At 47.0% G+C, this 142,822-nt stretch overlaps 3 protein-coding genes and 1 long non-coding RNA gene across 8 annotated transcripts; 1 reads left to right on the forward strand and 3 right to left on the reverse strand.

The window, feature by feature from the left end:
- Window positions 1–38,619: 38,619 nt before the first annotated feature.
- RPAP3 (RNA polymerase II associated protein 3) lies at window positions 38,620–73,062 on the reverse strand. The gene is made up of 17 exons (XM_002922281.4): window positions 72,926–73,062; window positions 69,668–69,851; window positions 68,759–68,899; window positions 65,973–66,095; window positions 65,021–65,148; window positions 59,224–59,345; window positions 58,417–58,487; window positions 56,497–56,622; window positions 55,405–55,532; window positions 52,586–52,707; window positions 51,049–51,119; window positions 50,829–50,930; window positions 44,363–44,595; window positions 42,941–43,127; window positions 42,021–42,118; window positions 41,311–41,411; window positions 38,620–38,931 (listed from the first exon to the last, which is right to left on the reverse strand). The coding sequence occupies exons 2-17, from the start codon at window positions 69,818–69,820 to the stop codon at window positions 38,846–38,848; spliced, it is 1,992 nt and encodes a 663-aa protein (XP_002922327.2). The 5' UTR covers window positions 69,821–69,851; window positions 72,926–73,062; the 3' UTR covers window positions 38,620–38,845.
- A 41-nt stretch (window positions 73,063–73,103) lies between these two features.
- LOC117796664 lies at window positions 73,104–101,067 on the forward strand. Its single transcript, XR_004621245.1, has 3 exons — window positions 73,104–73,337; window positions 76,201–76,472; window positions 100,916–101,067. It is a non-coding gene; the product is annotated as an uncharacterized LOC117796664 (long non-coding RNA).
- Window positions 84,806–99,102, reverse strand: ENDOU (endonuclease, poly(U) specific). Of its 2 annotated transcripts, XM_034645211.1 has the most exons (10): window positions 98,888–99,102; window positions 94,181–94,303; window positions 91,935–92,006; window positions 91,349–91,483; window positions 90,732–90,903; window positions 90,138–90,337; window positions 87,279–87,392; window positions 86,534–86,640; window positions 85,629–85,771; window positions 84,806–84,940 (listed from the first exon to the last, which is right to left on the reverse strand). In XM_034645211.1, exons 1-10 carry the CDS (start codon window positions 98,940–98,942, stop codon window positions 84,820–84,822), a joined length of 1,242 nt encoding a protein of 413 aa, XP_034501102.1. In that variant the 5' UTR covers window positions 98,943–99,102; the 3' UTR covers window positions 84,806–84,819. The 2 variants fall into 2 exon arrangements, with proteins under 2 accessions (XP_034501102.1, XP_034501101.1); XM_034645210.1 differs by lacking the exon at window positions 94,181–94,303 and having other exon boundaries at window positions 98,888–99,095.
- A 9,032-nt stretch (window positions 101,068–110,099) lies between the features above and the next one.
- Window positions 110,100–132,031, reverse strand: RAPGEF3 (Rap guanine nucleotide exchange factor 3). Of its 4 annotated transcripts, XM_034644774.1 has the most exons (28): window positions 131,688–132,031; window positions 131,017–131,229; window positions 125,362–125,415; window positions 125,171–125,277; window positions 124,857–124,978; window positions 124,536–124,704; window positions 123,934–124,018; window positions 123,540–123,600; window positions 123,356–123,432; window positions 123,016–123,162; window positions 122,351–122,463; window positions 121,987–122,075; window positions 121,608–121,686; window positions 121,251–121,401; window positions 121,084–121,166; window positions 120,226–120,265; window positions 117,618–117,699; window positions 117,131–117,277; window positions 115,131–115,228; window positions 114,539–114,664; window positions 114,268–114,449; window positions 113,913–114,003; window positions 113,759–113,809; window positions 112,764–112,851; window positions 112,351–112,415; window positions 111,921–111,937; window positions 111,275–111,384; window positions 110,100–110,525 (listed from the first exon to the last, which is right to left on the reverse strand). In XM_034644774.1, exons 1-28 carry the CDS (start codon window positions 131,691–131,693, stop codon window positions 110,407–110,409), a joined length of 2,772 nt encoding a protein of 923 aa, XP_034500665.1. In that variant the 5' UTR covers window positions 131,694–132,031; the 3' UTR covers window positions 110,100–110,406. The 4 variants fall into 4 exon arrangements, with proteins under 4 accessions (XP_034500665.1, XP_034500663.1, XP_034500662.1 ...); XM_034644772.1 differs by lacking the exon at window positions 111,921–111,937 and having other exon boundaries at window positions 111,275–111,346; window positions 131,688–132,030; XM_034644771.1 differs by lacking the exons at window positions 110,100–110,525; window positions 111,275–111,384 and having other exon boundaries at window positions 111,924–112,214; window positions 131,688–132,030.
- Window positions 132,032–142,822: the final 10,791 nt, after the last annotated feature.

Genomic DNA, 142,822 nt, shown 5'->3' on the forward strand with positions numbered 1-142,822 from the left:
CTTTCTTTCCTTTTTTTAACTTCAGCAAAGCATCCAATACCCACCAAAGAACACACAGTCTCTGTAGGCGTCCGCATCGGGAGCACCTCGGGGTGGAAGCCGGTGTGATGGGCGTCGAAGCCTCGGGGCGAGTACAGAACCTGCCATAGAGCACGCGCTCAATAAATGTTGAATTATGAATGACGTAAGGGATCGTAGGTAGAATTTTTTAAGTTTTATTAATTTTAGACACTAACTTCCTCTACTCTCATATTAAAAGAAAAGGAAAGAAAGACTTTGTAACAGCATTTTTCAGATGTCCAGTTGCTGATGACTGATTGTGACATTTCTCCGTCCGAGCTTCTAATAACCAGCACGGGCTGGCTTCTACAGAATAATGGCTGTTCATATTCGTAATAACGAGCCGACAGCTCTGCAAAACGCGAAGTCCCTGCAGGAGCACAAATTAGGTTGCATTTTAGAGCTGCGTGTTGCCCTGTGCCCAGCTATACTGGTAGTGACTTTAATGCCTCACTGGAAAATCGAACCAAAGACTGGATGACGGTCAGAGGTGGGTGGAAGAGCTCGTACAACTACAAGGGGAGGGGAGAGGCCGGCCAGATGGTGTCGTGCTCTAACAGAATATGCCGTGGGCATGACTTGCAATTTTTAAAAACTGGCAATAGAATACAGCAAGGTTTATACCAGTAGGAAACTGGTTAAATAAATTCTGTTCTACCTACTGGAATACCACACAAGGAAGGGAGATAGGCGTGTTATATTGACATAGAAGCCCATGAACCATTTTCTTGAAATAGATGATAAAATAGATCATAATAACTTTTTTTTAAAAAATTTGCTATGAAAAAGCAAATACCAGAAGATTATGTATATATATAAATAATTTAATTTTAATTTCTAAAACTAAATTGTGTGTGTTTGGGGGAAGACGGAAGAGTTTTAAATGTGCGTAGAAAATCTGGATGTCTATAGACCAGGCTATTGTGGTGAGCCCTGGGAAATGAGACCAGAAGCGGCCAGGAAGAGGTGGGCTCTCACTTTTACATACTTTATACATATTCATATTATTTGAAATTTTTACAGGTGTGTAGCATTACAAATATATACATAGTCAGTCACCCGTGTGTGGCTTACCATTCATGTGCCCCGACTTTCCATTAGCCAATGTGTGAATTTCCTGTATCTTACACAGGCAAGCTCGCCCCATTTGCAGCAGGAACAACAGTCCAAAGTCAGGACATCGCATCCATTCTACCTCTGCCCTAACCAGCTCTGTGTCCTGAGACAAGTCACTTCACCGTTTGGACCTCTATGAAGAGGATGGAAACAGATTTCTTCTGCACATCTTCCTAAGCTCAGAATTCCTAACCAGGAAACAAACTTTACATAAAAGTCCATTTAAAAACCCGATTCAGCTACACATACCTAAATATATTGTCTTTGTGAATCAAACAGTTCAAAACTTTGAAGAAAAAGGGTTCAGTGGGAACTTTTTTTTAATCCATTGGACTTTTACCCCCAGTGCTGATTTTCCAAAAAACAAACATACTCATTTACACACAGGACAACTTTTCTCCGTTCTCTGATACTGTGTGTGGTTCGCCCAAAGTTACCAAGAGCTGCAAATTGCTTTTTCCCCCAGCCTCCTGCTCCGTGCATATTTATAACTTCTGTCTTCTTCTGGAAAAAAAAAATACGGAGTTATAAAAGAGTTCGCTATGGGGATATCTAACCAGCCATTAAGCCCAACAAACTTCATGACAAAGCAAGAGTTAGGAAGAGAGAAAAAATGATTTATGTTGAGCCTAACTAAACATTTAAATATCAGAGTGGATAGTATATCAACACCATGAGATTTCACGTAAACCCAGGAAACCAGGAAATTGGTTATATTTCGGTAATGTTTTAATAATAAATACATTTTTAGTTCAAGCCGGTCCAACAGATTGTGTTTATCAGTCAGATGGAGCATTACTAATAAATAGGCCTACTTAAATGCCTTTTTAAATGATTTGACTGCTACATGAAGAAATATGGCCTGAAGCATAAATACTTTATATTGTCAACAGTGACATTAACGCAGGATTTCCACGAATCTCCATATAGATGGCGCGCCCGGTTCATCACAGGTTTGTGGCTCTTGGGACAGTCAGCCCCAGTTGCATAGCCACACCCAGCCAAGACCACCCTTGCTTGAGGGAAGCTCTGTTATGATGGCCCGGCTAGGAAAGTCTAGCCAGGAGCCGTGTTCCACGATCCCTGGCCATTCTGGGCTTTGGAGTAAGAGAAGAAAGGTTCAAATCCATCTCCACCTCCCATAAGGGCCAGTCACATACACTTCCTGAACCTCAGTTCTCTCATCTGTAAAGTGGGTATAATTCATACACAGCAACACGGGAAGGAGGCCGCCCACCATGAAAGAATACAGGTAAATTGATTTATCATTGGTGCCCTGAACAGAGTAAGCACCCAATAAATATTAGTTTCCTTCCATCCAAGCAGAGATTCTGTCTCCAAAGCCACTGGATACCAGGGTGAATTTAGGAACAATTTTACACTCTTGGTCTGATGATTCCGCTGAGGCAGAACGGACTACCGTGGGCTCCGGAGTGAGCTAGCTCGCTCAAGCCCCAGGCCAGGTTCGCATTTGTGAGATTGGAGCCATGTCTCCTTGCCAGCCTGCTGCACAGGGATGTCGTGCAGACTGAGCTTTTCTATTTCTCTAAGTGATGAAGTGTTCCTGTAAGGGTGAGCGGGGACATGATGACCATCCCTTCCGGCGAAATTGCAGGACCTGCTTAAAATTCTAAGGTGAGAAAGAACCTTGTAGGACACGCAAGCTCTCTTCTGGATTTTGCCATCGGAAAGGGACACCTCCTAGGTGGCCCCTCACCAGCGGCCTTCTGGGGATGACGGCGAGTGACAAACTTGAAGCCAGTGGCCAAAGGAGATAGTCCGGGGAGATGAGGGTCCCCTGCGCAGCCTGATGGCCCCTCCTCCGGGGGCACACAGCCTGCATTCAAATGAGCACCATGAAGAGAAATAAAATGTAGACAGTACACGACTGGGGAAGAGAGCCCAATAGGCGCTTCCAGACGTTCAGAAAGAAAACAGCCCATGCTCCTTCCGTGAGGGCCGCCCTTCCCCGCGCCTCAGCGGCCAGGAAGCCCGCTCCCTGAAACCCCAGAGCCTATCGCTGACATTTTGTTTCAATTTGACTTTTTATCTAATGTCCAGCCCAAGACTGACAACATGATACACTTTTATTTTTCTTCCAGAAAGCAAACAAATAGAAGGCTTTGCGCAAGGGGAAGAAAAAAAAGCCAAATGTGGCTATTATTCCTCATTAAAACTTAAAGTGTCAGGCTCTAAACCCCAAGGAAGTGCCGACAGGCAATAGGTGTGAGACATTTATTGACTAGAGAAAGGCAGTGATAGATAGAAAGAGAAGGGAAATGCAATTGCGTTCTCCCCATCTCTCACTGATGTTTTCCAGGGCTTGCTGTGGGAAGCCTGGACCGTAGCAGGAGTTCCCGTCACACACTGAAAACAACATTTGTCATCCTATAGCCCCAGCTGCTCCTTCCAAGTCATCTTCCCCTCCTTCAGACCGGGAGGCGTGAGATGGGGGTCTCGCAGCGCAGCGAAGCCTGCCACACGGGCAGCTGGGCCTCAGGCTCCAGGCTTTGCAGAATATTCCTGACTCACCACTCAGACAAGCAAAAACTCATGATCTCATTTAATCCTCACTACAACCCAGTGGGGAGGTCCTCTTTTCATCTCCGTTTTTACATGAGGAAATTCAGGTTTAGAGAGATCAAGTAATTGGAGAGAGATTAAAACTATGAACTGAGGCCTAGCGATGCAATTGAGCGGCCTCATCTCTGAGCGTCTGGGGATAGAAGGGGCAAAGTGCACCCTTTTCAAAATGCTTATGTTTCCTCCGTTTTCTAGTTGCTCCTCAGTAACGGGGGGTGGGTGGGAACGTTGAGAATACTGGGGGCCAGCAGGTGTGAGGGGCATGGTGGCCCACAGTAAGCACGAAGGCAATGGCAGGGGTCACCATGAATCCTCACAGCGTCCCTGTGAGGAATCTGCCTCCACTTGCCCAGGAGTGCACTGAGGCTTCACCACATAGAGATGGGCCCACAGCCATCCAGGTAGGAGAGGGAGCTGCTGGAAGGGGAGCCCAGTTCCCACCCAGTCTGGAACCCTTCCTGCCACCCCAGGCTCCCCGCAAACTCTTCCTGCACTCCTGGGGGATGCCCCACGCGGCACTATGTGCTTATTATCTTATTCAGTGCACATGACAGCCTGGAGAAGATGGTGTGTCATTGCGCATTTTAAATGACCTAGGATGAGAGCTTTGAAACTTCCAGACAAAATGCCCTTATCTCTACTTTTCCATCCTTCTTGTTGTTACCAAGATTTGGGCATTCAGAGAACAGTCGGGCAGGGAACACATAGCCCATTTTTACAATACTTCAGGTCTGGAACTGAACGACTTAAGTTAGAAGAGAAAAAAATCAAATAAAACAGGGAGATTAAAGTTCTCTGAATGTTTTTTAGGGGTTTTTTTCTTTTCTTTTCTTTTTTTTTAAAGGAGAGAAGCTTATTTCTTGTTTGATTCGGGCAGCCCAGGTAACGAGCGATGCCTCAGGTCACCTTTTAACAGCACTACACCATAATGACTCTGCAGACAGTCTCTCAAGACCCTAAATTTACTCATTTGAAGCTGGCCCTGGGGTTATTTTAAATAACATTTTAATTTCTTCATCCCAACCCGAAAGAATTATGCGTTTGCATCTGAAGATCCCTGATGACATTATGTTCTCCAAATTAGCCATGAATCCGGAATGAGTCCACCCCAGAGCTGCTCCATTTACCTGAAACGATGAAGTGAAAATCGCATGTCTAATAATGCATGCCTGAATGGTACTGTTTTGTAAAACTTTGAGATGAAAATCTTTTGAACCAAAGGAAAAATATAAAACCTCACTTTGGAGAAATCGAGTCCTACTCAGAATATTAAGGGCAGCGTTCTGAACTTAGGATAGCCTTCTAAAACCTGCTCTCCCGGGGAGAAAGAGGGTTGTGACTCAGGGGCTGGGGGGCCTTGGAAGAGTCCTGGCAGACTGAGAGGGTTCCGGGTCCCATATGGGGCAGGGGTGGTTACCGTCCAACAAGTCATTAACCTGCCCGTTTTCTGTTATATTTAACAATTCTTAAAAGTTTGCTTGTTTGTTTGTTTTAAAGAGTAATGGAGGGGCGCCTGGGTGGCGCAGTCGTTAAGCGTCTGCCTTCGGCTCAGGGCGTGATCGAGCCCCACATCAGGCTCCTCCACTAGGAGCCTGCTTCTTCCTCTCCCACTCCCCCTGCTTGTGTTCCCTCTCTCGCTGGCTGTCTCTGTCTATAAAGAAATAAATAAATCTTTAAAAAATAAAAATAAAAATAAATAAAGAGTAATGGAGAAGGCACGATGCTAAGTCCATAGGTTTAAGATCCATTGCTGAATCTTTAGGACCTAGAAAAGTACTTGGTCCTCAGTAGGGACCTGATCAGTATTTGTTGAAGGTTACACAGATGAAAAGGACATTTCTTCATCCAGTCCCTCACTGAGATAGCACACTTGATAAAATAAGATGCCAACTGAGGGTTAAGCTCATTCAGTATTTCTGGGTTGGGGATGGGGAATCAGAATTATTTTTAACTTTTTATTATGAATATTTTCAAACATATAGAAAAATAGAGTATAATGACATCCACATACCTATTATCTAGATTAATAGTTGCTCCTATTTTTATCATATTTGCCTCATCAATTTTTTTACTAAAGTGTTTTAAATAAATTATATGGACATCACAAAAATAAGAATATTTTCCTAGTTAAAATCAATACCATTATTGCTTTGAAAAATCGCAATTCTTTATTATTATTTTCTAATACCTAATCCATATTCAAATTTTGCCAATTATTCCAAAAATGTATGTTTCTCCCAGTTTAGTCCTACCAAGATCCAATTGACTTTATGTTTGGTTGTTTTATCCCTTTCGTCATTTATAACCTAAAACAATGCTCTCCCTGCCCCACTCTTTGGCATGATATTAACTTGGAGAGACCAGGCCAGGGGTCCCTCAGAATGGCCCCACTTTCTGTATTTGTAGTGTCATGTAATTGATTCCACTCATGCATGCATTCCCTGTAAATTCAAGTTTGGGGCTAGAGGCTGGATTACATGCAGGTTAAACATTTTAAGCAAGATATCATTATGTATGCCGCATGACATTGCCACACATCGTGAGGTATATCATATCTAATGGAACCATTATTGGTAAACCAGACCTAGCTTCCTCCCTCCGCTGTAATTTCCATTTTCTTTTTAAGCCATCAGACCATCTGTGGAGCAATACTGCAGCCGCACTACAGTACCCAATTCTCCATCATTGTATCACCTAATGGCTTTATCAGCCACAGAGGGTTCTTGCTTTAATCAGTTCCTCCATTAGGGGTTGAAAAATGGTGATTTTTTTTCTATTTCTATCATTCATTCTATATTTATTAGCTGATGATCTTTATGAGAGAGAGAGAGGAAGAACAAGAGATTTGTCTCATCAACTGCTCATTCTGGAAAGGCAAAGTAAATAATTATTTACCTTGAATTATCACTTTTCAGATTAAGGATTAGGTGAAAAATGGTGTTTTGTTTGTTTTGTTTTGTCTTTGGTTTTCTCTTCTCTGAGTATTATTGTATAAACTTACAGATTTATATAGTCAGCATGTTTCATCCCATTGCAGTCACTCTTTTTGAAGCTCAAATTTCTCCATCTTTGTCCTATAAGACTCCTCTTTAAATTGCTCTTTTTCTAGCCCGACAAGCTATCCCAGGCTCATCCTTCACCCAGACCCAGAATCAGCCATTTTTTTAAAGAGTCCTGTTTCCTTTCAGTGAAAATGGTAGTTAGAAACCAAAATTTGCTTGCTAGGCGTACTCACTGCCCCTGGATTGTCGATGTTTCTAGGCCCTTCGGTGGATAAAGGTAGGAGGAAATATACGTGTGCATATTTTTAAATTATATGTTCAAATGGAAATTTCCAATTCAAATTTAACAATACAGAGCTTTGCCTTTAAGCAGATGCGAGATGGGAGATTGATTCCCAAAAGGTGGATTGGGCAAATAAGTGAATCTATTAAGGAAAATGGGAGCCAGATTACTCAGTATCAGAGAAAGAAGCAACAAATAATAGAAAGGGACAAAACTGGAATGAATCTTGTGATATTAAATAGGAACTAGAGCTATTAAGGTGACCTCAGTTTTCAAAATTTATTCATAGACATAGAAATAAATATGGCTGTAAATTTATACACACACAAACATATATATATATATATATATATATACATATACATATATATTCATCTGTCCACTGATAGAGCCTGAAATCAGGCAGCACAATAATAACCTTGTGCCAGAAAGCAAGGAAGTGCTCCAAGAATAATGAAACCATCTCAAAAGGAGACAGAAGCCATCTTGAAGAGTCTCCGACTAGTCAAATCTGGCACAGTTTGAGCCTCAAAATAATGATAGTCACAAAACATAATCCATCAGTAGAATAGGAAACCATGATATGAGTTAATTAATCCAATGTTTGTGTGGAACAGGATATTTACACACTTCCAAAGTCCCTTCCCACCACCTACTTATTAATCATAATCAATGGACCACCTTGATCAAGTGATCAAAGTCGACATCGTCAGTAATGGGACAACTTGAAATTATGAAAGGAGAACACACATCATTTCTGTGATGTTTCTTCCAAAGTGCACAGCCTTGAATCTAATCCTGAGGAAATATCAGACAACCCAAATCAAGGGATCTTCTTCAACATAATGGGTCATCAATATTCAACACCTTCAGAAGCTCATGGAGGAAAGACTGAGGAACTGGGACACCCGGGTGGCTCAGTCAGTTAAGCCTCTACCCTCAGCTCAGGTCATGGTCCCAGGGTCCTGGGATCAAGCCCCACATCGGGGTCCCTGCTCAGCCGGGAGCCTGCTTCTCCCTCTGCCTGTCGCTCCTCCTGTTTGTGTGCACTCTCTCTCTGACAAATAAATAAATAAAATCTTAAAAAAAAAAAAAAACCTGAGGAATTGTTCTAGACTTCAGGAGACTAAAAAACCTGACACTAAATGTATCACATGATTCTCAGCAGGGGTTCTTTTGTTCTAAAAGACACTCAGAGACTGAAACCTGGATGGGGTCTAGGGATTCCACACTTATATTTCCATGTTAATGTCCAGATTTGATGAGTGTAATGCACACTAAATTTGGGGGTGGTGGAGGAAGCACCATTTCGGCAATTTACTCTAAATGATTCCCAAAAAAAAGTTATTTGCACCAGCCTTGCAACTTTTCCTTAATTTTGAGTTTATTTTAAGTTTTAGAAAGGTTACCATTTTTATTAGTTTCTGATTTAAACTTCCAGTGGTTTGTGTGGAGCAAAATTAAGAAAAAAAAATACATAAATTCTTAGGTCCTCCCTTCTGGAGCAAAAGTAGTATAGCACACACCGTTCCTCATTCTGGTTGGTTTGCTTGTTTGTTTTCTACACTTAACAAAGTATTCTGGGTAGCATTTCACATCAGTACATGGAGACCCTCCTCATCCCTTTCATGGCTGCACAGTGCTCCACTGAGCAGCTGTATTAGGACTTAGCCTCCAGCCCTCTACTCATGCTCATTTGAGTTATTTCCAATATTTTCAAATTATAGAAAGAAAGAGATGGAAGGAAGGAAGGAAGGAAGGAAGGAAGGAAGGAAGGAAGGAAGGAAGGAAGGAAGGAAGGGGAAGACCGCACTACAATGAATTACTTTTACATGTGTTATTTTGTACTTACACAGGTATATGTCTAGGATACATTTTCAGGACTGAAATTGCTGAGCCAAAGAATAAATGCTTCTCTAATTTATTATTCTATAACGTATTGCCATATTCCCCTGCTTAGTATCAGTGTGCATTCCCACCAACAACACATGAAAGGATCTGTTTCCCCTACAAATCTCACAAACAGAATGGGTCTTGGGTCTTAGATTTTTACCATTCCAACAAATAATTTGCATTTATTTCATTGTGAGCGTGGTTGTGAGTCTGTTCACATGTTTAAAGGTCACAGAAATTTTGTTAAGCCCCATAGGTGAATCTGATGGGTGCCAGGTTTGGAAACTGCTTTCTTGTCCTTTGTGGTTTGGGTAGTTAAGAAGAAGCATTGAATTAGTAAATCTGTTCATGTTTATTTTCACTGGAGTTTAGATAGATAAGGGAAGATAAGTTTAATCTACTCAAATATCATATCCTCTATGAAAACTTCCCCAAATTCACTGGGCTGGTCTTAGCATGGTTTTCTCTGGCATTTTGTACATACCTCTATTAGCACTTATCTTACCAAATAAAACCTATTTGTTTAAATGACATCCTGCTGGGTTTTTGAGCCTTGGAAGGTAAAACACTATACTTTATTTATCTTCAGAGCCTTAGGGTCGAGTCTGCTTTCTGGCACATGGTAGATACTCAGTAAGTGTGAGTTTGAATAAATAAATAGCCCGGTGACAGGTATTAAGGAGGGCATGTATTGCATGGAACACTGGGTGTTAAACGCAAACAGTGAATCATGGAACACTGCATCAAAAACTAATGATGTACTGTATGGTGACTAATATAACATAACATAACATAACATAACATAACATAACATAACATAACATAATAAATAAATAAATAAATAAATAAATAAGCAATCGATAACACTGGTTTTCAATTCATACTCATATCTAGCACATTGTTTCTCAGTAAAAACACACAAGAGAAAGGAAATGAGTTTTCTTTCTTGGCCACCTTGAACTTGGAAGGACTGTTTATTTCAGGCTTCTGATCTCTGCCTAGATTTGGCTGGCTTCACTAAGGAAGCAAGTCAGTCTCCAAACTTCCTGCTTCCGTTCCTTTGCCAGGGGGTAGGTGTAGGAGCCCAGCCCCTTCCACAGCGACATCTCGTGGTGCTGCGCAGAGGGAATGCTCCACAACCTGAACCCCTGCCTTAGCAGCAGCATCTGTCACATTTCCAGAACATTTGGAGTGAGTGGAGTTATCATGGGATGCTCTCCCATGCTTTTCCTCCCTCCCTCCAGGCTCTAAGGAGTTGCACTTCTGGCAACTCATTTCATCTTTGAAATTTCATTACACTCAGGTTAAAGCCCAATCATTCGAATCTAGAAGACGACAAGCATGATGTTCTGCCTTGACTACTGTGGCTCCATTTTTCTACCTAAGGGGGGAAGTTCTTAAACATAAAACCACTGCCACTAATGATACACCTTAGAAAACCAAACTCCCTTTCTAACAGTCTCCTGCCCAGCTGATGGTCACATTTCTTCCGAGAAATACTTTAAATCTCTGTTAGAAGACAGCCATGTTCCTATTACAAAGCACTACTATAAAATTGCATGTTAAAAATGCCAGAAGCCACAGCTGCACACAAAGCTGTAATCAGAGAATAGGCACGTTTAGTCACATCATTTGTAAGTTCATTTAAAAACATGTGAAGATTGAAGCTCTGGTCTTCAAGAAAGCTGTTCTGTGTAATAATAACTGCACATTCTTTTTCTTTCCTAATCCCTCAAACGTATCTGTATACTTCTATTAGAATAGCAAATCAGTTCTAAACTATTCATTGTTATTTGATTTTTTTTCCATTTTAGTTCAAAATCAAAGATGTTATCTAGAATTCCAGCTTCGTCATGAAGAAGGTCGAGCCATCTCATTTGAGGGATGAAAGAAAGTGCAATGTAAAGAGGTAAAAAGAAAGCAGCACCCCAGTGGCGTGCTGGCTCCAGCCCGGCTCGGGGATGGTGGTGGAGGCCGACAGAAGGCTCGCAGGAGTTTCCCTGTGCTATCCTGTCCTAGTTCCCTGGTCAGGCAACATCAAGGGCCACCCCCAACCAAGACAGATGGAGGATGTAAGAAATGGAAATAGTGAAGCCAACTAATTGAAATGCATAAATCAAATAATATTAAGTTAATAAATTGTACCCACTACTGTCTAATAAAAGAATACGGAGTAGAAATCCTAATTTTTTTGGCTTTTCTCTGTGATGTTACAGAAATATATTAAAAAACAACAACAGGGGCGCCTGGGTGGCACAGCGGTTAAGCGTCTGCCTTCGGCTCAGGGCGTGATCCCGGCGTTCTGGGATCGAGCCCCACATCAGGCTCTTCAGCTATGAGCCTGCTTCTTCCTCTCCCACTACCCCTGCTTGTGTTCCCTCTCTCTCTGGCTGTCTCTATCTCTGTCGAATAAATAAATAAAATCTTAAAAAAAAAAAAAAAAAAAAAAACAACAACAACAACAACAAAAAACCAACCTTTCCACAATTCAAAGCTGAGCCCATCTCCTCTTCCTGATGCCCTTTCATGCATGAAAGGCCCTTTTCTGGCTGGCTTTTTCTATCTCCCCCAGTCTCATCATTTCTCACTCCCTGCACCACCACATTCAACATATACCGTTAGCTCCAATCCTATTTAAAGACATGCAGTTCTCCCCCCCGTAGCAAATTGTGTACTTCTTTGTTTGTTTATGGTTTATCTCCCTTCACTAGAATAGAGGGTAATGAGGGTGAAAAACTTGTCTATTTTATGTATAGCAGCATTCCCAACATTTGGAATGATTCCTGGCACCTTAAATGCACTTTTATGAAGATTTGTTGGCTAGACAAATGAATGAATACCTCAGTGCCTTTGCACATGCTGCTTCTCCTATTTAAATTGTCCTTTCCCACTGCGTTCCTGACTTGTCTTATTTTTCTCTAAAAGTCAGCTTAAATATCAATTCTTCTGGGAAGCCATCCATTGCTATAATATCCCTTCCCCCCTCCACCACACACACAGTTAGCTTTCTCTCTCTTCCGAGTTCTCTTCTTACACTCCTCCTCTGCGTGTAAGTCCCAGAAACAGTTGACTGTTCACCAGAGGTCTAATACTCCCCTTCCATTGTGTAGAATTGTTGCCAGAAAGTGGCTGCCCAGCCATGGCATTCTGTGGAGACAATGTGACTAAACTCTGACAAATGGCTTGTGGGGACCACTTCCAAACCTAGCCCCCAAAACCTTCCTGTGCAACACTCATTTTCTCTTTCTTCCATCTGTTGACTAGATGCCGAGGATCCAGAAGAGAACTCCAAGGCCATGGAGATTGTCGGAGCCATGTGACGCCCGCCTTTCAAACACCTGCATGAGTCTGTAATACAAGAGGGAAATAACTGTCTACTGAGCTGAGTCATGGGCTGGGGGCTGTTTGTTACAGCAACTAGCCCATCCTAACCTGCACAGCACTCCACTACCACAGTCCACAGTCCTGCTTCACCCGTGTGTCTGTTTCCTTCTCTGTAGTCTGCATGCCCCGGGCCATGTCCCCACAATACTAGGGTCTAGTCCAGGGTCTGGCACCTGGGTGATTCCACTCAGTTCAGGGGGAGGCATGATGATTTCAGCAGTGAAAACTGCCCAATGTTAAAAATGACTCAAAAGGCAGCAAACGTGGAGATCGGATTGTGTGAGCTTCAGCAAGGAAACGCTTGGTAAAGAAGACCCTAGAAAAATGTGGAGAAAGGAGAGTGGCTGAAGAAACCTGCTGGGGCGTCAGGGTAGGTAGGGTGGGCTCGGGGGCTTGGGGGAAGGGGTCTGGGGAGGAAGCGGTTTTCTGCTTGCCAGCTGCGAGTTCCGCCGGTTGGGCACCATCCCCATTAAGTCTCTGGGGTCCCTGAAAAGCCTACACTGATGGGAGCATGAGAGGCAGCTCCCCAAATACTCACGTTTTTACACGAGCTCAAGAACTGTTCAAAGCTGATCCCGCTGCCCTGCTCCCTAGCTCCTATTTCTACCTTTCCGTGTGGTTACATCATACTGTTTTCCTCTATTACAAGGTATCCGAGCCGCCCTTGAAACTCCCCTGACGAGCTGTTTGATTAATTGCTTTTTCTCCCTCTGTGCTCAGGGATCCAGAGCACCGGGCGCGGCCAGCTCGCCGTTGGCTAATGCCGTGACCCAGATTGTGTCTGCTTGGTTTAATAAGCAGGGAGCCTCTTTGCCTCGGGCTAGTGATACATCTGAGGCTGCAGGGCACCCCGTTTGTTTAGGGGGATGTTTTTGCCTGCGGTAAAATGTAGGCGTCCGCTGTTGATTTCTTCTGAGTTTGCTGAGTGGACCGAGAGTCAGGAAAGTTTTTTAGACTCTTCAAAAATGCTCACAAAGGGGTTCTCTCTGTCCCTTAACATAATCGGGGAAAGGTGTAAATTTCTTCCTCTGCTAAACTTGCCAATTCCTGTCCCCTTCTGATGACCGACTGGAAAAGGAGAAGATATTGCCCACCAACACTCAGCACAGGCAAGCACTCCATAAAGGGTCCTCAGCTCAGTGACTCCTTCCCAAGTCTTCTTCATTTACCTTGAGAACCTTACATCATATTTGCACAAGTGCGGTACTAAGTATTCTTTATCGAGCACCTGTAAGGCACCATGCTCGGAGCTGAGCACTCGACATTCATTAACTCATTGATGCTTCGTAAGTACCCTATGATCTCGTAGTACGGATATCCAAGAACACACGTCTACTACATAGAAGAATTAAAACCTACGTTTGTCCTACTTCACACAGACTTAACTATTTAGAACTGTTCTAGGAGCGCAGAGGACTACAGATGGTAAATCATTACAACCGTTGTAATGATGGGGTCCAGGACATGCTCCCCTAACATATGGCACCCCGGCATAGCAAATATTTTAAGCTGAGGGAGTGTGAGAAAATAGAAGCAGGAAAGTCACTTCGATCTTCCCTCCATCCTTCTCCCCGAAACAGGTCATAGAACCCTCATGTGAGAGGCACCCTCCCTATACCTGGAGGACAGAAACGTCCTTATCTCTGACGACAAAGGGACATGGAGAAGAGTCGTAGCAAACAGGCCTTGCTGGTTTCCCCAGCTTCCTCCACTTACCTCATAAGCTTTAATCCAGCACAGTCCTCCATGACGACTCACTCCCCATCAAAACTGGTGTAAAAATACTCAGTTCTAGCTGATACATTGGGTCTTTGTCTCCTTATGAAGGCTCCCGTGTCACATGAAACGTACTGTAAATAAATTTGTATGATTTCCTCCTGCTAATCTATCTTTGTCAGTTCAAGTTTTGGACCCAGCCAGGAACCCTCAGCAGGGGAGAAAAACTTTCCCCTTGCTGCAGGGACCCCATTTGATCCTAAGCACAGCACTCCAAAGTGGGTAGCCTTCTGTCTGTCTTTCAGATGAGGAAACTGAAGCTCCAAGAGTTTAAATGACTTGCCCAAAGTAAGGTTGCTAGACGTAGGGGGGGAAACACAGGATACCCAGTGAAACTTATTTCATGTACGTTATTATCTTATTTCTGAGATAGGGGCAGTCTCGTGCGACCGAGCCCTTACCGTGGGAGATGGGACGCTGTCTCCAGGGAGCAGGTGTCAGGACTGCATTAAACGGTAGGACACCCAGCTGGCATCAGAGAATTGCTGGCTGTGGAAACCCGCCCACACCTGGCGTCAGCAGTGCTGTAGGTGCAGTCATGGTGTGAGAGTGAAGGAGACACGAGGGCAAGTGGAGTCTTCCTGCTCAGCCCCGGTTCTGGAGTCTCACCAGTGCCAGGTTGCTGTGGGGCAGGGTTCCCTCTGGTGACTGTGTCATCTGCTCACACAGGGTGCTGCCTATGAAACCCTTCAAGTCCCACGACCCTGATGCTGCGACGACACGGAGGTGCAGGTCTTTGGGGAGTTGCTGTGGCCACGTCTTCCTGCTGCAGCATCTCCGGGAGACCGGCCACTCTCTAGGGTCCTGCGGGGTTCTGTGGGGGTTCTGTGAGGCTCTGTGGGGCTCTGCCTGGGCAGCAGGCCATAGGCTCTCTGCTCTCATCACCTATTACCCTCTCATGAAGAGTTTTCTTTTTCTGGTCCTTGAGAAATCACACCTCCCTGCAGTTTCTGGCCATTCTTCAGAAACTTCTCCCTGTTCCTTGAGGTTTAGACTTTTGAAAACCACGCTCGAGAAGATTCCCACACCTTTATATCTCTACCACATCCCCTTCCCTGTGGTATGGAGCTCAGGACCAACTAATGGCCTAAATGGGGAAGAGACAGAAGTGAATTCCAGGACAAAAAAACATATCCATTAGTATCTTACCATATTCTCCCGCCTTACATTACAACATAATGGAAGAGTTGGGCTTTTGCAAATAAAATATTTATACGTTATGGTTTCTTCGTTCAATACACTGCTGGCTACAACTCTGTAATTAAAATGAATACAGTCGTCTTACACACTGCAGCCAGACCGATTTCATCAGATTACCTCAGAGCTCAAATCCCTCGACGGCTCCCCTTTGTCTCCAGAACGTAGTCCAGACTCCTGGGTTTGGTGCTGGAGCACACTCACAACCTGCCCCCTTCTGTTTTCAACTCCGGCTTCCACAACTTGACACAGCCACTCACAATCCCACTCCCACGTTCCTCCTGCAGGGCCTACCCCTGCCCCCCTGCTGCCTCTCCAAACTGGTCAAACATAACGCTGGGGTTCCTGTCCCACCACCCTCAACAACGCCAGCCCGGCGAACCCGTTGCGGCCCACATCACAGCTCTTCCTCCGACCACCTCACTTGGTGTCCCTTTAAAACCCCTGAGAAGGGGGCGCCTGGGTGGCTTAGTCATTAAGCATCTGCCTTCAGCTTGGATCATGATCCCGGGGTCCTAGGATCGAGCCCCACATCGGGCTCCCTGCTCAGCAGGACGCCTGCTTCTCCCTCTCCCTCTTGTTGTGTTCCCTCTCTCGCTGTGTCTTTCTCTGTCAAATAAAATCTTAAAAAAAAAAAAAAAAAAAAAAAAAACCCTGAGAAGGATACCCTGCGATTTTGAAACATGAGGGGCAGGGATCACACATGCTGGCACACACAGTTGTCAACTAACACGTCCAAGTTCCTCTGCTTTGCACTGGAATTATACCACCTCAATGCAAGTCACACAGGTTACGTCATAGAAACCAGTGCCTACCAGAGTCCTAGATCCAGAAAAACTGAGAAAGCAAGTCTTCGCGGAAAAGACTGGAAAAAGAAGTTTCACTGAGGCCCCTTGAAGACCATCCCACCCATTCAGCACACCCTTCTTCTCACAGTTGAGGAAATACCTTCCACCGCCCCCACCAGCACCGCCAGATGAGGTTCCTCCCGCCCAGTGCAGGACGGTACTCCATACACCATACACAGCTGCTGAGAAGCCTACGGAAGCTCAGAGGCGTAATGAGTGACAATGCAGAAATGTACAAATGTGTGACATCAGAGCACACACACTCTGAGAAAAGCAGTAGGAAGAGTGTGTCTTTCCGGGCCTTCACTCTTCCGATGTGCCCCCAGTGGAGCACCATTTACCAGTGACTTCCTCCACGAAGCTGTAAGTGGGTTGTCGTTCTTGAACAAATGCTTACGTTTATCGTGTCCCCCTTGGACATGTTAATCACAAACCGCTTTTTCTAAGTTGAGAAAAGGTCTCCCCGGAAATGCATCATCTTCTAGGGTGGCTAGAGAAGCACCCGTCTTCAGACCAGAATCTAAAACTCAGTGGGAAGTCCGTATAAGACAGGCAGCAGTAGCATTTTTCCTTGGCCTTGATCTCGATGAACTAGAAGTGTCAAGGAAACCAGGTGCTGATGTCCAGGAAACAGATTGTGGCCTCAGGGAAGAATGAAGGGGTGGTCCACGGGAAGGCCGTCTCGGAGCTGGGACTAAGGGACCAGGGGACTCAGGAGGATGCAGCACAATGCTACAGGCTGCCCAGGTGTCGTGAGACCAGGAACCGTGCGAGCCGAACTTTTTATGCCTCTAAAATCTATCTCCTTTATATTCTACATTTGCTCTTAGAATTCAGTAAAGTCTTCTTGAAAATGCCAATTTGTCCGAGCACTGCTGAGGGGAACTGAAGAAAGAGGATTGTATCTGTTCATGGGCCCAAATTTTCCCGCTCAATCCCTCCAGCCTGGGAGCCAGGCCCGCGGGGGCAGTGGCCATCCTAGGATGAGTGCCCCAAGGGAGAACCAAGTCACAGCCCCTTAGTCCCACCACACGTCCCCTCCCGGCAGGTCCCTTCAGTCCTGTGAGAGACACCTCCACATACTTGGTCCACGGGAGTATCCCCCAGCCCCAGCTCTACCCACGGGTGTTACTGAAAATAGCAGGAGGTCCCAGCATTGTTAATAGTGGTGGCCTTTGGCAATATGCTTAATCCAGTATGCAAATCGGAGCTTCCACACTCATTTCTTCCCCCCGCAGATCTCTAGCTGCTGCTTACTACGTGTCATTCTTCGTTGGGAGTCTCTTGCAAAAAAGAGGCTGACAAGCACGAAAGGCAGGACTTCAATGCTGTCCTTGTTGACTCTGGCTTCAGAGCCTGTGGGGGGAGGTCCTGGAATTACTGGTGGACGAGGCCTTAGCTTCAAGATATCACTGGTGTCACTGGCTGAACAATATCCCAGTGGCAGGAAAAACAGAAACACTAACCCTCAGACATGCAGAGCCTGGGGGAGCCCAGACCCCAGCAGGAGCCCTAGAGCCTCCTTTCCTAGAGATCCAAGTCTTAACTACTCTTCCAAAAATAGAAGCTAGAAGCCAGAGGGCTCCCCTGTGGAGTCGAGATTTAATTTAGATAGCACATGCAGAAGGAAGCACGAAATCTGAACTGACAGTAGATAAAGGGCTAGTATGTTCCTTCTAATACGTGACCCAGACTCTAAATGAGTGAAAGTGATCTCAACCACATCACATTATTAACGTCACTCACTAACTTCACTAACCAGGGTGTGCTTGCTCCCCTGTAAGGAGGAACTGACTTTCAGGCTGCAGATAAGTTAGACAAGAGCTACTGGGGGCAGGGAGAACTCGGGTAAGGTCCTTCTGGTACTATGAGGACAATGAGGACCCTCACTCACGCCTCTCCTTCGAATCTGTCAATTTGGGTCACGGGCATAATTGGCTGGACATGGTTCCTTAATGAAGCCTTCTGAAACAGGTCTCACCTTAGATGTCATTGAGGCCACCTGCCCCCCATCCCTAACATTTTATTGCATTCTCATTAGTGTCTCTCCCAGTAACAAGAAAACACAACACTTGTCGTCACTAAGTCAACGACCCCAATGCCAAGCACTTTAGATGAATTATTTTATTTAATCCTCACATCAGCTCTGAAGTACGTGCTATTGTTATCTCCTTTTCAGACGAAGAATCTGGACTTCGGGGACCTTGGGTCATCAACGGCACAGCTGGGATTCAAACTGCTAGCTTTTCTGACTCTCGGGTCTAGTTTCTGATGCTCAACTGCCTCTCTAGGCGGAAGCACAAATGCAGGAACGAGTCACTCATTCATTCACCAATACTTATTGAACGACACTACAGGCTAGTGTAAGAGAGTCTAAGGGCTAAGAGTACAGTAAATAGGGAAGGTCCCTGTTTGCAAGAAGGTAACATTCTAGAGGTTAGAAAACAGACAAGAAACAACTAGCTGATAAAGCAAAAAGGATCAATCAGGTGGTGATAAATGCTAAGACTATAACAAAAGACGAGGATACACTGGCTAGAGAATGCCTAGAGCAGGAGCGAGGGAGGGAGGCAGGGAGGGAGAGAGGGAGGGAGGGCGTTCACTTGAGTCCGAATGATGAGAGAAGCCCTCTCTTAGGAGGTGACTCCTGAGCCGAGGCCTGCAAGATGAGGAGGGAAGAGAGTCCCAGGCAAGGGCCTAAGGCATGTATGAGAAACACAACGGAGGCCCAAGTGGCTGGAGTGAAATGAATAAGGAGATTGGATCCGATGCCGAAAGTGAGAATTTATGTTCGGTGTCAGAAGGAGCCAACATCTCCTTTACCACTGACTCTACAGCACTGACACGTTCGAGGGACAGGTCACGGTCACTGAAGGAGATGCTTGCTGCTTTTAGGAGCCGTGAAAGGGCGAACACTACCCAGCTTCCAGTTCTAAGAAGTTACACCACGGTCTGTCCTGGAGTGGACAGACACCTGCCACTGAGCCGCGGTGCAGAGTTCTAGCTCCCGGCCCGCTGCACGCTGGCAGAGCCTGGCTGGCTGGTTGGATTCTCCAGAAGAACTGCAGAGTGGACAACTGCCCATCAGAGCCCAGTGGCCTGCATGCAACACAAGGAGTAGGAGACCGGCACGCTGCTGCTGGGGGTGTGTGTGCATGCACGTGTGTGTGTGCACGTGGGTGCGTGCGCGTGTGTGCGCGTGCGCTGCCCCTCCCCACAAACTACACAAAAGCTTCTCTGTCCGGCTGCCTGCACAATCTTCTCTACTCTCCGGAGGACAAATGTGTGTAACGTACAGGAAGAGGCCATTTCCCTGGGGACTGGAGTCTTCCCTTCCGGGTGGCAGATCCTGAAGCCATGCTTGCTGCTTTCAAGGGATGAGCTGGGAGGGAACGTGGCAGAGAATCACACCAGCCTCGCAAAGGATGAGGGACAACGGGTTTAAGCCAACCTGTACCTCGCACTGTTTGCCTGACTCACGTGTTGCCTTCCTTCGTACTGCCTTTCTCATCTGTGATGTGACATCCGATGAAAAAGGTTTTTCTGATTATCTCCAAGATTCACTGTAGGAAGCAAACCACAGGCCACTTTAAAGGGTTATCTGGTACATTTTCTATTGCCGAGAACTTTTTCAGCCTATCCAGAACATGCTTCTACCCCTCCAACGGCTCTAGATGGATAGCACATGAACAAGGTCCAAGAGGCAACTCTGGGACTAGAGAGACGGTACTAACCTCAGGGTCAGCCCAAAGTGCCACTGTGACCTGAGCCAATTCTGGCCTCCCCGCTCTGCATCTTTGCCACGTTTTCCACTCCCACACACCCCTTCACCACTCCCCCCGCGTGGCCACCTGCCGTAGACGACAAAAGGCGGCTGCGGGGAGGCAGTATGGCTTTGGAAGCAGACCTAGTTTTGAATTCCAGTTTTACTGCTGTTAGCAGTGTGATCTCAGTTGAGCTACTCAGCTTTTATGTGCCTCAGTGACCCAATCTGTAAAATTAAGTTTAGCGTCGAGAAAATTAACACCAGAGCACCCAGCTCTGTATATTTTGGGCAACTATTTGGCATTCATCCTTCTCCTTCTCGCCCTTCCCCCACAACCAAATGCCCATGCCTGTGGTTTCCTGCGGACCCCGGCTAGCGCAGAGGGAAGATGCTCACGATTCATTCTCACAAAGATGTTAATATTCAATAACGGCTTTATACGTTTCTCTTCCCAGTGATGTAATTTTTTAAAGATTTTAGTCATTTATTTGAGAGAGAGAGAGAAAGCATGAGCAGGGGGGAGCGGCAGGGGCAGAGGGAGAAGCAGACTCCCCGTTGAGCAGGGAGCCTACTGCGGAACTCGATCCCAGGACCCTGGGATCATGACCTGAGCAGAAGGCAGACGCTTAACTGACTGAGCCACGCAGGCACCTCCTCGTCCCAGTGATATCTGTGACCCAACCAGCAGGGTTGAGTCCACAGCAAAGAGCTCCTAGTTTGGGAATTGCCCACTATGCAGTCATACCGGCTGAGCATGAGAGAGCCTTCCCCAGCTACCGCACACCACGCCACACCACGCCTAAGGGAAAAGCAAACCAGGGTATTTGTGAGCTGACCACGATCTTATCCCTGCTTCCACACGGTGCAGCCACAGTTCAATCGAATAGAAGAGGCTGACTGAGGGAAAACCACATCCAACTTGGGAAGTGAAATCTTAGACAAAGCAAACTTTTATTGACTCCTAGAGATCCAAAATTCATTCACTCAGAAAAGAATGGAAGGCTATTCGTGCAGTTCTTGGGCCAGATTCACTTTAATGCTGACTTTAATCAATGCTGTGAAAGCCGCTAGCTCTCAAACCGCTAGCTAGCCTCTCCGTGTTCACATCTCTTCTTCTGTCTGGAAAGCTCTTATCACCCCTTCTGCACCTGACAAAATCCTATTCATCTTCGAAGGCCTCGCTCAAATCCCATATTCTCTGTAAAGCTTTTCAAAATCTTCATCCAACCATCCAGCAAAATTAGTCACACAATTCTTTCTCTCTTAGTGTTTTGTTCCTACCTTGAGAATAAGGCTTCCCACAGTTTATTCACACATCACATTGTAGTACAGCTACTGGTTTGTACTCTGTCTCCCACACCAGACCGTGAGAAATTAGAGGGCAAGAGCCCTGCTTTACTCATGTTTGCGTTCCTGGGATCATGTACCGTGCCTGGCCCTCAGGAAATGATGGCAGAATTGACTCCATTAACCTTGGGGAAAGTGCTGACTGTCCTCAAGTCTCAGCGTCCTCCTTTATAAAAGGTGACAAGATACCCACCACAAAAGGTCAGCATTGAGTCTCTATGTCAGATGTGAAAAATTATCTTATACCCAACATAGACCCCTGTACATAATTAGCTCACTAGAGGCTGATTAAATGCAACGAACCAGTTAAAAATATTAGATTCTGTATCTCTAGTGCGTCTCAGTAAACAAGACAGGCAATAACCCTGATCTCATGGAGTTTATATCTCATAAGCAGAACACAACTGATGACCGGTAAACAAATACACCAGGAAATATTAGGGATCAATGTGTTGAAGAAAATTAAACAGGGTGTTGATACAGAAAGTTACTTAGGTAAGAAAGGTGGTAGGGAAAGCTTCTCAGAGAATGTGATGTTTAGCTGGAATCCACATGAGCAAAGGAACCCAGGGAAGATCTAGGAGAAGAGCACTCTGGGCTCTGCAACAGCAAGTGCAAAGGCCCTGAGGCAGGTACAAGATGGAAGTACTAAAGAGGAAAAGTGAGGTTATATCATGGGATCATTTTGACTTAAAGGAGGAGTAAAAGAGATGCAGTCAGAGAGGTAGGCAAGAGGTAGATCATTCGGACACTTCACAGACTAGGAAAAGGAATTCACATTTTATTCAAAATGCAATAAAAAATATAGAGGTTCTTTTTTTTAAGATTACATTTATTTATTTGACAGAGAGAGAGAGAGAGAGAGAGAGCACAAGCATGGGGAGTGGCAGGCAGTGGGAAAGGGAGAAGCAGGCCCCCCACAGAGTGGGGGGATCCCGATGTGGGACTTGATCGCAGGACCCCAGGATCATGACCTGAGCCAAAGGCAGTCGCTTAACCAACTGAGCCACTCCAGCACCCAGAAACTTTTAGATAATAGCTATTCTGCTCCAGACAAACGCCACAGAAAAATCTGTGGCTCTACTCTCATCCATACCAGCAAAAGCCAAGTAGGGAGCCCAGGCTCCCACCCTCGTGAGGCTGTAATGAGGAGTTCCAACACCGAAGGGGGCTGGTGTGAGAGGACAAGTAGGGAGCCAGGAATTTTACCCCCACTGGCCAGTAACAAGCATGCCAACCCCTCATGGTGTCCACGGACACCACAGAGCAGCCGGACTTCTACCTCCACACAGCAATACTGTGCGCGCTCCCCTTCCCCGATGGCATGGTGTCAAAGGAGACCTAGTGGAGAGTCAGACTTTGTCCTCCACTCAGCAATAAGGAGACTGCCCCACGGCGCTTGGGAGGCTCAGTCAATTGAGCTCCCAACTCTTGATTTCAGCTCAGGTCATCACGTCAGAGTCATAGGATCGAGCCCTGTGTCAGGCTCCATGCTCAGTGGAGAATCTGCTTGAGATTCTCTCTCCTTTTACCCCTCCCCCACCCCGTGCATTCTCTCTCCAAAATAAATGAATAAGTCTTTAAAAAAGATAGAGACTGCCTCTACCACAGTGTCAGCGGAGACCACGTGAGGAAATGACACTCCCATCTCCACCCATCAGTAATGAGGAACCCCCACCCTCACACCCAGCTGTCAACGGAGGCTGAGTGGGGAACCCAGAATTTTACCTCCACCTGATACTAAGAGTGGTGGTGCCCCCCACCCACATCCCTGCCAGAGAAGTGCCAGATTAGATCAGTTTGAACTTTCATACATAATATGAATATCCCCAGGTTTCAATTAAAAATCACTTGTTATACAAAGAAATAGGAATTACTCAAACTGAATGAAAAAAGGGACAATTATTGCCAACACCAAAATGACAAAGGTGTTGGAATGATCTGACAAAGATTTTAAAGAAGCCATGATCAAATGCTTTAACAAGCAATTACAAACATGCTTAAAACAAAGAAAAAATGAGAAACAGAAGATGTAAAGAACAAGTGAAATCTGAGAACTGAAAAATACAATAACTGGAATAAAAATCTCAGCAGATGGGCTCAATAGCAAGAGGAAACAAAGGGGAGAAACAATGAACTGAAAGACAGAACATCATAAATTACAGAATAAATGAATTAATAGATTAGAAACTTTGAAAGCAGCCAGAGAATAATGACAACTTATCTATAAGAAAATTACAATGACAGTGGATTTCTCATCCTAAACCATGGAGACCAAAAAGAAGGGACACAATACTTTTCAGCTCTGAAAGAAAGAACTATCACCCAAGAATCTAATAGACTTACTGAATTCCAGTGAAAATACCTTTCAGGAATGATGTGGAGATCAAAAAATCCTCACATGAAGGAAAACTGAGGTCTTACCAGGAGACCTATCCAAAAAGAATGACTAAAGAAAGTTCTCTAAACAGAAAGAAAACAATTTCGGGGCACCTGGGTGGCTGAGTCATTAAGTGTCTGCCTTCGGCTCAGGGCGTGATCCTGGCGTTCTGGGATCGAGCCCCACATCAGGCTCCTCTGCTAGAAGCCTGCTTCCTCCTCTCCCACTCCCCCTGCTTGTGCTCCCTCTCTCGCTGGCTATCTCTCTCTCTGTCAAATAAATAAATAAAATCTTTAAAAAAAGAAAGAAAGAAAGAAAACAATTTCTTACGTTTTTCCTATATAACATTATTTTCTACAATAAGCTTTCTAAACCATGTTTGAATGTTGAAGCAGAAATTATAACATTGTCTGACATGGTTCTAAATATATGTAGAGAAGATATATGAGACTGCTACAAATAGGAGAGGACAAAGGACATAAAGGGAGGTAAGATTTCTATACTTCACTAAAACTGGTAACATCACAATACAAATAGACTGCAATAAGTTATGTATATATAATGTAATACCTAAAGCAAGCAATAAAAATGCTATATTAAAATATATACTTTAAAAAACATATAGAGATAAATCAAAATGGAATTTTAAAATATGTTCCAGTAACACACAAGAAGGCAAGAAAAAGAAGACAGAAATGAAAAACAGTAAGAACAGAAAACAAAAAATAAAATGGCAAACTTATATTCTAATGTATCAATAATTACATTAAATATAAATGGCCTAAATATTCAAATTAAAAGACAGAGATCGACAGATTGGATTAAAAAACATGACCTAACCATAGCCTGTCTACAAGAAACTTACTTCAAATATAATGATAAAAGAAGTTTGAAAGTAAAAGGATAGAAAAAGGCATATCATGCAAACATTAAACAAAGGAACGCAATCAAAGGAGTGCTAAGTAAAGTAGAATTCAGAACAAAGAAAATCACTAGAAACAAGGAGTGAGATTATATAATGACAAAGGATCAATCCCCCAAGAAGGCATAGCAATTCTAAATATACATGTTCCACACAGCACAGCTCCAAAGTATGTGAAGCAAAAACTGATAGAATCAAAATAAGAAATAGATAAATCTGCAATTAAAGTTGGAGACTTCAACACTCCTCTCTCAACAATTGATAGAACTAGACAAAAAAATCAGCAAGATATAGAACTCAACACCATCAACCAACAGGTTGAGCATTTATAAAATACAAATTATTTTAATTTTCAGCAGAATCCACAGCTTTTTCAAGTGCCCACAAATCATATACCATATTCTGGGCCATAAAACAAACCTCAAGAAATTTAAAATAATTGAAATTATTTCAAGAATAATAAAAGAATACTATAAACAACTCTACACATACAAATCTGACAACTTGGAAGAAATGGATCAAAACACAAACCACCATAATCATTCAATATGACATAGATAATTTGAATAGCTCCATACTATGAAGGAAATTTAATTTGTTATCTAAAAACTCCCAAGAATTAAATATACAGACCAGATTATTTTACTGGAGAATCTGATCTAACGTTTGAGGAAGAATCAGCACCAATTCTACATAATCCCTTCCAAAAAATGTAAGAGGAGAGAACATTTCCCAATTTGTTTTATGAAATTAGTTTTACCCTGGTTCCAAAACCAGACAAAGACAGTACAAAGACCAAATATCCCTCCTGAATATAAATGTAAAAAAATCCTTAACAAAATATTAGCAAATGGAATTCAGCATGATATATAAAGAATTCTATACCATGAATGGGCTTTATTCCAGGGATGCAAGCCTAGTTCAATATTTGAAAAATAATCAGTGTAATCCACCATATAAAAAGGCTAATGGGGAAAAAATTGCATGATCTTATCAATCAGTACAGAAAAGGCATTTGAAAAAATTTAACACCCAAAAAACTTACAGGGGCACCTGGATGGCACAGTTGGTTAAGCCTCTGACTCTTGGTTTCAGCTCAAGTGTGATCTCAAGGTCATGAGATTGAGCCCACGCCCCCTTTGGGCTCTACACTCAGTGTGAAGTCTGCTTGAGAATCTCTTTCCCTCTGCCACTTGTGCTCTCTCTCGCTCTCTCTCTCTCTCACTCTTGCTCTCTCAAATAAATAAATCTTAAAAAAAATTTTAATAAAAAATTTACAAAAATAGAAATAGAGAGGGGACTTCCCTCAGCTTGATAAAGAGAATTTACAAAAAACAAAAAAACAAAAACCACACCTAGCATTATACTTAATGATGAAAGACTGAATGCTTTCCCCCTAAAATCAGAATCAAGGCAGAATGTTCCCTTTTATCACTCTTATTCAACATAATGCAAGAAGATCTGACCAGTGCAATTAGCGAGTGAAATTTTCACAAAAACTTACTCGAGACAGATCATAAGCCTAAAGATAGAACACAAAACTTCTCAAATGCAAAGAGGAAAAAAAAAGGAGAAAACAACAAAATAGAATATTCCAGAACTGTGGGACAATTACAAAGGTATAATACACACATAACAGGAATACCAGAAGGAGAAGAAATATTTGAAGCAATAATGACTGCGAATTTCCCAAAATTAATTATAGACACCTACCCTACCCTTTTCCTGTTCCAGAGCCTCTGAAGCATTCTAGCATACATTCCAGAATACATTCTGATTAGTTTGCTAGGGCTACCATAACAAAGTACCACAGACTACATGGCTTAAACAACAGAAATTTATTTCCTCACAATTCTGGAGGCTAAAAGTTGGAAAGCAAGGTCTCAGTACGGTTGATTTCTTCTGGAGGACTCTCTCCTTGGCTTGTAGAGAGCTGTTTCTTCCACATATCTTCATATGGTCTTCCCTTTGTGTGTCTTAATCTTTTTTTCATAAGGACAACAATCATTGGATTAGGGTCCACCCTGACAACCACATTTTAACTTAACTATCTTTTTAAAGACCCTATCTCCAAAGACAGTCACATTTGGAGGTACTGTGGGGTTAGGACTTCAACATACGAATTTTGGGAGATTGCAATTCAGCCATAACACCTTCTTTATGCCCCTTCATGCAAATTCTTTCTATAATTCCCTCCACCTTCATCTTTCCAAAATTTGTTGATATCTTATTTCCTAATGCCCTGTTGCCTTTCTTTTTGCTGTTCACAATTTATTCATTTGTAATCCTTTACTAGTATTTTAGTAGGATCTGAGAAGGGGAAGAAAAATGAATGTGCTTAAGCCACCATCTTTATCCAGAAGTACCCACCCACCCCATTAATTACCACCTCTGAGAAGTCTTCTTGCTGATATCAGACCACAGCAATCTCTCCTTCCTCTTTACTAATTCATTTAATACAAAACTGTCATCTGTTTCACTATTATTAGCCTTGTGAGTCCACATCTAGGTTTTAAGCTTTTTTTTTTTTAAGATTTTATTTATTTATTTGAGAGAGACAGAGAGAATGAGAGCACAAGCAGGGCGGTAGGGGTGGAGAGAGAGAAGAAGGCTCCCCGCCTAGCAGGGAGCCTGAAGTGGGGCTCAATCTCAGGACCCTGGGATCATGACCTGAGCCAATGGCAGATGCTTAACCGACTGAGCCACCCAGGTGCCCCTAGGTTTTAAGCTTCTTAAAGCAATGATGGCTTTTTATAATTTCTACTCTACCCACTGAAAATCTGGCACAGAGATTAAGTGTTCACTATTTGCTTATAAAAAAAATAAGGTTAATTTGATTAATTTAAAATATGACCCCATTCCTATGACTCCAATTCAATGTTTTACTATCACTTTAATGTAGTGAATCAATGAACACATTACATCATGGACTTCACAACGCACCACCGTATTATACATGCCAGCTTATGGGAGAGTGAAGTTAAGAGAGTCCACATTCAAGTCCCAAAACAAAAAGCACACTGCCATCTCCTGGATCAAAGTTAGTAATGCAGCTCTTTTAAAAATGACAATAATACAGCTCCCACTAAGCAGCAGATCTACAAAAAGAAATTATATATGAAAACGAGACTCTGCTTTCCTTCTAACAAACATTATGGGCAATGTCATTAAAATCAATATTGATTGGGTACCTGGCTGGCTCAGTTGGTTAGGCACCTGCCTTCGGCTCAGGTCATGATCCCAGGGCCCTCATCCAGGCTCCCTACTCAGCAGGGAGTCTGCTTCTCCCTCTGCCTCTCCCCCTGGCTTGTGCTCTCTCTCTCTCTCAAATAAATATTTTTAAAAATTAATATTGATCACTATAGTAATGAAAATCTTAGTCCTGAATTCAGATCATTTACAGCTAGTTAAGTTGATCTGTTAACATGATCTTCCAAGTTCATCTAAAGAGCCTCGTTCCCTTGTATCATTTATTCTTTTCCTGAACTTCCACCAGGTCTGAATTCAAAATGCTCTTGTGGTTGATGATGCCATATGTTCAGTTAGTGACAGCTTTGTTCTGCTTTGCTCTATCAAAAGCAATGACAAATCAAGTGAGATGAAGACAGAGACAGCAAACAGGCACTGCAGCCTGACTTTGAAACATTTCACACTGCAAAGGCTCACGTTTGCTTGACAGACTATACACTCAATTCAAACCTTCTGACTTACTCTGGTTACCCAAATCAGGCTTTCTTGGATGCAAAAGGCGACGACAAGGGTGAGTAAAGAGAGCTAAGTCAAATCCTACGTACCCAATATAAGACACGGAACAAACAAAAAATTTAAAGCCAATGGCCAGCATTTGGGGGAATCACAAGCATTCTCTGCATCCTGTGTTTACTGGATTTTTTTATTCCTTTGGGAAGGTTCTCCAACTGCTCTGAGAAAGACAGGTGGTGTTTTGGTCAAGCAGATCTAAGGTTGGGTGCTACACACTCTTCCTGGGAAGTCCTGGAAGCAGCTGTGGTCCAGGTGCAGGAGCAGAGGCTGCAGACTGAGAGGCTGAGCCCACAAACGTAAAAGCCACCTCCGAGGAGGGAACCTGTGCGGATCTATTAGAGGAGAGGACCTGGTCTTTGCTCCATCTGGCTTAGGCCAGCTGGGAGAGAATTCTGGATTGAGGAAGGGCACTGTGCAAGGAAGCAGTGGCCTCCAGAAGGGATGCCTGCTTTAACGTTTTCTCTCCTAGAATGCCCTGGCGGCATCCTCGAGGGTTCCGTGAAGTCTTGTTAAACTTTGCCCTCTAGTACCACCTGTGTTTGGGAGGCTAACAGAGAGGTCTGTGCCCACACTTGGGCCTGAGCAGGCTTTGAGAGGAGCAGAAGCCAGAAGAAGCTACAAAGGCCAAGGCAGGAAAGCCTGAAGCAGCTGTCCACAAAAAGAGCCGAGGAGAAGCGGACAGGATGGGTCTGCACGTGTGCACACTCGCCGGGGTGGGGGCTGCTGGGAACCCAGGGAAGATGATGTCTTCCAGGGACACAAGGAGAAGGCTCAGGCTATGTTGTGGGGGGGGGTTCAAAGAAATGGATGACCCACGAGAGCTGGAGCCCTTGGAAATACCATGGTGCTGGGTACAGAAGTCTATTTGAATCTGGATTCTGCCGTTTGAGGGCTTCAGATGGCCTTGCTGTTTGGTTTGCAATAGGGCTAAAGGCAGATGGGGGCCACTTACAGCCTCCTACTGAACCTTACCTTCCACTGACCTCAATCTAATTATTACTGGGGTAACAGAGTACCTAATATTGAAATGACTTGGGAGAATGCTCACCCTGGAGACCCACTATACTTACATCAAGGCTGTGAGCCCCGGACCTCATTGTCTCCAGGCCCCGGGCAAAACTGTGAGCCTGTGGGAAGTGGACAGCATCCATGTGCCTTCCTCTTCTCCTCCTCCATTTCCCTAGTTAGATCACTCTTCACTTCTGGATTACTTGGAACTCCATATGGGCTTTGGCGTCCCAAGCCTGCCTTTGGATACCTTCAGCATCCTCCCCAAGGCCTGAGGGTGGTATGGATTTTATCAGATAAAATCATCTCTGCTGAGGGACCAATTAGCTCTTTCAAACAATAATGCCTGGGCCAAGGTAAAACTGCATCTCCATGAGGTCCAGAACAGGTTTCTCAGGCACCGCAGCAGACCAGTGGGGAGATGTATTTGGCAAAAGGGGCCCTCTAATGCTTGTTGGTGGCCGTCTAATCCAGGTCTGGGGCTGAGGACATGATCAAGCCTATACCCAAGCAGAGTTTGTCCCACAATACTGCCCTGGGTCTCAAATTATAGGCTTTTAGGGCTAAAATCAGGTCAGCAGCAACTTCAGCCGGAGAAACAGACTGGCACATCACTTTATTGCTAGGCAGTAAATGGATGAGTCCTTCCCTTTGGTCCTCTTGCCATCCTGGTAAGCTAACTCCTGCCCAGTGAGCAGTGACTAATGACAAAGAATTCAAGGATGTTTAGCACTCACAAAAGGCTTGATACAAAGTATAGACAAGAGGATTGAACATGGTATTCAGGATATTGAACCAATGACCACAGAACTATGACAACTTCTCAACTTGTCTTTCTCCTGTGGCAAATGCACCACTTTACCATAATCCAGGATCTGCCTTGACTTCATGGATATTATAGTTTTTGCTCTGATGTTATAGGACATGCATATCCCAGTGAGAAACTGTCCCAGTGAGAAATACTCAAATCACCACATATTATTTACATATATGGACTCCTTAAAGGAAAAATCAAAACAATTTACTGATGATGGAAAACACGAACCAAGGAAACTAGAAGAAAAACAGACCTAGTATCATATAGAGACCCTTAGCCATTTCCCACCACTGTACATACATGTGCACACACACACACACACACACACACACACACACACACATACATCTCCCCCTACTCTGCCCCAAGGAAGGACAGACATTTCTACACACTCCTTTCTGACTGCATTTTGTGACATCTCTTCCCTTCAAAGTCCAGCCTGTTACTTTATTTTAGATCCAGGACCTGTGCACTATAGGACTGAAGGGAAGAATTCCCCTCCCCCCCCCACACCCTCCTAGTCCCTAGAAAGACTTTGTGACCCTCTAGAAAAACAGATTCTGCTTAGTATAGGAAGATGGAGCTTCTGGTGTGGCCATAGCTGGGCACTGACTCTGATGAGTGCTCCCTGGCTAGACATTTGCCCAGGGACCTCACAGAACTCCCTGCCTAACCACACCCAGGGACGCCAGACAACTATGGCCACGGCAGTGAATCCGCTGGCTCAGAACAGGGGCTAAGTAAACACTAACATCCTTTCCTGTGTGCCAACTACCCAAGCCAACCACCATGTTGCCCGGCACAGAGGAGGTCTGCAGGACCTATGTGTTAGTCAAGAGAATGAGCTGAAGAACTCATGCAGGACCAGACTTAACAAACTGTTGGCCACACTCCATTCCTTCACCCCATCCTCCTCCCAGGTTCCAATACGGAACACCACCATCAAAGGTTAGAACTTCACTTTTCCTACAAGTGCTGGGAGACTTCTACAGACACTGAAGAGTCAGCGTCTTGCTAAGAAATAAAAATTCACTCTCACTTGGCTTCCTATCAGCATGCTGTCTGTCATGTTTGCGCTATTTTCTGAAGCTACAGTGGGTGGCAGGGATACCAAAGAAAGGCCAGCTGCCAGCCTGCTTCTCCAGCCACCCTACTTTTGTATTATCGCGAAGATTGCTTGGCCGTGATAAAGTGTAGAAGGAAGTGTACGAGTGTCTGGGTCAGACTAACCTCCCTGTGACTCCCAGCTTCTCAGACCAACCTCTCTCTGAGCCTGTTTCTAGGACTGAGATAATATGTGCAAAGACCCCAGTACGGTAGTGCATATAAATGGCGGCTAATATTATCACTAAGCCTGTTGGAACTGTGAAGACCAATAAAAGAGAGTTCCACATGAGAAACAAAATTCCTATTCCCTTTCCACACTCATTTAGAATGCAAAGAACATTGGAGCAAGGGTGTGGAGGTCTCTGAACATAATCTTGCGAAATAGAATTAAAATAATCCCCATTGATGATGAAAAGGTCTTTAATGTTCAGGAAGGGCTTTGAGCCAAAGTTAAAAGCCTATTCATCTGGATACTTCATCTCATTCCGTAGTACTTGAATTCATTCATTCATTTATTCGGCAAATATTTATTAACTTCATATTATATGCCAAGTAATGTGCTTTGCAAGCCATCCCTTGGAAACACATCGAATGTCTATAATCCCACTGAAATGCAGACTGAATCTAGTTCCCATGGAGTCCACACTCGATGGTTTGTAGCGCTGAAAGTCGAGTCATAATATCATTACTGGATTCCATGAGAGGGGACCTGATAGAAATTTCTAGAACCACTACAAAGTTTTGAGTTATGTCGCTATTCGCATGACTCTGGGCAAGTAATTTAACCTAAGAGCTGCCCCACGTACAGTTTCAAGGGTCACAAGGGATCAACTGAATGTCAAGAAGACTGTGCTGCACCAGGGGCACGTTGTGATAAAAACTCTACCTTCTCCTATGGCCCTGATTCTTTGGGACAGAGTTCCAGAGGTAGTCTCAACGGTACTGCAAATTCCATTCTGGTACCTCATCAGCACAAGGGCTGACTCATCTACCCTCGCACGTGTTTCCCTCACTCTGGCTACAGGATGGCCATTTTTAAAATTCTCCCTTTCGTAGGATCAAATTAATTCAGATTCACTTCTGCCTGGTGTTGGTGGGCAAGACACAGCAACAACTGTCTGGAGCTTTCCTCAGCTCTCATTCAGTGAACGTTCACTGCGTGCCTACTCTGTGCTCTGTCCCTGCAAAGCGGTCTCCATCCTGAGGGAGGAAGCGAGGCTCATTACTAGGAGAGAGCCAGACCCGGTCAGTAGCATCTGATAGACTTCAGTAACTTATCGGCAGCTGAGAATCTTTTATGATTGATGACAATTTTACTATCTTTCACTATTTCTTACTGTCTCTACCCAACCTTTATTATTCTTCTCATTTTATCCTGTTCACCTGCCCCACATCACCCCAAAGGTTTCCTAGTTTTATAGAACTACTTTCCCCCACCAGCGGCCTCAGGGTCACTGCCAATGTGTTCATCAGCTTTGGGGATTTTAACTGTCAGTGAATGAGGCAAGCAGTAAGGAGAAGATTAAATCAGAGCTCAGACGTATCTTCCTCATTTATGCTATTCCCTCAAGAGATAATAAACCAAAAGCAGGATTCCAATGAGGCCTAAATGTATAGTTTTATCCATGTCGATTGCCTGACTGCCTGCTTCCTTTGATTTTCCTCTCTGACCCCTCAGGCTGGTATTTCAGAAGCATGAAGTTTAAATGCCAGAGCATCATCAGAGAAAATACAGGAGCTTCCAGGAGACACACCAGCTGACAACTCGACTTCTTACTGTCCTCCCCGAGCTATCTCCGGAGGGCACGGGTCTGGGCCTTGCTGTGCTACTGGGGAACGGTCACAGCGGTTTCCATTCTGCCACTTTGCTGTCCATCTGCAACCCCTTGGCAGCTAGACACTGTCACCCCTCTTCCACCTAACCAGATCCTCCGTGCCCTTCCCGCTGCTCAGACCCCACCTCCTCCACACAGTCCGTACCTCCAGCTCCAGAACCATCAGTCCAGTCCCTTCAACACAGCCCGCAACGCGGCACCGGTCACGGCAAAAGCACAGTGCTGAATCCGTGAGCCACAGGGAATCGACTGTCCCACCTCCCACGTTTGGCTGGCTGCAAACAGTGAGGGAGACACACAGAGACCGAGCCCTCCGCCCCGCGACCTGCAGTCCCCTCCAGAGCTGCACAGTGAGACACCAGGGAGGGCTGGACACACACACAAGCTTCATTTGTGTTGTTGGCAGGGTGTGTGTGTGTGTGTCTGTTATTAAATATGGATACCCTAAGAGAAATACAGATGGAATAACACTTAATGAATAAAACGACCCAGAGGTCTTTCTCAGCCTCCATAGTCCGCATCAGCTACTGAAGGGGTCCAGATACTTGAGGTGCTCCTAACTTCAGGGGCAGCTGTTTTCAGAAGAGGGCTGGGGAACTCGGAGCCCCGCCAGCAGCTTAGGATCAGGAGTGTGCATGGCCCGCTCTACAAACGTAAAAGTGATCCATCTTGTTAAAAGTCTATGGTTAGGCTGCTGTTAGGGCTAACTTAAAGTGAGGCTTTCCATCCTCATGCCTCAGGGGTAAATAACTGAATTTTTAAACTTATATATAATTCAAAACAATCATGTTAAAAAGGATTGCTAATCAAGTCCTTTTGTTGCCCCAAATTATTATTTGACAAAATATAATCAAACTGATTTTGGAATAACCTATACCATGTGTAGCTTCATTTTTTTTCTCCTTTACAAGTGACTACGCTGAAAAAGTTGTGAATGGTGTGATTCGCCAGTGATTTAGAAATTTTGCTCTATTTTGCCACGTGCTTTAGAACTTACTTCAGAAAAACAACTAAATCTCACATCTATTTCAAAAAGCAAAAGCTCCTGAAAGTCAACTTTCCACACCATTTCAGATTTTTTTAAAGCATGAAAACAAGTTTTATTTACCTCTATAAAGATTAGCTGTCGCAAAATATCTGCCCTCCGAGCCACACAGGTAGCAGCCCGAAGAGAAAGGAGGAGATGGTATAGAATAAACTAAATCAAGAATTTCTTCACGGGGTTGTTTCAGTATCACTGAATCTTACTAAGGAGAAACCCACTGCTTAGCAAAGGGTGTAACACACCCATAGCTCCCCAGAACCAGGGTTGTGTGATTTGAGGGTCCTGCATTAAATAGTCACAGTGAGAGAAGAATCACACCAATAATAGTAATAACATAGATCAATCCATCGATAAACACGAACTCAGCCTCTGTCTTCAACAAGGCCGACGCTAGCACCAACACGTAAGACAATATCGGGACCTTCATCTAGCTTAAAATCTAGTACGGAGTCAGGATATGCTTGCATGAAAAGTGAGTAAAAAAAATGAAAGGAGATGTAGTCAACCAACTCAGACTCTGCCCCACCTGCCACCTCCCATGATGTATGGAATTGCTTACAACCCACAGGGCAATCGGGACGCTCACGACCATGTCACATGACCTTCAGCTATGCTGATCCCTCGGCCTGGACACTCTCCCTCCCATTTGTGCACCTGGACCTTATGGCCCGCTCAGTGCCTTCTCCAAGCCCCTCCTGGGGCACCTGTAACACTGTACGGTAGCTGCTGCTTCCTGACTCCCTGGCTTCACTGGCCATTACCTGAGGGTAGCAGCTCTGTCTCATTTTCCCCAGTGCTTAGTCCCCTGTGTCACCCTCTGCGGTCTCTACTTCAGTGAACGAAACCACCACCCTCTGGGAAAAAATCTGGGCAAGATCTTTAATGCTTCCTTCTGCTTCTCAACTTCTCTCTCACCTGAACATCCAGCCCACACAGGCTCAAGGGGTCGCACGAGTCAGGAAGCACTGACGCTGTATCCGGAGATGCCGTCCACCAGGCAGCGCGAACAGGTGCTCGTTGGAGTGAAGCCCTGAGTGTGGCGGTCCTGAATCCACTGCCCAGTCTCACCTGTTCTACTTCCTAACTATTTCTCCATTCTTATTACTTCTCTCCCTCCTTATGGCTAGTTCAGAATACCATAATCCCTTACCTTAACTACCCAGAAATCTTCCAACAAGTGTCCCTGACTCCAGTGTCCCCATGCAACTGTTCTTCCCACAGCAGCCAAAGGAAACGTCACAAAATAGAAACCTGACGGTCACTAGCTCCCCAGCTCCCTCATGATAAAGTCCCGATGTCTCCTATGACCTGGCCCTGCTTTCTCCAGCTTCATTTCTTACCACTGTCCAGCTGCCACTCCATGCTCCAAATTAAAGTTGTCAAACACGTCTCATATTTTGCATCTGCTATTTCCTGTGACCCCCTTGGTATTACCTGTCATGGCATTTATCACACTGTTTATTTGTATCCCCCATGCCACTTTAAGCTTTATTAAAAGGCGAAATCCATTTTTAGTGCCTGGCATTATATGCACACTCAATAAATACTTGTTAAATTAACAAATGAATGAATCAAACAAAAGTTTCATTAATACTAAATTTTTTAATGTCACTTTAAACAGAATTCTCTAAGAGAGGTCAAACATTAAGAAATTGTAAAAAGGTAATCTGAGCTTTGGTATTGTGTTCAGAAATGCCTTCTGTTAACACAGATTAAATAGATTTGTAGGTCAGGAGTAAAATCTTTCTCAAATGCATTAGCATAAATTACTGAACAGGGAGGACTTGGGTATACTCTACCCATTCGCTGAAATTAGTGCAAATGAAGCAAGACTGGGAGGAGGCCAATAAATAGTAGGCATGGTATTTCTGTCAACAATGCAAGACTGTGATTTAAATGATGCTATCAAGTAAGAAGATACAATTAACAGTGAGGAACTACATTTTTAGAAAGAAATCACTTGGGAAACTCCTGCCTTTGTGTCTATGTCATTAATGATATTACTATCATTAACAAAAATAACTCAGTGCTAACGTGGCAGGCACTGTATTAAATGCTTATATGTATTAGCACATTTATCCTTCCGAGAATCTTTGAACTACGCACTTACTATTTTTCTAATTATATGTAAGAGGACACTGAGGCTTACGGAGGTTGAACAACGTGTCCAAAGTCACAAGCTAGGTAAGTGCAAATAGGATGTCTACTTAGGTCATGGGACTGTACAAAATGACTCTTTACCACCGTGCTATTTTGCAGTAAGGCAACACACAGTAGGACATTCCCTAAAGACTATACTTTATTCCAACAACATTTAGGACAGGAGGGTAACTGTAGTAATAACAACAGTAACTTGGTAAGTGCTTACTGTGTATCCGGGTGCTGTTGCAAACACAAACCTGTCCATTCCTTTAATCCTAGCAGTCGTCCAATGAGGCAGAAACTATCAGTATGCCCACCCACAGCTTAGGAAACCAAAGCACAGATAAATGATGGGTCCAAGGCCCTAAAGCCAGATGAAGCCAGAATTCAAACACGAGAAGTCCGATTCCAAAGCCTTTTGTCTTAACCGCTATGTGAAATTATCCCTGGGGGAAAACAGGTTAACATTGAAAAATAATAATTAATGCAAATTCTAAAGTAAATCACGGGATCTATACGTATTCAGTCCAGTCTCTACAGAAGTAACGCAACATAAATAATAAATACTGCAGCCTGGAGTAGTTCAAAGAGCTACAGATACCAAGTAGGAGACAGCACATTCTGAACCTGTTCTGCTATTTTTTAGCTCTGATCGCGGAGCCATTTACTCTCTGAATCTCCTCTTCTTCTGTTAAAAATGGCAATCAGCCAGCAACAGATGAATGGATAAGGAAGAGGTGGTATATGTCTACAATGGAATACTACCCAGCCATCAAAGAATGGAATCTTGCGGTTTGCAAGGACATGGATGGAGCTAGAGAGCATTGTGCTAATAAGCAAGTCAGTCAGAGAGAGACAAATGCCCTATGATCGCACTCGTGTGTGGAATTTAAAACAAAATAAATGAGCAAAGGCAAAAAAAAAAAAAGAGAGACAAACCAAGAAATAGACTCTTAACTATAGAGAATAAGACTGATGGTTACCAGAGGGGAGATGGGTGGGAGGATGGGGGAAACAGGTGAAGGGGATTAAGAGTACACGTGTCATGATGAGCACTGAGTAATGTATGAGCTCAATCACTATATTGTACACCTGAAACTAACATAACACTGTATGTTGACTATACTGGAATTAAAATAAAAAACTTAAAAAAAAAATGGCAATCACACTACCTGCCCTGACTACTTTGTAAGTTTCTTCTAAGGATCACATAAGAAAATATATGAAAGAACATTTTTGCCTTTGGGAAGTTTTTCTGAACATCAAAATCAACTTATTTAATGACTTGAGAAAAATTCAAGTCATTCAAAATTCAATAGTTATCGCTCATGTATAAGCTATACATAAAAGGCTCCATTTCGTTACCTTTTCATATGCCATAATACAACACATTTAGCAATGCATAACACTAAAAACTTCTATCCTAAGTGCACTGTAAAACACTGAGGCTATACAAGTTACAATCATTTCAGTAATTTATACCATGAACTGGGGAAATTATCTTTGTAAATAGATTACGATTATTACTCAAGCAATTTTAAGCATATGTATGATGCAATAAAAATAACCGACAGTACAAAAATCTTAAATTGGATGGTCTTATTGATGCTGGTAACAGCTAAAGGATAATAGTAACTAATAGTAACAACCTGGTAGCCTCTAAAATTAACTTGGTCTTAACATTTACAGTATATGCCCAAAATTTGCAAGGGTGCTATTTTAGACATTTGCTGAAGTTGGTTCCTATGGTAAAATTCAATTAAGTTGCATAAATATCAATTGAGCACCTAACTATGTGCAAAGGACTGTGTCAGGTACTATGCAAAACCAGGATGAGAATACTAGCCCTGCTTTCAAAACTTACAGACACCACCCTCAGACACAACACATATACGCAAGCTATATGCTAATGACTACTTTAGACGTTCCTAGTTTTTAAAATGTTTACACTTTGCTTTAATCATTATTTGCCTTTCGATGACATATAATGTGGATATCATGAGGGAAAAAAACTGCAGCATGAACACTTAAGGATGCTGTGATTCTTCAAGTAACCTCTTTAAAGTCTAAATAATCTCCTTTCACGGTAAATACTAAAAATACACATCCTGTAAATAAATATTTTTATGTTAGAGAACTAGCACAATATTAAAACTTTTATAAAGAACAATCTATCTACTTAACACCCTCTATATAACTATAACTTTATTCGTATGCTAATGAAGCAACCTTGTCACGTGCCTACAAAAACTTAAGAAAATATAAAAATAATGTTAAAATTACGGGGCACTGAAGAATGCATCTAGATTTAGAATTTTAAATGACATAAAATACTGATCTTTACAAATATACGTCATTATATTTTTATTTTTGGAAAATGACTTACAAATAGTTCACCTGAGTACATTTCTCATTACGTAAGTCACAATTCACTATGTATAGTTAATTAACTTATGTCTAAAGATAATCTTTTCCTGTATGATTTCATTTTCTTAAAAAGCAAAATACTTTATTTTTGGTAAAAAAATTTACATATGAAAGTCAAAGACAATAATTTCGGTAAAAATGAAAATCAACCACCATATCTTTTCTTGAGTTCTTCAACAGACTTATCCTTCAATCCTGATTGGTCTATGTGATTGAACAATACATGTGCAACTGAAAAAAGAAAAAAAACTCATTTTAATCTCCATTTTTTAAAAACTAAATGAGATAAAAATTAAAGAGAGTAATCTGATTTGTCAAACAAAACTTTTTATATTTTAAAGTAATAACCATTAGGATTATTTATAAATTCTAATTCAGATATTTAAAAAGCTAATCAGAGAAAATTATATAGATTCTTCCAGAATATTTTGTAAAAAATTTCCCCTACTTTCTCAATAACATGAATCTTGCAGATTAAACTTAACTCATTCTGTACTACCTTAAACATTTTTGTCCTCTGTAACAAGTATACTTTATTTACTTAATATTTCAATTAACGGTTTTTCAAACTGAAACCATTTTATTTTAAAAGAAAATTTTGTATCCACTACTGTAAATTGAAACTTTACAGTAATTGAAATAACAGCTGCAAAATCATGTTAGCTATATATTTTTATAATATCCAATAAAATATATAACTATTAAAAATCACAACAAAACTTGCCTATAAATCATGTAAAATCGTCTTTCATGCCACTGCATGGTCCACACTCAACACTTTGGAAAACTCAGTACAGTTCAATATTAACACTGGCTACCAGTTGTTACTGACAAAAAAGGTAAGAGCAGCTAATACTGACTGAATGCCTAGTTACACTCCAGGAACCATTCCAGGTGCTCCCCACGTTCAGCTTAGCTGACAATGGTGGCCCAACCGAGATAGCACTATTGGTAAGCCAGTCTAAAGAACCAACTCACATTCTTTGAGTACACTTGTGCTTATCACATTACAGCACCAAGAAAAGCATTTACTCGGTGCGGTTATACTGACAGGCTGTTCCGCACTAAGCAACGATCTACGCCGTGAGGCCCAGAGAACAAGGTATACAAGGTCCCTGCTCTCGTGGAGCTTTCATTCTATGAGGGGGAGAGAAATAATAAACAAATCCATGAAAGATTTTCAGCTCGTTACATATTACGAAGAAAAATAAAGGAGGGTAAGAAGCCAGAGGGTGATAAAGGGAGGCGGGCAGTTATTTTGAGTAGCTCTGTTGAGGAAGGGTGTCTCTGAGGTGGCAACTCTGAGGTGGAAACGGAATGACGTGAAGAAGGCAAGGGGAAGGTATTCTAGGCCGTGGAAACGGCCAAGTGAAAAGCGCTTAAGGCCAAAATAAGTTTACCAGCTTGGTATATTGGAAAATATAAAGTCCGTGTGGTGGCACAGAGTAATCAAAAAAAATAGTAGAAAAGGTTAGAATAGTAATAAGAGAAGCTGGTATTTTCAGGGAACTTCAAGGACTGTTTCTGAGTAAAGATAAAACAGAAACGTCTTTTAATTTAAACCTATTTAAAAATCTCATGTTTTTAAAATGATGTGTCCACTTCTCTAAGTACAACGTAAAGAGTATTTTTCTTAGTGATTCAGACTCATTCAATGTCGCTGCTAGAAACATAAACACACAAGAAAAGGAGCCCGAGCTATGTTTAGGTTAGGAGATATACGAAAATGGTACATAGAGTTTCTGCTATTTTTAAAACTAAAAACCCGGTACTCTTGCATTCTAGTACTTTTTCTTTTTCCTAAAACTAGAATAAAGCCCAAAACTCTTAAGTAATTGAGGTTCCTGCAGAGTTTGAAGTTACTTAAGGTTTCCCTAAACTGACACTTCATGGGAAAAACCGAGACGTAGAAATAGATAAGGAATAGAATTCTGCAAGATCATCACCTGCCAACTGTCCCCGACTCTACAATCCAGCTGCACTGTACTTGTAATTTTCTGAAGTCAATTTGTTCTTTCCTGCCTCAGAACGTCCGCACACATCATTCCCCGGGCTAAAACTCTTCCCCACCCCTTTCATCTCATTGACTCCTGCACGTCTTTGAGGAGTCAAGTTCAATCAAACACACACAAGCAAACAGGTTCTCACAGACTGGGTTGACCTCCCTTGCACCCATGCCCGGTGACATGCGTCTGTAGTGGGTACCCTTCACGTGTTCCACCACAGCAAGCTCTCAACCGTTACACTTTAATGCATTTTCAAGTAGAGAAGTCCAGACTTATATAAAGCCGGGACTACCTGACTTTAAATCCTGGGTCCGGCTTCTTATCTAGGTGAGCTTGGTCAGGTTCCTTACCTCTCTATCCTTGCCTCAGTTTCCACCTTTGTAAAAGGGAACCGTTTATCATGCCTAAACCTCATAATGCTATTGTCAGGATTAAAAGATGTGATTTTACTTAACTATAATTCAATTACACTTTATTGTGATTAATTTAAATTTAATTGCATGTATCTTAGTAAATATTCAATAAATGTCCACTATACTTGTTGAATAAATAAAGCAACATGTCAGAATAAAGAGATCTGGAAAAGCTTTCTTCACAGACTTACTTTTTTTCTCAGGTTCTGACATAAACATCACTGCCATATCAAACCTCTTTAGTTCAGAAAGTTTCTGTAAGATTTCAAAGATGAGTGATGGCTCTTCTTTCCTGAAACAATCCACATATAAAACAAATGATTAATTAAAAGTAGCTCATGTAATTCAGTTTTTATAACACTATATTTCTAATTATATATATAAAAGGTCTTCATTTATCTTTCTTCCCCTGGATGTGGTCTACATGTTAAGTGCCCAAATGAAGAGATATATCAAGTCAATTGAAGAAACTACAATTTTCTTAATTGTGAGGCTTAGCACAGACTTTTTATAGTTTATTTTTTATTTAAATTCAATTAATTAACATATAGTGTATTAATAGTTTCAGAGGTAGAGTTCAGTGATTCATCAGGTGCATATAACAGCCAGTGCTCATTACACCATATAGCACAGACTTTATTAATTTGCTATCACATTTGTCACTTCTACACCTTCCTTTAAGAAAAAGTTTTCAAGTCCTTTTTCCTCCTACCTAATCATTTCCCTTTTTATTGCTTGCACTTGTCCTCTCTTCACAACTTCTGCAATGGTGAAATTTACTAGAGAGCTAATTTTGCTATACAGAAGATGGTAATATGACATCAAGGAGAATGACTTTCCCAAGTCACTAGAAATAGCATAACATTACAATATGCAGGTATAACAAAAAAAATCCACTTACTCAATATAAAAGTCATGCAGAATTTTAATGATTTGGTTGAATACATCTGGATCTAGATTTTTCTGAAACAACTTAGGATACATGGATGGTTCAATTTGCTTGGAAAAGATACAAAGAGTTAGAAAATTACATCATGGCAACATTCACATATCACAAATTATGTACATAACAACCGCTTAGGTGAATATAGGAAAGAATAACTGTTACGCACTAGTCCTTACTGAATAATAATGGGGTCACCGTGCAACGTAACTGTGACGGAAGGACAAAAGTCAAAGGAACTGTAAGATAACCACTCTGTTTAAGGTAGAGAAAAACCTCCTTGAACAGAGAGACGTTTCCTAAGAGAGACAGGAAACATGAGAGAGCTCTCAAGGAGCAATAAAAATAACTAGACAGTTTAAAAAATAGAATTACATTAGCTAATGTACTTAGAAGTAATTGTATACTAGAAAATTATAAGGGATTACTACTATAATCAGACTTGAAAAAGACAATGCTAAAATCCATTATTTGGTAAATTTCATAGGATCTGGTTCTTTTTCTTGGAGCAAGTAAGAGCTCATTTTCAAGAGAATGATTGTCTAAATATTGCAAGCAGTGCTTGGGGCACATGGAAGGCACTCAATGTAGTTTAACTTCTTCCCCCATCTTGAAGAATGAAGAATTAAGTTTACGTTATGATTTCTGAAATTAGATTAAGTTATATTAAACCACAGAATTTAACACAGAACCTATTTCCAGAGGTTTCCTAGTTGCAAACATTTAAAACGGTCTGGCCAAGGTAATACATGCAGGAGGCAAGGAAGGGTCCTACAATCATGTTACACAAAAAGTAGATACAGTACTATTTGTACAACACTAGTGATGAAGTTTTTTGACCTTTTACTTAAACGAACTACTAGCTTCCTCTTTCTTACCTTCAAATACTGATACAACATATCCGGAGAATTTTTCAGTTGTCTGAAATCAGATTCAAGCTGGAATGAGTTTGCAGGAACTGGAGGAAGAACAGCTGTGACAAACTGAGCAGGTGTCTTGTCTATCTCCGCAGAAATCTTCTCACTGAAAGACTGACATACATTCTGTTTCAAGTTGACTTGAGGTCTGAAATATTTCAGAGGCATCAAACAATTAGAAAAGAACCACAAATAAAGCTTTTCTAAGGAAACATCAGGAGACATTTTTCAATTTCTGACTTTATTAATACAGTATTGTAACTATTTGTATTCTACATGCAGTAAATTCTTTCAGCTGATAAAAATAGACCTATATCTTTGGCAAGACAGATTATGCTTTAGCCAATTTTCACACGCTGGCAATGTAGTGACTGTTCTCATCTGTTGGGCTAATGCAGCCTGGCCACCATTTCTATGTATTGCGTTACTACATCACATCACATATACTCACAACTCAGCCTTCCAGAAATCTGAATTATCACAGTTTCAAGAAAGATAATCCCAGACACCAAGAAATGCTTCCTCCTTCAAAAAAATCCACCTCTTAAGTTTTCCCCAAATCACTAAATAATCACTATCACTTTAAATAAAACCACTCAAATTAAACATAAAAAAAAAATTTTAACAGGATTACTGAGTGGCAATACAAGAATGTAAGAACAAAGTTTCAACATCCCCAAATAAACCTAATTAATCTAGATCTTTTATATTCTCACCATTAAGCAAATACATGACTATTATTTAAAATTCCACACATAATTTAAAGAGCCCCCAAGTAATCTTAAATATTAATGGCTAGAATAATGATGACTAAATTCTACATTTTTTATGAAGCTTCCTTTTAAAAACTTATTTCTGCTGAATTAAAAAGTAAAATGCATTTACTGAAGTTCTAGAATAAAAATGCACAAAGTAAGTTGTTCAAGACACTTTCTTACCTCTAAATTCCCCACTACGGTATAGCAATAGTGATCATACCTTAAAAGCAAAACGTTTCTTACGGCTAAGTACAAATAAAGATCTAGAATGTGAAGTTGGGCAGTTCAAAGAATTACGGTGATAAGCACAAACCAGAAGTCTCATCAGTTAATACCAATTTTCTAGTGAATTATTACCATTCTAGATGAGTATCAAGTAAGAGTATTTCTCCTGGGGCACCTGGGTGGTGCAGTCAGTTAAGCACCCAACTCTTGGTTTCAGCTGAGGTCGTGACCTCAGCATCGTGAGATCAAGCTCCACATCAGGCTCAGGCTCAGGGCGGAGCCTACAGAAGACTCTCTCCCTCTCCCTCCGCCTCCCCCCTTGCTCTCACTCCCCCCCCTCTCTTTAAAATGAATAAATAAATCTTTAAAAAAAAAGAGAGAGAGTATTTCTTCTACTCACGGCAGGGCTGAAGTATCACTGATTTCTTCTATTTTCAATACTTTTGCTCTTGGAACATCACTTGCGGGCAAAAGGTCATCTTGGCTTGAATTCTTCGTACCCGTAGAGCCTGCACTTGCTGTTCCGTTGGCCACAGTAACAGGATCACTCTGTGCAGCAGCAGTGCTACCTGGCACGTCAATCGTCTGTATCAAATTGCCAGTCTCTTCAATAATAACTTTCTTGAGTGGTTTCTAAAACAATTAAAATCAATTCTTTAAACCGACATATGGAGGTTTCCTATTTTAGGGTCACAAATGAAAAGGCTGCCGTGTTCTTACAACTAATATCTGCTCCATATTTACAGCAGGTACTTAGATTTTAATTTCGTAGACTAACAGTTATAAGTCAGTCTGATGGCTAGATAGACGGGCGTCATACTCCGAGAAATCAAAGAATAAAAAGATGCATAGCACCAGCACATGTAAGTCTGAATGGGAGAAAGCAGAGACGTACGTATACATCTTTCCAAGGCAATGGGACGCATGCCGTAAAAGGTGAAAGCGCCACATGCGAAGAGAACACAGAGGAAGGAAGATAAACAGCGGCATCAGGAGAGTCGTCCCAGAAAACTACACGTGACTGGCAATGTGGAAGGGCACAGCATGGTCAGTGGAAAGCTGGTGCAAGGGGAGGAGTGCGGGGGACAAAGCCTGAAAGGCTGCTTAAAGACAGCTTATAAAGGAATTGTGAGCCATGTCAAGGAGTTTGGACTTTATCCTAGAGGCAACAAAGCCAAGAAATTTTATGGCCAAACCTACAGTGGGCTAACTGAAGGCAAGCAGAACAAAGTCAGACAGTAACCAGTATTCTGTACGAAACAAACTAACATTAAAATCTAAGTAGATTTAAAAATAAGCAAACAAACAAAAAACACCTAAGTAGATTTTCTAAATATGTAGCTGCTGGATAAAACCAGCCCAGGATTAAAGATTTGCCAAATATATTCACAAAGTTGTTAAGACTTGACCACAATGGTTTCTAATTTAACAAAATAAACAGGATTCACTATTTCAATCATTACAAATGTCAAACATGTTCAACTTCTTCTTAAGTTTACATATAATACTCTGTTATTTTTAATAAAAAATTTTTTCAATTTATTCTAAGTGTTCATTCCAAATGTATGATTGAATTTTAAATCAAAAAGTTGTAAATATAAAAACTTTAGACATATATATTAAACTCACTGTTAAATCCAGACGTCCTATTAACACAGCTAAGACCTAACAGTAACAACCAAGTGTTACTGGATGAACGAACATAAATTTTTAAAAGCTATTAGCAAAACTGTTAACAGAATCCGAGCAGCAGTTCTATTTAAAGTACAATCGTGTTAGGCTGAAGCCTTTGCCTTGCTGAGAACTCTCAACAGCAGCAGTCTGCCCCGAAGATACTAACCAAGAATGGGCATGTGTTAGTGCTGTACACAGACTATAATTTCTGACAGGCAGTCATCGTTGGATTAAATCAATACAGTCCCATTTAACACCAGATCCTTTCATTGACAACAGATGTGTAAACATGATCCTAATTTTAAAATTTCCTAATCAGTGGTCTCTAAGAAGTGCAGACCAGTGGGTACTGGGAGCTTCTGAGGGCTACTGATGGTCGGGAGTGATGGGGCGGATGACAGTCCGCTGGTTAACAGGAGTGAAGCACAAAAGGTATCACTACAGAAAGATTTAAGAAAATAGGAAAGATTCAACTAACCCTTTCTCAAAATGAAGATTTAGATGCATAACACTGTTTAGCTCTGTGTCATGGCCATTTCAAGAAAAGGAAGAGAAAAATAAAAATAAACAGAAAGGGAGAAAGAGAAGAGGAGGGACCAAGGAGAAAGGTGAAGTTTTGCTATAAGAAAACAGAAAAACGAAAATAAAAGAAAGTATTTCAGCAGAGACTACAAGATCAGGAGACCCTTCATTTACTACCACCTATCCGGGAACCCCGGGTCCCAGGTGATCCACGTCACCGCTCTCCTACCCTCTCTCCAGACAAGATTCGCCAAAAGCACTCCCAGGCTGTCAGCCCTTAAAACAGACCTCCCTGGCCTAGGCTCGCATTTGACTCAGGTAATCCCAGGGCTCTCCCTCTACTTCCGGGACCTTCCTCTCTTCTCTGACCACTGTCCCCAGTGGTCAGCTTGTCTCACAAATACGCGACTGACAAGGAAATTAATATTCATTTCACCTAAACCTGCCTTAGCATTAATGGATATTATTTCCTTTGATCGAAACTAACCTGTGAATCATCCTCACAAGGAAAAAATGTTAGGATCTCACAGGGATTAGGTAACTTGCCCAAGATTTCAAAGTTTATAAATTGGGGCTCAAATCAACTCTTAAAAACATTACACCAAACTGCATCTTCTATTTTTTAAATAATGCCTACATTTTTATTACGAAGACCTATTACAAAAATAAACAGCAAATTTCCCCCTTCCTGCTAAGATATTGATTTTGTTTGTTTGGGATGATTTATAGAATGGTTTACCCCAGATCTTTCATTTCATAGAGGTGTTCTGTTTTGAGATCTTGCCACAAAAGACTTAAACACACGTTGCATTTTCAAACTATTAACATAAATTGATTTTTAAAGTGAGGGAGAAGAGAACCCAACAAATGTAAAAAGCTCCTTATATACTGGCCATGGGACATCACACATACAGGTATTTGATATACCACTTGGCCACGTGTTTGTAATTATGGACAACAAAGTCTGACAAAGGCTTTTTTAAACCTTGTGAATTAATTTTTTGGGAAAATACCTTACAAAGATGTAAAAGGTTAAACCACTTTTTTAAAACCACTTTTAAAACATTTAATCAGTTAAACAATTAATTGAAAAGAATCGCAGCACGTTAACATAATGTATGAAAATGAATACAATCTATAAAGGCAACTAGATCTATGCCTGGTCATGAAACAAGTACTATCTCAGAAAATCCAAGAACAGTCACAATAAGAACATGGGGGGTGTCTGACTGGCTCAGTCAGTAGAGCACGCAACCCCAAATCTCAGGGTCATGAGTTGGAGCCCCCACGTTGGGCGTGGAGCCTACATAATTAAAAAAAAAACAAACAAAAAAACACACTAGAAGAGCATTTAACTAAGAAATTCTCTGTTACCAACCTGAAATACGAACTTGACAAAACTATCTTTGCCTCACTTTCTTCCTTTGTAAAAGGAAGATAAAAATACCTGCTCTGACTTCCTTATAAAACTGTTATGGCTCTCAAAGCATCCGCCATGCATAACAGTCACTTCCAGGGGCAGGGAGAGGACCATAACCTGTGGGGGGCACACAGGGAGATTTTGGAGGCTGACACCTTTCAGTTTTTTACCTAGTTGAGTGATTTCATGGGTGTTCATTTAATAAATATTTTTTAAATCTTAATTTGTCTTGTGGACTCTCCTATATAAATTAGGTAAATATTAGAAATTACCAGTCACATCATATCGTTCATATATATATATATAAAATTACAAATAACTTTAAAGATTCAGCACAAAACAAATTGCTAAATTCATGCCAGCTACTCTTTCTAATATTGCAGGGAAAAACCTGGCTTTGTTGGACTTAATGAAAAATAGTACGGTACACCAAAAACAATGTGCAAGGTATATTTTTTTTTAAAGACAATTTGCTTATAGTAAGAGTTTTGCCTTAGGTGATTTTTTTTTTTGAAAAGATGTAGTTATGGTACTGAGGGTCTGGCAATGTAAGGGTAAACCTGGCTGAGGACACTGTACCCATCATCCTCAAGTTTCTCAGAACACCCCTAAGATGGGCTGTGTCATTTCCCTCACACTGAGCTGGAAAGCAGGTGTCTCTTGCAGAGAAAGAATGAGGCTGTTTACAGAAACGCAGATATACACCACGTCTGTGGATGTGCACTGTATGCAAAGACCAGTGCTGGGTTCTCCGAGCCATGGGGGACACCTCTAACTTTCTTTCCAGCTGATTTGAGCCCCACGCTTTCCATAGTTATTTGATGAGTTATGAAAACACCTAAACCAGGGCCCTGTGGTGTCTTCCCCAAGCATAGGGGACAGGTCTCCCCCTTATCCTTGGGGATCACCTGAGCATGTGGGAAATCCTCTGCCAGTCAGGGACCTGAGAGCAGGGAAGAGTTTAAGGTGGTGGAGAAATGAGTGGAGGGTTGGTTTTAATTCTGCACAGTCTATGCAAATCAAAATAAACCTCCATTCCTTCTAGGGCCTTTATGAGATCCAGAAGCTGGTGCCGCTCCCCCGAGGAATAGCAGCTCTGTCTCTAGCAAGGACACAGAGAAGGCCAAGGTGAATGCTGTGGCCATTTTCAGTTGCACCTCTTTTGAGCACAGCGCTCTCTCCCGGGCTTACCTCTGTTCTGTGTGTTGTGTGAGATGTCTGCTGTGTTATTTATCTTCAAAGGGCAAACTCTTAACCCAAGAGCCCACAGCTTCTCTATTTTCAGCGTGTCACCTTGGCTGTGCCTCCAGAAGCCAAAAGTACCTAAAGGCTGAGGACCTTAGGGATCTGACTGTGTCTTTCTGAGAATAACACCAAGAGGATGACACCACACTCCACACTGAAGCCTCCTGGCCTGGCTGACTCCTTCCAAAACTCCTGTGTGTGGGATCGTTGTTTCCTCCTTTCCTGTTTCCAGTTAGGAAATTAACCTGGTCAGAATGCCTGCGGTAATCCTCACAACTGGAAAATACGAAATGCCATCCCTCCAACTTCACATTGTGTGCTTTGTGCAATTCTGAATGGTCTCAGATAAGGTCAATTTCCTAACTAACTCATCACTGCTCCATGTCTGTTGGTAAACGTGCTATACGGAATCCCTCCAGTTGTACCCTGGGTAAAAATATTCTGAATTATCCGAGGTGACATATTTGTAGTAGAAAACGTACACCAGCAATAAGGTCATGAAGAGAGAATTTTCAGTTACCACCGCAGGGCCAGGTCCACACGAAGTCCTTCAGCTGTGCTCATGAGCGGGTTCTGCTGTGTCCTGAGTCACTGTTAGAACTCATACTGCCTCTCATGACACAGCATGGGAATTTTATACCAGAAATCAAAACACATTTGTGTTAATTCTGTTATTTAGAATTTTTGCCTCCTTTTTCCATAGAACATAATTACTCTGTCTCATAGTGTACTTAAAATCAGAACTGCCTATGAATTGATAAGATAAACGTAGCTGAGCTTAATTGGCATTTATAAGTAACATGTTCCTCTCAGAAAACACTCTTAGTTCCCCTCCAAGCCTGCAGGCATCCCCATGTCCCAGAGGGCTCTGAGGCCACTGACAGAACTTCCAGAGAGAAGACCCCTTTGTCAGGGAGGGAAGCAAAGGAAGAAGGTCACGGGCTGGCAGGCAGACCTATTCCACAGGAGTGGCTATGATTCCATGTGTGGAGAATGGGCTTGTCATTCTCACTCATTCTTTCTGTTCTCAGTATACCAAGAACCACACCTCCTGCAGCCAGGGAGGAGGCGGGACGCAGGGTTGCCCTGGGCGCAGACGCCTGCCTGTCTGCAGTACGCTACTTTATCGGTTTGTGATGACTTCCGGTAACCCTCTAGGATGGAGCCCCTTGCCGTTCTACACTGGCATGGGCAGTGACGTGTAGTGACAGTAATTTAACCTCCTGGCCTCTATTCCCCCAAGCTGCAGGCGGCCCCGTTGGGAGGGACAGTTTTTTCTGGCACTAACGTGCTCTCTGGGAACGTTCTGGTGGGAAAGGTGACAGGTGCTGACACCCGCTTTTCTGGGTTTCAGCTATTGTTGGTATTGGCTCTTTTATCTGTCACATCAACACAGCTTTTACTTCTGCTCTGCAAGTCAGTATGGAGACAAGAGGACCCCCTCCTTTATCAGGACCATCCTGCACGTGCTACTCCATGGGCTCCCTTTATCACCATGCCTGGGCTCTGAACCGCCTCGGCCTCCTGCCCCTCGGTGGCCCCGGGGACCACACCACCACCCCCACCTGCACCTCCTGATAAATGATCTGAGCAGTGTATTCACCTTACTTTTGTTGTTGCTGAGCTGAGGGGCAGATTTTAGATCTAACCCTACATGAGATGCAAGGCTATTATTATAATAAAATCATAATCCCAAATAAAAATGGTACCAGAAATTTAAAATATTTAATTATTATAAAATAAAACTACCTCAAATTCCTTTAATATCAGAAAATATGTAGAAATATTTAAATTTATAGTGCTAACTTAAGTCACTGAAAAAATTATCCCAGAATTCTGAACAGCTGAATTTTCCCCATTTTTATTATGTCAATAATCCTAAGAGTGCTTTTTAAAGAGTCTAAGAAGAGTTTATTAATTCAACAGTTTGCTTCCAACTCTTATTAATACAACACTGGCATTGAAAAAGGAAGGAAAAAAAAGGAAAGAAAAGTGCTTCACTTACAGTTGACCCAAGATGAGATGGATTATCAATAGGTTTTATCACATTTTGTCTTTGTGTAGAATCGAGAAAAACATCATCCCAGTGTCCTTTCTCAATTAAGTCCTTGAAAATAAATTTGTAAGCGTGACTACCAAAACATATTCTCAAGTTAATTATGTAATAGATAATGTGTTTCTGTTTCAGAAAATAAGACCATATTTTGGTGAAAAGAATACATTACCTTTTTAATTTTGGAAAGTTCAGTTACTGCTTGCTTATTCCCAGGTTCCAAAAGTAAAACAGTTTCAAAATCTAAAGTGAATTTTTAAGAAATAGAATAAATTGGTGAAAATATTTATGGAGTTCAAGACATGATACATTTAGTTACTAACCCACGTTTATCTCTACAAGTTTTACTCAGGACGCTAGGAAATAGGTGAGGATAATAAGAGCTGAACACTGCCCGAGTGCTCTTCTGGTTACTTTCCGTGAATTTTCATGTCACGTTCATCATAACTCCACTATCCAGATGATACAACTGAGGTCTAGAGGTCATCTAATGTACCAAAGCTCACACTATTAAAAAATGACAGGGTTACTCACCAAATGTAAGAATCTAAGAGAATTCCGTATTATGGAATATTATTCGGCCTTAATCCTTGAAAACATTATGCTAAGTTAAAGGAGCCAGGCACAAAAGGACAAATACTGCACCATTCTACTTATATGGGGTACCCAGAATAGTCAAACCCATAGAAACAGAAAGTAGAATGATGGTTACCAGGGGCTGGGGAGTTCTTATTAATGGGTAGATTATCAGGATTGGATGATGAAAAAGTTCTGAAGATGCTTGGTGGTGATGGTTGCACACCAGTATGAATGTACTTAACGCCACTGAATTGCACACTTAGAAACAGCTAAGATGGTAAATTTTATGTTATGTATATTTTACTACCATTTTTTAAATGCATGAGCTACAGCTAAAGCCAGGCTTAGAGAAACTGTCAGATTTAATTGCACATATCAGAAAAGAAGGAAGGCTGAAAATCAATTATCTAAGTATTGATGTCAAGATATTAGAAAAACAGCAAATTAAACCTAAACAAAACAGGAGTGCCTGGGTGGCTCAGTCGGTTGAGTGTCTGCCTTCAGCTCAGGTCATGATCCCAGAGTCCTGGGATCGAGCCCCGCATCAGCGCCCTGCTCAGTGGGGAGTCTGCTTCTTCCCTCTGCCCTCCCCCTGCCTCATGCTCTCTCTCTCTCAAATAAATAGTCTTTAAAATAAAATAAACCTCAACAAAATTGAAGGAAAGACATAAAGAGCAGAAATAAATGAAACAGAAAACACACACAATAAAACCAAGTTGGTTCTTCAAAAGGACTGAATGAATACTTAAAAGACAGATCCTGGAAAAATAAAATAACTAGTACCAAGAATAAAAAGAAGCATCACTGCAGATCTCACGCTATCCTCTAACCTTAATGGCTGCTTCCCTTTCTTTTACTTTTTGCCTTTCCCTTCTTACCTATAATTCAAATTATTCATTAACTCTGATTGGCAATTAGCCAGATCAGACTGTCCACTATTAAAGTAAAAGGTAATCTGGTCTACTGTGAAGCTGCAATCCTTCAAATCTGCAAACAATTCATGATCTGAACTGTGAAAGAAAATTTACTTCTGTAAGTTCTGTATCCTTGAACAATGGGAAAGCTACAAAAATCTATGCTTCTGTAATTTGGGAGTCTGAGTGATAGTTGTTATGCAAAAATAGTCGTACCTTGTTTGGCCTCATTTAACTTTCCCAAAAATGTTCTTGCCGTTCCTCTTCTGGCAAAAGCTTTAGAGTATGAGCCATCTAATAAAATAGCTTGTGTGCAGTCTTTTTCGGCTTCTTCATATCTATTTAATACAACAAAATTAACAACTAGAAAATGCAGCTTACAGAAAAACTTCACATAAACTGAGTTTCTAACGTAAAATGCAAGCATATTATTTTAATTAAAAACTCCCAGGTCTGTCTTCGAGGGGAAGACTTTTTTTTTTTTTAATTGTTCGCTCTCACCAAATTTTGGAAACATCTAGGAAGGAGAGAAAAGATATGAGGTTAAAGGAAAGTCTGGAAAGAGTATGCTGGAAGAATGTTAAGAAATGATGGTAAAAATACAAGCCAAGCAGACAAAAGAATACCACTGGCTGGCAGCCCACCTCCCCTCCAACACTCAATACACACAGGTACCACATTGATAATTAAAATTGGCATTAATTTTCTAATAAAACTTAATATTTACCTACCTAAGGAATACATTACCTAAGGAAAACCAACCTACGCAAAACTTAGGGCTTGTTATACGTGTGACGGCATCTCACCTAACACTTTTCATAAATTCTACTCAACCATGCAACCAGCCATCAATTCAGTCAGACTGGGTGGTGCTCTAAAACACAGAAAGTTAAGGAGAGCTTAAAAAAAAAAAAAAAAATTTAAGACCCTCCTATATGTCAAAATGACCTTAATCAATTACTGTGAAATTATCTAGCATGATAACAGTATTACAGTTATGTACAAAAGATCCTTTAGAGACAAGACGTCATAATGTCTCTGATTTGCTTTACAATAATTCAGAGGGGAAAAAGCTAACTAAATAAAATGACAAAGGTATGGCTTGTTAAAACTAGATGATTTGGTACATGGGTTTATTAGATTACTTTCATGAAACCTATAAAAGTTTCATAATAAAAAATTCCCAAAAAAGAGAATCTCCCATGGTTACATTCTCCCCAAAACCTAAAATGCTATCCTATCCCGGAAACAAGACCTCATAAGAACAAAATCAAAATTTCTAATGAATTTAAACATCTTTTATTTCTTTAATTCACTCTGCAACGAAAGAACGAACATGTCTGTGTCTGAGAAAATGTGTGTGCCCACGCCCCACTAATATATTTTTTACTTTGCTGATTGTATCATTCTCTCATTCCAGACACAGCCATACCCCGACCCCGTCCCCACCCTAACCCCCACGTTTTCAGGGTAAAGAACTCCAAAGAGCACAAAGTCAAGGGCCTACCTGAATCTCCAGTCTTATCTCTACCACTGTACCCTGTGTAACACCATAATATGGACCGCTTGCCCTTTCCAGAAGTTACTGTACTGGGACACTGCCTTTAAACCTGTACTGCGACACTCAACCTGTTTTTCATCTCACTTACTGTAACCAAAATAATGTATTTCTAATTGAGTCTGTTAGTTTAAATGAGAATAAATATACTAACAAAATTTACTTCTATGACACGAGTTCCCAACCTGAGGTCCTTTGAGAGATCTGAAAAGTTGGATGGGAAAAATATTACATCCTTATTCTAACTCTTAAATGGGATTTGGCCTTTCTTTCAATTTTAACTGTAGTAGCAAAAGCAGTAGCTATGTCTTCGCCCCAATAAATATCATAGAGATTTTCATATCACATTATAACTGTTACAGATATCTCAAAGTATTATTTATGTTCACCACCATTTCAGAATTACCATAGTAATTAAACCTGCTATTTGTTTGTATGGGATCACAGCATCCCGGTCTATAAATGCTCCTAGGACACCAACTATCAGGCAATTAACTGCCCCTAGTAGTCATTCAGATACCAAAGAGCAAAGTCATACACCACCATACTGGTAATATAATCATCTGTATTACTTTTTTATTTCCTATCCACACTTATTAGTTCATCAGTATGTGGAAGAAGATGTCACAGATCAACCCAAATTTAAATTTTCATATTATGCCTTCAAAACAAATTTAGCTTTAAATCTGCCTGTATTTTAAACATAGTTTCTCGTTTTGTTGTGTCAATAAAAAAGTATATATACCACTATATCACAAATTGTAGTTTTTTAAAAACTATATTTCAACATAATTGGCTGCCTTTGAAGTCTCAAACGTATAATTATACATTTGAAAATATTATTCTGAGAAAGGTTCCTTATGCAGCCAAATGGGTCCATGGCACCAAAAAAAGTTCAGAATCCCTATTTTAAGTATTCACAGGGTTTTTTTTTAAATTCTGTCACTAGTGTATAAAATATGATTACAAAAGATATAAAAAACTATGAGACACAGTTTGTGCCAGCAGATATTATCCTGCTGATTGTTCAACTTGCAACCCCTGAATGCATCCAGAAACAGCTGTTAGTATCAGAGGACCAAGTTTTAGCTGGATATATCATCAGTCAGCTGATCTCAATGGCAGCAATTCTCTTTTGTTATGTATGGATATGCATATGTAAAACACTGCCAGATAAGAATGTGCCCAAAAGGCTCTGAGGTTAAAAATAATTTTTAAATCACTAATTCAGAATAACATGCATAAAACAATTAAAGAAATGTTAAACTGTGTAATGCCACATTATTACAAGTAGGAAAATAATAACAAGAGCAAACATTTACTGAATATGTACCGATACACACTCAGTTTCTCTCTCATTTAAATTTAATGCTCAAGAGTAAATAAATTATATTTTAATTTATTACTTCTCTAATGTGCCAATTTATGGTAAATTTCATTTTCATCCTGAAAAGCATTACATATAACCAATACTTACTTCTGAATCTTCAGATAGGCCATTGCTCTGTTAGCTGGAAGAAGGGCATTAGTGCCATCTGCTGCTATGCCCCGAGTATAGCACTCAATTGCTCTTTCGTATTTCCCCTCTTTGAAAAATCCATTCCCCTATCATTTTGGAGAGAAGTATAAAGAAGAATGAAAAAATATGCAAAAAACTAGCTGAATTCAAATCATAAGTAAACACTACAAGAATCCTCATCAATATTGTATCAGTAATTAAAGTATATTTTAATGTTAAAAATCTAGTCCTCAATACATGTTCTAGAATCTGTTAGTTTAGGTTGTTTTTTGTAATGGCATTATTCTCTTTTCAGTACGAAAAAGAAAAAAATGTATACTACTATACCACTTTGCTTCATTAACCATTATTCTCCTAATTAAATATTACAAAAAGCTTAAATCTAAAAACACACTTTAATAAATATAGGCCCAAATATTATACTCTTTAGCCGTATTGGAAGCTGTACAATAGAATTTCATTAACTCAAATAATTTTTGTAAAAGAGTACCAGAATTGTACAGCTCATTCTTTGGTAACACTAACATGCTTAAACACAGGATAAATTAAACCATACTGGAACGTATATACCGGATTTCACTATAACATTTATTTATAATCAGTCAGGCTTATCACAATCAATATCGTTACATAAATATTTATCGTTCCGTAAGTATTTTTCCAAGAAAAGCTACAAGTATGTTAAACTAAATCTCAACTCAGGGTTTCTAAAGGAATTTTGATCAGAAAGCAGTCCAGTGTGAATTAATGAAAAAAAAAATCTATATAAGAATGAACTGTAACTTATTTCTATGATAAATTTATAACCATCTATATGTAAATACATTAAAATCCTCAAAAGTAATTTGCTCCCTAAACTATATTATTTTTTAAATTATGTATTAAGTCATCAGTTATTCGAATTTTGAATTAGTAACCTCTAGGGGTTTTTCAGTATAATTTTCAGTCCCTACTGAAGAATTTTAATATTAGAGAAGACAGAAACAGATACACAAGAAACGAAGAGTAAACTCAACAAAACATATATATGTTGAAATCCCTCTGGATTACCAGATCTTTCTCTGAAATGGCCTGCTGCTTATTCTGTTGCTCTTCAATTTGTTTTTTCTCTCCTTCAGTTGATTTAATCATTGTATCAGCTTCTTTAGGATATGAGTTTTCTTTGGATGGTAAAGCCTAGGAGACACAGCAGTCAGCTAAAATAAAACAAGTAATGCAAGATGCATATATATATTTGACTTTAAAATATTAAATTACTCAAATGTATTTGAATTTCTGTCACATTTCAAATTAATATTGAAATAGTTTTTACTCTAATTCAAAATCTAATTCAAATTAAAAAACAAAACAGTGAATTTAATATACATCTTATTTCAATTACAGTAAGTCATATCCCCTAACCGTAGTTGTTCATTTATTTATCAAGAAATACTTATTGAATTTCTACACAGGCCAGGCACCATTCAAGTAACTATTTTCAAAAATAAACAGATAATTAAGACCACATCACCAAATTTCTCAAATTTAATATTCAGTCATTATTTCACCTCAGACAAAATACAAAAACATACAATATAATTCACAATTATAAACAAATTGATAAATTTATCAGCAGATTATGTGCAATAAGTAATGGTAATATTTAAAAGCAGATTTTCCCCATTGTCATTTTTTTCTCGAAGTTTCAACAGATGGCACAATAATTGTAACTGATTCAACAGCAAACTGAAAGGAGTATGTAACTGTACAGTATCATCTGATAGCAAATTTTATAGCTAGGTAGTAACCATTTTTTCACTGCTAAAAAATTAGCAGTGTTTTTGCTAAAATATAAAGTATAAGGATGGAGCGACTTAAAAATTACAAAATCAAAATGCAAAAGTTTAGCACAGAAATCAAAGCACAAGCCGAAAAAGAAAAATTAGTGGGATAAAGAGAAATAATTCTATCATCTGGGAAAAAATAAAACAGTAGTTCACAGACCTCAGATGACTTTTTTTTTTTTTAAGATTTTATTTGTAAGTAATCTCTACACCCAACGTGGGGCTCGAACTCACAACCCCGAGATCAGGGGTCACATGCTCCACAGACTGAGCAGCCGGGTGCCCCTCAGACAACTTTTTAAGATGATTAAAAATTAGTGGGATAAAGAGAAATAATTCTATCATCTGGGAAAAAATAAAACAGTAGTTCACAGACCTCAGATGACTTTTTTTTTTTAAGATTTTATTTGTAAGTAATCTCTACACCCAACGTGGGGCTCGAACTCACAACCCCGAGATCAGGGGTCACATGCTCCACAGACTGAGCAGCCGGGTGCCCCTCAGACAACTTTTTAAGATGATTAAAAATTAGTGGGATAAAGAGAAATAATTCTATCATCTGGGAAAAAATAAAACAGTAGTTCACAGACCTCAGATGACTTTTTTTTTTTAAGATTTTATTTGTAAGTAATCTCTACACCCAACGTGGGGCTCGAACTCACAACCCCGAGATCAGGGGTCACATGCTCCACAGACTGAGCAGCCGGGTGCCCCTCAGACAACTTTTTAAGATGATTAAAAATTAGTGGGATAAAGAGAAATAATTCTATCATCTGGGAAAAAATAAAACAGTAGTTCACAGACCTCAGATGACTTTTTTTTTTTAAGATTTTATTTGTAAGTAATCTCTACACCCAACGTGGGGCTCGAACTCACAACCCCGAGATCAGGGGTCACATGCTCCACAGACTGAGCAGCCGGGTGCCCCTCAGACAACTTTTTAAGATGATGACTCCTAAGGATCTTTAAATACCATTCGGTCTACTTCCTCTAGCCTGCAAATCTGTTTAGTAAAACTATACAGTACAAACAACTAAAATTAGGAAAAGTCTATATTAAATAATCTACAGTAGAAAGACTATGCCAAAACCTTTACTTCATCAAATAAAGGTAAGTAATGCACTTAATTTAAGTAACTATGATTTACCTGATTAATTTTCTTGAGTTCATTCATTGCTTCAAAGTTATTTGGTTCCAGTTCTAATACTTTTTCATAATCTAGGTAAATGAGAAGATTAATATTTGAAAGACAGGATATTAAAAAAATCTATAAAACAACCATTTGCTACATGTGACAAATAGGGAAGTATCGTGCAGCAAAATTAAGAGGAGTAAGAAGTACTAGCCAACAGCAGGCTACTGGACTTTCTCCATTCTCCCCCAGGACAAACAAAACCCTGACAGAATCCCATGACAAATCACCTTCTTCCACCAGCCCCAGGAAGGATTCTTGCTATCACTAAGTTGTACACCATAAAACCAAGAAGCAGCAGAATCCTACCAGATTATCAACTTTATTCAGATTTTCGTAATTTATAGTACAAAAACCTATATTATGGGATAATAAAAGGCTTAGAATTTACAAATAAAGAAAAACATGTTAAGAACTTTACGTACAGTGCTTCTGCCTCAAATTATCCAACAAAATGTTTTAATCCTTATTTTACAGATAAGAAACTGAAAATCATAGGAGATCCATCCATAACCTTCCCTTGGTCACACAGCTAATACACGGTGGGATGAGAATCTGAACCAAAGTCTAATTGGTGGCCAATAATGTATGCTTTCTCAAAGTATCAAGATACTTTTAAATAGTAAAAATGAGCTTTATTCAAATGCAGAAAGCTCTCTGAAGGTAAGAACTGTGACTGCCTAGTATTCTTTGTATAGCACCTGTTAAATTAAACTGTTAAAGAATTTTTTTAGATAATAAGGACCTAGAAAATATTAATACCTTTTTTGGCATCCTCTAATTTTTGCAAAGCAAATCGAGCAGCACCTCGTCTTGCATAAGCCTTTGTATAACTTCTATTCAAGGCAATTGCTAAGTTACAATCAGACTCAGCAACAGCAAATCTGCAATTTAAAAAAATTAAGGTTAATAAAATTCATTTGTTAAACCAAACTTCAAAATTTGTTTCTGAAATCCCCAAGAAGGGAATTTAGCTCCCAATTAAAGGCGTGTTTCCCACCTTCATTTATTTACTTAAGGCTACTGAAAAGCATTAATTTATGATGGTGAGATGTAAGCAACATTCCCTTTAAAGCAAGGAACAAGAATACCCATTATCACTGCTTTTTTCATTATTGTACTAGAGGTCCTGACTAATGCAGTTTCATAAGGAAGAAAAACAGGCAAAAAGATTGGAAAGGAAGGAAAAAACTAACATTCTCAGGTGATATGATGGTCTACCTAAATAAAACAATCTAGAGACACTGTTAGAAATAACGAAAGTTTGCATGGTGGCTGCTTTGCTAGAGATAAGCAACAAAAAAACAGAAATAGGGGCGCCTGGGTGGCACAGCGGTTAAGCGTCTGCCTTCGGCTCAGGGCGTGATCCCGGCGTTATGGGATCGAGCCCCACATCAGGCTCCTCTGCTGGGAGCCTGCTTCTTCCTCTCCCACTCCCCCTGCTTGTGTTCCCTCTCTCGCTGGCTGTCTCTATCTCTGTCAAATAAATAAAAAATTTTAAAAAAAAAAAAAAAAAAAAAAAAAAAAAAAAAAAAAAAACAGAAATAAACCTAACAAAAGATATTTAAAGACCCATACGCAGAAAATTTGAAGACTGTCTTCAAAAACATTAAAGAAGACTTAAGTAGAGATACAGCACATTCGTGATCTATAAGTCACAAAAGCAGAGCAATATAATTCTCTTCAAACTGAGCTCTAATTCCAAAGCAATTATAATCAAAACCCCAACATAATTTTTCAAGGAATTTGACAAGATGATTCCAATATTTACACTGATAAAGCAAAAGTCCAAGAATACCCAAGACATTCCTGAAAAATAAGGTAAGAAAACATGCCCAATGCTAAATATCAAGACTTAAGGATAGTATGGAATGGGCAGAGGGATAAGCAACAAATCAACTGGAGAACAGAGTGACAAAAAAAGAGTCAGTGCAAACTTGACATAGAACAATGGTGGCATTGCAGATCCATGGGAAAAGCATGGATAGTCAATAAATAAGACTGAAATGATTGAGGGGCGCCTGGGTGGCTCAGTCAGTTAAGCGGCTGCCTTTGGTGCGGGTTGCGATCCCAAGATCCTGGGATTGAGCCCGACACCGGGCTCCTGGCTCAGCAGGAAGCCTGCTTCTCCCATGCCTGCCACTCCCCTGGCTTGTGCTTGCTCGCTCTCTCTCTCTCTAAAGAAGAAAAAAAAAAAAAAAAGACCGAAATGATTGAAATATTCATATGAAAAGATATGAAACTGGAATTCTACCTTCAGCATATATAAAGACTTAAACGTGAAAAGTAAAATATAAAAACTTATGGAAGAAAATATAGAAGACTATTATGAGCTCAGGGAAGGAAACTATTTTTTTTAACAAATCATATTTTTAGAAGTGCTAACCTATAAAAAAATCAATAAATTGAAATATATTGAAATTAAGAATTTCCATTCACTGAGATTTCACAAAGTAAGAAAAAAAGCAAAGCTGCAAATTGGGAAAAATAATTATAAATAAACACTGAAAGATTAGTATCCAGAATAAAGAATTTTTAAAAATCAACAGAAAAACTGCTTAACAGAAAAATGGCCAGACAAAGCAGGCATTTCACGGGGCGGGGGGGGAATACAAGTGGCGAATAAATATATAAGATGATGTTCAACCTCATTAGCAACTGTGGAAATGCAAATTAAGACCACAATGAATTATCATTTTACATCCACTAAATTGAAAACAATTAAAAAGCCCAATTCGCCAGTGCTGGTGGATAATGGAGCAAGCACTCTTACATGCTCCTAACGGGAATATAAACTTATACAACCACCTTTGTACTACTTGTACAATTGTCATCACCACGTAAAGTCGAACACATACACATCCTGTGACCCAACTCCAAGAAACACAGAAAAATGTTGACAGTATCACTGCTTTAAATAAGGCAGAAAAGAAGGATGGGAGTCCCTGGGAGAAAGGAAGAGAATGGATACAGAAAAGCACATTCCTGAAAAGTAATTATATATAACAGTGAAAATGAAAGATCTACAGCTCTATGCAAAACATGAACAAATCTTAGCAATATAATATTCAGAGGAAGAGGCAAGCCACAGAAAACTACATTCAGTATGATACACTCTTAAAGCTTAAAAATAAGCCGTCATACAAGATACTACATAGCAATATATACATATACAGTGAATTTTTTTAAACCAAAAGAATGATAAATATGCAACTTGAAACAGTGGTTAACTGGGAGAGAAGCAAGGGTCAGGATATGGAAAGGAGTATCAACGTAGCTTCAAAAAATAATAATGTTGTGGTTCCTAAGTTGGGTGATGGGTGTATGTGGCTTTATTTAAAATTATTTTCCATAACTTGCACATACTAAATTATATATTATGAAATGTAAATACTGTAATTTCTCAGGATATTAATAAGTTTCAAAGACTCAAGTATGTCAATTAAATATTAAAAACTCAGACACCCATATAATTTGTATTTCCAAGTAAGTTTTTTTTATAAAGATTTTATTTATTTATTTGACAGAGAGAGAGAGAGAGAGAGAGAGCACAACCAGGGGGAGCTGCAGGCAGAGGAAGAGGGAAAAGTAGGCTCCCCGCAGAGCAGGGAGCCCAATGTGGGGCTCAATCCCAGCACCTTGGGATCATGACTTGAGCCAAAGGCAGACACTTAATCATCTGAGCCACCCAGACACCCCTCCAAATAATAATTTAACAGTTAAAAATTCTAACATTCAAGAAATATCTTGATGGTATTTGTCTTTTTTTAAATTCTTATGATAAGTCCATTCTCTATTTATAAGACCATAACACATTCATATTCTTCAACATTAAGTATGTATTTAAAGGGATAGTATGACTTAAAGATAAACAAAGACAAGAACATATTTTAAGTTTACTATAATGAAAGGTCTCTAGGTGAAAGAGGGTAAAGAGTAGATACATGATTTTTCAAACTAAGGAAATTAATTTCTAAAATTTTTTACCTAGCTACCTTTCCTTTCTTTTGTAAATTAGGTAAAAAAACATCATTACTCAAATTTTTATTGGAGGAATATCTTGGTAACATGGACTACAGGAGCATGGTCCGAGCATCTGAAACCATTTAAAATGGTCTGAATAAAATAATTCAAAAAGAAGGGAGCTGTAAGAATTTACAGTTGAAAAGAAATGTAGTCTGTGTTTAATCTTTCACAATTTATCATGAAAAGATTTTTTTATTCAAATTTTTTTATTAAGACAAATTTTCTACAGCAGTTTTAGGCTCATAGCAGTACTGATGGGAAGGTACAGCTATTTCTCAGCTGTACACTCGACTGCCTCCACACGTGCATGGTTACCATTATCAATATCCCACATCAGAGCCGTACATTCGGACAAGGGATGAACCCATACTGGCACATCGTTATCATCCAAAGTCCATGGTTTACATTACAGTTTATTCTCGGTGTTGTACATTCTATGGGTTTGAAAAAGTATTAAATGGCATGTATCTATCATTACATTATTATAGAGTATTTTCACTGCCCTAAAAAGCTTCTGTGCTCTGCCTATTCATTCTTCCACCACTCCCAACCCCTGACAACCATTCATCTTTTCACTGTCTCCGTCGTTTTGCCTTCTCCAGAATGTCATACAGTTGAAATCATGAAATCATACAGTATACAGATTTTTCAGGTTAGCTTCTCTCACGGAGAAATACGCCTCTAAGGGGGGAGCTAAGATGGTGGTGTAGTAGGAGGACCCTAGGTTTGCTTCATCCTTCCAACTCAGCTAGATAAATATCAAATCATTCTGAATACTCAAGAAATCATCCTGAAGACTGACAGAACTGCACAACTAGAGGGAGAGAAGAGGCCACAGTGAGGAAGGTAGCAGGTGCAGAGATGTGGTTTGGGGGAGAAATGGATCTCAGGTGCTGTGGAGGGGAGGGAGCCCTGATCAAGGAGAAAGGTGAGAGAGAGTAGAATGCTCGGGGATATGCACAAAGAGAGCACGATCCCAAAGCCACTGGCTTGGAAAATGAGAGGAGCTGATTTGGTGAATTTTTGCAGCCAGCGGGGCTCAAAGACTGCAGTCTTAGAGGTCGGGCTTGGCTGGGATAGAGCCCTGAGGGCGCCGCCCTGCTCCTGGAGAGAAGGCAGGCAAACTACCTGGAGGCAGAAGGTATGATCTGAGGTTTGCCTATGGCACACGGGGAGAGACTGTTCACTCTTCTGGGAGCACATCTGAGAGGTGGCATTCGCAGAGACATCACTCATCATCAGGGAAATACAAACTAAAACTACAGTGAGATACCACCTTGCACCTGTCAGAATAGCTAACATTAACAACACAAGAAATAACAGTTGTTGGTGAGGATGGGCAGAAAAGGGAACCTCTTACTCTGTTGGTGGGAATGTAAACTGGGGCAGGCACTCTGGAAAACAGTATGGAGGTTCCTCAAAAAGTTAAAAATAGAACTACCCTACAATCCAGCAATTGCACTACTAGGTATTTACCTAAAGATACAGAAATACTGATTGGAAAGGGTACATTCCCCCCCAATGTTTTTAGCAGCATCATCAACAATAGCCAAATTACGGGAAGAGCCCAAAAGTCCATCACTGATAAATGGGTAAAGAAGACGCATATGCGTGCACACGCGCACGCGCGCGCACACACACACACGGAATATTACTCAGTCATCAAAAAGAATGAAATCTTGCCATTTGCAATGATGTGGGTGGAGCTAGAGTATATTATGCTAAACAAAATCAGTCAGAGAATGACAAATACCATAGGATTTCACTCATATGTGGAATTTAAGAAACAAATGAACATGGAGGAAAAAAAAGAAAGACAAATCAAGAAGCAGACTCTTAACTATAGACACAAACTGAGGGTTACTGGAGGAGAGGCAGGTGGGGGCGTGGGTTAAGTAGGTGCTGGGTATTAAGGAGGGCACTTGTGATGAGCACTGAGTGTTGCATGTAAGCAATGAATCACTAAATTCTACACTGAAACTAATATTCCACTGTATGTTAACTGACTGGAATTTAAATAAAAATTTGGAGGAAAAAAAAAAACGAAGAGCCCATCTCCATTTTCAAGGAAAGAAGTAAGTTATCTTTTTATGATGTATGATTCCCAAATGCTAGTCTGCATGCAAGTGCCAGAATTTGGGACAAGTTTTTACCACTTTATGATGAAAACTGGGAAAAGACAGACCATATAGTAAATTCTTGTAAAGCCAAATTATTTCATTTAAAAGACTGTTCTAAGATTATGTCCTTAATACTGCCAATAGCCTTTTGTTCAAGAAATTATAATGACAGCAGATGACTTTATGTTTGTTTTACTAGGCTTAGTTATAAGAATAAAAAGTCAGTAACACTAAAGAGAGAGAGAGAGAGAGAAGAAATATGCATCTAAGTTTCCTCCATGACTTTTCACGACTTAATAACTCATGCCTTTTTATTGCTGAATATTATGTAATTGCCTGGATGTACAAAAGATTTTTTTAAAAAATCAGTCTCCATACACATATAAAATAGACACATTATGGGAATCCCTTACTTTTTCAACCTAAAGTATGCTGATGCTCTGTTTGTTGGCAACACAGGATTATACGGATCAGCATCCATGCCTTTGGTGTAGCATTCAATTGCTTCATCATATTTTCCTTGTTTGAAGTATTTATTGCCCTGAAAAAGCACATGAATCAGATATATACTGGCAGAGAATTGCAGAGCCACTTTCTTTCAATATTATGCATCTCTTACTAACTCATTAGCTCTGTGTTCAAGGCTAACAGGAAAGAAAAGAGAATTAAGCAAAATGGTCTTCCAACTAATGCTGAAATTCACTAGATAGTCTGGTATGAGCACAAGCCAAAAAAGCCTTGGTAGGAAAAACGAGTAACATACCTAGCATTATATACTTTAGATTGACAATAACCCACAAAAATGTAACAAAAGAAAGGCATCAAAATGAAGTCTAATCTGAAAAGAGTTCCACTTTTTGAAAAGCAATATAGTTAGTTTTACAATGTGGCTTTCTGAAGAGGGAAGTTTAACATTCCAAAAAGTAACCAAAGATGACCTGTGATATGGAGGAGTGGAATTTAATATTCATGTCAAGATTCACACACTGATTTTAAGTTACTTTAGTCTTCTACAAAAAACCCTAAAAGGACTCTCTGTACAGTCCATGCATTTTATATATAATAATTCATTTAATTTTCTTAACAACCCATTGAGGTTTAGTAATAATATTAATCTTATTTTTACAGTTAAGAAAACTGAGGTACAGGAAGTTAAAGAACTTGTCACAGGATCTGAACCCATACAATCTGGTTTCAGAGCATATACTTGTAATCGACAGCGATACTGCCTCTTGATACGGATACAGCCAACAGCAACTTCAAGTGTGAACATCCCCCACACTACACTGAAGAAATATTGGGATCCATACAATTTTCTACATCTGCTGCTTACACAAAGGAAACTAATGCTAACCTAAAGAATACCTTTTCTTTTAGAGCAAGAGCCTTTTGTGAATCTACATGAATCCCATCTTCTTCTGACTCTGATTCTTGAGACACAGAATCATGGGTACTCTCTTCTTTATCAAGCTCATCAAGGATACTGTCCTGAAATTATAAGTAGAACAGTGCTCATAATTACATGACCATTAAAATAAAGACATTTAAAAAAAAAAGTACACTCAACAGAACTTACATTGTAATGATCTAAGGACCTAAAGGCTTAAGGTTGCTTTCAATCCAAATAACCTCTCATTGTTAGGATTATCTCCAGAGAAAAATGCACCCTTGTTTAGAAAACCAAGATCCAGACTATTTCAAGAATCTAGCTATGAACTCATGAAGTAAGCTAAGTCAATAGAGCCTACAAATCACCTCTAAATCACAAACTATTAGTAGTGAGGTATTTATGGCTTGACGTAAGCGAAGTTTGGAAATAACGCCAAACTAATGTAATAAACAACCAACAGCCAAGAAAGGTTTTTACTAAAAACCTTTTTTCTTCTTTATTCTCAAAATATGAAAAACTGCCTGTAAAACACATTAACTCCTAATCCTTACAAAAACCTATGAGGTTAAGTATAATTCCCCATGTTTTTTACTGGAAGGAACCGAGACACAGAGGTTTATTAACTCAAGATCACTGGGCTAATGAGTGGCCAAGCCAAGATTTGAATCAAGGCAAATCTGCCTCCTCTGAAGAGCTCTCAAGGACTATGTTATAGTGTCTCTCAGTGAATTCCAAAAACACAGCCAACTCTACCAAAGAAAATACATAATATGCTAGTCCAACAGTTCCTAATCTCTTTTGGATCACACATTCCTTTCAGGGTAATAAATCATCTCATCATATTTATCACATACGATAAAAGAATGGTTTTTATTAAGAGATTTTAAAACCAGTAAGCGTTAAAGTTCATTAAAGTTTATTTAAACAAAAATTTTAATTATATAAAAAAATCTTTTTTGCATTTAATACCATCCTACTTATGTCAAAAAACCCCAAATCATTGACAAATTAAAAAATAAAATAAAATCTATGCTTGTTTCCTTGAATGAACATAAAGGATAGACTGAAACGCAGCTACGTGTTTTAGCATGAAGATTCCACAAATACCACCAGCCTACCGACATTAAAGGGCCGAGATTATCCAACGTCACTACGCGTGCACGTGTAGACCACCAGCAGCAGAACACTAACGCAGCTGCTCAGATCTCAACTAGAGTGGGATGGCAAGTAAACACCTACATCTCGTATAGATACACTAAAATGACGTCAAGCAATGCAGGACATCATGATGGCACTGGCCCCACAAAGCAGGAGTTCAAAAGTATCTGCTGAATGAGTAAATGACTGTATAGAAAGCACCACTCTCAGAAATGATCTGAGGGTGATGGCTTTCAGGAAAAAGCATTATAAGAAGATACCACCTTAAGAAAAGGAAAAACCTATATAATGACAGGTAAGGTCACAAAAAATGAAAGTAGACTATATAACATTCAGCAGAGAAAAAATCATGTTCAGAAAGTACTTTCCACAGCAATAAATCCAAGACCTAAAATCATACTTCTCTTACATCAGGACAATACTGAAGCAGATGGCAAACTATTTAATTGTTAGTGCCAGCTCTATCTTGAGTCAATTAGCCTTGGTTTCATTAAGAAAAATAAAATTAATTTGAAAAACTATTGAGCAATGTCTTCTAAAACTAAATGTATATATAAAGTATGTCTTGGCAAATTCTCTCCCGGGTGCTTATATCCATCAAAAGACACATACAAGAATGTTCATAGCAGATTTATTCATAATAGTCCCAAACTGGAAACAACCCAAACTATGTCAATAGGAGAATGGATACACAAATTGTGATATATCCACACAATGGAATTCTAATCAGCAAGGAGAAAGAACAAATTACTGCTACTGTTAATATGGATCAATCTCAGACAATGCTAGCAAACAAAGCTAAACACAAAAGAGTGTGTACTGTATGATACATTTATATGAAATTCCAAAACTGGCAAAACTTATCTATAATATTAGAGATCACAATACTGGCTACCTTTGGGAGGTAATCAACTGAAAAGGAAGGCTTCTGGGATGCTGGAAACATCTTATATTTTGATGTGGATCATGGTTTCTCAGGTATATATAGGAGCAAAAATTTAGGAAGCCGTACACTTAAAATTTTTGCACTTCACTGTAGGTATATTATAACCTCAAATAAAAATGTTAAACAGACAAGTGCAAATAAAATAATAAACATAAAAATCAGAAGAGTGGTTATCTATGGGGATAGAGGGAAGAAAAGAAGATGGGATGGGATGCAGTATTTCTGAATTCTAAATGCACTGGCGTTAACCCAAATCTGTGTGATAAAATGGCATCGAACTATACATACATTGTACCATTATCAATTTCCTGGTTTTGATACTGTACTATAATTAAGGAAGATACAACCACTGGGGTAAACTGGGTAGGGAGTACACAGGACCTCTACACACTATTTTTGCAGAAAGAAAAAATAGAAAAAAAGAAAAGAATCCTGGCTGTTATAGCCACTACTCACTGAATGAGGGCTGCAGGAGAAAAAATAATCTAGTTAACTGAAAAGCAATGTCATTTAATTTGGATTCACATAAAATAATCTATAAATGAAAGACACAAAGGTAAGAAATCTACATTATTTTTCATTTAACCCATGACTCTTAGCTAACTCCAAGACAATTTTATTCAAATACTTAAGAAGCACATAAGCAGATTAACTTACCACATCAAGTTTTGCCCATGCCTCATAATCATAAGATTTTATCCTGTTTTTTGTGTTTTCATCTTTGGTTTTTTTAGAAGACTCTTTAGGTTTGCCTTTCTTCTTTTTCCTAAAATTCCCATTTCGAATAGGAGGTAAATTCTAGTGATGGGAAAAAATAAACACACGATGTTTAAGCACTGCTCTATTATTACTCTTTTATATAACTACCAATGTTTAAAACTATCACTAAATTATATTTTCAAGTAAGAAGTACTTTTTATTTTTTAAGTGCTTAAAAATACCAATTTACCATCTTCACTTATAACAATTCATGCCTGAAAAGTTTAATTCATTCTTTGACAAATGCTGAATATTGTTTAGTCACAAGGAAAGTATTATCTAGAAATTTTAATTATACACTTCATTTGCAATCCTAAATTTGCACTTCCAAAATTGCCTTATCGTCAGCCTTACTACAATGAATTAGCAGTACAATAGCAAACTGAACTGCCTCCACATCGTTAGTTTGAAAGTTACCCATATTTAAATGCAGTCTTAAGAAAAACATTTGTAAGTAATCTACATTTTATGCCAATACTGTATGTTAAGATACCATTAAGTATGTAACTGTATACAATCTGTATTATATATATATACACACACACCCCTAAATATCGAAGATGCTATTCATTTACCTTAAGAATTATCACGCGGTCTTCCTTTCCGTAACTATTGGCTAAGCCTTAAAATGTCTGAATAGAGTTAATATAATTATTACAAACATTGAAAAAGCAGAATTTTTCAAAATGTTGACAGGCAGCACATCACTTCAATTTTCAGTATTTTCATAAAACATTTTAAAAGTGCTTTGTTTTAAATTAAACAGTTTTGCTGGAAGCTAAAGTGGGATTTAATTAAGAAATTTACCTCTTCAGGAACACCATTCTGTCTTCTTAGTTCCATATCCTTCTGTTTAATATCTTTTTCCCAGTTTTCTAAATCCCTCATAAAGTCCTGTAATTCTTCTGCATTTTGTTTCACTTGTAGTTGTAATTCAATTGCTTTATTTGTCGAAGTCATTATGGTCTGCAGAGTTTTGACCAACCAATCTCTGACAAGAATTAAACAGAATTATTTGGTTTGTTTTTGAAGCAGAGCTAATTAATGATTTTTTACCACTTCAAAAATGGCAAAAAAATACATGCATAGACGAGAGTCTAAAGTGATGCTGAAGGGGCGCCTGGGTGGCACAGCGGTTAAGCGTCTGCCTTCGGCTCAGGGCGTGATCTCAGCGTTATGGGATCGAGCCCCACATCAGGCTCCTCCGCTGTGAGCCTGCTTCTTCCTCTCCCACTCCCCCTGCTTGTGTTCCCTCTCTCACTGGCTGTCTCTCTATCTCTGTCAAATAAATAAATAAAATCTTTAAAAAAAAAAAAAAATAAAAAAAAAATAAAGTGATGCTGAAGAAAGAAAACATCAGTATACAATTTTTTAAATGAATCACTGTTTGCTGAATGAACAAATGAAAAACAGACAAGTCTGGGCTTCACTGCAATGCAATATGAATGAAAGGCAATGATGGGGAAATCACTGAAATTAGCAAGTAGCCCATGGTAGCAGACTCTCTGCTCATCTCCAGTTTATAAATTAATCCTAATTATCTCTTTTACTACTTTTCGAAATTTATTGAACTTCTGCTACGTGTCAGGTTCTGTAAAAACAAGTAAGACAAGGTCCCAGGTCTAGTGGAGAAGGAAACAAAATAATCAAGTACCAAGCCACAAAATACTATGCTAGGCAGGGTTTTTCAACTTGGGGCTATTGACACTTTGTGTTTTGTTTTGTTTTTTTTAAAGATTTTATTTATTTATTTATTTATTTGACAGAGAGAGAGGCAGTGAGAGAGGGAACACGAGCAGGGGGAGTGGGAGAGGGAGAAGCAGGCTTCCCGCTGACCAGGGAGCCCGATGCAGGGCTCGATCCCAGAACGCTGAGATCATGACCTGAGCCGAAGGCAGACTGAGCCACCCAGGCGTCCCGCTATTGACACTTTGGGCCAGATAATTCTCTGTGGTAGAAGGTCTGTCCTATGCATTGTAAGATGGCTGGCAACATCCCTGGCCTCTTCCAACTGTGTAGCAGTATTCTCCCTCCCCTCTAGACTGTGACAATCAAAAATGTCTCCAGACATTGTCAGATGTCACCGGGGAGACATGATAACTCCTGTTTGAGAACTGCGCTAGAGGCACATACAGATGCTGTGGGACTGACCACAAAAGACAGGCATAAATCAGGTGGGTAGGGTGGTGAGTTCAAGGAAAGAGTCCCCAGAGGTGCTATAACTAGCTAGTGATTAATCATGGAGTGGGCACGTGGACTGAAGGACTAAGAAAGAGAATGATGGAAGAGAAGGCTGAGGTGGCTATGGGACAGATCTCAAAATGCCAGGCCATGAGGTCTGAAAGCTATGAAAGTATGGTGGAGGTAAAATCAAAAGTACCTCATGACTGATTCAACTGAGGAGCCGGGAGCAGAGAAGGACATAACCAATGTCTTAGATTTCCTGCTTGGGAGCCTCGTGAAATTAGCAGTGCCATTTGAGTCAGGATCACAATTCTAAAAGGAAAAGAGGGGGGCACCTGGCTGGCTTAGTCGGTGGAACATGCCACTCTTGATCTTGGGGTTATGAGTTCGAGCCCCATGTTGGGTGTAGAGATTACTTTAAAAAAAATTTTTTTAATCTTAAAAAAAGAAAGGAAAAGAGGTTTCCGGATTGGAGGACAAGAAGACAGACAAATATTTCAGTTTGGGATATACTGACTCAAGTGCTTATCAGACATCAGGATGACATACCCAGTAGGTAGTTACATAGGGTAGAGATATAAATTTATAAATTTGAGTGTCATTAGCATAAAGGTGCAAGTTACAATCATGGATTTGGACCTGTTTAATCACTGTGACTACTGGGTTGGGTGGGGAGGGGGTGGAGCCTGCAAACCACTACCATTTAGGGAACAAGCTGAGGAGAAGATGCCAATATAGGAAAAACTGGGGAGCAACATCTAGAGAGCTGGGAGGAAAACTGAAGAGTACTGTCACAGAAGAGAATTTTCAAGAACGAGTTCAAGATGAGAGAGGTTGGCAGTGCCTAATGACACAAAGGTTGCATTAGGGGAAAGAAAGTGCACTGTATTTAGTCATATAAAGATTTACTGAAAGTTTTCATGAGATTTAATGGAAATAAAATGAGCTGCTGAGTAAATGAGATTTTATGGGGATTACCGTAATTCTGCAATAATCTAAGATTGCTCACAAGTATAGTCTGGTGGAAGAGGACGAAGAGAATCAGTGTAAAAGAAGATTTAGGAAAAAGGATGAGTGATGGGGCAGGATGAATAATGGGGCAAAGTCCGCAAAAAGATGGGAAAGGATTCAACGTTTAAGAGGAGTGGAGAGGGGGGAAGCATGGGAACGAGAGCAGTGATTAGGAAAATCACTTGTCTGATGGTTGCAAATGCAGAGAGGTCTCTGACCCCTTGCCTGTCCTTATAACCTAATTAAGTTTAACATTCTTTTCAGGCAGTGCCCAAGTTTGATCACGTATGTATATCTCATTTTAAAAAAAACGAAACCAGTATAGTGCTTTCCTGGGGGCTCAAAAATAGGAATAATAATGCAGCAAGCCACTGAGATGCTACGAAGAGTCGAAACCCTTTTTCATTTCACTCATCACCTCTGCTGCTCCCGCAGGTACAATTGCTCCCACGGAACCTACGACCGGGCTGGAGTCCGAGCAGGGAACCAGAAACTTCCAGCGCTGGGGAGTATCGCTTTCATCCTCAGTAACCAGGCAAACACAGCACACCCACGCCGAGAGGGGGCGGGCATCCCCCCCCTCCTGCAGTTCTCTAGGGAGGGTGGATCTGCGATCGGATCACCGCAAATCGACCAATACCCTCGGTAGCCGGGGGGGACAGAGGGACAGTCGGCGGAGCAGATCTTCCATACCCCGGCGCGCAGGGCGAGCCCCTTCCGGAACGCTCCCCCGGGACGCCGCTACCCTGGACACCACCGCGCCGCCGCGCCCTCGCCGCCCGCCCTCACGCCTTCCTGCCCTCCGCCTTCCCCGGCACCCACGGCCGCGCGCCCTTTTTGCGCCAGGTCACCCCCAAAGCCTCGGCTCACCTCGCTAGGCCGTTACTGCCCGCAGGGCCGGTACCCCAGGCCCGCAGCTTCTCACGCCGGGCCCCGCCTTCCCGAGCTTTCCCACAAGTCCCCGCGTGCCCTCGCCCCGCCCCCTGGCGTCCGGACGGAGCGTGCGCAGAAGGTCAGATCCTGTGCGCCTTCTCCCGGTGGAGTTAAAGAATTGACAGGTGTGTTAAACGCAAATCTGACGCCTTGCCTGCTTCCAACGTGACTAAACTTCACGGGAGATAACCCCAAAACTGCAGAGTCATCCTGACTCATTCTGATTCCCAAAATAATAACATCTTGAGTATTAACTTGGAATCCCCTCAAAACAATTTTAGCCCGAATATTTGCCTTGCGGGTGTCTGTAGGTTACGACCTTTGTAAGCATGATGATCATCCGAGAAAGGTACTGTTTCAGACTGTGTAATCTTGGAATTCTGAAAATTGTGCGCGGTTGTTGTTTTTCCCCTTTAAGCACCTGTATTTGGCAAACCAGTTCGTCAGTCTGACTCTTTTCGCCTTTACAAGTAAACTCTCTAAGTGTATCTACATCTGAGTCTTCCTTGGACGTGTGTCAGTATTAAGGTATGTCTTTAGATGTGCCCTGGCTTACAAAGAAGAAAGAATGTGAAGGTTTTAGTGCTTCTTGCTTTTGCTTAATGTAAGAGTGAGCTTTCTTTCATTTTCATGACAACTCTAAAATTGTAAAACAAAAATAATGTCAACAGTCCACAAAAACAAACAGAAGCAAACAAACCTATCGGTTGAAACAACTCAATGATCTCAAACATTAGTCCCAAAATCCAGTTCAGCGGCTCAGTTTTGGCTGAGTTTTGGAATCATCTATGGAGCATTAAAACAAAAACAAACAAACAACAATAAAAAAAAAAAAATAGGGGCACCTGGGTGGTTCAGTCCGTTAAGCCTCCCGCTCTTGTTTTCGGCTTAGGTCATGATCTTGGGTTCCCGGGATGGAGCCCCAGTCAGGCATCCATGCTCAGCAGGGGGTAGGCTTGGGAGTCTCTCTCTCTCTCCATCTTCCCCTCCCCCCTGCATGCTTTCTCTCTCTGTCTCTCCCTCGCTCTCTCTCTCTCCCTCTCTCTCTCTCTCTCCAAAATAAATATATCTTTATTTAAAATACTGATTTCTAGGTTTTGTCCCTAGAGATTCTGATTTAATTAGTGCAGCCTAGGCATCATGATTTTTAAAGCACAAAGACAGATGTGCCTTTGAGACTGGGAATCACTAATCCAGGGAACGGTCAATGAAAAACACCCTGAGGTCCTCTCTTACAAGGTCATATTATTAGCTCATCTTTCCAACTGTAAAATTATACGGTATTTTTGTATTTTAACATCATAGTAGTCAAATCATTAAGTATCATCAAAATATTTACTAATGGAATGACTTTTTTGGTTTTGTTAGATAACTGAATTTTCAGAGTTATTTTGTGTCTTAAAATTAATCTAATAATAAACAATTTTAAAACAGATGTTGATTTATGGATGTTCTTAACAAAAGCAATTGTATTTTTTTAAATGAATTCTGCCATAGTTGATTGAGATGAGAGAGAAGGGGGCAGCCGGCTGCTCTAGTAAAACCTCAGAGACCCTTGGGTGAATCCTCCCTTCTCTGTCTCCCTCTTAAATCACATAATAGATAGTTTCTTAGTGAGTACAAAGCATAGTGAAGGGAATTAGTCGAATGGTCTTGATGGCCATTGTTACCTAATTCTGAGGCTTGCATTGTTCTACCAAAAAACAAAACAACACAAAACAAAAAACCTATGCCTCAATGTAAGCCTTCTCTCTTCTGAGCTCAGACATGAGCCGTCTTAAGTTCTTTTCTAGATTACAGACCTCCCCACTTCTGTTGACATGTCTTCAAATGGTTTTCAACAAGACTGATAAAATATGCCTTCCTTTTATGTCTTTTATTAATTTCTTCTTTTTTGAAAAAGATTTTATTCATTTATTTATCTGACACAGAGAGAGAGAGAGTGAGCACAAGAAGGGGGAGTGGCAGGCAGAGGGAGAAGGAGAAGCAGGCTCCCACCTGAGCAGAGAGCCTGACATGGGGCTCGATCCCAGGACCCTGGGATCATGACCTGAGTCGAAGGCAGGCGCTTATCCAACTGAGCCACCCAGGTGCCCCTATTAATTTGTTAGTGTGAATAAACTCCAGTCATCTCAGTTGCATTTATTGTTAACATCTTAATAGTCATTTTTGAAAAGATACCTCTTTTCTTAGTGAAAATATGTATGAATGTTTATTATCACAAGAGTAAAATGCTGCAATTAATGATTATGAATGGTGTCAATTTTGTCAATGGTGTTAATATCCAAAACAATTATTGAGATCTTTCAAATAGCTAAAGAAGGAAACATTATGACAGTTAATATGAATCTTAAGAGAGGGAATATTAGCTAAGTAGCTTTATTTAGCAAGAACACCTATGAACCTCGGGCCTTCCTGTTACAAACCGTATGAGGTTTGACTGCATGTAAGATAAAGCCCAGTATAGGAGTGGCTTAAACAGGAGAGAATAATATTTCTCTCTCAAATAAAAGAAGCCTGAATATAAGCAATCCAGGGTTGCTGTGATCATTCCAGGGTCAGACCCAGGTACCTTCTACCTTACTGCTCTGTCTTCTTCAGCACATGGCTTCCCTGGTGGCTGCAGACGGAGGCTCGAGCTCCCACTATCTTATCTTCAATCCAGAGAGCAGGAAGGGGCAGAGTAGGAATAATGGTACCCCCTGCCCTTTAAGAACTCCCTTTTGCATCCCACTGGCCAGGACTTAGACATGTGGCCACTCCTGGCTGCAAGAGGAGTTTTTACTCTTGGAAGTCATGTTGTTCATCTGAAAACTAGGAAATCAATGATTAAGGAAAAAGAAGAGGAGAGCAGATATTGAGGGGAAACCAGTCACTTCTACCACAGGCCTTCATAAGTATTTTTCAAAAGAATAACAAATGGGGGGGGAACCTGAGTGGCACACTCATTAAGCATCTGCCTTCGGCTCAGGGCGTGATCCTGGTGTTCTGGGATCGGGCCCCACATCAGGCTCCTCTGCTGTGAGCCTGCTTCTTCCTCTCCCACTCCCCCTGCTTGTGTTCTCTCTCTTGCTGGCTGTCTCTCTCTCTCTGTCAAGTAAATAAATAAAATCTTTTTAAAAAAAAATAATTATTTGAAGTAATAAGCATATTATTTTATTATATTCTTTTTATCTCACAACATAACGGTAATGTTATCCCCATTTTACCAGTGAGGAAGCTGATCTGAATCATTAAGAAATTTGCCCGTACGGCCAGCAAGTGACAGAGCTTGGTGAGGTACCTGGGCATTCCAGCTTCAGAGCCAGCACCTGTGACCACCGTGTTCTCCTGATTCCTTGTCTTGCTCATTTGGCTGTGAGCTCCCCTGAGGAAGGGCGAGATGAGGCCCTGGTCCACCCATCTGCACTCTGTGACTTGCCTGAGATGTTCCTTCATATCTGGCATTCTCCTAGCATCTGTGCCCTACGTAATCTGTTGACAGGTAAGAACTTTCTTAATTTATCTCTCTAGGACCTCCTCCTCCCTCACTGGGTCAACTTCCACAACAGCAGAAGCTGTATCCAGGAGTGTCCTTACATTTCTTGTGGATTGGCCTAGGGGGCTGGTTAGCGGGGCTGGGGATCACCAGTCTCCTTTTACTGCACCCCATAATCTATGTACAATGCTCCTTCCACGCTCTCAAGACTTTATTTTTCTAGAGAAGTTTTAGGTTTCCAATAAATTGAGATGAAGGTACCAAGATTTCCCATATACCTCCTGCCCCCACACATAGATAGCCTCCCTTATTATTAACATCAGTCACCAGAATACTACAATTTTCTACCAAAAATGTACTTAACGTTGACACATCACAGACACTCAGAGTCCATAGTTTAACTAAGGCTCACTGTTGGTGTTGTACAGTGGTTCTGGACAAACTTATAACTACTATATATCTCCCATTGTACTGTCATTCAGAATATTTGCACTGCCCTAAAAAGCCTCCGTGCTCTGCCTGTTCATCCCCCCCCACTATCTGCGTCTCGGGCATGATCTTTTCTATTGTTTCCATAGTTTGCCTTTTCCAGAATGTCATATACTTGGAATCATACAGTATGTAGCCTTCTCAGATTGACTTTTTTTCACTTAGTAATATGAATTTAAAATTCCTCCACGTTTTTTCATGGCTTGATAACTCATTTCGTATGAGTCTGAATAGTACTCTGCTGTCTGCATGTACCACGGTTTATTCATTCACCTACCACATTTTGACAATTATGAGTGCAGCTGCTATAAATATTCACATGGGTGTTATTGTGTGGCCAAAAGTTTTCAGATCCTTCGGGTAGATACCAAGAAGAGTAATTGCTGGATCATATGGTAAGAGAACCTTTTTGTTTTGTTTTGTTTTGTTTTGTTTTGTTTTGAGAGAGAGAGAGAGAGCACGTGCAAGCGCATGGGAGCGGGAGGAGGAGGGGGGACGGGGGACAGAGAGAAATGTAAGCAGGCTCAATGCCCAGCATAGAGCCCGCACAGGGCTTGATCACACCACCCTGAGATCATGACCAGAGCTAAAATCAAGAGTCAGTTGCTTAACCAACTGAGCCATCCAGGCACCCCAAGAGTATGTTTTGTTTTGTGAGAAACTGCCAAACTCTCTTCAAATGTAACCGTCCATTTTGCATTCCCACCAGCAATAAAGGAGCGTGCCTGTTGTTTCACATCTCCACCAGCATCTGGTGGTGTCAGTGTTCCAGATTTTGGCCATCTAATAGGTAGATAGTGCTATCTTGCTATTTTTAATTTGCATTTCCCTGATGAAATATGATGTGGAGCATCTCTTCATATTCTTATTTGCTATCCGTATATCTTCTTTGGTAAGGTGTTTGTTATGGTCCCATTTTTTTTTAACCGAGCTGTTTTCTCCTTGTTGAGTTGTGTCTAGACTGATTTTTTTACATGTAGATGTCTGGTTATTCCAGAATCTTATTGAAAATAATACTTAGCTCCATTGTATTTCCTTGACTCCTTCATGAAATCATTGAGTATACTTCTTTGGGTCTATTTCTGGGCTCTCTATTCTGTTCCATTGAACTATTGGTCTTTTCTTTCACCAACACCACACTGTCTTCGTGACTGTAGCTGTATAGTAAGTCTGGAAGTCTGGTTCTTCTCCGATATTGTATTGGCTCTTCTGGGCCTTTTACCTCTCCATATAAAATTTAGAAATGGTTTGTTGACATCTATAAAATAACTTGCTGGAGTTTTGAATAGATTGAGTTGGGAAGAATTGACATTTTTACAATATTGGGTCTTCCTATCTGTGAACATGGAATATCTTTCCATTTACTTATTTTTACATCTTATTCATGAGAATTTTTTAGTGTTCTTCATAAAGATCTTGTGTATATTTAGTTAGGTTTATACTTAAGTGTTTCATTTTGGGGGTCGCTAAATATGAATGGTATTGTGTTTTTCATTTCAAATTCCACTTGTTCATTACTGGCATATAGGAAAGCAACTAACTTTTTACATATTAACCTTGTATCTTTTAACCTTGCTATAATTACTTATTACTCCCAAGAGATTTTTTTGTTGATTCTTACAGATTTTCTACATAGACGATCATGTCATCTGTGAATAAAGATATATTTCCCAACATGCATAACTTTTATTTCCTTTTCTTGCCATATTGCATTCACAAGGACTTCCAGTTCAATGTTGAAAAAGAATAGCGAGAGGGGACATTTTTGCCTGCTGCCTGATTTTAGTGGGAAACCTTCAAGTTTCTCAGTATTAAGTATGATGTTAGCTGTAAGTGTTTTGCAGATTATTTTTATCAAGTTGAAGAAGTTTCCTTCTATTCCTGGTTTACGGAGAGTTTTTATTATGAATGGGTGTTGGATTTTGTCAAATGCTTTTTCCACATCTATTGATATGATCATGCAATTTTTCATTTTTGGTCTGTTGATGTGCTAGATTACATTAATTGATTTTTAATGTTTTTTTTTCTTTTTAAGATTTTATTTATTTATTTGACAGAGAGAGAGAGACAGCCAGCGAGAGAGGGAACACAAGCAGGGGAGTGGGAGAGGAAGAAGCAGGCTACCAGCCGAGGAGCCTGATGCGGGGCTCGAACCCAGAACGCTGGGATCATGCCCTGAGCCAAAGGCACACGCTTAACGACTGCGCCACGCAGGCGCCCCTGATTTTTTAACGTTGAACCAGCTTTGCATACCTGGAATAAATCCCACTTGGCTGTGGTATACAATTCTTTTTATACTTTTTTGGGTTCCACTTACTAATATTTTGTTGAGGATTTTTATGTCTATGTTCATGAGATATATTGGCCTGTAGTTTTCTTTTCTTATAATGCCTTTGTCTGGTTTTGGTATTAGTGTAATGCTGACCTCATAGAATGAGTTAAGAAGCATTCCCTCTTTTTATATCCTCTGAAATAGACTGTAGAAAACTAGGTAAATTTCTTCCTAGCCTATTTGATAGAATTTACCACAGAACCTATCTGGACTGGTGCTTTCTCTTTTAGAAGGTTATTAATATTATTTATTTACCAGATATAGGCCTATTCAGATCATCTATTTCCTCTTGTGTCTTTCAAGGAATTCATTCATTTCATCTAGTTATTAAATTTATGAGCATAGAGTTGCTCATAATATTCCTTTATTATCCTTTTAACTTCCACAGAATCTGCTGTGTCGTTCTTCTCTCATTTTGATATTAGTAATTTATGTCCTCTCCTTTTTTCTTAGTTAGCCTGGCTAGAGGCTTATCAACTTTATTGATCTTTTCAAAGAACTGGTTTTTAATTTTATTTTCTCTATCGATTTCCTGTTTTCAATCTCTTTGACTTCTGCTCCAATTCTTATTATTTTTCTTCTATTTTTCATTTTTCTCTGCTTTTTCTAGTTTCCTAAGGTAGAAACTCAGATGATTGATTTTACATCTCTCGGCTTTTCTCTTTTTTTCTTTTTTTTTTTAAGATTTTATTTATTTATTTGACAGAGATAGAGACAGCGAGCGAGAGAGGGAACACAAGCAAGGGGAGTGGGAGAGGAAGAAGCAGGCTCATAGTGGAGGAGCCTGATGTGGGGCTCGATCCCATAACGCCGGGATCACGCCCTGAGCTGAAGGCAGACGCTTAACGACTGCCCCACCCAGGTGCCCCCTCTCTCCTTTTCTAATATATGCGTTCAGTGCTATAAATTTTCCTCTAAGCATTGTATCTCACAAATTTTGATAGGTTGTATTTTCGTTTTCATTTAGTTCAAAACACATTAAAATTTGTCTTGAGTTTTTTTCCTTTACTCATGTTATTTAGAAGTGTGTTGTTTAATGTCCATGTATTTTATGGTTTTCCAGTTCTCTTTTGTTATTGGTGTCTAGTTTAATTCCACTGTGAGCTGAGAGCAGACATCGTGGTATTCTATTCTTTTGAATTTGTTAAGCAGTATTTTGTGGCCTGGAATGTGGTTTATCTTGGTGAATGATCCATATGACTTTGAGAAAAATGTACATTCTATCTTATTAGATGAAATAGTCTATAGATGGCAATTATATTCAGTTGATTGATGGTGTGGCTGAGTTTACCTGTATCCTTACTGATTTTCTGCCTACCAGGTCTGTCTGTTTCTGAGAGAAGGATATTGGCATCTCCAACTATGATAGTGGATTCATCTATGTCTTCTTTCTGTTTTATCAGTTTTTGCCTCATGTAGTTGCAGGCTGTGTTGTTTGATACATACATGTTAAGAATCATTACATCTTCTTGGAGGGTTGATCCATTTAACATTATGTAATGCCCTTCTTTTTCCCTGATAACTTTCCTTACTTTGAAGTCTGGTCTGTCTGAAATTAACATAGCTATGCCTGCTTTCTTTTGATTAGTGCTAGCATGGTGTATTTTTCTCTATCCATTTACTTTTCATCTATGTGTATCTTTATATTTAAAGTGGGTTTCTCATAGACAACATATAGTTGGTTCTTGGTTTTGATCCACTATGACGATTTCTTTTTTATTTGTTGCATTTAGACCATTGACATTCAAAGTAACTATTGATACAGTTGAATTAATATCTGCCATACCCATTACTGTTTTTTTATTTGTTACCCTAGGTCTTTGTTCTGATTTTTGTCTTCCATTCACTTTCTGGTTTTTATGCTTTTAATTGAGAATTTCATATGATTCCATTTTTTTTCTCCTTTCTTAGCAAATCCATTATACTTTTTACATTTTTTTTACTTTTTTTACTTTTTTTAGTCATTGTCCTAGAGTCTGCAAAATACATTTACAACATTAATCCGTGTCTACTTTCAAATAACACTATACCGCATCATGGGTAATGTGAGTACCTTATGATAACAAAATAATCCTAACTCCTTCTTCTCATCCCTTGTACCTGCTATTCATTTCACTTATATATGAGGATAAATATATATGTATATTTCTGTAATACCTATATGTATATAAGTGTACATAAATACATGTGTACATGCATACATAACATATATAATTGAACACATTATTGCTGTTGTTATTTTGAACAAATTGTTGTCTGTTAGATCAATTAGTAACAAGAAAGTAAAAGCTTTTATTTTACCTTCACTTTTTACCTCTTTGATACCTTCTTTTTTCTCTATGTAGACCTGAGTTTCTGATCTATGTTATTTTCCTTCTCTCCAAATTTTGAAATTTGGAAATTTTGAAAATTTCTTGCAAGGCAGGTCTATGGGCAACAAATTCCCTGAATTTTTGTTTATTTGAGAAAGTCTTTATTTCTCCTTCCCTTTTGAAGGATAATTTTGCAGGGTACAGAATTCTAGGTTGGTGGGTTTTTTCTCTCAACCTTTTTTTTTTAAGATTGTATTTATTTATTTAGAGAGAGTGTGTTTGCATGAGCAGGGGGGAGGGCAGAGGGAGAGGGAGAGAGAGAATCTCAAGCAGACTCTGTGCTGAGCGCAGAGCCTGATGCAGAGCTCAGTCTCTTAACCCCAAGATCATGACCTGAGCTGAAATCAAGAGTTGGACACTCAACTGACTGAGCCACCTAGGCACCTTCTCTCAGCATTTTAAATATATCATGCTATTCTCTTCTTGCTTGCATGGTTTCTGAGGAGAAGTCAGATGTATTTCTTATCTTTGTTCCTCTGTAGGTAAGACTTTTTTTCCTCTGGCTTCTTTCACAGTTATTCTTTATCTTTGATTTTCTGTAATTTGAAAATGATATGTCAAAGTATAGCAGTTTTTGACATTTATTCTGCTTGCTGTTTTCTGAACTTCCTGGATCTCTGCTTTGATGTCTGACATTAATTTGGGGACATTCTCAGTCATTATTGTTTCAAATATTTATTCTGTTCCTTTCTCCCTTTCTTCTCCTTCTGGCATTCTCATTATGTGTATGTTACACCTTTCATAGCTGTCCCACAGTCCTTGGCTATTCTGTTTTGGTTGTTTGTCGGTCCTTATTCTCTTTGCTTTTTGGTCTTAGAGGATTCTATTGAGATATCCTCAAGCTCAGAGATTCTCTCCTCAAATGTGTCCAGTGTACTAATAAGCCCCTCAAAGGTATTCTTCATTTCTGTTACAGTGTTTTCATCTCTAGCATTTCTTTTTGGTTCTTTCTTAGGATTTCCATCTCTCTGCTTACATTGCCTGTCAGTTCTTGCATGCTGTCTGCTTTATTCATCATAGCCCCTAGCGTATTAATCATAGTCACTTTAAATTCCCTATCTGAAAAATTACAATATCCCTGCCATGTCTGTTTCTGATGTTTGCTCTAGCTCTTCAAATTATGTTATTTTACCTTTTGATATGCTTTGTAATTTTTTTCTTGATTGCCAGACATGGTAAATCGGCCTTTGGTAATGTGGGGGCGGGAGGAAGCGTTCCACAGTCTTGTGATTGTGTTTCAGTCTTTTAGTGAGCCCATACTTCTGAACTGTGAACTTCACAAGTGTTTCTCCATTTTTGCCCCCTTTGTGTGGAAGAGGATGGCTAACGTGGGTGGAGTTGGCTATTTCCCTTCCCCAGGTCAGTTAGGCTCTGATAATATTCTGGCAGGTTAGCCATCGGCTAACAAGTTTCCCCCAAGGGCAGGCTTTGTTAACGAGGATAACGTGCTCTGGCTATTTCAAAATGGTTCCAACTCTCCTCCCTGTGCCAGAAGCCCAAGAAGGTTTTTCTCTGATGCACACTACGGGGACCTGGCGGAGTTCCTAAAGATAAATCTCACAATACGGTGGCACCCCCCTATGCCGGGGGCCCCTGGAGTTCGGAGTCTGTCTGCCTCTCCTTCCGGCAATTCATCAATTGCAGCTCAGATTTTCCTCTCCTGGCACTGGTTTCTACAACGGTTTTCTGCTTGAGAGCCTCTGCTCCAATAAGCTTTTCTTTCCAAGCTTATTCCAATCTATAGTTGCCTGACTTTCCAATCTTCAGGGCCATGGTTGGCCTGCATCCTCTCCTCTCTTGCAGATCCAAGTGGAGTTGTTGATTTTTCAGTCTGTTTAGTTTTTCACTTGTTGTTAGGATGGAATAGTGACTTCCAAGCTCCTTATATGTGGAACCAGAAGTAGTACGTACCCTCCTTCTACTCTTCACATTACAAATCAACCAGCAAGAATTCTCTTCCCCTCTTGGCTAGAGAGACTTGATGAGTCCTCAGGGACTTGCAGTTACCACATTCTGCACACCATCCTGAAGAGCCTCTGAAGCCAGTGGCATCGCTCTCTGCTCCAGGGAAAAGGCAGGGAGGGAGGCAGAGAGCTGAGGGGGGTCACATACAAAGAGGAGATGGAGTTCAAGTTTTCTTAATGACTTTAATTGGAGACTCGAACCCTGTAAACCATAGTTCAAGCCTAGTTCTGTGCAACAGTGTCTGGTTCTCCCTGAGGTCACAGGAGGAGAAATGCATAATTGAGGTTGGAACAGGGATCCTCACTCTCCCTGGTCTTTAATTCCAGAGGAATTCCAGCAAATGGTGGCTGCTGGATGAGCCTTATAATTGTTAATGTCACCAAGCTATAAGTTCCTTTCTTCAGGTGCAAAATCTTCCTCCTATTTTGGGGAACTCTTTCACAAGCTATGTGGATCAGAATGCACCTCTGTACCTTCCCTAAACATCTACAAGTAGGAAGCTTCTTGATGCATTCACTGAGCTGGCTGCAAAAACACTCAGGCCTGGAGAAGTTCACTCCCTCCCAAGCTCACTCACTGTGTCAACCCACTATCCTCTCCATCAAGCCTCAGAGTTCTCCCAGACCCTGTTCTGAGAGGATGTAACCCTAGAAAAGACCAAATACCCACTGCTTGATTTCCATGACCAGAGTTCTTTGGGGCCCCAACATAGGGCTGAATTGCAGTTTGCAAAGCTGTGTATGATAACAGCCATTATAGAAACCTTGAATTTTTATCTGCTGTTCTTTTTAAGAACAATTGAAAACACCTTCACAGTAATGATATCATCAGGTTTGCCCTCTCACCAACTCCAAAAAGAAGAAAAGGGGCAAACCCCTTCCCTTTACATTAAAAGGAAACATGAGACCTGGAGAGGTCAAGGGCTTGTCTATGGTTTCACTTCCCATCAGGGCAAAGGGCTACGGAGGGCTCCCATCTTCTCTGTCTGGACTCTAGTTCCAAAATGCTGGAGCACAAATATTTGACTGTTTCTCTGCATTTGTCTTATGTGTGTCTTTTCTCTCTTAACCATAAGGGCATTTCTAGACTTGGGAATCCCTCCCAGTCTCCTCCAGCCTCCTCCAGCCCCGAGCAGATAGCCCCTGAGTCCTGCAGGAACTCTCACTGCCCTCATGGCTCTCTCCGGCTCCAAGCTCTATCGGGTGGAAGACACCACATAGGCTGTGGCGATGTATTTCTTGCCGTTTCCGTAGGTGGACTTGTCCCAGGGATACGTCTGGATGGCCAAGGGATAACCACCCAGGCTTAACTGGCACCTGTGGGGAAAGATGCCCAAGTCATAGGGGCCCACCTCGTCTCTCCTTGCCTGTCCCCTGACTGGGAAGATGAAGCCCAAGCCATGCAGAAGGGCTCCACTTGGACTTGAAGAGCCCCCAGGAGAACTGCCACAGCTCTCTTCAGCCACTGCCTCCTGCTCCCCATGCGCAGGCGGCCCTTCAAAACCTACGCCTTATTTTCTGTCTTCTTAAAGAACACTGCTCTTCATAGTTCCCAGAGCAATATTCTAAAATCTCAGATGCTAGAGCTGAACCCCTGGAAATTAAATGTCTGCTTAGGGTTGCAGAAGCAGTAGGACCCAAAGTCCTCAAATGTTAGAGGAGATGAAGCCCAGTGGTTTCTGGCTATACTCTCTGGGCTTTGGGGTTTCCCCAGCAGCCTTGGGGACCCAAGAGAGAGGCTTGGAGCACGAGGGCAACTCCATTTCTAACTGTTTTATATACGAAGGTTCTGCATAAGGTTTCAGGTGGTGGTTCTGCCGCTAAGATAAAGTTTGGCAACCACCAGTCTTATCTAACAACCTCATTTCCCAAGTGAGAAAACTGAGGTCCAGAAGGGTGATTTGTCGAAGCCACTGTGCCGCAGAGTCCAGCTCTCCTGCTGTCCCGGCCGAGGACAGCCTGTGGCCCCAGCCAGCTCGCCAGGCCTGGCTGGCCCGGTACTTACGCTTTGCCCGGCCTGGCAATGAAGCAGAGGGAGTAGAGCGCAAACTCGAACTCAGGGCTGCTGCCAATGAAAGCTGAGCCCACTTCCTTATAGTAGCCGTCCCAGCGGAACTGCATGGCTAACACGTCGGGGTAAGAATCCCACTGCGGAGAGTAGCAAAGGGGCCTGGTGAATACCGAGCGGAGTCTGACACAGAGGTGGCACGTGGTAGCCCTCAGCCAAGATTTGCTGATGGCCCGTTAGGGGCCTGTGTGAGTTTTCTGGGGAGCCTGGATTCTTTACACGGACCGAGGAAGCAGTCTGCCCTGCTAAGGTGCCTGAGCCCTCCTTGGACCCTCGGTGTGGAGCTGCCGGTGTGCATCTCCCCGAGAGGCCAGAGCCAGCTCCTGTGACTGACACCAGGGCAGCGGGGACCATGCCTGTTTCCTGTGGCCACCACTTGTGGAGCAGAAGGACAGTTTTGTCCCCAAATTATTAACTGGCACAGGGCAGCAAACGTTTCTTTTTTATAAAACGTAAGGAGTTGAACTCAGACTAGCCAGGCTGAAACTTCCAGCCAAGGCCACATTCTAAGGAAGTTCGGGCAGGGGGTCATTACACATCTTTGAGTCTTGTCTTCCCCTCTAGGATCCTCCCCTGCGCCCCGCCTCCCCTCCAGAGAAAGTGCTCTCTGCCTCCTGCCCTCTGCGTCTCTGGAGCCTTCGCTCTTTAGAAGGGACTCTTGGGGTCCTGGCTGCCTGAACCCACTCTCCAGCAGATAGGGAAGTCATCTTCACCACCCCCACTAGACGGCCAACGAGGGTCAGGGTAGGAGGCAAGTCCGGCTCCCAGGAGTGTAGGGGGAGGGCAGGAAGTCTGGGTACTAATAGGCTGCTCCAGCCCACGGGTCAGTACTCGGTACTCACAGGGCCGTCATAGATGTGACTGTAGTAGTCAACCAGGCCCTCCTTCTCCTGCATGTAGAAGCGGATCCAGTTATGGAAGCCAGTGACCTTGCCTTTTTTGATTTCACCTATAAAAAAGAGTTCAAGGTGGGTGATCTGGGCCTCCCCTCCAGCTCCTTTTGCCCCTCGCATGCCAAGGCTGTCCCCCTTCTGCAGACTTTGGCTCGTAGAATGCATACTCACTTAGCCTCTTACACCAACTCCCCAGCATCCCACACATCCCCAACTCTCACCTAAGAAAGCCCTCCCCGCCCCCTTTCAGCTCAAGCCCTTGGGAGAATTCCTCCTCCCGGTTGGCTCCGGGTGACCAACCTGGGATATTCCTCTCAGCCATTTCTCCAGTAGCAAGCCACACTTGGTGGAGCTTTATTGGGGGGGGGGTAGTGGGGAGAAAGACCATGGCCCTCTTGGAAAGCAGAGGACCATTCAGAAGTAGCCAGCCCTGCCCCCAAACACATCTCCCTTCCTATGTGTGCCCTTTGGGAGCCCCAGTGTCTGATCTCCTTTCCCCTTAAGATACTCCAGAGGAGACTATTCCTCAAAAACGGCTCCTTGGACACCTCCGTCTTGGCTAGGGAGTGGACATGTCCATCCCTGCTAGTTGGCTTGGCTGCCGATTCATTGGTGCCTGATGCTGCCCTACTCCTGAGGGAGGCTGTCTCTCTTCATTTGTCCAACTCCTCCTTTCCACGCAGAATGATCCCACCTGAAAAGACGTGTTCAAAGCCACTTGAGTCCTCCTCCTCATTGCCTCTTGAATAGAGCCCAAACCACATGTTCTTCAAGTCACTGACAAACTCTTGTTCTGAGATGTAGCGGTCTGTGGGGAGGAACATGGAGCACCTGAGAGAGGGGAAGGCGAGGCCAGGTCCCAGGAAGCAGGGAAGGGCGGCCTGCTCCAGCGCATCAGGAGACACGGGGCTTCAACCAACGAATGTGTTCAGTTTTCCATTCAATAACTACCCACAGTGCACCTGTTCTATGCCAAGCCCAATCTACAGGCATAGCAAGGACAGGATCCCTGCTTTCACGGTTTCCGTTCCAGGAGAAAAGACAAATAATAAACAATATGATTGCAGATAAGTGCTATGAAGAAAATAAGGAAAGTATCCCAAGATGACTGGAGGTGGGGTTGGGATGGGGTTGGGCTCTTCTAGAAAAGAAGATCAGAAAGACCTCTCTGAGAAGGTAGCACTAATCAGAGACCTGAAGGATAAGGAGTCAGCCACACAAAATCTGGGGGAAAGAGTCTTCCATGCAGAGGGAACATCAAGTGCAAGGCTCTAAGATGACCTGGACTTCGTGTTCAAAGAGCTAAGGGAAAGTCAGTGTGGCTGGAGCACAGCACAGGGGGGGTATCTGGACAGGAGGTCGGAGGGGTAGGCAGCGGCCAGGCCTCATAAGCCAAGGCAAGAAAGTTGGGTGTCAGTCAAATAGTAGTAATACAAAAATATTTTAGATTTACTGACTACATTCTATGTGCCCAGACTGTTTTAAGTGCTTTCAGTCCTCACATTGAATCTTCATGTAAGGTCGATCCTAATTATCCCCAATTTAGAAATGAGGAAATTGAGGCATACCAAGGTTCTGTAACTCACACAAGATCACACAATTAATAAGAGGTAGAAACAGCACTCGAGCCCATGTGACCATGACACACGGTAACTGGTCTCTTAACGACTTTATATAGTTTCTTAGAGGTGAGAGAGCCACCGATGGGCTTTAAGCAGGGGAATTATGTGAGAGCTTTGTTCTTAAAGGCTCACTCTGGTCGTGTATATAAAAAGGCAGTGGTGTGTAGGCACAGCAGAGAGACCAGTTTTGAGGCTAACACTTTGTCCAGGTCGGAAGCAGGGGTGGCAGCCGTGGACGAGGGGTGAGAAGCGGGCAGATCAGGGATAGATTTTGAAGGCAGGCGTGGCAGACGTTACTGATGGGGGAGTTGGAGGTGGGGAACCATGAGGTAAAGAGAAGAATCGAATGGACCTCCTGGGGTGTGGGCCTGAGCAATGAGATCAACTATGATGTCATTGATGGGGCGGGGAGGACCGAGGGAGGAGGAAGGGGTGGGAATCATGAGTTCTCTGAGTAGATGCCATGAGACGGCTGCATGAGATGTTGGAGAGGCAGCTGGGACCCAACGGGAAAGTCGGGGCTGGAGTTCTAACTTAGGGAGCCATCGGATACTGGCTGTCCGCCGCTCAGAATCGTGTGTGGGTACCAAAAAGATACCAGACATTTCCATCCTTTCGAGGACTTAAAACACAGTCAGAAAACGAGACAAAATGTACACAAAATAACAGAGAATGGGTTCTCAGCCTGAATGGCTACCACTTACCTGGTGCTAGGCTTCCCACTGAGTGTTTCTCATGCATTAATTCGCCAAGACCCCATTTCACAGATAAGGCTCTGGCAGCTAAGATAATTTGCCCATGGTTGCACCAACAACTGGCAGAGGCTCTCTGGCCCGAGGCTACTTGGGGTTACCCACCCCCCAACCCTTGACCTCTGAGGAGATGCTGAAAGCCAGCGGTGAGCTGGGCCAGGTGCAGCGTCAGCCATGTGGGATGTGAGCTAGAACTTGAGGGACAATCTGGATTTGGACAGGGAGAGAGGTGAGGACAGGAGAAGGAACAGCCTGGGCTCAGTATCGGACCCCTGGGTCCCAGACCCGGCTCGGCTCACAACTTGCGTGGTCTCAGACAAGTCAGCCAGCCTATGCGGACCTCCGCTTCTCTCTAGAAAGCTGGGGGGCTGTCCTCACAAGATTCTCGCTTGTGTTTGCTGCAGAGGCCACCAGGGGGCGGTGCGGGATCGTGCTCTCTTTACAGGGGCTGCCTGCGCGGCACCCACTTTACCTAAAAACCCCTAAAAACTCACTGGTAAGGGAAGGCAGGCAGATGGAAGGCAGCCACTCCGGGCAGGGGGGAGACCTGGCCAGAGCTGCCCATGAGGCCCAGCCCAGCTGCCTGGAGCTCAGGAGACATCTGCAGGACAAGAACGAACACAAGCCCCCCCGCCAAAAACTCCTGCCGCTCCAACCTTTTTCGGTCTGATTCAAATGTATCCCTCTCTGGAGCCCCGCTAGCCCAGAACCCCTCCCGGGAGAACGTCCCTCTCGGAGCTTTTGGTGATTTTCTGTTGCTGTTTCCCCAGCAAAAATGTGGAGTGAGCCAACAATCCTTCCTGGACCTGGAGCAGGCAGGAGGGGCATCAGGGACCCTCCGTGAAATGGGGTGGAGCAGGGTGACTCCCCGACCTGCAGAGACCCTGAGACTGCAGCAGTGAGTGGTGGGGATACACCAGGCAGCTCAGAGTAAAACAAAAGAGAGGTGACTTCCAAGCCAGACAGAGGCTTCTGCCGCTCCTTAGGCCCATGGTCTCTCCCGGGCTCCTCTCTGGCCCCCTCCCGACCCCTCGCAGAAGTCCGCTGGCCACCACACAGCCCCCACCGGCTCTCTTCCCCTCCCCACCAGGGAGCCCCCGGGGGGCCAGGCTGTCCTGCAGACACACACCGAGTCCTCAGCACTGCCTGGGGGGGGGGGGCTGGGGGAGGCTCACTCACTCTGGTGACGGAGGAAGCCATAGAGCTCCTTCATGACCGCAGTCTTCATGACCTCTCTGAGGAAGGCATCCTGCTCGGCCAGCTGCTGGCCGTCGAAGTGCTCCCCGCGGCCCGTGGCCCGCTGGTAGTTGTTGAGGAGGCTGATGAAGGCCGCGTAGGTCGGCTTGGAGAACAGCTTCTCGTTGACATATGTGAAGAGCCTGGGGGAGGCGGAGGGAGGCCTGAACGAGGAGCAGAACCCCCCACCCCCCCCCAGGGACGGCCAGACAGGCCAGGGCGGGCACGTGAAAGTGGGGTCAGGAGCAGTGTGGGGGCTTCAGACCCTCTGGAAGGGTGTGCATGAGGTCGCTCTTTTCTTCTGCTCCAGCTCGTGGAAGGTCAGTTCTATTCGCAGCCCAGTCAATCACAGAAACCCTCCCGGCTGGACACCCACAGTCCCTCAAGATGGCTTTCTTTGTCTTTGGAGACCTATTTTCTTCTCTCCCTTTGATCCTGCCTGCCCTGAGGAGAAAAGAGCTGAGGCTTGGAAAGAAGCCGAGCTGGGGCGGGAGCAGGGGTGAGGGGCCCTGTGCAGGAAGAGTGAAGGGGACTCACGGCTCTGGGCAGCGGTCCACTTGGTCTCTGGTCTCTGAGGGCAAGATGCGGTTTTGGCTGTTGAGAATGATGTCTTCCTTCTGGGCTTTGTTGATGTCTGCCCGGTAGATCTTCTCCGAGATGCTCTGTAGCCCCTCTTTGGTTATGGCGTCCCTGCTGTAGGAGAAGCCCTCTAGGAGGGGTGGGGGAGGGGCTTCTCAGTCTGTGTACCCCTCCCCTGGGCACCTTCCAGAAGCCGGCAGCCAGGGAAAGAGGCTGCAATTCATCACCCTGGTGGTTGGAAGGCAGGGGCCTCGGGCCTAAAGGATACTTAAAATCGGCACAGGGCTCTGCCCATAGAATATCCACACTGCCCCCTCATCTGGGAAGGTTCTCAAGCTTTGGCAAGCACCAGAATCCCCCGGGGAAAATCCCCAGGGGAGAATCCTACAGGTTAGTGGGCACCACCCCCCGAGTTTCTGATTCAGTGGGTCTGGGGGCAAGCCCTAGAGCTTCCCGTTCCCATACATCCCCAGGTGATAACTGATGTTGCTGCTCCAGAGACCGCACCTGGAGCACCATTGCTCTGGGGAGTTCCTCCGTCTCTGGGGCTGTGCTAAAGGGAGCAGGGGACTGACCGTGGCCACACAGGCTCTCGAAGTCCTTGCAGCAGTTCCCAAACTCTGGGCAGCGGGCGTTGCAGTGGCATGGCTGGTGCCTGTCGAAGGCCTCGTGGCAGCGGTACCGGCAGGAGCTGGGCGCCGTGTACAGGTCTAAGAGGACAGGGAGAGGTGTGTCCAGGGCAGACCCCTAGAGGTCGCTTCGGGCCGCCAGCTGGGTCCCCCCTCCCCCCAGCCTCGCCCTCCACACTCCTATTGAAGATCTCCGGGGAAGGAAAACAAACAGGCTGGGTTGGTGCACACCCTCCACGGTCAGGAAGCCCTTTCCGAGAGGCCAAACTCTACTTTCTGGCCTGTTGTTTTTATAATCTTCCCACTCTAAAAATAAAATCTCTTCCACTTCCCTCCATAGGCCTCAGACTCCCTTTCCTGCCTACACCCCAGGCTGCGAGGCCAGGCCCTGGTACCGCCTCCCGGTGCTGGGGTTGGGGTCCGTCTGGCTCAGGCCTATGCCTGCTGCCACTGGGACGGCTGCCTCCTCCTTGTCACCTCTCGCGTCCCTCCTCCTGTAGCCTGCAGGCCCCCTTTAGAAAGGCCGACTCACTGCTAGCCGGGGCCTCCAACACCTCTTCCTCCAGCCCCAGGAATGGCTCTGGCTCTTCGGGGTCCTCTTCCACTGTAGGTCAGAGAAGCAGAGTCACCAGCCACCCTCGAAGGCTCCCTTCCCCTCATGTCTGATGCTCAGGTCCCCCAGCCTCCGCGACAAGCAGTGCGGTGGAAGAAAATACAAAACGGGCTGAGGCACAATGAACAAGGAGACAAACTGAAAATGGAAGACAGCAGGGAACAGGACTGAAAACTGTTACAGAAAGTGACAAGAATTTCCCCAGGTGACAACTCTCCTTGCCACTTCAGCATTCTGGTACTCAGTGTGCCTCCCTGGATTGCAAACCCTGATTTGGGTATGACTTTTCTTTAATGTACGTTGATAGGTGGACAAGCTTGCCCTTCTCCAAATGACAAGGCCCTCACTTAGGAACATCCCTTACCTATAACAGCTCCCAGTCACAGTCAAGGGTGAACTCCACCCAGGCCCTCTGGGACTAAGAGCTGTTTCCTGAGATACCAACTTCCCTTCTTTCTTTACACTTGGCAATGGCCACAGAGACTGGGGGGAGGGAGTGTTCAGAAAAGCACGTTCATGGTGCTGCCCTGTGCCCTTGGCCTGCCCGCTGTGTGACTACGGCCCAGAGTCTGGGCCGAGCAGCGTGGGTGGAGTGGGGATGGGGAGGAAGAGGCAGGGTGCTCCTAGGGACTTTGAGCTCCTCTCTGGCACGCAGAGGGGGTAATTTCCCCCAAGGAATAACACTTACAAAGTGATTCAGAATCCGTTAGTGAGTTTGCTGGATTGTGTTGTGTTACTGCCGTCAGAACCACAGGGCAGGTGGTTCCCTCAGCCAACACACATCTGATCATTCACTTGTGCCGGGCTGTGTCCTGATTGCTGACAATCCACAGGGTTCTTTACTCCACCAATGTTATGCTAAATAGACTTTCAAGGGCTGATTTAGAGTCTCAAGCATCATCCAGATTTTTTCTGTGGGAAAAGGATTCTGAGGTGCAGATCAGAGACTTGAAGATGGACTGGCTCCTAAGCCAAGTATTGTCTGTGCTGTGAAACACCAGCCCGATGGTCCAGGGTGAACAGGCTCTCCTGTGTCTGCTGAACAGGGCACAAGGCAGGGGAAAAGGGCAAGCTCTGATTCTGGCACTGAGCTCTGGACCCGAGTTTCCCTCCCTGGGCCTGGTCAGCAGAACTTCTGCTGGTATAGATGGTGTTTTCATGTAAATTCCTTCTGGGTAGAAGCAGCACAGTCGCTGGGTCAGCAGATACCGCCTTCGGGAAAATTAGGAAAAGGGACTCCTTTCTCCTAACTCTTCACCAAGGCACATGGATTGCCATGGACTCAATTTTGGTTAGCTTGCCTTCTCAGCCAGGTGCCCTTGTGCAGTGCACAACCTGCACAACCATATATGCCATGGTCTTGCTGGCCATTACCTACCATGGCGTTAGTGATCATGTTTTCCAAAGTGAGAGTCGGGGCACCTGGTTTGACAGTGAACTTAACAAGGCTTCATGTCACAAAGGAGAAGACCATTTATCTGGCAGTCTAAAACACTGGCAGCATCCAAACAAGGGGATTATTCAAAATAATTTTTGCAAATGATTCCTTTAAAACTATGTTGTTAGAGTAGCAGAGAATTGTTTCTGAGAGGCTTCTGAGAGCAGTGCATGTCCCATTTAATCACTGGACAGGGAATGACAGATTGAAGATGCCACAGCCGCTCAGTCCACTCATAGGAAGTGTGGTGTAAATCACGACAGTCACTGTGATGTTGTACAGGCTTCCTGGTGGCAAGCAAGTTGGAAAGTTCGACTCCATTCTTACACTTTTGTGATGTAAAGTGTTGAATTACAATTGGTAATGGGATACATGCTATATTATTGTTTGTTACCATTCTGCTGTCTGGGGAATTACTTAAATTTCCAAAATAGTATTGTTAATCCTGAAAGTTCAGATAGATATTGCAGGTAAATAACATCTATTTTCTTTTAAGTTGGGGTTTTACACTGGGGACATCCTAGACTACCTGGGACAAGTAGTGGCTAAATATCTGACCTTTGTGCTGCCCCTCAGTGTCCTCATTCGGGCCCCTGGAGCCCTGTCATCAGTCTCGACCCCTACTCTGAACTGCTGGACACCTGAGCCAGCGTCCCTTCAGGCAGTCTGGGCGCAGACGCGGCCTGGCCCGCCGTGCCTCCCAGACCCTTCACCCCACAAGGAGCACCAGTACACAGGTGCTCAGAGTCTTCACAGCAGTCCCCATGCCGGGGACACTGGTGGTCGCACTGGCAGGCAGCGTCCCGGTGAAATTTCTCGTTACAGCGAGATGCACAGGACTCCAATTTTCCTACGGGCAGTAAAGGTCACAAACTCAGCTCTGTGAGAATCCTCTCCTCCTCATCAAGGTGCCCCCTGCAGTAGGGTTTGCAGACAGACAGGGGCAGAGGCCCCTCCTCGCAGGGAAGACCGCTGCTCTCTGCAAGGGGGAAATACACGCGCAGCCTCCCACGCGCCAGAAGCCTCGTGGCCACCCCCCACCCCCCACCCTACATTGCAGGGCTCATAACATAGATGAGGACCACAGACGACTGCTGAGCGAGGCGAGACCCCTAATAGAAACAAGTAAAAAAGCAAGGAGGCCGTAAGAATTGGTGGGGACCGTGACAAACTTGGAAGTGATGCTCGGCCTGAAACTGACAGCCACTGTCAGCTCCGGCTGCTCCTGCCATGTTGGGATACAGGCGCAGTGTCGTTACAGCCTCTAGTTTTTCCAGAGGAGCCTTCATTTTTATGTGAAGTTTTCCAGTTTTTTAAAAATTCAGGCAGATCAACGAAAGAGGTCGGTGGGCTGCTTGTGACCCACAGGCCACTGTTCATCTCTCACATAGATGAAGGTGAGACACTGCTGCCCCAGTGATCCCGCCTGCCCTCTCCCCTGTGACACCCCCTTCCTCTCATCCTGTCCCTTTTATGTCTTCTGCTGCTTTGTTCGTTGTTCCCTTCGCCTGGTCTCCCCTGCATCCTGTTTCGCCCAGGTCCTATCTTTCTGTTTCTTCTAGTCCTTGGAACGCGTTTGAATTAGTTTACACTTGGGTGGGGAACGAGGCGAGTATGGGTGAGAATTGGATTCTGGAATGGGACCCGTTGTGTAACCACAGACCACATCCCTTACTCCAGCCACATGGCTTGCAGAAGCAAACTTTTGGTCACAAGGGGCATAGACAAAAACTTTGAAAGAAATGGAACAAACCCACTACCACTCCTAAAAACACAACCCCCGCCATGCCCACCCAGCAAAGACAGTGTGGGGAGCACACCAGGGTGACAGCCGGCTTCGGGGGCCCTTTCCTTCCACTTTGAGCTTTCAGAGTAATTACAGAGTCTTTGTTTCCACTTGAGGCTCCTGAGGTTTGGATTTCGCGAAGGCTGGGTTTAGGGGCCAGGCTGTGGGCGACAGCGGATGTCAAGATCAGAGTCAGAGTTGCCATTAGCATCGGAATTTGTATGAACGCAGAAACTGAAACCTAATCGGGGCCAGAGTTAGGATTAGTTAGGTTTAGATTAACAGCTACGGTTGGGATTTGGGCTTGAGTTAAATTTATTGATAAAATAAAAATTTTGTATTACTGTTGGGCTGAGGAATGAGGGAATAGGAATGAGGGAATAGGTTGGGCTGAGGAATGAGCCACTTCACGGCTGAAGAGTGTGTCAAGATTAACAGAAGAGAAATTATCCCACATTTGCCTGAGACTAGATTTGGGGTTTGCTTCTGGGGGTGATCCCACACCGGCACAGTATCTCAACTGAAACCTGGATGGGGTGGGAGGTGAATAGTAAGGATGTGGGCTTAGTTACTGGTTTGGATTCTGGGATTAGGGTTTACGCTGTTGTGTTCATGCGGGTGGCGTAGCAAAGAGTTTGAGAACCTGGACTTTGGGCCAAAACTGCATGGGGCTGGAATTCTGGTTCTGCTGCTTTCAAGCTCTGAGATCTTGGACAAGTTATTTGACCTTCTGTGCCTCAGTTTCCTTATCTGTGAAAGTGTCAGGACCATGGAGTCCGTCTCCTACAATATGTGTAAGAATTAAATGAGTTGGTATTTGTAAAGCGCTGAGTACAGCGCACAATACATAGAAGCACGTGTGCGGCTTAGAGAAATAAACAGAGATCACGGGGCATGCCCAGCTGCGGTGTGGCAAGTGTGCAGACGGGCTGGAGCAGGCTTCCCTGTCCACACACTCCATCTAGCTGACTCCCTCCTGGGTTTCAGCTCTGCCATCCCTTGGACTGGGGTGTCAGTGCATCTATGCTGCTCACAGTTTCCTGGCTCACGTCATTGCTGGGAGCCTGTATTTACATGAGCGAGGTGTCAGGTCAAGGGTAAGCAGGTCCTGAGGCAGCCTCAAGTTGTGTCCAGGGCCTCCCACGTGGCCAGCGAGGCAGGCCTTTGATCCAGTGGGTTGTCCTGAAAAACAACCAGGCCCAAGGCCTCTTGTCCTTTCAGGCTCAGGGGGACTCCTCTTGAATCTTAAATGATGCTCCCTTGGAACCTGAATGCAAGACCTTAAGGAGAACTTTTTAGGCCAGGAGGAAGGCTCGGTCAGCTGCCTGCCCGGTCAGCCTGGCGGAACACCCAGAATCCGAGAGGAGAAAATTCGGACAAATCAAGGCAACGTTCACAATGGGCCAGATCAGCAGAGCCCCAGGGAAGAATTCACTTCATTCCGGCTGCTGGCACCAGCTGAGAAGGGCTCCAAGTGAATAGTCAGCTCTGTGGAGCTCAGGAGAACACCCCCACGGCCCTGACTGAGTGGACTTTTTCATCTCTGTTCAAGAACTCTGTCCCCAGTAAGAACCCCCTTCCAGGGGTTCCCTGTAAACTTAGTCTGCTTCAAGACGACCTTGGGATTTGAGGGTGGAGGGGAGAGGTAGGAGGGACTTTTCCTTGTGGGCGCCTCACTGTGCTGTCCTGGGGACACTCAGCAGGCTAGTCACCCTGACTCCTCACTCCCATGTCCCCGCCCTGTGCCTGTGGGCCGCACAAGGCTCTGTGTGAGCCTCGCTCAATGGCCAGGCGCTGAGTCACTGTCCCAGTGACCACCTGCCTCATCTCTCTGAGCCTCTGCCTTCTTCATTTTGGCCTTGCCTGTCTCAGACTCAGGCTTTCCCTCCATTTCCTCTTGAAAAGCTTAGGGCCCCCCTGCCTCATGAGACGCTCCATTTCTCTGCACTCTCCAGGACTTCGATATGCCAGAAGGCCCACTCCCTAGCCATGCTGCCCACCAAGAAAGGCTGGTCCCAAGCCTGGATGTCCCCCTTACACCAGCACTCAGCCCCTCGGAGGGTGGGGTCACCATCCTACATCTGTGCCTGTCCAGGCGCCCCAGATGCTATTTCCCTGGAGACCCAGTTGACCAAGAAATTCATTTCCAGGACCAGCTTCCTGCCCCCATTCCCCTGAAACAACCAAGGTCCAAAGGCTGGCAGTGACTCCTCCATATGATTCATAGTCTTGCATCTAAGTTCTGAGACGTTGGCACTAGGCTGGACAAGAGCTGAGCCTCTGCCCGCCCACGTTAGGGAAGAAGGAGGCATTGCCCACTGGACCCACACGCCCCGTCCATCCCACAGCCAGATCAGATCACCCCCAGGCGCGAAGGCCCCACCTGGCACTGCTAGAGCCAGTGTCGCCTCTGCCCCCGGCGAGGTCTGCCCCGGGACCCAATGTCTCAAGTCGCTCTCCTCTCCTGAGAGTGGGATGTGCCAACGCAGCGGCCACTTGCTCACATTAAGTGAGAAGTTCCCATGGCCTCCCTGCTGGCCGTCCACCACCCAGGGCCCCGACAGAGCTGAGTCCCAGCTGCCCTCAGTTGCTGCCAAAGTAGAGGCACATGGTCCCTCCCAGCGCAGGGGGGCCTGGGAGCAGCTTTTTCCTCCAAAGGTTTCCATTTGGGAATCCCAGTACGGGTCTCCTTACACATAACCTGACTGGAAAGGAGGAAGTTTCTCCCAGGAGTCTGTATAAGCATAATCGTAACCAAAACCCCGGTTTCTCGAGCTCTCAGTCCGCGTAAGGTGCTTCTTACACATTATCTTAATTCATCCCTACAGCAGTCTTATTTAGGAATAACCTGGGTTCGGTGGGGTGGGTATCAAGTTCTGATTCTTTCTCCTCCGGGCAGAGAATCCTCCCCACACCTCTCAGCTCAGCCCCCTCCCTTGGCACTTGTTCCTCCGCACCCATTAACCAACGACCAATGAACACATCACCATCAGCATTTTACACAGCTACTAAAGAAAACATTGCTGTCCCCCTGCCTGTCCCATCCCCCGCACAGCTAGTAACTGTGGGCCGGGACCCTTCTGTGGGCTCTAGTTCCTCGAACTATTTCCTCGAAGGCCCGTTCCGCTGACCACTCCTACAGCCTAGAGAGCACATGACCCACCTCTTGGCCGGGGGCTTTTCCGGTTTCCCCCTGAGCCTGCCCATCTCCTGAGGCTTTATCCAGAGAAAGGTCCCACCCCAAACAAGCCGACCCACCCCTGGGCAGTGGACGGAGTGACCAAGGGCAGCCAGGCCCCTCCAACCCAGCAGGCCACAGCCCTGGCATTATAACATACAGCAGTGGCACAGACAAACCTTGGTGAGATCAAAAGTCAGGTTGGACTAAGGGATGTTTGGGTCTGGTCCTCCAAGGACTCAGGGAGGGGCTTCCATGACATTAGTCCAACAGCCCTGCAACCCCCTTCACACAGTCCCCTCCACCCCAGAGATGACAACTATACTCTGACAGGGATAGGTCTAAGGTGCTCCATGGCTCTAGGACAGAGCTGACCCTCCCTTGTCCCACTCTGCTCTCCCTCTACCAAGTTCCCTAACTCTCTGCTGCTTTATGCAGGACCCTTTCACCCCCACCAGATAATGACTTACCGGCCCAGGCCAGGCTGCAGAGTATGGCCACTATCAGGGGCACGCAGGCCCTCATGGTGCCCAGTTGGAAGCCAAAAGGGGATTGGCTGTTGGACTTTCACTAGTCAAGGTGAATGTCACAGCTCTCAAATGAGCCTTATTGCCCAGGCTGATCCTTTTAAAGACATCGGAACTTGTGGATCTGGTACCTCCAGATCCTTCCAGGAAGAAAAAGGGAAGGGAGGGACCCTAGATGGATAGGAGGGGGAGAGGGGGTGGGGCCCTACAGCTGTTTGAAGCCAGAGGGAAGGTGACTAAGCAGGCAGGTAATTCCAGATGTTTAGAATAGGTAATACTAGCCGTAGCCAGAAAATAGGTCATGTAAGCAGGCACAGCAAGATGGTCCTGGTTTGGGGGTGTTCTCTGTCCCAAGTGGGAGCACTGATGGACTTGTCTCTGGGTGTTCCCCTCAAACACCCACCTCCCTGCAGGCTACTGTCCTGACCTTCCAAGGAGCTACAGGCTGGCTTCGTCTTTGAGTTCCTGATGCTAACATGAGGAATAGAGTAAGGCAATCATTCCAAATCTGACCAGCAGCGAAGTGCTCAGGCAAGCGTTAGTGTGAGCTCAAGGAGAGATAGAGGAGGTGTGGGTCAGAAACAAGGGCTACTCTTATTAGCAAACCGCACGTCGCTGAAGCACCCCACAAATAGTAGGCAAATAGTCTCTAACTCTTACTGAGTCAGCGTCTCAGCTTTTCACAGTTCAGGTTCTCATAGGTTCCAGCTTTACAAGGTCAGCGGTGGCTGAGAGGCCTTAGAGACAGCCAGAGGACCCACCCTTCCTCTCCTGGGGGCCCAGGAGCCCACTCCCTTCATCCCCTACTTACACTCGTCTTCCCAAGGACCCTCTCCAGGGAGGTGAGGCTTCTCGATGCTCCTTCCTCCCCAAGTCTGAGAGCAGAAGCACAGCAACATGGGGCTGCCAGGATCCCCCTCCTATTAAAGGTAAAATCTGCTTAGTAAATTGCCCTTTGCAGAAAGAGTACTGCATGGAGACTCTGCCCTCTCAATAAAAGAAAACCCTCACATAAAAAGGCAAAATTGATGAACCATCGAGACTACTCTATAGTGACTTTTCTCTAGGGGTGAAGTGGGGGGGCCTGTCCTCCTCAGCCAGTGTGCCTGAAAAGTGGGATGCTTCCTCTCTCTGACCTCAGTTTCCCCATCTCCGAAATGACGGGGTCGAATCTGACAATCCCTGCCAAGTTCATTTCAGGGCTTCCCGCCCATGCCCAGGGTGAGCCGTTGCAGTAGGTTGGGGAGAATACTCCCTGCCCCGGTCTCTGTGTGGAGATGAGACCCCACACGGAGCTCCGGGGTGCACAGGGCAGCCTGCGGCGAGCCACCTTGCAAGAGACTCACAGCAGGAGCACAGCTGACGCGTCAACCTGGCCCTTTCATGGAGGGAAGCTGGTTGGAGGAATAGGAGCAGAAAGGCTGCTTGTCCTGCTCCAGCGGCCAAGTCCAAGCGGAGGGCGGGCTGCGACCGCGGCCAGCGGGAGCCTGCAGCCTCTGGGGGCTGGCGGCGCACACCCCGATCTCAGGCTCTGGTTAGTTTAGGGACTAAAGGAGACAGTCACTGGCTGGGCCAGGAGAACAACACCTCAGAATTTGGGATGGACAGTGCCTTCCAAGGCCCCGACTGGGGGGACCCCCACTCAGGCCACAGGTGTGGAGTCCAGCCCCCAGCAGCCCTACTGTCCAGCTGAGCTGCCTGTGGGTGGAGCTTCTGGGCAGGAGCGCCTCCCTCCAACAGGGGAATTTTAGGTCAGGAGCAAGGCTGGGAGCTGGGGGACGTTTGACACTGAGCCCATAGAGCCAGAGGGCGCATCTGAGGAGCCAGGTCTTCCCAACTGGGTCCTCCAACAAGAACCGCAATGCCAACTTTAAGGACATGCCGGGGTGTCACATGCTTGAACCTCCTATGCGCTCTCTCCTTTTCTCTCACTACAACCCATAATAGTACTATTGTTATCCTCATTCACAGAGGAGGAAACTGAGGCACAGAAAGGTTGGGAAGTACACCCAGGAGCGCATCAGTAAGTTATGCAGCAGGGCTTCCCACCAGACGCCATCCTAACGGGCACTGATGCCACATTGTCGCACACAACGGGTCAACAACCACTTCATCACGCCGGGGTTACGATGCGAAGTGGTCTGCGCTCAGATGGTGGAATTGAGGGGACCTCAGCAGTCACCTGGCTCCGCTTCTCAGATGAAGTTGCAAGCCCGGCGCGATCTGAAGAGGCTGTCCTGACTCCACCTGATGCCTCCGTGCCTCTCGGGGCCGCTCATCCCCGCTTCCCAGATCTGGTTCCCAAACCCCAGGACTGTATAACCCACGACAGGCTGACGTGGAGGAAAGTAGATAAGACAGTTTGAAAAAATCCAGCGAGCCAATGTATGAACACACATTTGTACACTCCGGCAAAGACGCCTCACAGATAAATTAGATGCACACATGCGTATGTAGAGATAAATGCACGAAAGGGTATTTCAGACAGCAGCTGGCCTGGTCTGGACAGAAAACTCGGCTGCTCCTCTTTCCAAGTTCTCCCCCAGTTAGGTTTTCACGTGGGCTTTCCACCCTTGATTAAAAGTCTTCCCAGGGGGCCAGTCAGCAAGGTGGGAGTCCTAGGAGGCTGGATCCTGGAGACTTGGGCCCAGGACAGGGCGGTGACAGGTGCATGGCGGATGGTATTCCCACGACAAGAACACCAACAGAGATGCCTCCTCTGATCAGGAGTGAGGCCAGGGTGCGGCCATGGAGGGCGAAGGCACGTGGGCAAGGATCCAGGAGGCGAGCAGGCCATCAGCAGTGTGGGGGATGGGAATTCCGTGAGCAGGTGTTTACTGAGCGCTGGCTAGTACGTCTGGTGCTGTGTTGTTACTGGACCAGCAGGATTCAGGCCAGGCTGGAAGACGGCTCTTAGACCTGTTGGCTTCTAGTGGGACAGAGGACAGAGAAGCGTCAGCATTAGACGCTGTTTGAAGTAGGTCCCACCCATCTCTGGGCTACCAGGGTGGTGAGGGCTCTGTCAGGACCCACAGGCAATGGGAGAGACTGGCCCAGGGAACTGCTGAAGGGGACATACGCCGAGGCCAGCCTCTCCACCATCCTTGTCCTCTGGGAAACCAAGGCTGAGTCACTTCAGCACAAGACCAGAACTGGACGGGCCCTGCGGCTGGCCCAGCACAGGTGAGGCCTAGAGTCACCTCCCGAGGGGACCTCTGGCCCCTGAAGTCACTAGACCTCCAGCATCCACCCCATCATGGCCCAGAAGTGCCCTGGAACAGAGACCCGAGACAGTCACCCACATCTGGTCCCTTGTGACCCGCCTCAGTCAAGTTCCCTCTTGTTGAACATGTTTTAGAATGGCTCCACGTGTGGTTTTCTTTCACGTTGGTTTGTAGGTTGTGTACCACCGTTGGGTGTCCAGGCATTTCTTTTTAAGTCTGTGAGCAGCCCTGATACTCAGCGTCGCACTCACCACCCGCCCTGGATGCATGAGTCAGATGTGCCACCGAGGCCACTCACCAGAGTCCCGGGCTGCGCTTCAGGTTCTGTTGGCCAAACCCCAGGCCAGTCCTCTGCCTGCAATGCCCTCCCCTGGACTGTCCACTTCCCACTCACCTCCAGGCCCAGGGCAAGCCCACCCTCCCGCGAAGCCTGACTTCAGCCCTCCAGCCAGAGGAGTCCCTCCTGCCTGTGGCCTCAGTTCTTGATATCCGTCCTGGGTGCCTTTGCCATGTCGCAGCCCCTCTGGTATGGTTGCCAATGTGGTGTCGCTTAACCTTGCACTGCCATTTAACGTTTCCTCCACAGCTCTGCTTCCCGGGTCCCCTCTACCGCCTTGTGTTGTCATTGAATGTGTTAAATAACCGTCAACATGGACAAGGGGCCAAGAATGAATGAATGTGCAAACTAAACTTCCCAGCCCCACTTGTTATAAAGGCTCGACGGAAGATGATGAGCCCAACAGAGAGAGCAGATGGGTCCCTCTTTGAGATTTGGAGGTTTCCGAGTGGGGGGCTTATGGGCAGTGGGTGGAAATGGGGTCTAGGCATTCACTGTGTAGTTATGTTTTCATAGCAAACACACCGTTTGGGGCAATATTGCATGTTTGTTTGGAACTAATGGAAATGCAGGGGCATCTAACCCCCCAAGCGAACCCCTTGGTACCACCCCTGCCAGGGGCAGCAACACAGGGATCAGACAGGACCCAGGATTCCAGCAGCTTCTGAATCCACAATGTAACAGATAACTCAATCTTATTGGGATCCCAAAGTAACCACCTGCCTACATTTTTTTTTCTGGCTGTACTAATGTTTGTTTTACACTACCTAATAGTGTTTATAAAATAAAATTTCTGTCTCGTAACCCCAGTAGTTTTGGGGAGTCTGGAGGCCCAGCTGGGAGCAAAGAGAAGCAGATGAGAGAGGCAGACAGAGAGAAGGAGGTTTGGAGAGGCAGCAAGGGAGTGAGCAAGGGCAAGGGCAGGAGGGAGGGCTGGGAGCAGCCGAGCAGGGGCCGGGCCCTGGCACCAGGTCTCTCACCAGACTCTTGCCCCAGGTGTGTCAGCACAGCCAGCTGCTCTGCCCTCCCAGAGACAACAGTGGAACTGGCAGGAGCGGTTCCTACCCAGGGTGTGAGGACCTACCGTCTTTCACAATTGTCATAATTAGTGTCTAAAGTAGTCGGGCCAATTTCCCCCTTTCTCAGCATTTGTTCATTCACCTGACTTTGCTGAGCAAAATGGATGAGAGGACGAGGAGCTCAGCCTCTAAAGAGGGAGGGAGGCGATGGACAAAGCACATTGAAAGCTGTGATTGGGGGAGCAGAACCCAATGCTGAGACTACTGGTTCTAGAGCCAGGCTGCCCGGGTTCATGTCCCAATTCTGCCACTCACCAGCTATGCAACCCTGGGCAGGTTTCCTGACCTCTCTGTGCCTCGGTTTCCCCCATAACTGTAAAATAGAGCAAGTAAGAGTACCTGACAAGGCTCTTGTGCAGATTGAATGAGTTAATACTTGCAAAGCGCCTAGAACAGTGCCTGGAACGTAACAAGACCATCATAGGGTGTGTTTAAAAAGAACAGGGCCAGCCAAGGCAATCTTGAGAAAGATCAAAGCCAGAAGTACTACACTCCCAGATTTCAAGACACACCACAAAGCTGTGGTGATCAGAACAGCATGGTACGGGCGCAAAAACAGACACATAGTTCAATGGAACAGAATAGAGAGCCCAGAAATCTATGGTCAATTAATCTATGACAAAGGAAGCAAGAATATACAATGGGGAAAAGACCATCTCCTCAATACATGGTGCTGGGAAAAACTGGACAACCACATGCAAATGAATGAAACTGAATTTATTTTTGAGGGTGGAGGGTCTTCAAAATTTTTCAAATAAAATTACACATGCTCTAGTACTCCACTACTGGGTACCTACCCGATGAAGACAAAACTAACTCAAAAAGGTGTATGCACCCCTATGTTTATTGCAGCGTTATTTATAATAGTCAACATATGGAAGCAGCCTAAGTGCCCATCGATAGATGACTGGATAAAGAGAGAAGCAGCACGATATATATACATATGTTGGAGATACATAGATATAGATATAGATCGGACTATTACTCAGCCTTAAAAAAAAAAAGAATGAAATCTTGCCATTAGTAACAGCATGGATGGATCTAGAGGGTATTATGCTAAGTGAAATAAATCAGACAAAGAAAAATACCATATGATTTCACTCATGTGTGGAATTTAAGAAACAAAACAAATGAACAAAGAAAAAAGAGACAAACAAAAAAACCAGACCCTTAAATACAGAGAACAAACTGATGGTTAGAAGAGAGGAGGTGGGTGGGGGGAAGAGAAGCATGGGGGTTGGGGATTAAAGCGTGCGCTTACCATCATGAGCACCGGGTAATGTACAGAATTGCTGAATCACTATATTGTGCACTTGAAACTAATATAACACTGTACGTTAACTATACTTCAATTAAAAATAAGAAAGCAGGCCTACAAAAGACCTAACTTGGATAGGATGGTTATGGAAACCTCCGTGAAAAAATGACATTTAAGACAGACAGGAAGCATGAGAAAGTGGCAGTTTCTCTAAACTCTTCATAATGTGATGCCTTTTTATAATTCCAAAACCAAATTTATATTTTAAGAGTGTGATGTGCTTTTGAGTATGTTCAAGCATTTCACTTTTTTATTTCCCAGTTCGGGGGGATGACTCTGTGAGTCACACTGTCTAGCGCACTTGGTTTGGTTGCCAAAGGGGACCACTTATTTTCTGGGGGTGGGGCTGCAGCCTAGAGGACTGAGCTTGATCTGGGGGGGTGGGGAGCTAGGAGCTTCAGTGGGGAACAAAAACTCCCCTAAGGCATTGTTTCAGGCTCTTTCTTTCCTATTTCTCCCTTAAAATGGCCATTAGAAGGATGAGAACCCTGACCATTAGACCCCTAGAATCTTCCAAGTTATGTATCAACAGACAACTAGAATTCAGGGAGCCTGCAGGCGGTAATATTTAGGGGATAGGGGGCTCTCTGAAAATCCTTCTAATAAAATGGCTTGCAGCTGACACTCCCTCCCTCGGGTGGTCCTGGCCAGAGGCCACCCCTGGGAAGATGCCTGGAGAGTCTGCAGCTTTATGACCACGAGAGGTCGGTGCCCCCTCATTTCTTTTGTTGACTTGAGCAGCCTAAGTCAAGACACTGAGAGTGGGAGAACATCCCAAACCCTTCTAGTCAAAATCCCTGTTTATACATAAGGAAACCAGGAGAGAGGAAGAAGCTTGCTGGAGGGGAGGCTGGGGCCAAGTGCTGCTGAGGCCCAGGCTCCTCTTGCCCCACCCACCGCCACTCAGGGAGGACGGCCCTGCCCCACACCCCCACTGCCTCTAGCTTGGTTGACAGGGCACTTTTCTGGGAGGCAGAGTAAGCTAAAAATGCCTTGGCGTCATGACCCCCGCAAAAAGTCAGCCTCTCTCCACCCCTCTGCTGGCTACAGTCCCCTCAGTGCCAGGAAAGCCCAGAGAGGGCTCTGGCTGCCCACAACTCACACCCCAGCAAGAAAACTGACCCCCGAGTTCTCCCCAAGGGCCAAGAACATGCGAGGTAAAGGCAGATGAGGCCCTAAGTGTAGGGCTCCTTCACCCAGAGTCCACACTGGTCAAAGTCGAAACAGACACGGGCAACTAGAATCCCACACTTTTCCATAAAAAGTGGATCTGGGCTCTGAGCCCAACCTTCCTCTTCCTCTGGGAGTCGCTGGGCCCGTGCTGCCCGCCCAGGGCTCCACCTACGCTTTGGGCCCCAGCAAGGCCACCTGCTCCAGGAAGGCCCCAGACATGACCAAGGAGATGCTCTCAGAGCACAGCTGAGTCAGACTCAGCTTCTCAGAGGATCTGCTTTCATCCTCACTGGGAAGAACACTAGTCGCTCATCGGAGGCTGTAAGCCCCTTCGTCCTCAGGGGCCCTGTCCAGCGGGGCTGCGGGAGGGCGGGGCTCAGGGTTTGGAGAGTCCAGAATCTCAGAGAGGCGTGCCTGGACTGGCTGGGGCAATGGAACAGGGCAACTGGACAGGCTGGGGCCTTGGGTCAGGCCCATGGCGCTGGCAGCTGTGTGAGAAGCCTAGCACTCCTGTACGGGGCAGGGTACGAGGACACATTCTGGAAATGCGTTTATGTTCTGGCCTATCCGTCCATGGAAGGGAAGAGAACAACTGCCTGGTCAGCGTGTGCCGCAGCCGCCGGCCACACTACCTGTCTGATACTCAGGATCCTCGGGGCTTGTCCCGTCCTAAGTGCCAAGCAGCCCCAATGCCTACTGCTTGGGGGAGAGCAGTGAGACCCCAAGGCCCTGGGCATCCACTCCTCCCTGGACTTGCGCTCTTTGGCACCGTAGCCCTCTGACAGCCTTGCTCCGGGTCTGTCTGCGGGCGGGGCAGTCCACTCCATGAAGGCCAGGACTGCCTGTCTCATTCACAGAGCTCCTACTGTGTAAGATTTGAAGAATGAGGTGAGAGACGGAGGAATGTACATGCCTAGGCCTATTCCTCTAAGAGAAGAAAATGCTGAGGTTCAGGGATATTGCATCTGGAACGCCGGGGGCACGAGGAAAGGGCAAGGGTGAGCAAAGGTCCACGGCACAGGCCCAGGAGATAGACACCCAGCTCCTCACCGGTCCACCTGCTTATTATTAGTCAGCTGTGTGACCTTAGGCAAATCATTTTGTGCCTCAGTTTGACCGTAAAATGGGGGCGGGGGTCAAAGTATGTGCCCTACTATCAGTATAAAAATAATAGAGGTTAAAGTATGCTGGGGGCGCCTGGGTGGCTCAGCGGTTAAGCGTCTGCCTTCGGCTCAGGGCGTGATCCCGGCGTTGTGGGATCGAGCCCCACATCAGGGCTCCTCTGCTATGAGCCTGTTTCTTCCTCTCCCACTCCCCCTGCTTGTGTTCCCTCTCTCGCTGGCTGTCTCTATCTCTGTCGAATAAATAAATAAAATCTTTAATAAATAAATAAATAAAGTGTGCTGGAAAGGATGGAAACTATTCACATCTAAGCCTATCGGCATGATAAGTACTATGAATAACAGCAATATTGAAAAGATTAATCTTCGCAGCTTGGGGAGCCTAGTGGCCAGAGGCCCAGGGCTCGTGGAGAGAAAGGGGGGTGGCTCCCAGGGAGAAGACCTGGAGCAGCCAGAGGGTCAGACAGGCGGGCTCCCAGACCGCCCTACCCTTTCACCAGATCCTGCTCAGCCAGCTGGAGAGGCATGGCCCTCCCCGTGTGTACCCCACAATTAGCATCCTGGCCTTCCCGGGGAAGCCAAGGAGAAGGGGTGACGGAGGGGTGAGTATGTGTGTGTATCTGGGAGGAGGAATTACCTGCCACACTCTGTTCTCCCTCATGGGGCTCGGGTGCGCACACACCCATACACACACACACACACACACACACACACACACTTTCCTCCCTGCTTTACCTCCTTTTAGGTAAGAGCTTTTTTTAAAGACCTCATCTTACACTTCCTTCTCTCGGCCGTCCCATGAGTTCCTTCTCCCATCATGACTGTCCTGGAGCTAGGACACTAACTGGGAGTCCCCTACACAGCTTGGATACTGGAAGAAGCGTCCCGCCCACCCCACGCCTAGGCAGTCAGGGAGACAGAAGTGACGAGGCCCTCAGAGCAAGGAGCCACCACGACCTAGAGCCTTTCCCTCCTCCATGGTGACCCGGCCCAGTCAGCAGCATCTCCAGCACCCAGTCTGCATCCTCCTGCTCGTCCTGGGCACTGATTTCCTGGCCAAGCCTCTCCCAACAGGCTCAAAAGGTGTACCCAGAGATTAAAGCAGCTGGAAGGTTGCAGGGAAGTCCCAGGCAGAAGGGAGATTCATTTGCCGCCGAAGTTCCTTCAGGACATAGGTGTGACCACAGAGAAGAAAAGTGGAAATGCTGATGGAAGACACCAGCCCTGACCACGCTTGGCTTCCATTCTGTGGTTGAAGGCTTGTCTCGCTCTGGAGTCTGAAAGCATGGTGAAGGGCTGTGGCTGGCACGCTGGTCTGGCCTTTGCCAAAACCCCATCAGACAATAGGTTTAGGATGGCAGAGAGCCCCTGGGAGTCCTGACTCACCAAGCTTCGGGCCTCCTGTCATGATTGCTCAGCTCTGGAAACTTCCGTGCCCCATGGTCCTGCATCTCCACCCACAGGCAAGGGAACTGGCTTGGTCACCCTGTCATCTGCTCTACCCAGGCTCTCCCTGGAGGAGTGGGCTCTGCCCAACTTCACTCTAGGCATTGCTGCCCACCCACCCCGTCAGGCCGAGGGCACCGGACGGCCAAGGCTGTCTCCGTGGCTCTGGAGGCTGAGCTACAGTTAGACTTGTTTGTCACTCAGGGCTGGACTGAGCTCATCATACCCGTTTTACAGATGGAAAAATGGAAGCAGGGAACCATTCCTTAACTTGCTGCTATTCTCTCAGAAACCTGAGAGATAATCCCGGTTGTGCTGCTTCCTGCGAAAGGCTCTAACCCTCTCTGGAAGCAGTTTGCATGTGTGTCCCTGACCACAGGGATAAGAGGTCTGGCCGTGCAGGGGTGAGGGGAGGTGGACTTGAGCCTGTACGGGGCCACGCCAGCTGCCTCCTCAGCCTCCAGGTGTGGGCCCACTTCCCCCAGGTGCCCTCGGGCCCTACCGCTCCATACCTACTCCGGAGTCGTCCCCAAGGCCGAGAGGCCCCTTTCCAGGCCAGACAGGGCGCCTCCCCTACCAGGTTCAGGGCCACAGGAGGCAGAGAGGAGGGAGGCCCCGCCTGGAACTTCCTCACAGGAGGCCCCTGGGTGGGAGGGGAGTGCTGAAGCGGCAGCGGGGGAGGACTGAATGCTGACAGAGTTTGCTGGGACCATTTTCAAGAAGCTGGATTTCCGGGGAGCCTGCTAGGCCTCGGAAAGGGATGGGCTCCCCTCAGAAGCCTGTGCCTCAGTGTTCTTTCTATCACTGGCCACTTCTCGGAGGCCTCGGTTCGTTGAGAGGCCCACCCACCAGGCTGAGGTGTGCTGCAGGCAGAGGAACAACAAGTGCAGCCAGGATGGGGGGTGGAAGGAGCTAGCTGCAGCTGGGCCGCACCAGGGCTCTCAGACCACAGTGGAGAGCTGACCGTGACCCCCGCTGGCCGCTGACAGGGCCCCAGGCTCCAGCAGCTGCCGTGGCCAGGGCGTTAGATCTGCACAGCAGTCAGCCGTCTTGGCGCTCTGCCTGGGTCCCAGAGACCCCATACAGCAGTGGGACTGCCTGTTGGGCTCCCTGGGTTCTCTCTAGAGATAACGCCTCCTCCCCAGCTCCTGGGGCTGGGAGGGTCTCGGCCTTCAGGGCGGCCTCAGAACACCGCGTCCCTGGTAATCTATGCTAGCGGTAAGGCTCCTCCGGGACCACCCCTCCCATACAAACAGCCCCGCCACACCCGACTGTTTCTCTGCTGTCCCCCCCCCCTGCTCTGGGAAGAAAAGCAGGACTGCTCCTCCCCCGCCCCCAAGGCCGCCCGCCCTGCCCCTGCCACACACCCGCCACACAGATGTGACCTGCTCCCTCCGTCCACTGTGAAAACAAACCGCCTGGAGATGGCCGGACAACAAAGCCACAGAGGCACAGAATCTGGGAAAAACCTGGTGGGGAGAGCTCTCTATTGAACACAGAGTCCCAGCGCCTGCTCTGCTCTCCCGCCCGCTCCAGGGCCTCTCTGTCCCCCATTCCTCGGCCTTGGGCCCGGGCTCATTCCACTCCGAGGTCCTCCTTGGCCGCCCGTCATCACGGGGGACAGCCGCCTCCACGCTGCCCGCTCCAGGGCCGTGAGTCCACTCCACGGACAGCCCTGCCCAGCTGTGGCCAGCCTGTGGGCCTCCTGGCCCGGGCGTGCCCTGGCTTTCCTGACGGGAAGTGCCTGCTCCAGCCCCGGCCTCCTCACGGCTCCAGCTCCCGGGACAGGCGGGAGAGTTCCCGCTGGTTGTCGATGACCTTCAGCTGCTGGACATAAGCCCAGGGGCTGGCCGGACTGCGGGTGCTCAGGGACTGCTCGGAGCCTGCCGGGGGTGGGGGAGAGTGGTCAGGGGGGCAGCCACGCCGCTGTGTAGAGCCCATCCCTTCCCCATCAAGGAGCAGCTCAGCCTTGCCGCCCCCCCCCCCCCCCCCCCTGCCACTTCCCACAGTCCAGCTGGAAGACCGTCCACCCCTCCGGTCTGGACAGAAGTGCGGTGAAGAGCTCAGACTCTGCAAAACAGGTCCCCAAGATTACGTACTGCATAATACCCCTTTTACTGAATTCAAAAACAACGACGACTAAGGAATTTTGTTGTCATGATATGTACAGGAAGCATTTTAAAGCTGTGGGTGTGTGTATATGTGTCTACCTACATCAGTATGTTATGGTGGCACAGGAGGAGGGAACAACACGCAGGGAGAGGAAGCTATCGTCAGTGTGCTCATACTCGGCCTGGGTCCAGCGGTGTCCGTTATATTATCATGACAGATATGTAAAATAAAGGGCCAATGATGACAGTGTTGGCTGAACCATGGACTACGATTAATCCCACTGAAGTCGAATTGAAAAAAATCAGATCTGGAGTAAGAGTGCCTGGGTCGCGGCCCTATCGCCCTACCCCAGCCTTCCACAAGTTACGTGAGTGCTCAGGCCTGTCTGTGCATCTCTAAGTTGGGAGAACATTCTAGCTTCCTCAGAGAGGGGTCGTGAGAAGTCCACAGCATCCCTACACAAGTGCCTGTAAGTGCCAGCCGCGGCCGCCCTGTCAGCACCCAGCCCTGCCCGCCTTACACGTGGATGTCCTCGCCGCCTGGCTGTCCTCGTGCAGGTGGGATACGCGGCTTCTGAGTGGAGACAGCGGCACTGGGCGGGGAGAGAGGCGGGAATCAGGGAGACGGCCAAGTCAGAGCGGGGAGCCGGGAAGGGGGTGAGTGGGGGTGGGGCTCCCGGGTGGGCAAAGTAAGGACAGAAGACCAGGCCTGGGGGCAGGACCCTGGCGCGGCCCGTGGGACAGCTGGGAACCAAGCCTCCCTTGAGTGAGGGTGCTCCTAGGGACTAGATGGGGCCCTGTCTGCTCTGTCCCAACACACCTAGGGGGCATCAGGCGGTGGGAGAAAGAACAGGGATCGAGGAGGGCTTAGGGCCGAAGAGACCCGGAAGGGCTCTGCTTGCCAGGTGACGTAATGGAGGCTGTCTTCCCCACACACAAGGGAGTGAGGCAGGGGCTATTTTAAAAGAAATATTCGTGTTTGTAGTATTAATAACAGCTTTAGGTCATCTCCCGTCCCCCACTCCCTTCCAAGGACACAGTCAGATCCCTAACCCACTCTAGGGCCAGACGCCCACTCTCCTTGAACTCACCATCTTCTCAAAGTTGATGAGATTCTCCACCAGTGTGTGGTTTCCTTCATGGATGAAGGTCATGTCTGCAGAGACGGCCCTGGCCATCATTCTCTGTGGGCAAAGTAAGGACAGAAGACCAGGCCTGGGGGCAGGACCCTGGCGCGGCCCGTGGGACAGCTGGGAACCAAGCCTCCCTTGAGTGAGGGTGCTCCTAGGGACTAGATGGGGCCCTGTCTGCTCTGTCCCAACACACCTAGGGGGCATCAGGCGGTGGGAGAAAGAACAGGGATCGAGGAGGGCTTAGGGCCGAAGAGACCCGGAAGGGCTCTGCTTGCCAGGTGACGTAATGGAGGCTGTCTTCCCCACACACAAGGGAGTGAGGCAGGGGCTATTTTAAAAGAAATATTCGTGTTTGTAGTATTAATAACAGCTTTAGGTCATCTCCCGTCCCCCACTCCCTTCCAAGGACACAGTCAGATCCCTAACCCACTCTAGGGCCAGACGCCCACTCTCCTTGAACTCACCATCTTCTCAAAGTTGATGAGATTCTCCACCAGTGTGTGGTTTCCTTCATGGATGAAGGTCATGTCTGCAGAGAGATGAGTTTTGCTTAAAGGTCCCCAAACTCCTTCCCCTTCCTGCAGCCCAGGAAAGGCGAAGGGCCAATAATAGGAATCTTGGGCCTGTTGCAACCCCACATTGCCCTCTTCCTCTGGCTTCCCTCTGACTCCCGGAGCAATTTCCTTGTATCTCTTAGGCCTCATATCGGAGGCCACCTGATGTCACCAGCACTTGTCTCAACACTGCTTCTACCCCAGGAACTCCTAATTCATCTTTGTGTCCCCCAAGGCGTTGGCACCCCAAGGGTCGAGTGGACATACAGACAGGCGCAGGAACGGATGGGTGGAGGTGGGAAGGTAAGCACTGGTCCAATTACCTTTGAGAAGAAGAGGCATGAAGGGGATGATGGGAGGGGAGAGCTTGGTGAGGGCCAGTCGATAGACTCGGTGGTTCCATGAAGGGTCCTGAGAGGGGAGAAGTCTCAGTGAGGGAGGGACCCACCACGCACCACAACACAACCAAACACCCTCTGCTCGGAGCTCAGCTTCCCCTGGGCCCCAGGCCTCCCCGGCACGGGCTCCGCAGCAGGCGAGAGGGGACCTGAAGCGTGACCGGCCGGCTTCGCATGCGGCTTCCTGGCCTCTGGTTAGCCCCCCAAGCACACTTCAGGGGCCCTGAGGTTCCATGGGAAACTCTCTCTTTCTCTCTTCTGTCTCTGTCCCTGTCCTTGTTTTTGTCTCTGTGTGTCCCTCTCTAGTGGGTAAATTCCTTTGAACCTCTTGAGCCCGCAAGGTAAATTATTTTCTCAAGAGCTCAGAGCCAGGCTGAAAAAAACACCTTTGTGCTAGTTCTTTCCTGAACACTCTCAGAACCCTTAACCCCAGCAATTCCTGGCAGGGGTCTGGGAGGGGCAGCCAGCTCCTCAGCTTTTCCCTCATCTTACGGCCTCCTCCAGCCTCCTCTAGCACTTCCTGGGGGCCACTGACAGGCCGGCACGCCGTGGGGTCTGGCTCCCGGACTTGCTTCCTGGGCCGGAGGCAGGTGGGCTGGAGACCAGTGGTGCCCCGATGTTCCCCTGGCGCTTCGGAGCCCAAGGCCCGACACCACATGTGCCCTGTCTTGGTCTTCACACAGGACCTCACGGCCACAGCCAAGTCTCCCCACCCCCACCATACGGGCTATAATACACTGTGCACCCCCCCCGTACTGCTAATACCCCATTCCTCACCAGCACCCCCAACACACAGCCCAGAGGGACTCCGACTCTGGCCCAGGACTGGAAACCCTGGAAGTGGCCAGAGACAGGTGGAGGGGGTGCCAGGAGGCCCAGAATCAGGGTTTCTAGAAGGAGAGCCAAGGCCCAGCACTCACCAGCAACCTCTCGAGGGCCGCGTAGAGCTTCCGGACTTTGTGGGGCAGCCGCTGCGAAGAAGAGGCAGGTGGAGCTATCACTGCTCTGGGATGGGCGCCCCCTCCCCAACCAGCACTCCCAGGATGGCCGCGGGGCCCTCCACATGGCGCCTACCTCCCAGGTGTGGGCCAGGCGGCTGACGGCCGAGTTGCTGAGGCCAAACATGACGGCAAAGAAGGAATTGAGATTCTTTTGCTCCTTGAGGCTGTGAGCGGAAGACCCAGAGGATCTCAGGGGACACAGCCACGCTCCCAGAGCTCCTACCCATACAGCAGCCGGCCGGCCTGGGGCCCAGGATGGGCCTGGCCGGCACTGGCTCTGTGGGGGGGCTGGCGCTGGATGGGGTGGGGAGGCAGACTCTAGGAGACCCAGGGGTGCAAGGGCATGGCGGACTTGGCGACATCCTGACCAGGACGTGAGAGAAGGTGGCCTCGGCCTCCTCCCCGCCCCCCGGCCCGCAGACACTCACTGGGCAGCCAGCTTGATGAACTTCCTAAGCAGCTGGGCCCGCAGGCCCGGCACAGGGCAGAGACACAGCTCTGTGGCCACCCAGTACTGCAGCTCGTTGAAGCGGCGCATGAGCCGCTCCAGGTTGGCGGTGGTGACGTCCCGCAGGTGCTGGGGGCCCAGCACGTAGTGGATCAGCTCCACCTGGGGAGGGGACGGCAGGAGAGATGAGCCCACACCAGGCGGGGCGCCCCTGCCGTGGGCGCTCCTCCCCTCAGCTCTGCTCCCTGCACCTGGTGGATACTGTTGAAGAGGTTCCAGTCGTGGTCCGTCAGCTGGCCCGCCAGGTCCTTGGCACTCACCAGGTCCAGCCCCTCAGCAGAGCCCACGGTGGGCCCCAGCTGCTCGGGGTGTGGGGTCTGTAGGTGGAAGAGAGCTCAGGAGGGGTTCCTGAGAAATCCAGGGGCAGGCAGGGGTACGAGGAGAGAGTTTGGGGCAGAGGCTCCATGCCCATGGTCAAAGGGATGTCGGGGAGGGGAAGGGTGCTACCAGGAGTAGGCCTCTGAAGGATAAGGCTTCCCAAGGAGGCATCTATCCTCCTGCCGGCTCCCCAGTGCTGAGACCCCTTCCTTGTAGGGCTCCTGTCTCCTGGGGAACCCCCAATGAGGGGAGGTCTTCTCTCTCCTTGAGAGCTTTCAACCAGCTCTCTCCCTTTCCCAGCATCTGGAACCTTCCATCAACTGAGTCCCACTCCTTCCACTTCGCCCTTAAGTCCCAGCAGCAGTCAGAGCCAGGCCCTCCTCTCTCCTCTCTGTGACCCTCCCCTGCACCCTCCGCTGCCACCCCCAAAACACAGCTCTTCTCTGGCCCCCTGCCTGTTCCTACCAGCTCGTGCACTTCCTGTGGGTTGACAACAAAGAGCCGCTCGTTGAGCCCCAGAGATGTGGCCACCCCGCGGGCCTCTGGCTGCAGGCCGATGGCATCTGCAGAGAGAGCAGAGGCTGGGCTGGGGGGCAGGGCAGTGGCTGGCAGAGAGGGAGGGCTGGGAGCCGCGGAAGGAAGGCCGGGTCGAGGCCCCAGTCGGGAGGCTGGGAGGTCCCTTCTCCCAGTAGCCAGTTTGGGGCGCTGGGCCGGTGCTCTAAATACACATGTGCACGGGCCCGCAACAGCCACACGCCCAGGTTCGCACAGCGAGGAAGATGGAACAGGATTGTTAGTGAGACACGCAATACTTGAGCAACGTTGGAGCCTCCCTGAGTGTCCTCCTTCGTCAAACGGAGACAGCAAGACCAACCCCAACTACTCACAAGTCTAACAAGTTAAGTATGTAAGCCGTGGCAATGAGTCGACAATGCATACAACGGCCCTTTGAAAACTGGGAAGTGCCTCACACGGGGCTTAGTGTTGATTTGTCAGCTCCTACTGACGGAGACTGTCTTAGTTGTGTGTGAATCCCCACTCTCTAGACCAGAAGCCTCCAAAGCAAGACCATCATGTGTCCAAAAAACCTCAGCTCTTCTATGTTTCTCACCTGTTTTACGCTTTTACTTTGTGGGTCCCTTTAGAATTATATGATGTTAGTGTGGGAGTATACGCATATGAATTCTCAGCAAATATACACATGACAGGGGTTTGCTGTAAAAATATTGGTTACTGACATGGGAGGTGATCTAAACAATCAGAAGGAAGGTCAGCGCTCTAAACAGTTCCTGTCCCGTAATAGGGTCTCTGGTCCTGGGGCCGCTGCAACTCTCTGGGCGGCCACCAGAGGGCGGTGCGTCCCAGAGCAGAGCACACAAGCACGTGACTTCATCCCATCTCCCCGCTTCCTGAAGGGGGAGAAGGGTTTGCTTTTCTGGCCTCTACTCCTTGCCATTATTCCCTGGGGGGCCCTAATTCCTGTCTACCCTAGGCTCCAGCTGTCAGCCCCCCGCGGGGTCCTTTATGGAGATTGAAGAGTGGCTTCAGATGGCCCAAGTTCCCTGAAAGCAGGTCTAAGGAATTCTCATGGTGCCGTGTTCTGAGCACTAACTCTGTACCAGCCCCGCGCTAAGTGTTTACATATGTGATCTCGTTTAATGGCCCAGCAGTCCTGTGTGATGGGTGCAGTTTTAGTGCTCATGCGACAGAGGAGGAATTGGATGCTCAGAGAGGTTAAGCACTCTGCTCAGATCAGGATCACACAGCTCATCAGCGGGGGGTCCAGGGCCCCTGTGGATGCTCTTAACCACCAGGCGTCTCTGTATTACCCGCCACCGTACCCCCAGCTCCTGACACGTTGCTGGCCCGTCGCTGATTCTCAAACATGTTTGCCAACTGACGAAATGAATGAAGACTACCTAAATCCAAAAGCCAGGCACTCTCGTTTACTGTGGGAATTCGGGAAAATTGCCTCATCCCCTTGAGCTTCAGTTTCCTTGAATGCAGACAGGATGAAAGTACCTATCTCATAAGGTGGTTTCTGGGATTCAGTGACTATATGAGGATGACAATAATAAAACTAATGTGCAAAGTACTGCGCCAGCCACCGATCTAAACCCTAAGATAGGTATGCTCATTCAGTCCTCTCTGAAGCCGGCACCCTTAGCAGCTCCGTTGTACAGAGGCTGAAAAGAGCACAGAGAGATCAAGTATGCTGCCCAAGGACACACAGACAGGGAGCTGAAGCGCTGGGCTCAGCTGCAGACTGCCAGCTCGGGCTCACGCTCTCAAGCACCACACACAAGGCGCTTTGGAGAGACGTAATCAACCGCCCGTAAACACTAACCATCATTAACATTGATGAAGACGATCAAAATGATGATCTTAATTCGAGGGGGGAATCTGGGCACGGACTGAGGGGCCCTCCCTCGGGGCCACGCCCCACCCCCAGAGACACAACTCACCACCTGCGGAGTTGACCTTCACCAGCACCTGCCCCTTGGTCCAGCCGTCTTCCTGGGCCAACGCTGCCATCACCTCTCTCACGGAGGCCGTCACAGGCAGCTTCAGGGTCAGCACCGAGTGGTCCGGCCGGCAAATGTCATAGGAGACTGGAGAGGAAGACCAGGCTGAGCTGTAGGAGGCGCTCCTTGGTCCCCCACCCAGAAGTGAGCGGGCAGCAAGTGCAGCAGTGGGAGGGTCCCGAGGAGGGAGGATGGGTGGTGAGGGGAAGCCTGGTAATCCACTGCCCAGAGCGGGGAAGGAGGTCCTGAGCTGGGAAGGGAGGCACGGGGCAGGGCGGGGGGGNGGGGGGGGGGGGGGGGGGGGGGGGGAACACCCCATCTGGGAGCCTGGAGCAGAGTACAGCGTGCCCTCCTCAGCCAGGCGTACTGAGGTCAAGGGTGACAACAACAGGTGCAGGCTCTGCCCTGGTTGGCCTGGACCACCAACCTTTGTCCCCAACTCGAATGGCACAGTTGCTGCTGGGGAGGGGCTGGTCCTGGCCGGGGAGCCAAACAGCCATGTTCCTGGCCTAAGAGGGAGAGAAAGTAAGGTCCAGGGGGCACAGGGGAGAGCGCACAGAGCCTGGCAGAGGCCTCTGTCCCTGGGAGCATGGGGCCCGCACTGCACACACACCACCAGCGGGCTCTGCTTGCTGCGTGGACCTGAGCCGGGTGAGGTTTCAGGCACCAAGGCTCCCCGAGGAGAGACAAGTCAGTGCCCCTGTGTGTGCGTGTCACCCCCTTTGCCAAAAAGGCCCAGAGCTGTCCTAAAACGAACACACCTCAGCCACTGGCCCTGGTTTTCTCTTCCTTTTCCACCTCTGGCTACCGTTTGCTAGTTGGCCATTTGCTGCGTGCCATGCTAAGCGCAGGCTTATTCTAAGTATCTAAATATTCGCAATAGCCCTTTGACAAAACTATTAATATTATTCCCATTTTATAGATGAGAGAAATGAGGCTCAGGGAGGTTAATGACGTGCCTGAGGCCACAGAGCTGCTAAGCAGCACAGCTGGAATCCTAACCCGGCTCCTGCCTCCCTCTGTGCCGTTATCACCAACACTCTACTGCCCCTGTCACCTGCTCTGTCGAGCCCCACGACCCTTCTTCGGGGGACCCCAGCGCAGGGCTGACGGGACAGCCATGCCGGGCCAAGTCCTCCATAACACAATTCCTCTGCCCACCCGACTGTCTTTCTCACACCTGTACTGACTCTTCCCCCTCCCAGCTCTGAACGGGGCCAATCCTCCGAGTTCAGACCCACGGGCCTACATTTCCATGTCTCAGAGCTCTCCCCAGAGTTCCCCGCAGCCTCACGCCGCCTGCATGGGGAAGTTGCAGCCATACGTCCAGCATCGCCCTCTCTTCCAAGCACCTCCTGGATCCTTCCATATCTGGGCTCCATGCCCCCAGACTCAACATCTCCCTCAGACCCCCTCATCCTGCCTCCCAGCCGGTCTCCTGGGCTTGGCTTCCCTTTCTCCCTGCCCCCAGATCCCCCACCCCGTTTGCTCAAAGCTTATGATCTTGCTCTGGGGGTTCTTCTGAGCCCCCCCTCCCAGCCCAGGCCAATCCCCAGTGCCACCTGCCCAGTTGCCTCCCCCTTCATGCGCAACAATGGCCCTCCGGTGCCTCCCCCCGCCCACCAGTCTGCCTGACCAGAGCCAGATTAAGCTTCCTAATGCAGCTTCAAGGCCATCATTGTCTCCCGGATAAAGCATGGGCTCCTTAGCTGACTGACTCAAAGCACACATTTGACCTTGTCAACCCGTGGTTCCAATACCTCCAAGGAATCGCATTGTTCGGAGGACAAGGACCAAGGCCCTCAACATGACCCTCCCCCGGCCTCCTCCGGAGGCTCCCTCGCACACTCCCTCCTGCAGGTTCCCCAACAGGCGCACTCCCTTCCCTGTTGGACCTGACCGTGGGCCTCCTCCGCCTTGACCCTCCCACCCTGTAGTTCTCAGCCCCTGTGGTCACTCTCCCGATCCTGACCCTGAGTCAGCCGTTCCCTTCCCTGTTTTCAGAGACTCCTGCCTCTGCCCTTACGCATCACGACGCTGTTCAGCAGCTCTGTCCCTCGCCTGTCTGTGAGCCCCACAAGGCCAGGGGCGGCTCGCCCCTCACGGCACCTTCGGCGCCCAGCACAGTGCCCGGCACAAGAGGGCGGTCCACACTAGTTCCTGCGCACCAGCCGGGCAGCAGGGGAGCCCTGGTGAAACAGAGGTCCCAGCTCCTCCCTCTCGAAGCCGGTACTCTGGTGGGACGTGACAGGCACTGACAGACCACGAGCAAAACAACCCCACAGGGCTCTAAGGCTTTGAGGAGAGTCCTAGAAGACACCTTGGCAGGGGAGGGAGCCTCTCTGAGAACCTAACATTCTGGCTGAGATCAGAAAGATACGGATCTAGGCAGGGCAAAGAGCCAGGGAAAGAAAGTTCCAGGCCCTGAGCTGGAAACAAGCTTTGCCTGTAGAAGAGAAGGAGCCTGTGAGAGTCTCTAGCAGGGAGCGGGGAGGAGGGGACACAGGCCACCGGGCACAGAGAGCCTGGGGTTTATTCCCAGCGCACCACCCCCCACAACCAGCCCCATCCTACCTTCCCAGCCCTTTCTCCTACCATTCCTCAAGAAATCTCGGCTCCAGCCACACATTCTCATCCCCCTTTGCTCCCTACGGGTCCCTCCCAGGAATGGTACTGGCCACCTCTGCCTCCCAGGAACCCCTGGGCTTCAGAGGCTGCCTTCAGGCCCCATTCCCCGCCCCCACCCCCGAACTGCTAACTGGCTCTGTGAACAAGGATTACCTCCCAAATGCAATAGAAGCCCCTTGGGGTGAGGTAGGGGTGGAGGGGTGACCCTAGACCTCTGTGTCTCCCCGCTAGGCCTGGCCCCAGCGCCACACACGGTTTCTGCTCTGTGAACACCTATCCCAGCCCCAGGGGTGTGTCTGTGCCTGGGGATCCTTCCCAGGCTGAGCCCCTGGGGTGGGGGCGGAAGGAGGGGCGGAGGGAAGAAGCTAGGGCCAGACAGAGGTGAGAGGAGCGGTCCAAGCAGACACCTTCATCTGCGGAGATGCATTCCCACAGCCATTTTCCAACCTGGGGAGCAAGTGAGAAGGGCAGTGAGATGGGGCAAGGGACCCCTGCGGGCAGGGCAGGTCGTGGCAGGGGCAGGGGCGCAGGGTCGGGGGTAGGGGGCCTGGCTCTGGATTCCATCTGCCCTCAGCAGAAGTTCAGAGCTTTGCAGACTTGGTAAGTACCAGCTAGAGGGGGCAAAGCCGGGGCTCGAAACTCAGCCCCTGCATTCTGGGATTTTTGCAGGCCAGCAGGGGGACGGAAAGAGAGTTCCAGGAAGTAACGTGCCCCAGGTGTCAGACTGGGCAGGTGGGCTCTCCCTGAACCTCACCTGGCCCCATGGGAATGCTTGGGAAGGCCAAGAGAAGCTCTAGGAAATTCACTGGGTGGGGCCAGCAGGACCAGCCCCGAGGATGCTCCAGAGTAAGTATGTGCAGAATAGAGGAAGGGAGAATAGCAGGTGCGCGCGGGAGAAGGACACATGAATGCCTGCGTGGTCAGGAGAATGCGTGAACGTGGCGTGAGCGTGCACAGCAAGGGGACTGGAAGGAACGGCTAACTGAGACGAGCGGGGCTAGACAAATGAGCTGCCACAGCCAGCGCTCGCATAGCTCACAACGCCTGCCATGCACGACTCCGTGCTCTTAAGGCGTGGTAACACTCCAGCCTCGCGGAATGGGTGCTCTCCCGGTTTTAGAGACAGAGCTGAAGCCCTGAGAGGGGGCACGGGGCCCAGAGCAGCACAGCCTGCATTCCAAGCCGTGTGTTTATGCTGGTGTTCAGCGTCCCTGATGCACCGCCTGCCATGCATGTGAAGAGTTCACTTAGAGCCAAAGCGTCACCTGTGATGTCGCCGCCTCTCAGGCCACTGCTCCCGCAGCAGGATGCAAAGCCGGGCGTCTCTGTTCACCAGGTCGGAGAGTTTCTGGGAGGAGCCAAGATTCATTGACCCAGAGGTAGCTGTGCCTACCCTGGCAGCCCGGTCCAGCCCTGCCTCACCCCCAGGTACCTGGAGAAAGCTGGTGGCCACGGGGTCAGTGTGGAGCATGGGGCCGTACAGGGCAACCCACTGGCCGACCAGCCGCAGGATCTGCTGCCTCCGGTTACAAATGTAGGTGCTCTGCTCCTGCTCGCTGCCCCCTGAGGGCTCCGCGTGGAAGGTGGGCGCCAGTCAAGGGAAGCACAACGGCCAACCGGGCCACCCACCCCACCTCAGGCCAAGGAGGGGCAAGGATGCCCGGGGCGCACTGACAAGCTGGCCTCTGCGTGAGGCTCGTCCTTCGGAGGGTTCAGCGCAGCCCTGCTGTGAGAGACCCCTTCTCCCTGTTCCATACAACAACCTCGTTCCCCGGGGCTGGAAGGATATTGGTGCAGGAGGGCAGCACAGAGCTGGGCACTGGGCATGAAGACACTGTAGGTCAGGAGGAAGTCACTGAGGAACGTCTCTGTAGGGCACGGACAGGGGAACAGGTGGAAGCCTCAGAGCTCAGGTCTACTGAGCACAGATATATGCATAGCTGGAGTTCCCTTCTCCCAGTCCCAAGGTGGGCAGTGTCCCAGCAAGGCCCGGCCCCTGTGACGGCACTCTTCACCCAAGCCAAGAGCACAGGAATGAGGACTTCCTGCCGCCCAGCCAAATGGACCAACCCAGCACCCAATGACGTCATCAGGGTGCCTGGCCCTCTCCCAGACTACGCTGACCACCCAATGAGTCAGAGAGCAGGCAGGGTATCTCTTGCCCCTACCTGTTGGGTCATGAGCACTGGAATCGGGTCGCATGGCCTCCAACAGCAATTCTAGGATCTTCTCTGGGGTGCCAGACATCACTGTATACCTAACAGAAACAGCCGATTCATAGCACTTCCCACATTCGGACAGACATCAAGAATCACATCACCCTTCCCTATGTGCCAGCTCTGTCCCACCGTGGGGCTGGAGGGAAAGCTGGCTCTGAGGGTGCATCTGATCCCCGGATGCCCCTTCCCCCCACCCAGGAGGCCAGCGAGCAGGGTAAGACATGGCAGGGGGAGGGAGAAAAGCCTGGGATACAGAGGGAGAAAAGGTGGGCAAGAGAGAAGGTGTGCAGAAGGAGCGTGGCAGGTGTGTTACCGGTTCCTGCCTGGGGTTGGGGGACGAGAAGGGCCAGCGCCCTGAGAGGCTCTCTCCAGTACCAACACCACTTTGCCATGTTCTTCTAGCCTCATGGTCTTTGCTTCCACATCCTGGAGAACAAGCCACACCCACTGCTCAGTACACACCACAGGTCCTTTCCCCCATTCCAGGGCCTCTCCCTCCACCTACATGCCAGACCCTGGGCCCCACAAGGCTCCCACAAGAACAGTCAGCCCTTCTCCCACCCCATTCAATGCCTGTGACCTTAGATCTGCCCTACTCTCAGCCCTGCCTGTCGTGCAGCCTGACCCCCTCTTCCACCCATCCCTCCCGCACCTCCTTCTGTGGCCCCCACTCTCCATTACGCTGCCTCACCTCATACCTTAGTCCCCCACCCCTCTGTGGCTTGCCACCCCTCTGTAACCACCCACCCCCATGATCTCCCACACTGAGCTGGGGTTCTCTTCTTTCACTGAACCTCCTCGGCGTGCTGTGGACCTCCCCACATGCCCACGCTCCTGCCATCACCTCCAAGCCTCTCCAGCTTCCACCTCTACGGGCTCCTTACAGGCCTTCTCTGGTCCCTGCCCCTTACCCCCTACCACTTCTCCAGAAAAGTGTCCCTGCGATGTCCCCTGCCCTCCCACCCCCAGTAATGGCACCTTGATGATACGGTTGAAGTCCTGCTTGTCCACGCGGAGAAAATGACAGTTGTCTTCTCGCAGGATGATGGTGGCTGCCCGGGGTGCATCATTCACCAGCGCCAGCTGTCCAAAGTCATCTCCCTCATGCAGTGTGGTCACCAGCCCCTGCAGCCAGGTCTCAGTCATAGCCCAGCCTCCCCCCAACCCTCATCAGAGCAGATTCATGGTGGGAGAACCCCTGGGCAGGAGGAGACCTGGGAGACTGGCGATCTTGGGTCCATTCAAGGTCCTGCCCGCCAGGGCTTGGACCAGGGAAGCGGGTATCACCGAGGGGGCTGGGAAGAGAGAGAGAACTCACCTTGCCATGGGTCACCACATTGACAGATCCCTTCCAGATAATGTACCACGAGGTGCCCTTGTCTCCTTGGCTGAACACTGAGAGAAGCACCGATCAGACAGGCCTGGGGTCACCTCCACTTCTCTGTGGCCGCTGCCACGTCCAGACCCCTGGTGCCCAGCTTCCTGTCCCCCATCTGACTTACACACGGTCCCTGCTTTGCTGTGTGGTTCAAAGAGCAGAACTGCCGCTAATTCCCGCTTCACCTGTGAGGTGGGGAGAGGAGGGTCAGTGCGGTGAGTCTGGGGTGAGAGGGGCCAGGTTAGCAGGGAGGTTAGGTCCAAGGACACGAGTGCCCGGGGGCAGAGATACGGCTAGCTCAGGTGTCTGGGATTCAGCAGGAGACAACGCAAGGGGAGGAAATGAGCCAGGAGGGGCAGAAGGATTTTTGGACAAGGATGCTGGAAACCAGAAATTAGATGGACATTTCCAAGCCACAGGGCGAAGGGGAAGGAAGCGTCGTCCGGCCCAGCAGCTGGGCCTCAGGGGTTCACAGGGAGAGGAGGTCCTGGGGAAAGGGTGGAGGCAGGCGGACTGACCGAGTTGGAGAGGTGGGCCACAGCCTTGATGTGCAGCAGCTCCTCAAAGATGAGGTCCAGCTCCTCGTCTGTGCGCTGACCGGGGCTGCGGGCAGCAAACGATGTGCTGCGGGCCACAGGCACGGGCTCCACTCCGCCCGCCGCACTCGGGCCTGGGGCCACTCGGCCCCGCAGTGATGGTGACCAGCAGCGGGCCAGCCACTACTGAGTGCGCACCGCGTGCCGGACAAGGGCCAAGGGCCCCGCGCCTTACTTCAACCTGTCCTCGTGACCACCCCATGATGTGGGCATGCCTCTCCTCCTTTGACAGAAGAAGAAGCTGGCATGGAGAGGCCCAAGGCCACCCAGCTAGTCAGCCATGGAACTGCAACCTGAACCTGACCTGCCCGCCCACCCCGTCTCAGCCACCGCCGCACCTGAGCGCACAGGGTCTTCGGAAGCCCTGTGCGTCCCGCCCACAGCTACAAAGGAAGAAACAGGTTCAGAGGTAGGGAAGCTCCAGATCACACAGGAAGAAGAAGGGGAACCTCTCAGAGATGAAACTACAGAGTCTGAGAGCCATGCGAGACCTGGGGTTGTGGGCTGCAGGGCACCCCACTCACGGCTTTCGAAGTGCCACAGTGAGCAGGGCATCAGGCCCCCGCTGGGACAGCAGGGCCACAGCCTCCACAAGCTCGTCCTCCAGCTCATGGATACCCACAGGCTCCGGCTCCGACCCGGGGAAACGGTAGAATTGGGTGTCTCGGTCCTGGAAGGTCCAGTCGTGTTTCACTGCAGGGCAGAGGCCCGAGTGTGAGGGAGGCGACAAACTGAGGCCGTGTGGATACGAGGCCCCCATCGTAATGCCCACGGATGCCTCGCCCCCAGATGCCTGCTCCCCAGGACTGCCCAGCCTGGGGGCCCCACCCTGGGGTCGGGCTCACCATGGCAAAGGGCACCTTCATCCAGCAGCACCTGGCATATTCCCACGGCTTGGCTCCGAGAATGGACCCCAAGGCCCAGGGCCAAGATGCCATCCACCAGCTCCCGGCCGGAGCAGCATTGCCTACGAGAGTTAAGGGGACAGGGAAGAAGAGGGAAAATCACAAGGCAGGAGGGTGGAGGGCAGAAGGGGGACTTTCCCGTCAGAAAGGTGCCTTCCTCGGCTAGCAGCAGGGCTAGGCCCAGAGGCCTGAAGGAGAGCAAAAGGGAGAGAAAATGAGGGGCAGGCAAGGAGGCAGCCCAGGCCTCCCCTCACCGATAGAGCCGAAGGTGGTACTTCCGGTCTCGGATAAGGGTCGGGCAGGTGGCCAGGAGGTGGCGGTGCAGCTGCTTGCCAGCCCGGAGCACCCGCTCGGCGGAGGCCTAGGACAGGCAGGAGCACAGCTGGTCGGGCGCTGACGCCTGGCTCGGCTGTCCCCTCCCGGCTCCACCCCTCACAGCTGGTACCTGCTCCAGGCTCACGCTGAAATCCAGGGACTCCTCACTGTCGGTGAGCGGCGTCTGAGGGCAGTGGGGAGGGCTGCACGTTAGGGCCAGCTCTTGGACGGCAGGGACCCCAGTCCTTCCCGTTTCCCCCACCCCTGCCCAGCCCCCAGCTCCAAATACATGCACTTAGCTACTCGGTCAGCGAATAAACTACTGCTCCCCGAGCACCCCTGTGCGCCAAGCATCCACCTCTTCCCCCCCATCACCAGACCCTTGTCTTCCTTCCAGACACCAGCACTGCCCCCCAGCAGAGGAGCTCCCCATTCTGCTTACTCAGGGCCCAGGGGTGCTCAGGCTCCCATGTGAACCACACCTGTAGAGGGGGGAGAGCTGAAAGAGCGTGAGGGTGGGGGGTAAGAAAGGCTCACAACGGGCCAGGAAGTGAGCAGCTTGGCAGGCCTGGAACGCTTGCCTAATCCCAAGCCGGGGTTTGTCCCCAGCCACAAGACCTGGGGACTCCTAGATCCAAATCCCTGCTCCTCCCTTTACTAGCAGTGTGACCTGACCCTAGATAGATGGTTCAACGTCTCCCTGCCTCAATTTCCTCGTCTATAAACTCTATAAAACACTCATAATACCAATGCGGAGGCTTTGGGAAGGGCTCTGTGAGTCCTTGTGCATTGAATGTTGAAAGCACTGCTAGCATAGAGTTGCATGTACACGTTGGCTATCATTACTCATCCGTGAAGCAGGGGGCGGGCTGCTTGCTGGAAAGCCCCTGTCCTCTCTGAGCTGCCGCTGCTAGCCCAGAACCCTGCGAGAGTGAGTGAGTCTTGGCGGCACCCAGGACTGGCTCTGGAAGACGGGATTTATGTAGAAACACCAGTGAATAAGACTTCGTGCCCTCGGTATCAACCATGCCATCCAGGACCCCGGGGCCTATATGTCCTGGGATGTTGGCCGCAACAGCCCCTTACAAGCCTTCTTTTTCTGCCACCTGAAAACTGGAATTTGTGGACATCTCTGGACAGGATGCCCGACCCTCCATGAGCCGTCCCAAAGGCAGAGTACTTTACGGTTTACAAAGCATGTCTCGCTCCATGATTTCCTCTCTGACTTAGGAAACAGAACCCTTGGGGTGAAGAGCCTGTGTAACACAGGCACGCATACGTGGGGTAGCCAGACAGCCATGCGTAAACTTCCAAGTGCTCACATTCTTGGTCTCACCCCACCCACCGCACCTGCCTGGTTCCTTCCCCCTCCCCCTTCCCCCTTCTCACCAGCTCTCTCTCCTGCTTTCCCAGCTGCACTCAGGGCCCTGAAAAGGACCTGGCTAGGGAGCTGGGGTGCAAGCAGGCCCAGAGCCAGAAACCCCTCCCCTGGTCCTGACATCTTCCCGCCGTGTGCCAGGCAGAGGCCTGAGGTCTGGCACGCACAGGCGCCTGGCCCGGGGCTGGGCGGAAGTTGCTAGGTGTCCCTAGGGTATCCCTGCCCGGGTCATGGGGCCCAGCCTGGTGCCAGACACAGAGCCCTGGAGACTTAGCAACAGGAAGTGCGGAGGAGGAGGAGCCAGGGAAGGAGGAAGGGCAGGAATGCTACTCAGCCAGCCCCCTGTGTCAGAACAAACAGTGCCCAGTGCTAATGACTTGTTGTTGTTCGTGTCAAAATGCCCAGGTGGCCCGGGCCCTGCCCCAACCCTCCTTGGTGCCCACGGCCCCGGCTCCGGCCTATGCTCCCTTCCTGGTATTATTCTGACCCTGGAGGGCACATCGGGAGGGGAGGTGCCAGCTCCCGTGGCCAGGCTGGGCACAACCCAGATCCCAGATCCCCAGGCCTTGTTGAAACCATTTCCTGCCCTGCCCCAGGGAATAAGCATGGGGGTCAGAGCTGAGGAAGGTTCCTGAAGCCATCCCTCTCAATCTGCCAAGGAAAACGGGAGCCCAGAGAGATGAAGTAACCGACCCAGAGTCACACAACTACTCAGAAATCCAAGAGCCTACTGACTAACCAGCGCGGACCCTGGAAGGAGGTGTTTGTCTCCCAGCTCGCAGCTAGATAGAAGGAGGCTCGGAGGTTATGTAACCTGTCCTGAGAGTTGGTGAGGAGGGGACCAGGATTTACGCTGTGCCTGTCTGACTCCAAAGCACACTACGCACTACCCTCTCCCAGGCACCCCATAGCCTCGTGTTTCCCCCACTTTGTGCTCTGGATGGATAAATTCTGACCTCAGGAATGTTCCATGGGCAAGTAAGTTTGGAAGGCATTGCGTTAAACAAAGTTCCACGGGTTTGTGCAGTCCCTCTCGGTCCCTACCATGCACATGTAGGATGGGGATGGGGGGTACTATTCAGGAGACACGGTTAAGGTTGGGGGCTCCCGATCCAGATGCCCAGGTCAAATCTCGGCTCCCCATTACCAGCCGGTTGTGTCACCTTGGCTGGTTATTAACCTCTGTGTGCTTCAGTTTCCTCATCTGTAAAATGGGGTTCATGATAATAGTACCCATCTTATAAGGTAATTATGAGGGTCAAATGAGTTGATAACATAAAGCACTCGAAGCGATGCTTGGCTGGTGGTAACCGCTTAGTAAATGGTAAGTTATTTGATTAAACTTCATTATCTTATGATGGGTACCTATTCCCTGGACACAATGCAAAAAATGCTATACCTTGGCTGACCCTGTCCCTGATCCGATAACCCTGAGTGTCACCGTAGGGGTTCTCAGTTGGAAAGAAGTGGCTGGTATGGGTAGGGGTGAAGGCCCTTGCCCACTGCCTCCCCCGCCCGCCGGGACAGGAAGGACGCAGGGTAGGAGAGAAGGTGGTAGCTAGCTTCCCTGGCACCAGCACCATAAGCCTGCTCCACCCTCCCTCCCCCCGTCACTGGGTGTCAGAGCCACATTGGAGGGGCAGGCACTGAGCCAGAGAGCCTCGTGGGGACCTGTCAGACCAGTTCCCTTAGGCCATGGCTAGGGTCTCAGGCCAGGGCTGTGTGTGTTGGGACAGGGAGAAGACACAAGGGGAGGGGTGATGCTTGGCGGGGGAGGGGGTCAGTGTTACCATCTGCAGCAAAAGAAAGTACACCAGGAGCTCGGCCTCCATAGCCAGATCCCCTGGGACAGAAGCCTCACTCTGTCTCTCAGCAGGTGCATAGCCACCCCGTGCCTCTGTTTTCTCATCTATAGAATGAGATGATGACACTAGTATCTACCTCACAGGGCTACTCTCAGATTATTTGATATGATACAGGTAAAGCTCTTCTAATAGTGTCTGGGAGCGGGGCGCCTGCGTGACTCCTTCGGCCCAGCGTCTGCCTTCAGCTCAGGTTACGATCCCGGGGTCCTGGGATCAATCCCCGCTTCGGGCTCCCTGCTCAGCAGGGAGACAGCTTCTCCCTCTGCCTCTCCCCCTGGCTTGTGCTCTCTCTCTCTCGCCTCCTCTCTCTGTCTCTCAAATAAATAAATAAAATCTTTTTAAAAAAAAAATAGTGCCTGGGACCTAAGTATTAGACCACTGTTAGCTCCTACCGTTGTTTGGACAGGTTGGATGAAAGCATGTTTTCTGAGTTAGAGAATAGAGGCACCTCCCGGATCACTCAAAGGGCAACTTCTCTGCGCTTGTAAGAACCACCAGAGGTATCCTGATCTTGCCCCTGCCTCTTGATAAATTGGTCCTTCTCGGGCTCTCAGACATCAGACAAGATCTCCTCTCCCTCTCACATTTTCCAGAGATGTCCTTCCACCCCATTCTAGTGTCACTTTTGCCATAGTTGGGAAGTCTTTTCTCTAACCTCGGGCCGTCCTGCTGTAACTTGCTTTCATTTTCTCTTGTCCTGATCTAGTCGCAACAGACAGTGGTCTCTTCAGGCCTCAGGAGGTTGGTTCATGGGTCTCCCCCTGGTTTTCTAAAAGGCTGTCGCAGCCTGGATAACTGCTAGCTGGGTCCTCCTAGCCTCCGCCCCTTTACAACATAACCCCTCTCCCTTATGTGTGCGCACTCCCTGCCGGCCCCTCGTTCCCTCACGTGAGCCCCTCCTAGGCCCAATGCGTCAACTACAGGCTAGATGGGCAACTTCATGGGTACCCAGAGCCTCTGAAACACAGCCACAGGGGGCTGAAACCACCCCACCCCACCCCCATTCCCCAGAGCTGGTCATCAGGAGAGGGCGTGGCCCTTGCCCCTAGCCCTAAAAATCTAAGTTCCCTTTAATCACCCATTCGTACCTACCCCCCTCACACCTGACAGGGGAGGGGCTGTGTTTCAGTGACTTTCACCCCATTTACACTCCAGCAACCCTCACACCACCCTTCCGGCCTCCCCACACACCCCAGCTCTTCAATTCTGGGGGTTGGGGGAGTCAGGAGACAGCCTGGTGGCCTCTTCCACTCCTTCCCCCAGTCTTTGGGTCCCAGGGGATCCTCCAGTGACCTCATTGTCCCGGCACCTGCCCTTTCCCCCACTCCCCACCTTGCTTCTACAAGCTGGGAGGGGGACAGGAAATGCACAAGTAATTATAGCCTGAGAGGGAAGGAGGAGGGAGGGTTCCAGCCCACAGGCTCCAAGCAGTAGCTACTGCCAGTGACCTGGAAGGGTGACCAGAAGGGGTCGGCTCCCCTGCTCTCTCCGGAGCCCCATCTTGAGCAGGCCCCAGGCCCCAGAGGGTCCCGACCAGGAAGACCCAGGCAGGGAGGGACGGGTTCGGGGACAGCTAGGGACAGTCACCTAGATTATCCTCTCAATTCCTATTTTGGGGAGGCCCCCATCACCTTGGCATACCTCATTTTTCTCACTCAGCCTCATATTTTGATAAATATAAATGGCAGCTGGGCAACAGGTGGGAGGAAAGAGGCAGAAGGTGGTGGTTATCCTATTCAAAGGGACTTGCTGATAAGAGACAGAGGTGACAAGCTCTCCCAATTCCATCACCTGCTCCTGCTTTCCCGCTACCCCTTTGCCCAAGTACCCTCTTGGCACCCCACACCCCCCGCCAACGCTGTCCCTGTGGCCCACAGAATAGACGCACGCTGAATCTCAGGGGAAGGAACTCTGTGAAGTCTGGACAGTCGGAGAGAGCTTCTCTGCTGCTCTGGATCCTGTCCCCCACCCCACACCCCTCCACTCTTCCCCCTCCTGCCCTCTCCTTCATTCTCACAGCTCCAGGAGGTTCTTTGCCGGCAAAGGGAGACTCCAGCTCCAGTCTCCAAACTTCTCAAAATCTTCCCCTGAGTCCCCCAGAGCCAGATGCCAAGCAGTGTTCACATGACCACCTCACCCCAAGATCAAGAAGAATTGGCACAGTTCAGTGACTCGCTGAAGGACCGTGTTGCCACGGTGATAGATACGGAAGAGCAAGCAAGCTCACCTCACCCTCCACCTTGACCTGGCCCCCCGTATTTCACATATGCCTCCCACCACCACCCGGAGAACACACAAGCACCTAACTCAGCGCACACAGAGGTGACAGATCAATGACAAATCCCTTTCCCCTTCCCCCAAGCCGGCAGGGGAGGACGTGAGTACCGGGCGCCCACAGACCCACACGGAGCAGCCAAGCAGCTGACCCCCATCCAGCCCAGCAGTAGCCCCTGCATCCCCCGCAGCACGCTCTCTGTCCCAGTCCAGGCCCTCCTCCAGTCCTGGGGCCTGGCCCTAGCCCGCACGGCGGAGGGGCACTCACCCAGCGGAGCCCCTGGATGCGGCTGGGGCGCTGGTGCTCCAGCAGCAGCTGGTATGAGCAGCTTCGGGGCCGGTGCATCCTCTTCAGCACCATGTTCAGCAGGGTTCCCTCCGGCACCACAGCCGGGAGGCCTCCCACCTGTGATACTCCCAGAGCCGGGCTGTCCTCCACAGCCAGGCCCACCTGCCAGCGGCTCTCACCCGGCCAGCCCACCTGTGACGCAGGGAGGAAGGCAGAGAGCCATGGGGCTGGGGCTGGGGGAGCTGGACCAGGGCACAACTGCCCCAGGCAGAACCACTTCCTCTGAGTCCTCTGGACTGGTCAGGCGGAGGTGCTGCAGCCCTGCCAGGAGCCGGGGGAGGGACAGGAAGACCTTCACTGGGGCCTGCCGGTCTGGCGCACTTCGGGGTCTCCAGCTGGCTGACCGGAGATCGGGCCTTTCTTCCCGATCTTCTTTGGACTTCTGCCCCACCCCACCGCCCATGTCCCTGAAGGGATCTCTGCCACCTCCCAGTATGAGGCTAGAGACTCACTGGATCCCCCCGAAATGCAGCTTCGGCTCAAGCCCTTCTCTCCTTCACCCCTGACCAGCCCTCTCTCTCTCACTCAAACACCCCACCCACCATGTCAGCTTCTCCTGCTCCTCCCCACCCTGACCCCACCTTACCCACCTTCATGTTCCTTCTCAAGCTTGCACAGCCCTGCAGGCTCTAGCAAAAGGCTGGGGCGGGGGAGACCCTCAGCGAGACCCCGACTGCTCCTGGAGGGGTGTGGGCTCTAAGCCCCAGGCGAAGTGAACGGGGTAATTCCTAGCTGGACCTGCTGCCAGGGGCAACGGGCTGGGTGGTGGAGAGGCTCCTTTAGGGTGGGTAGAGGGCAGGGGGCGTGGGGGGGAGTCCCCCCCAGCGGCAAGGAGCCCCAAGCCTCCGCCTCCGTCCCAGACGAATGAGCCAGCTGGCACCGGGCGCCGAAGCGAGGCTGCAGCTGGCACTGGTCCGGGCGGGAGCTGTCACACCCCCTGCGCTCCCCGCCCCTTCCCCTCCCCGGGTTGGGCTGAGAGGGCGGGGAGAGGCGCCCGGCCTGACGATGGGGGAGGGCGCAGGGAAGGGGGCGGGCATGGGCAGGGGGTGGAGTCCGGACTCCGGGGTAGTAGGGCGGGCGCCAGCCCGAGGCCTGAGAAACCCCAAGGGGGCAGGAGCGGCCCGGGGTTGTGTGCCAGGGCCGCGGCGGCCGGGGTGTCGGGGTAGGGGTGGTGAGTGGCGGCACCGGTCGCCACGTGGCCGGGAGGAGAAATGCAAACAAGGAAACCGGGGGAAGGGGGAGCGGGGTGAGTCATTGCAGCCCCACCCGGGAGGGAAATCCGGGCTGGGGCCGCTTCCCGGCCGGGGGCGTCCTGCCTCCTGTTTCGGTTCAGGGTCTCGAACAGCCCGGGGGAGGGATTGGGCTGCTTTCCCGTAGGGAATCCCGCTGCCGAGCCTCTCCTCCCCGTCCCCCGCCCGCCACACACACACATGGGCGCGGGAGGGGAAATTGAGGCTTGGGAAGAAGGGCTGCTTTCCAGAAGGGATGGGGGCCGGAGTTGTGGCTGAGCAGCGGAAGAGAGGGGGTTTTCGAGAACCACGCCCCCAACGCGCTCCCTGGCTGCCGGGCGGCTGGAGGCAGAGCCCGGGGATTCCAGAGTCCTGTGCGAGCTCTGTACCGAAAGCCCGCAGCCTGCCTGGGCTTCAATTTCCACCCGGCGCACATGGCCCGGAGCCGCCCTCTTCGCCCCACTCCTGCTTCGGAGACCGCGGGGAGACAGGGGCTCCTCGCCGCGACACCCGCAGCGCCCAGTAATTGGTCAGGACCGGGATGAGGGCTTTGAAAGGCGTCGCACGCCCCGCCCCCAGCTTTCCAGGCAGGACTCCCTTTTTTGGCCGAGTCTCTGCCCCTTTCCCTTTGCTGCTGAGCCGGCCTGAATTGGGGAAGACACTAGCCATCCCTCCTGCTTTGAGACGCTAAGACCGCATCTCCCACCAATGACTATTTTCTCGGAGACAGTTTTTAATGGTGATCAAAATCTCAATTTTAGGGACGCCTGGGTGGCTTAGTCGGTTCAGCTCCAGGGTTCTGGGATCGAGTCCCACATCAGGCTCCCTGCTCAGTGGAGACCCTACTTCTCCCTCTATCGGCCGCCCCCCCCCCCGCTTGTGCGCGCTCTCTCTCGCTCTCTCTCTTTCTCTCAGACAAATAAATAAAACCTCAATTTTAATGTGTATTTAAAAAGCCACCCAGGAGCTTATCAAAATGAAAGTTTTATCCTCCCCACCCCCTAAATTCAGATTCAGTTCTATTGGCATGTGATGGAAAATCTATATTTTGAGCAAATACCCCAAGGTTATCTGCTGGTTCACATTCTGAGAAATGATGGTGGAGTTTTAAATGCCCCTTCAGGGAAGATGGGGAGCCTGAGAATAGATTTGGCCCCAGGCCCAAACCCAACCACCCACGTTCTGGGAATTTGGAAGAAGCAAGAACAGTCTAGCTGTTGGCAGGAAAGAATAACAGGCTGGTGGCACAGGGGCTCATGCAGAAGAGAGTTGAGGGGAGTTGAAGTTTTAGGTTGCTGGGGCTAGTGACCTGATCTAGAAGGTCTTACAGAGCAGTTTCAAGGGACTAAGGGACTGGTAGTGGGGTCAGAAAGGGGTCCCCCATTTTGTCTTCATTCCTGCCCTTACTTGGGCAGGTGGAAAAGGAGCTGGGAAATGGAGCAGGACAACTGCGTACCCTCAGACCGCTCAGCAAGCCGTGATACCCTGTAAGTGCCTGGCACTGTTCCAAGTGCTTCACATGCGGAATCGCTGCCGCACCACCCTTATTCTCACTTTATCTACAAGGGGAAACTGAGGCCCGAAGTACTAAGTTACTGGCCAAGGTCGCACAGCTAGCAAATGAGCTGGGGTTTCACCCCAGGTTGCCAGGCTCCACTTAACCCCCATGCTATACTGCATTGTGTATCCATCATACTTATTCTCCTAATCTGCACTCTGCCTAAATGAGAAAGCTATGGAAAGGGAAATTGAGCATGAGTGCAGGGGTTGGGGTGGGGGGTGTGAGGGTCCAAAGAAAGTCATTCAAATCAGTGCAAATGGAAGTGTCTCAGACCCACTTTCCCCCATCTGTGTTCTCCCTCAACACTACTCTTTCCTTGCCTTTCTTTTCTCTGAGCTCTTTCTCATTCCCCCTCTCCTGGGAGATGGAGAAGATGGCTGGGGTGATTGCCTATTCACCGGCAACCAGGGCATTGGACCTCCCACCTGTCTCCTTCTCATTAGTGGCAGGCAAAGCCTCCTGCCTCCCCACTTGAGACAGATGATGGGCCTGGGTTTTTCCTTCTCGGGATTCCTGAGTGAGGGCTGCCTCATAGAATGGCCACCCAGCAAATGTTTAATCAGGGCTGAAGCCTGCAGGGGGTGGGGGACAAGAGGAGCGTGTCTGAGGAAGACATCCCAAGACAGATAATGAGGCATCTCGGGAACAATCGTGCCCTGCCCGGGTGCAGCCTTCACCCTCCCCTGACTGTCATTAGATGCCTGGAGGTGTGTTAGGACAGATAAATAACAACAGCAGTTACGTGCCCCAGGCCCTGCTCTTGATTCTTCATATACATGCACGTTTTTAATCATTACAGCAAGCCTATGAGGTAGGTCTAATTGTCATCCCATTTCACAGATGAAGTTGAGACACAAGAAGGCTAGGTGGCCCACCCAGGGGCCCCTCACTAGGAAGATGTAGAGCAGTGGGTTCCACCCAAGCCATCAGGATCCTGTGCGCTTTGCCGTTCTGCAATCCTGCCTCTCAAATACATCGACAGTTCCCAGGAAGGGGAAAAAGCCCGTATCCAGAGTCATTTCCCCCACATTTGGGTGCACAGGCTCCAGAGGGAAGGGGAGGGAGAGGCAGATGATGGAAGCTGAAGGGCAGGGCCCCTTGACGCAGTCTACCCATACAAGGAGCTCTCCGCCAGCGCCTGAACCTCCCCCAACCCTGCCCCGCTCCCTTCAGGCAGATGGCAGGGGGCGGCAGAGGCCTCCAAAGAATCATGGAGGAGGGTGCATGGGGAAGGAGAGCTTCTGGGCCCCTGGCTTGGACTTGGCTCTCTCCCACCCACCGAGGCCTCTCTGCTGAGCTGGCCACTCACGGAGAGCACAGGGCTTCCTGGACCTTCACAGGTGCCTCAAGGAGGGCGTGTCTGGACTCCCTGCTCCTGCCTGTGTCTCCCCGCTCCCTGCTCCAGGAGCCCCGCCACTGCCTAAGCCACCAGCTAGATTCCTCCGTCCCTTCTCCCACGACGAGTCGCCATGCCACCAGCTCTGGCTGAGCCAAGGGAAAAATAATCTGTTACATTCAGCCCTTCTGCCCCGGGGCCTGCTGCAACAGCTCTGGCCCTGGGGGTGGCCTCTTCCAGCACTTACTATGAGCAGGGTGCTGGGTAACCTGATAGACTTTGTCTTTTCATCCCCAGAGCACTCTCTACTTGCAAGTGAGGATACTGAGGCACAGAGAGGTGACGTAAGGGGCCCGCAGCCCCACAACGGAGTTTGGTAGAGCCAGGCTCCGGCGGCCGGACTGCAGAGCTCACACTCCACCACCCTTGGGTACTGCCTCCCCATTGCTGTGCTCAGCCTTGCCCTCCTCCCTCTATCCTGTACCGCGCTGCATGACTCCTCAGTTCCTTCCACCACATTTACCCAAGTGCCAGGATCGCTGCTCTAAACTAGGAACTGAAGTGAGCAGACCTCAGGCTGCAGGGGCACAGGGCCAAGTGGAATTTTCTTTATCTCCTAACACACCCATCTGGTCAGGCCTCCCTGCCCAGCAGTGTCTGATGAGCGGTGGAAATGAAATGAATGGGAACTGTGGGAGCGAGCTGGTGCCCACCAAGGGCCTGTACCCCAGGGCCAGGGGAGGGAGATGGGCTGCTTTTCCAGCTGCCAGTGATCCAGCTTCCGAGGCATTTGGGTCCATCTCCCTCCCTCCTCCTGCTTTCCTGCCTCCTGCTCTGTTCTCCCGTCCTGTGCTGCAGACTTGGCTCACAGGCTCAGCTCTGTCCTCTGAGGCTGGTTGGTGGGATGGACAGTGGGAGGTTAGAGGAAGTTTTAACTAACGGGTCTCCAGTGGGACTGCAGAGAAGGGCCAGCTTGGAAACCAGGATGGAAGGGCTCTGCCTGGGAGCCCGGCCTGCTGCAGCCTCCCTCAGCATCCCTGGGATTCTACCTTGGCCATAGCCCATGGACAAGGGAGAGGAACTTGAGCCCGTACCCTCATGGGGGCTCTGCCTCCTGGCCCTGGAAGGTTTAAAGTCCTCCCATATTTGCCCAGGTACCTTGCCCTGAGGGCGGTTCCAGTTCAGTTGCCGCCTCCCCCCACCCCCCGCCCATTCCTGGGGTGGGGGGCAGAGGCAGGGAGCTGGAATGCCAATGGATAATGGGCCCCTAGCCAAACCTTCTCAGGACTAGCAGGTCCCAGCCAGGCACTCATGGGCCACTTTGACAGCAGGGGAGCGGGAGGAGAAGAGCAAGGAACGGGCTCCCGCCTTCTCCAGGTGGGGGAGGTCTGTGAGCCGGGAGGGAAGGCTGGACAGGGCTGGGGACTGGTGAGTATCTGACGAGGCCAGAACAGGGACCCCATATTTTCCTGGAGGCACATTCTCCTGGCTGGAGCTCAAGCTGGTCATGTGTGACAGGGGCAAGGAAACAATCACTGAGCAGGCCCGTGGTGGTGCCGGTGGTGGCCGGAGGGTGAGGAGAGGCCCGGAGAGGAGGAGGGAAGGCAGGGGCAGGTCTGGAGCTGTGTGGGAGGGAACAGGCCTGCCTAGCAGGCAAATGTGCTATTCTCTCCGACTGTGCGCACATTAGGAGCGCGTCCTCCCAAGCCTTCGTTCCGCAAGGGCTGCGTGTGTCCCTGTGTGTATGTGTGTGTGTCTCCCAAATACCCAGGAGACTCTGCATCTGACCTTGAGTGACGGGTGGGAAGTGGCAGCCCTAGTCCAGGTGTAGCCACCGTCCGTCAGGCTCGGAGCAGCTCTCTTTCTCCCTCAGTCCTGCAGCTCTGTCAGAACTTCCAGCCTACACTTGCCCGTGCCCCAGGCCACACCACTCCTAGCCTTTCCCTGAGGCTGGCCACCCACACTACCTCCGCCCCCTTGCCTCTTCCCAACATGCCTGGCCTTCCCAGAAGCCTGGTCTCATGTGCTCCCATCTTCAAACCCATCCTAGGCCTGTGGCCCTTGTTCGGGACTCAGACTCTGCACCCACTTGACCCTCGTTTTAGACCCCTGGCGGGAGCAGCCCCAGGAACCCGAGCGACGGCTCCTAGGAGGGCCCCAGCCCCTGCTCATGAGATGCCCCATTCTCTCTGGATCTAGAACACTGGCTGAGAAGGGACACGGATGTGGGTAATCAGGCAAGCAGGCCAGGGAGAGAAGCCCCTTCCTAGCCTCAGAGCAGACCTCAGTGCTGCCCCCAAATCCCAGGCAGGATGTGCTGGGACGGAGAAGCAGCTGAAGAGCCGGAAGCCTTCCCGGCACCAGCACCACTGCCGTCTCCTCTCTCCTGAGGGGACCTGGGAACAGCCCAGAGGAGGTTACGGAGGAGGCGTCCAGAGAGGGAAACACTGAGAGACTGAGAGAGGTCACTCCCCCCGCTCCCGGTATCAGTCTGTACCTCCAGGACTGGGGAAACAGCACCAGCGGCTCAGACCCCCACCCCAGGCCTGGGCCTCAGGAAGTCCTTCCTGCCCTTGGCCTTGGCGCCTAGGCCTCTAGAGGCCTTCCCTCCGGAGAAAAGGAGAGTCACCTCCACTTAAACACGAGGCAGGGGCAGGTAGATAGCCCACCTCAGCATCTCTGTTCTCATTCCACAGAGGCCTCTTGAGTCCTGAATCCTGATTTCCTCCTCCCTGGTGCCCTTGGTTCTCCCTCGGCCCAGGCTCCTCAGGCCTCGTGCCTACCGGGACCCTCAGAGCCAGCTGCCCCCCACCTGGCACTCACCACAGCCGAAATTAAATCACTTCCTAGTTATGATCAGTGATTCCTTCAAGAGAACGTGAGCCCCCAAAGGGCAGGACCCGGCTCTGCTCGGTCGAGACTGCACCCCGCACAGTCAGGGCCTTGGGTCCACAGGCTGCTCGAGGGAGGTAGCTTGAGTTCAGCAGGCAAACGAACTTCCCCCTCTCCTGCACGGGTCCTTTTCACCACCCTCGTGGACCCCCCAGATCTGCCTTCCTTGCTGGTACCTTCCGGCCCAGCTCCTGACCGCTCTCAACTCCTCACCCTGCGGCAGGCCGTCTCTAGTCCATCCCTCCCTCCTCCATGAAGCACCCTCAGATGCGGCCACTCTCCAGGCCACTTTTCTTGGGTCGCATGCTCTGGACCAAGCCCAGTGACAGCCTTATTTCTAGTCCCTTTACCTCACCTCACCCAGTGTCCTTGCAGCTGGACCAAGGCAGGACCCACACGTATGGATTAAGCCTCTGTGGTGACTTTCTCATTCAATCAATCCAGTCACCAAACCCGAATTAACAGGACAAGCGGTGCACCTCCCTGAGCCAGGCTTTGTCAGCACCCTCCCCTCCTGCCCTCAGCCCTGCTCTTCTCTCACTCTCCACAGCTCCCAGGCTTAGCCCACGTGGAGGGGAAGTGCAGGCTTGCCCTCCCTCCCTCCCTCCTCACCCAGCAGCGAGTGCACAGGGAAAGGGAAAGAGAGTTGGGGTAGGTACCTGTGACCAAGGGTTCAGGTCAGAAGATGGAGGTCACCAGACACACTGGGAGAAGCAAGCAGGCCTGGGCCCCGCGCGGCCCTCCTAAATAGTACTGCGGCTGTGATATCACACACACACACACACACACGCACACGCACACACACACACACACACACACACTCCCTCTCTCCCCACCTGCTGCCTCTGGCTTTGCCTACGGTGCTCACTTAGCACTTGGGTTCGAAGACCTGCTGCATGTACGCACCATCTGCTCACCCTACATCCTGCCCACTACGTGGACTTCTAGGCTGTCAGTGGGCAGGCGGAGGAAGTGGGCTCTCAGAGGAAAAGCAGACACTGAGCAGCTTCACTCTCACCCTAAAAAGCAAAGACATCCCTTCCAGGGGCAGAAGGCAGCCACAGCCCTGGGGAGGAGCCCAGGGGGGCAAGGGGGCGAAGTGACCCCCGGGAAGCCCTCAACTCAGGATGTTTTTCTGCAGCCTGGACAGCTGGGATGCTCTCCCTTCCGTGAGCCACCTGCGTCTCCTCTTAGAACAGTCGTTTCTGCTCTGCTCTATCCACCCGGCCTCAGGAGGAAGACAAGCAGCAGGAGTGACGTGGTGATCTTATCTGGGGTCCTCAGCCTCGAACTCCACAAGAGCTGGGGATGGGCCAGGGGGCCCTGCGATGTCTGGGGAGACTCTTGTGGAACTCACCACCTAAATCCAAGCACAAGAGATTTTTAGCCCAACTTCGGAAAGCTAGGTCTCAAGGCACAAGGTTGGAGAAGGCTGCCCCCTAGAGCTAGGATCCAAGAATTCTTTATGGAGAGCCAGCCATCGTTGTATTTATTGTACAAACCTTTATCGAGTTCCTCCCTCCGCACCTGGCCTTAGACTAGGTACTGGGAAGACGGAAGTAATCAAGGCAGGCAATCACGGGACTGTCACGGTTTGCCCTAGACTAAGGGATTTCCTGGGATGTGAGACCTTTCACGGTAAAACCAAGAGGAGTCGGACCCTATCAAATAAAGCCCCTGCCCTCGTGCAGGTTACGTTCCGAAGGGATAGGAGAAGTGGGGGTTAAAGGGTAAACAAATGCAATTCCATATAGTGATGGGGCCATGAAAAACCTAAAAGCGGGTGGCAGATTATACTTGGGATACGGAGGCCAGCATTGCCTCTCTGAAGAAATAGCGGCTTTGGTGACGAGTGAGCAGGAGGAATCAATCTTCTAGGCGCTCAGAGATGAGATTTCCAGGCCCAAAGTCCCAAAACCCTGGGGCAGGAGCAAGCCTGGCACATTTGAGAAACAGAAAGAAGGCCTGTGTACCGGAATTGGAGTGAACGGTCAGAGTAGTTGGAACTGGGAAGTCCCAATCTTTACTCCAGAGTGATGGAAGCTCCTGGAGGGATTGAGCAGGAGGGTACCATGTGCTGCTTGTCATTTTTAAAAGATCGTGCCAGCTGCTGGCTGGAGAATGGACTGGAAGGGAAAGGGTGAGCAGAGGAAGGCCAGTCTGGAGACCCTTGCCAGTGGGCAGGTGGTGGTGATGGTGGCTGGATGAGGGTGGTGACAGGGAGGAGGACAGGGCAGACCCCACTGTCTTACTAACGAACTGGATGTGGGGAGGAAGGAAAGAGAGGACTCAGAAATGACGCTGGGGTTTGGGGCTGGAGCCATGGTAAACTAGGACATGCCCCAGAAGGCATAGGAGATCCCTGGGGGCAGGGGCGGGGTGGAGTAAGGAACAGAGAGGAGGAAGCTCTGGCAAGTCCAATAAACTCAATCAACCCGAGTACAGCTCAGCAGGGCTATCCTTGACGCAGCGTTGTCCAGGGAGACGGGTCTGGAATGTGCCTGCTTTGGGGAAGTGAGGAAGGAATGTCTTGGGAGGCAAGATGCCTGCAGGTGGGAGTTAGAGTCTGTCTGAATATTGGTGGGGCCCAATTTAAAAGTGACTCCTGAGCGATTGATAGTTCAGCCGGGTTAGCCATATGGGGTATGTTTACACGACCAGAAATGGGATGAGGGATGGTGTCTCAGAGAAATCAGGTTAGCCTTAACAACCAACCTGCAAATCTCAGTGGTTTAGCACAACAAAGGTGTATTTTGCACTCCCCTTTACAGTTCCATGAGGACAGAGTGAGTGGTTTTGTTCCATTCATTCATTCAGGGGTCCCACGCTCTTTCCATCCTGTGGTGCTGCCATCTTCAACATGTGGCCTCCCAAATCGTGACAGAATGGGAATAGGGAATTGAGGGTGCATGGAAATTTTTATGGGTCCAGCCTGGAAATGGCACCCATTGCTTCCGTTTTGATTCCGTTGTTCAGAGCTCAATCCCAAGGCATCCGTTTCACTGCAAGGACACTGGGAAGTGTTCCAAGTTCAAATTTAGTGGGTGATGTGCCAGAAGGGTCCCTAATGGTGAGCATTAGCGAGCAGGGAGAGTGGCTATCTGTCTTGCGGGAGGAGCGGGCAGCGGTGCATTGTCTTGGGCTGGGATAGGAGGGCGCTCTCTGAAAGCACCTTGGAAGGAAGGGAAGCTGGTGTGGCAAGACGCGTTTGTGCAGGCACACTCGTGTGCTTTGCAGAACACGACAGAATCCTTCCATTCTTTCCCATTGTCACAGCCTTTCTCCAGGTAGGACCTTAATTATCCACACCTTACCACTGAAATAGTCTTGTGACTGCTTTCTCTTCTACAATTTTCTTTTCCTGTCATATCTAACCTGGACATCACAATCTCAATAATCTTCCTAAGACATGGCTTATATCCTGCTACACCTGTTCAGTGAGGACAATAACAACAATCTTAAGAAAATAACTTGGTGAATTACTGTGTTGAGCTTCTCTTTTTTTTTTAAGATTTTATTTATTTATTTGACAGAGATAGAGACAGCCAGCGAGAGAGGGAACACAAGCAGGGGGAGTGGGAGAGGAAGAAGCAGGCTCATAGCTGAGGAGCCTGACGTGGGGCTCGATCCCATAACGCCGGGATCACGCCCTGAGCTGAAGGCAGACGCTTAACCGCTGTGCCACCCAGGCGCCCCTGTGTTGAGCTTCTAACAGCAGTATGTCGATATATCTCAGTTGTTGTAACAAGCCCACGAAGTATCATCATCCTTCCCATCATACAGGCAGAGCAACAGGGGTCCTGAGAGCTTTCCTGTGCTATTATAGTGGCCACTAGCCACAGGTGGCTATTTAAATTAAAATGAAAAACAATTAAACATTCAGCTCCTCCGTCACACTGGCCACATACCAAGCACACGTACAAGCCACGTGTGTGTTGCAGCTACTGTTTTGGAGAGCACATAGAGTATTCTCTTGGCAGAAAGTTAGAAAGCTCTGCTGAGTTATGGGGTACCTGCCTAAGGTCACAGCGTAAGTGGTAACCGCATCTGAGTATAAAATCTCCCAACAGCTCCATATACCTCTGCAATCAGGAAGAAAGTTCAGCCTGCTCTTAACCTTCCCGTATGACCTGGGCCAGCTACAGTTAGCGAATTATTTCTAACTAATTTCTTGTACCATCTCATACTGCAGAGTGACACGTTCGCTCACTGCTCTCCAATACTCCCACTATGTCCACTCTGAATATTTTCACTCTGCTTGCTTCTGTCTGCCCAGATAATTAACTACTCCTATATGACCTTTCGGGTTCAAATAGCTTCAATATCTGTTGAATCAGTTCCCTCTTTTCCATTCTCACTCTCTCAGCCGGAACCACCTTTCGGCCTCTCCTCCTCTCTTGCCACGGCAGCTGGACTGCTGTAGTTCCTCACTCTTACTGAGCACCTACTATGTGCTAGGCACTCTTCTAAGAACCGACTCCTCGTCACAACACTGGAAGTAGGTATCCCTGCTGTCCCCATTTTGCAGATGAGGTCGCTAAGGCACAGTGAGGGGAAGGACTTGTCCGAACGAGCTCTCTGCTTCTAGTCTTTTCATAGACAGCTGGTCCTCATGCTATTACCCTGGCCACGTTTCTGGAACACGGAGCTCTTACTTCCCTCCCCCTGGCAGAGCACAAAGGCCCTTTATGTTCAGAATATTTCTAA

Source organism: Ailuropoda melanoleuca, chromosome 16, assembly GCF_002007445.2.
Source record: "Ailuropoda melanoleuca isolate Jingjing chromosome 16, ASM200744v2, whole genome shotgun sequence".
NCBI classification, from domain to species: domain Eukaryota; kingdom Metazoa; phylum Chordata; class Mammalia; order Carnivora; family Ursidae; genus Ailuropoda; species Ailuropoda melanoleuca.

Excerpts from the sequence above, each read along its gene's own strand:
- RPAP3 (XM_002922281.4), bottom strand. The coding sequence starts at position 69,820 with ATGACTTCGACAAATAAAGCAATTGAATTACAACTACAAGTGAAACAA. Across the intron at positions 51,120-52,585 it reads GTTAAATGAGGCCAAACAAG|ATTTTGAAACTGTTTTACTT; the intron begins GTACGACTATTT and ends AATTCACTTTAG. Across the intron at positions 44,596-50,828 it reads CATCTCATCTTGGGTCAACT|AAACCACTCAAGAAAGTTAT; the intron begins GTAAGTGAAGCA and ends TAATTGTTTTAG.
- ENDOU (XM_034645211.1), bottom strand. The coding sequence starts at position 98,942 with ATGAGGGCCTGCGTGCCCCTGATAGTGGCCATACTCTGCAGCCTGGCC. Across the intron at positions 90,904-91,348 it reads CGAGAGCCTGTGTGGCCACG|AGGGCTTCTCCTACAGCAGG; the intron begins GTCAGTCCCCTG and ends CACCCCTCCTAG. Across the intron at positions 84,941-85,628 it reads ATTGCCAGGCCGGGCAAAGC|GTGCCAGTTAAGCCTGGGTG; the intron begins GTAAGTACCGGG and ends CTTTCCCCACAG.
- RAPGEF3 (XM_034644774.1), bottom strand. Across the intron at positions 123,433-123,539 it reads CAGCAAAGCAGGGACCGTGT|TGTTCAGCCAAGGAGACAAG; the intron begins GTAAGTCAGATG and ends TGCTTCTCTCAG. Across the intron at positions 122,076-122,350 it reads CCAACCCCAGGCAGGAACCG|GTATACAGTGATGTCTGGCA; the intron begins GTAACACACCTG and ends TGTTTCTGTTAG.